The sequence below is a fragment of the Leiobunum rupestre genome, chromosome 8, assembly GCF_980474605.1.
Source record: "Leiobunum rupestre chromosome 8, qqLeiRupe1.1.hap1, whole genome shotgun sequence".
Lineage (NCBI taxonomy): Eukaryota > Metazoa > Arthropoda > Arachnida > Opiliones > Sclerosomatidae > Leiobunum > Leiobunum rupestre.
In genome coordinates, this window is record NC_143391.1 from 20,457,527 (window position 1) to 20,601,705 (window position 144,179).

The following is a 144,179-nucleotide window of genomic DNA, read 5'->3' on the forward strand; positions in this document are numbered from 1 at the left end:
CATTGGGACTAGACCACGCAAGACTAAATTGCCATAGGCAATCAACAATCACGAATCGGAAACCATTCAAGAATTAACGACCAACGAACTTTGATTTATAATTTAATTCGAAAACAGACATACACTCAGGGCCGTTTTAACCCTTCAGTAAGCCTTTGGCAAAAATCTCATTTACCGTCTTTTCGAACCTTCGTATACCCTATTATCTGGAATAGTAGGCCATAATTTATCCAAACATTTTCGTAGACCCTATAGGCACTTTTCCTAGTCTGCCTTATGGATAAGGTGGCCCTGCATACCGAGGGGCTAACCACTTCCTTAAATTCTGTACACCGATTACAGTGAGTACAGCCTTTGGTAGTGCTAAATATGTAAACGATTACGTAATAATAATAATAATAATAATAAATTGGCTTTTTATTGGATATCTAGACTCACAAGTCAGTTCAACAACTGCTTTACAGCTAGGTCCAAAACATTTTTAAAATTACTATATACACAGAACACTTCTAACATATTTTTAGTTCCAAAGTTCTAAAACAGATTTATACATAAGTTTGAGCTACAAATTCGCGAATTATATTTTTAAAGTTGCTTAAAGTTGAAATGTTTTCAAGAAATTTTGGGGAAAGACTATTCCATAGAGTTATTCCTCGACATTTAACACTGGCATTACGAAGATGATTTGGGCTAAGAATTGGTACTTGAAAACCCATTTCACTATGCCGAGTACTGTAGCGATGAAAATTTTTAACTGGCTGGAATTAAACATAAAAATGTATAAATGGATTATGTACTCCTGTTTCAACGTAACCCAATTAAGTGTGTTACGAGAGTCTGTCGCAGAAGAGCGCCGAGACACACCTAGTACAGTTTTAGCCGCCCTATTCTGTAATAGTTGTAGGTGTTGGAGTCGAGAGGAACTAGCTGAGTTGTAGATCAGATCTCCATAATCAAAAAGAGGTTTTACGAGGACTATGTAAAGGTATCTCAGAAGAGGTATATTGAGAGACTTTAGTACAGTCAAAGCTACGGGCTTGTACACCGATTACGCATAGTGGTCAACCTTATAGTTCTTTTTATAAAATAACCTTGGACATCTTGTTGAAATGTTGCCTCCCCGCTTCAGCTGTGGATCCGTTTTCTCTTCCACTAAAGAGTTTATGAACTCATTCTTAGGCATTGGCTGAACTATTCCAAGGCAACATTTCAATAAGCTGGGCAAGCGTAAAGACATTTTATAAAATCAACTATTGGATACAACTAACTGTTTTGGGATACATTTTAGAATTTTCAAAATTCTGATCATAATTTGAAATGACGTTACGCCTTGGCTATAAGCGAACCGGGGGTCCGGGGTGATTGGGTGAAGCGATTTCGCACGTGTGAACCAAGAGTTATCGCCGGCGGTCAAAAAACTGGAATTTAAACCAACCTAAACTGGTTTTTAAGCTCTGGTGCGACCGTGGCTTTAATGTATCGTAAGAAGAGTAAAGTTTAGTATAAAAGGACTAACCCTATACATTAAAAACTAAACAATTAATTAAAAATAAAGACCACAGTTTCATAGTAAAATTTTAAAATATTAATTAAAAATATCGGTCAACAAATAGTTTCGATGCCATTCGGCATCCTCATCAGGTGCGTAATTAAATATTTAAAAATTTACTATGCAACAGTGGTATTTATTTTTAATTAATTGTTTAGTTTAGTTTAGTAAGAGTAAAGGGATTTTCCAAAATGACGTCAGAGTTTTCCTAAATGACGTCAGAGTTTTCCTAAATGACGTCAGAGTTTTCCTAAATGCTCGTAAAAGTTGCATTAGACAACCCAATTAGAAGCAGTGAAAGTGTACAATTTGAACGCAAATATTGGATTGGAAGTTGTTTGTACGTTTTTAAACTATTGGAAATGAGGGGTAGACTTCACCAGGAAAATAACCTTGTTGACTTTCATTTAAGACCAATTTTTTATTACTTACCAACAATGCTTGTATGTGTGAATAAACAAATTTTCTTGATTAAAAAAAGTTACATTTTGTATATAATTACAGCAGAATTTCGAAAAAGAAATACTATTAGCGTAAGTGGAGATAACTAATCTGGAAATACTATTTGCAGATAGACCGAATGCCATGCGAATGGGTCGAGAGTAGACAGTAGTTTTTATTTAATGCATTAATAGCGAAAAATCTGTATGCTTACGCGATTGTAGAGTGAACCCATACCGAAACAAATGCTCAAGTCGTTTTTGCTTTGAAGATTTTACGTACAGCATTCACGCTTTTAAAACCTATTTCCCGACTGCTCAGAAGTAAAGTTGTATATCGCGTTACCGATAATTCTACCTATAGGTTCGCTAGACATCATCTCCACAGTTGACGCGTGGGTGATGCCAAAGGGATATTTTACGTAGTAAAAGCGAACCAAAAGAGAGGGTGCTAGGGATTTAGCGAACAAAAGTTTCCATTGCCAACAGCGTTTATATTGGACGGGTCTCCTCCGCATCGGCGGATGAAATCTAGATAAGGGAATGTCAGGGCTGTCCCACGCCCGTCATTCTCGCTCCGAGTCGAGCAAAAACGACCCAAGAAATCGGAGATGGAGGCTAGCTTGTGCTGGAGAAGAATAACTCGCGACGTATAAACTATTATCGGGCATATCCCACGCGTCGGGCTGCCCGAAAGAACAGCCAGCTTTCTACTATCATCTCAGACAACGGCGGTCTTTCGCGTAACGAGCCATTGTGCCCCTTTAAGAAGAACGCGTCTCTTAAGCGTGAGAGACGGAACAAACGTTCGGACGCTCGTAAAACTAAGATCCAACGCTGCTTCTAACCAGCGTATTTAGCCGCTGGCCCGCCGATATATACGCGCTACCTGAGAGCAAAAGTCAAGTAAGTCGAGATACGTGACTATTGAAAGAAATTCAAAATAAGAATCCTTGAGTGTTTTTAAATTAAAGTGACTCACAAGGAGACATCCCGAAGTGTAACCCACCGATTTTGTTCAAACTCGGGGGATTGGTAGACCTTCATGTATCATGAAAAATCCTAAAGGGAATTTATTCAATGGGCAACCGTTTTGCCATGGCAACGAAAAATGTTTTTGACAACAACAAATGGAAATTTTCCCATTGAAAATAACATGGGATTCTGACCGATTCCTAGGGGGCCCCCCTGTGAAAAATTTGAACAAATTTCAAAATGTCGAAAATGCCAAAAAAAATAAAAAATAAATAAACATTGACAATAAAAACATTAAAATTGATCAACTTTGATCAATTTGAGTTCAAAATCCCATGTTATTTTCAATGGTAAAATTTTATATTTTGTATTGTCAAAAACATTTTTCGTTGCCATGGCAAAACGGTTGCCCATTGAACAAATTCCCTTTAAAACTTTTCATCATACATGAACGTCTACCAATCCCCCGAGTTTGAACAAAATCGGTGGGTTACACTTCGGGATGTCTCCTTGTCAGTACAAAATTTTCAATATATTTTCACTCTATTTTTATCAATATTCATTAATTAGATTATCATTGTTATTACGCTAGATTTCAAACTTAAAACTGGTTTTTCTCAAATAGGGGTTTTCAGACTCGCTTGACTCTTGCTCTAAGGTAGCGTACGGAGAAGCGTCTTTTACTTCCGCGGATAAGATCAGTTCCGAACAGAGACTGACTATATCGCGACGGAGGACAGACGCGAGATCCGCTGTTTTTGTCCATCCGAAATCTATTGTGAAGGTTCCCGAAAATACGCAATTTCCCGTTATGTCGTTAAAAGCGTCCGAAATAATGCGCGGGTGTCCCCGACAACGGTGTCTATATAGTCGGGTTCTGGCAGCTGCGTTCGTATCGAAGGGTGTTTACTGTTTTTGCCGCTATTCGCAACCCGGTCGCGGGGAACACCTATTCGCGATTTCCGCGGCTATTTCGAAAGGGGTGCCTGGTCCCCCGCCCCGTCGCCGGATACTTTGCCTTGTTTACGAGTTGGAGCGGGCGCGTGGCATTCTCGTGCCGTACCGAATTCTGCCTCTCATCCGTCTCTCTCTCTTTCCCCGCGTTCGACCCTTGACCCTCTCGCGGGCCGCTTTGTAGAAAAAGGGCTCCTTCATCCGGTTCCTTTTTGGCACTTTCGCCCTCCTCCACCATTCGACCCCTCAATCGACCAAAATGTTACTCCATCACGGGCGTCGAAATCAACAAAACTCTTCACTCGGAATATTCGACGGTTGAATTAAGCTTCCTAGAGATGTTGGAAATGATAAACAGCTGCTAACGCTCGAGTACAGCGCTCTTAATCTCAGGAAAATCTCAACTTCTTTTCAATCGTACGACACATGCTGGGGTCTAATCCGAAATATTTTTGACGAAATTCGAGAACTTAGTTTGCCAACTACATTCAAATATTTTCGGCGAGAAAATTACGCGCTAAGAAAATAACTTAATATTTAATTTTTATTTTTCCAGCTGGTCAAAGTTAATAGGGAACCAAAAAACAAACCGGGATAGAAATAGGTCCAAACCTATTGCCGTTGCAAAATCCTTACGACCTATAGCTCCCAAAACTATTGTCTCAGCAAGTTTTAAGTTGTGTAAAAAATTTATTTATTTATATAATTCCCTTGGCACGAAAGTAGGGGGGAAGGTTTTAGCGAATCAATGATACATCTGGGTTGATTTCATATTTTAGTGGGAAAGAGCTTATTTGTCGAGCTGAGGGTTAATGAGCGCAACGCTAAAAATCGTGTCCACAAAGTCATTCTTCCTAATTGTAAATAAATAAAGTATTTTTTGTATATTCGCCTGGAATGGCTGCTAAAGTACCGTAGTATTTTCCTAATATATCTTAATTCCAACAAAAAAGTTGATCTGTTTCACTTCTTCGCGTTTTATACAGGGTGTTTCAAAAGGTTATGCAAAAATTTGAAGGGAGTTGTAGGGGGTGAGTTGAGAAGTATGCATGTTTTTCCCCCATTTTCCTACGATGAGTTAAAAGAGCGCCAGAGAGCTTCAAAGCCCCTAGAAGTAGGCTGCAACCAGCGCAAAACCAAGCAGCGGGGAAACGCGAACATTATGGTTTGGGTTCGTGTGATAGGTAAAAAAGGACTTTGTAAACAAATCGAGGTAACCAACGCAACGTAAAAAGGTAAACTTAAACAGTATTTAAAGTCCCTGCTGCTTGGTTTTTCGCTTGTTGCAGCGTACTTCCAGGGGCTAGTAGGCCACACTTTGAAGCTCTCTGGCGATCTTTTAACTCATCGTAGGAAAATTGGGAAAAAACAGGCATACTTCTCAACTCACCCCCTACAACTCCTTCAAATTTTAGCATAACCTTTTGAAACACCCCGTATAGTTCTATCTCGAGTCCAACAGTGGATCTTAACAAACCCAGCAATGATAAAAACATAATAATTATAATATTTATTCTAACGACACGCGGAGGGTTCGATGTAATATGTGGAATAAGAGAAACAGGCAAAGGAGACGCTAGAGCCAAACAAGCCGGGTGCGCTAGTGAAAGAGACAAAAGTTGGGGATTTACCCGTTATATTCCTAATGGCGGAGAAAGAAACTGGTAGAGCACCTTTGTGTATGGGTCGCGTAGGGGGCCACGGACGAATAGCCATCACTCCCACCATCTGGCGTCACGGTAAACAAACAAACTAGGAGGGCTAAGGGTCACCCTGAGAGCCGGGGGCTCGCCACTCTTTCAACTCGAAGGTGGTGTTTTCGGGGGTGTCGCACCGGGCCCGTAGTGTTGTTTCAGCTTTTACGCGTTGTCAGTCCCTCCCAGCCCTCGCGCCATTCGAATCCGGTAAACAACAACAACGACAGCCCTATGGCAGGGCCATTTTAGTCATACTGTGTCAGGAGGTAACGTTGCGTATAATAGCGACTACTTCAAGTTTTCGTTACTCGAGAACAACATTGAGAAAGCCCCATTAGGTGAGTCTAAAGCCCCCGTCATTCCAAACGGCGAGAGTTCGCGTCTTTGAACTCTGCGTTGTGAATGAACTTACGATTCAGCCCAACGGTTTGGTTTCTCGTAGTATTTACTAAAAGGAAGTGGTTTAGTTTTAATCTAAATTTATAATTGATCCGTGATATAACGTTTTGAGCTCGGAAGTTCTTATAATAATAATAATAATAATAATTAGCTAGGCTAATACCCTAGGCCTAAGTCATCGAGCGACTTTTAAAGCCTTTAATTCAGGTGGCCGGGTTACATGAGAAACTTACCATAAAGAAACACGTTTTGAACCACTTTTCAATAAGTATCGCCTTTCTTGCATTACACCATTAAAATATTTTTTATAAACTTTCAACGTCAATCAAGTTGTTTCTTACCCGCCAGTGAATGCACGTCGCGAGGTGTGAGGGCCTTGATGATGTTGGGATTTATATACTAAAATGGTAAATCAATTTTGATTCAAAAATTGTACCCAAAATTGGGTAGTTCAAAACTATATTTTAATCGAAATTTGGATCTCAAAATGAATGATATTTGATCCAATAACAATGCATAAAATTCAGTTTTATTCCATGCGCCTTGATTTCAGTTGGATTTAAATCTTCACTTTGGATCAAATCACTTCCGTAAGTGATAGTGACTTTAGTTAAACTGGGATCATATACATTTTGTTTAGTGTTTTTTGAAGAAGGTAAGTTTACAACAGGATTTATTTCAAAACTAAATTTATGGACTGATTTACCTAAGCAGAAATGTCATGATTATAATTCCCAGATAAAATAATTAAATTTTTACTTACGATAACGTATTTCAGATTATCCAACATTGGGACCATGAAAATACAGAATTCTTCTATGTAAAATTTTATTCCTTCAGACATGGAGCCTACATTTATAATATTTTATTATTTCAGACATGGAGCCTACATTTATAAATTTTTATTCTTTCGGGTATGGTGGCTTGCATTTAGGATTTTCTTTATTTCAGACATGGAAACCTACATCTATAAATTTTTATTATTTCAGACATGTAATTTTACATTTATAAATTTTTATTATTTCAGACATGTTATTTTACATTTATAAATTTTTATTATTTCAGGCATGTAATTTTACATTTATAAATTTTTATTATTTCAGACATGTAGTTTTACATTTATAAATTTTTATTCTTTCAGACATGTAGTTTTACATTTATAAATTTTTATTATTTCAGGCATGTAATTTTACATTTATAAATTTTTATTATTTCAGACATGTAGTTTTACATTTATAAATTTTTATTCTTTCAGGTATGGTGGCTTGCATTTAGAATTTTCTTTATTTCAGACATGGAAACCTACATTAAGACATCAACCAAGAAAAAACACAACAGAATTCCTTAAATTAAATTAATAAATTTTAAACTAAATAAAAATATTCTCAAACCTACGTTTAGAAATATGTTTCAAATAAAAAAATGCAGAAAAAAAGGCCTTCTATATAAAATGTAACGGAAAATATAGTAAAGCCCATCTTCATTTTTAATTTAAAAATATAGATTGTATACAAAAGGGCCACCTCCAAATTCCTCCAAAAATAAGTTCATCTCGGAGAGAGAGAGAGAGAGAGAGAGAGATCTTATATCCGCCGATTCAACATCCCAAACCCGCTCCGGGAGATTTTTTCCCCGGAGGAGAAGTCTGTAGAGGGGTAGGGGAAGTGAAAGTCCCGTTAGGAACCACCGTAGAACAGCGTGGCACGTGTCAGCCTCCCTGGATCTCCGCGCCGAACCACTCCGAATCCCCCTCCTTCCCCTCCGGCGCCGCCATTGGTCGGTGGCCTCTTTGTTCCGCTCTCCCTCCTCTTACATAATCATTTTTGACAACCCCCCTTTTCAATATACTTGAAAAATGGCGAGCAGCCGAGAATGGCAGTCTATGAAACGAGATTATACTTTTTATACGCGTTCCATTTTCGATCGGAATCGACCAATGGCGAAAGCCTACCCCCCGACAATGTCACGTGATATAAATAGACCTATTGAGTCTCTGAGTCAACGCTGATTACCCAGCTATTCACACTTTATTTCGGGGGGAGTCGTTCCTCTAAATATCAACGATAGTTGGATAGAAATAATTAGACCTAACGACTACAGGGGAAAATAAATTGCATTCGATTAAGAATTGGTATTTTAATTTTTAGTGATTAAAGTCAACTTTTTTATACCCTCGTGTTCTCATTACAATTTGTTATCATCCGTTTTGTTTTGTTTAATTTTATATTTTGTAGAGCAATCTAAATTTTACGGTATTTTAAAACAAAGGTTAAACTTCAAAATCTGTCGAAATAAGTGACGAGTACATTTAAATTTTATGAATGTATGATGATTTAAAACTGTACTATAATAAACTGTATACTAATAGTCTTTTTCTAGACCGGGGAGAAAACATTTTGAAACGAAATTCTGGGAAACAATTCAATGACAGAATGTTGCCTCAGCAACTGTACCTTCTTTGCGCAGTTGGTGGCTAAAATTCGATAACACCGAACAGACTGGAATATCGATTGGTAAAAGGTGGTAAGTAAAAGAGGAAAGGGGGTGGAAATCAGGGCATCTTTTTCCCCAACCCGATATTTTTCTCTCTATTTGGGGAAGTGTGAAGGAGAGAGAGATAAAGATGTTGTCATGGTTACCGTCGTATCCCTTTCCGCGGCCCTGCGTGCCTTTCCCTCTCCCTTGCCTTGGCGATGAGTAATTGACCATTCAGTATCCGGCAGATACACGCTCTTCTCGTCTACAACGGTACAACTACGTAGTTTCGCTAATACAGCATTTATGTTTCACGTAAGTCTCAAAGGGTCAACCAGGCGAGGATTGGTACCCTAACTCGGACTCGCGTGTATCATGAAAAATATCATCTTAACGCCAACCATTGGTCTATAATCTTGTTCTATAAGTATGATAGTTGAATATTCATCACAACCCTAATTTTACTGAAAACTAGTGTTGTTAATTTTCCGGAAAAATAAAATGCGGAAAATTTTCCGCAAATCGGAAAAATAAAAAAATTAAACATAAATTACTTTTTAGGGGTTTTTAATGTTTTTAACTTTCTATCGATATAAAATGTCTAATATCAGTAAACATACTACAAAACATTAATAGTGTTACATTTTTAATCAGTTTAAACTAGTCTAGAGGTTTAGTTTTACTTTCAGATTTGAAAAAATTAGGCGAAAATGCCGATTTATTTAAATTTGCAAACAAAATATTAGACTAATCATGGAATGAAAACTTTTTTATATATTTTTCGGAAAAATACGGAAAGTTTTCCGGAAAAAAGGTTTTGGTCATTTTCCGGAAAATTTTCCGACTTACAACACTAACAAGGAGACGACCCGAGGTGTAACGCACCGATTTGGTTCAAACTCGGGTGTTTGGTAAACCTTCATGTAACTTGAAAAACCCTAAAGGGAAATGTCTCCATAGGCAACCGTTTGGCCATGGCAACCAAAAATGTTTTTGACAATACAAAATGGAAATTTTCCTATTGAATATAACATGGGAATCTGACCAAATGTAAGGGTACACCTGTAAAGATTTTAATCAACTTCGAAATTTTTCATTATTTTCTTATTTATATTTTCTATTTTTAGCATTTTCAAAAATTAAAATTTTTTAATATTGGTCAGATTCCCATGTTATTTTCTATGGGAAAATTTCCATTTTGTGTTGTCAAAAACATTTTTGGTTGCCATGGCAAAACGGTTGCCTATGGAGATATTTCCCTTTAGGGTGTTTCAAGTTACATGAAGGTCTACCAAACCCCTGAGTTTGATCAAAATCGGTGTGTTACACCTCGGGTAGTCTCCTTCACGTCCGTTGAATTCCGTTCAATCTCGCGTCTCAGTCTATATCTCGCTAGAGGGCGATTTCCTTCCTATGATGACGTCACTAGTAAAATATTTCCCAGTGCGCGTACTTACGAACCATTATTATAGACTAATGTCCTAACCTGCCAGAGTAACGAAATAATTATTACAAAAAAAACTGCTCTTCAATTTCGTAGCTTCCGGTCTCTTCTTAAAACTCAAATTTTCATAATTTGCGGAGCTTGTCCGAAAAAGGAAATGGGATATTCAGGCGGAACCCGACGCCGTTCTTCGGGAAAAGTAAAATTCATCGGGAGGTTCCGCTTCAGCGAGTTTTGAAGTAATGGAGCTGCGGGCTCCAAATCTTCAAAATGATGGATCGGACACCCATACCTAAGAATACCCTCTGGCCGCTAGCCTCTCTCGCTCCCGATACGTTATTATTCCGCGGGACCCCACCCCCTCATTTAGACACCGGCAGACGAATAAGCATGGGAAATATGCCGCCTCTTCAACTATTCCAGACTAAAATATCGTTTTTAGACTAGTCACTAGGGCGAAAACGAGGAAGTTCGTCGGGATTGCGGCTCATCCTTACCCGATAGCGAGGATTATTACCGGGAGAAGGTAAAGGTCGTAGGTTAAAACCTTAGCCGGATATGGTAAGTAGCGTTCGGTTGGGGGGATATAGTTGAATCTCCGATAGTGAATTTATTCGTTTGTTATAAATGATTTGAGTCAGTCACGCGAGAGCGCGAAAGCTCCATCAATCGCTTTACTTTTTTCTTTCGTTACAGCTTCGTCTTCATCGAGTACTCCTAACAAGACAACTTTACCATCTGAAAAGCCTACTTGGGTTATTCAATTTCTAAGCTATGACATTGATTACTTTCTTTGGAAAGATTAATGTTCTCTATAAACAAAACGTATTAGCTTGTAACTTGGAATTTTGGTTTCGGTCAAAATTCATTACTTTTTAATTCAACCCTAATAATTGGATTTAGTCAAAATTGATTCATTTCAATTTCAATCCTCAATATTTGAATTTAGTCATAATTGATTCATTTTTATTTCAATCCTAAATATTTGGATTTAGTCAAAATTGATTCATTTTAATTTCAACCCTAAATATTTCGATTTAGTCAAAATTGATTCATTTTAATTTCAATCCTCAATATTTGAATTTAGTCATAATTGATTCATTTTTATTTCAATCCTAAATATTTGGATTTAGTCAAAATTGATTCATTTTAATTTCAATCCTCAATATTTGAATTTAGTCATAATTGATTCATTTTTATTTCAATCCTAAATATTTGGATTTAGTCAAAATTGATTAATTTCAATTTCAACTCTAAATATTTGGATTTAGTCAAAATTGATTAATTTCAATTTCAACTCTAAATATTTGGATTTAGACAAAATTTATTAATTTTTATTTAAATCCTAAATATTTGGATTTAGACAAAATGTATTAATTTTTATTTAAATCCTAAATATTTGGATTTAGTCAAAATTGATTCCTTTTTATTTCAATCCTAAATATTTGGATTTAGACAAAATTTATTAATTTTTATTTAAATCCTAAATATTTGGATTTAGTCAAAATGTATTACTTTTTATTTCAAAGTATATAATATATAATTTCGGAAAATTCCATGGTAAAAACTAGGATTGAAATAAAAATTAAGAAATTGAAATGAAAAAAATAAACTAAATTCAAGTTACGCTTAATTCCGATAACTCCAAATTTAAACCAGTGCATTGAATTGTCAGGTAGGTATATAGGAAAAAAATATTTTGTCATTGCGTTATTTCTATAATTAGAAGTTATTTTATACGGTTAAGACTCGCATTTGTACATACCGCGTATTTCGCTATGTTCTGAATTATGGCAAGGTTTGTCAAAATATCGCATTTTTACAGCTACAAAAATGCGATTTACGAATGACGCTTCGCGGAACTATCTTTTGTTGAAAAGAAGGCTGATAGGTGGCGGTAGGGGGGAAGGGGGGCGGTGAAAGTGACGGTAGGGGAGGGTTAGGGGCGCGGATGAGCTGTCGGATTGAGGCGGAGAAAGTGGAGCCGTCGCCATGGCAACGAGAGAGAGAGGAAAAAGGGATTAGAGTTTTCAAGCTTCTCTCTCTCTCGCACGCTCCGGGGATTTGGAAGGAGGTCCACGATATAAACTATGATCTATAAGTAAAGCGGGGGAAATTGGGGCCGCCGGGGGGGGGGGGGGGGATCCCGATCGAAATGGAGGATAGAAAAGAGTGAACGTGACATGCGTATCACTATAGGAACAGACATTCAAACTATTTCGGATGACGTTAACGTTTAGTTATGAATGAAAAGAGACTTAAAACGGTTTTAAAATTCACAATATATTTATTTAAAAATCCAACGTTTCGGAGGAACTGTTCCTCCTTCTTCAGGGATTTTTACGAGTCTGACAGTATAATGGTAAAACTTTGGGACGAAAAAATATTTATGCGCTTTATACATATAGTGGCTACTGTTCTTTAGCCGCGAGCGTTTTTTCTCGAAGGCGAGTCGACCGTCGAAGGGTTATATGAGCAACGGGCTCGATATCTTCGTTCGCGCGCGAGGCTACTATTGTCGGAATGGGGGATTCTGCGAGAGGGGGAATTGGTTTGTTGTGTGGGAGAGAGTGAGGGCCATAAAAACATTTAAAAAGTGGAGAAAACGTGGATAAGTTAAAGGGACCATCGTCACGGTTTAAACATTGCGCAGATTTATTTTTTAAAATTTCGATGGATTCGCGTACATTAAAATGAGTTTTATGTAATTTTGGTTGAGCTAGTATGTCTATTGAGTCCCACCTAGCATTATGGCCAAAAACACGAAGATGTTCGCTAAGGGGAGAATTATTGTACGGGTTGTTTATATTTTTGTGCTCTTTAAGCCTTTGATGAAATGGGCGACGGCATTGCCCAATGTAATAATCACCACATTCACAGGAGATTTTATAAATGATGGCCTTGTCGCGGAGGGCAGTTGGTTCTTTGTTATTACATAATAAAGCTGACAATTTGGGTGGTGGGAGATAAATAGGTTCGAGACCTACTGATTTAAGATTTTTGGCTATTTTTTGAGAGAAGCCAGGATAAAAGGGGATACATGCTGGGATGAAAGATTTTTTACGTTCTGAAACTACAGGAGCTAGAGTTGTTTGGAAACTGACGGTATTAGATAATTTTTTGGATATTTTTATTATTATGTGATCTATTTGGGATTCCGAAAAAGAATGATTTAAAGCTGTGGATTTAACTAATTTTGCTGTCTTGTTCAATCCATGGCAGCATTTGTGGGGGTTTTGGTGAAGAGATTAACAACGTCAAAAGAAACGTTGTTAATTAATTTACCATAGAAACTGAACAAGACAGCAAACTGCCCTTCCTTGACATTCTTATACATAACAACCAGGCCACCCTCCAATTTGAAACATCAGTTTATCGTAAGCCTTGCAATGCATTTTCTTATTTACACGCGAAATCATGCCACCATTCTTCCCAAAAAAAAGTGCTCTATCAACATTAATTCACCGCGCTTTCACCATTTCCTCCAATTCTTCCTTACATTGGGCAATGCCGTCGCCCATTTCATCAAAGGCTTAAAGAGCACAAAAATATAAACAACCCGTACAATAATTCTCCCCTTAGCGAACACCTTCGTGTTTTTGGCCATAATGCTAGGTGGGACTCAATAGACATACTAGCTCAACCAAAATTACATAAAACTCATTTTAATGTACGCGAATCCATCGAAATTTTAAAAAATAAATCTGCGCAATGTTTAAACCGTGACGATGGTCCCTTTAACTTATCCACGTTTTCTCAACTTTTTAAATGTTTTTATGGCCCTCACTCTCTCCCACACAACAAACCAATTCCCCCTCTCGCAGAATCCCCCATTCCGACAATAGTAGCCTCGCGCGCGAACGAAGATATCGAGCCCGTTGCTCATATAACCCTTCGACGGTCGACTCGCCTTCGAGAAAAAACGCTCGCGGCTAAAGAACAGTAGCCACTATATGTATAAAGCGCATAAATATTTTTTCGTCCCAAAGTTTTACCATTATACTGTCAGACTTGTAAAAATCATTGAAGAAGGAGGAACAGTTCCTCCGAAACGTTGGATTTTTAAAGTGTTGGTTGCACGAAAAATCGATAGTAATAAAAACGAATGAATGCGGGTTTGTTTTGAAGCCCAGGACGTTCTCTTTCCAAAAATGTCATTGTCGAAACAAATTTCCAAGCCTAAGTGTATTAACTTTGAGTCCGAAACTGACCTTTTTCGCTCCCCAAAATCCTGAAATTTTCGGCGAATTTTCTCCTCCGTAGCACGAGCAATTTGGGGCAAATCAAAGCTGTAGTTTTATTCCTAAAATAGAAGGAACTGAAGTGGAGGGATTCTGTTTACTTGTAGAAGTTTTCAAACCAGAGGTTTTTAATCATAATATTAGGCTTATTATCGAAATAATTTTTTTTACGCGCGCGCTACACGGGCCACGGCGCGCGCGTCCCGACGTTTTAAGAAGAATTTACAAGGAGCCTTCGGTTTCATATCGTTTTTCTACTACGTAGGCTTGTGTATGCCTATTTCAATTACTACTGCGTAGGACTTTTTCCTGGGTGTTAAATCAACCTGCTTTTAATCCCAGATGTAAAGAAATGTATTACAGACAATTAGCCAATGATACGCTTCGCATTTTCTGACGTCATGGGTGCCGAGAAGTCTGGAAATTCGCCGAAAAACTCGACTTCCACCATTTCGACTTCTTTTTATAATAATTCAAAGACCACTTAACCGATTTTGATGAAATTTTCTGTACTTGCTAAAAAATGTTTGCTCTTTCTAATAAACCATTAATTAGCCATAGCTAAAATTTCGTGCAACCAACACTTTAAATAAATATATTGTGAATTTTAAAACCGTTTTAAGTCTCTTTTCATTTAGTTTTTCACAATGTGCTTCTCTTCACTTCTGTTTAGTTGTGAAATATGTTAAGTTATACAATAACAGAAAGGATAATAATTCTGGTAGGAAGTCGGGAAATATAGAATCGTATCTAATTAGTTGAGATATACTGGCTGAAAAAGAGGATAACCAAAACAGTGATTTATTACATTTATAGTTAAATAAGCGTAATTAGACTATAATATACAGGCGATTTTTATGGAAATTGTTATTCAAATTTGCTGAACTCTTTACGATCTTCCGTTTATTAATATCGCTACATCTTTAAATAAAAATAAAAATTATTGAATTCTTAATAACTATAAATACACACGTGTGATTATTACACTGAATATGTTTTTAAGGAGAGGTCAAGCCACTGTCCCTATTTTAGTCCCTTGTTCGTTAGTTTCAGGTCAAGAAAAAATATCACTGTGCGGTTTTGTGTCATCTATACCTTTACCCCAAATTACATATAAAATATTATAGAAAACCAATAATTTTATGTTTTCAAAATAATTATTTTGTCTTTTTAATTATTTATAATAATTTCATAATAATTAAACCGAAGAATAGCCTTTATTCGCTTTACAGAAATCTACGAGCTAAATATTTTATTAGTTCCACTAGCGGCTCTTAGATGGCGAGACGATACGCAGGGATATTTGCCACTTCTATCTACCCCTTTCTTCCCTCCAGAAGCAGGCTCGTGACGAACGAGTTACAATTCCATATAGAGTGTTGTCGCCTGTATATACGATTTTGAAAACTTGTAACGTCACAGCTGTAGTGTTAATAGTGACCGCCATGACAGTTACCGTTTTTTATCAATAGGCAAATTACAATGGTGACGTCGCGGGGTTTCAGACGACAACACTCTATACGTCAGAGATAAACCAGTGCGCTGACCTCTACTCACAGCGATAAAATTATTCCCTGGAACTTATGTGACTACTACCTCCTTCTATCGGGCACATTTACATTTTTTTACGATATTTAAAATTTAAAATTGGCGAAATGGGATACTTAGGATAATTGCTGTTTGGCCAGTGATGCCAGATTAAAATTTCTCCCATATAGAGAATTTGTAGCCCGAAAATTCTAAAATGGGAAAATAAAGTTAGACCGAAAATTCGCGAAATCTAGAGAAATTTAAAACGAATTGATAAAATTAAAAAAGTAAATACAATAAAATTAGCACCCCTGCAATCTTGCTTTGGTATTTTATATAAGCCTTCTTTAAATCGTTAAGTAACTAAAATGATGATAAATCAAACAATATAAGAAATTAATTATGCGTAATTAAAATTTTGGTCACAAGTATCGGCACCTTCTGACCGAGTTTTAAATTAAAAATATGTAAGCTGTCTGCTTGTTCAAAATTCTCCTTGCAGAACAGCTGAAAGTTTAAACCGAAAATCATTAAGATTCAAAAGTTATCTGCTATTTCTTCACATATTTAGTTGACGGATATTAAAGCAGATGGCGCTATATTTCCTAAGCCTGAAGCCTATAGTTCGATATAGAGAGTATAGATGGCACTTTATTTTCTATATTATGGGCCTACAGGGATAATTTCTTTGAAAATAATTATAATTGTAATAATTTGGTTACGTAAATATGAATGTTTCTTGGGTTTTGGAAACCCAGGGAATTTTTCGTAAGAAAAGGGAAATTTTAACTCCGTGAAAGGGAAATTTCATTATCGCGATCTGTCATCACTGAGTTTAGCTCAAATCATAAAATATGAAACTGCTGGGACATACGTAGAGTTCTTAAATTACCGTAATTTAGGAAATCAGTAAATTACGCGGTAATTTACCGCGTAATTTACCGTATTGTGGTAAATTACCATAATTTTCTTTTTTAACTAAAAGGTTTTTTTCGATTAAAACAAGGAATACAAAGAAGAAACGCTTTTGTTGGGAATTATACATTTTATAAATTACCACACTAGGTTATGAATGCCCAAAAATGTTCAATTATCTTCATTTTGAGATGCATTATCAGTAGCATCATATTCCTCAGGGTACTCACTATCGTTTTCATCCTCGTCAGATTCATCGATAGTTAATTGAACCGGCATAAACAGGGCTAGACATCAGTATTCTTCCTTTTAAACGTATCAAACTATTCTAACACGGCCTTCGACTCCTTGGAAATTCGCAACCAAAACGAATCTAGGTGGCGCAGCGGTGCCTAGCTCTTCGAGTTAGTGCGTTACGCGGTTTACGCCTATGATCTAGTGTTTTCTGGAGTGAAATTACATTATTAAACGATGCAAAAATACACTTAAACGCGAACAACGTTAGGTTTTGAGTTTCGTAATCTTGTGCGACGTAATTTAGGTACATTTTAGCCCGAAAGATCATAGAAAATTGAGAAACTGTGAAACACGAATACGATGGTAAATTACCATAGTAATTTACCACAGTAAATTACCCTGGTAATTACCAGGGTAATTACCGTTTTCGTAATTTAACTGAGAAAATTGTAAATTACTGTTACCAGGGTAATTTACCGCGTAAATTACCAGGGTAAATTACCGATTCGTATCTTTAGACATACGCTAAAGATTGGACGCCAGGATTTTGTTTTGGGGGGGCTCACCATTGAAAAAAAGTAAAAAAAAAAAAATTGTACGCCACTGAATGTAACAATGGTCACACAAGCGTTGTTTTTTTTACTAAATTCATTTTTTTTTTAAATCAAGGCTTATTTCTTTGGGAAAGATTAATAACAGAATTTGCTAGAAAAATTGGGTGTGCAAGTGAAATTATAATAATAATAATCAGCTAGGCTAGTGGAGAGATTGAAAATCAACTGGCATCCCCTATTTGCAAATATTCCCTCCTTGCTTAATTTTCTATAATGGTGCTACGGTTTGAGTCTATTTGATCGATTCCCAAATGATCGAACGGGTCCCATTTGATCGAATTTCCATTTGATCGAATGGCATTTGATCAAACGAAATTTGATAGAAAGCTACTGTAGGGTAAAACTACTAGTTTTTGGGAGTAAATCGAAAAGGCAACATCTAGTCAGAATGAGATACAGTAGACTCTATGAATAATAATTATTTCTTTAAACTGTACTAAAGAAAAATAATATACAGAAAAAAACCTGAGCGCAGTGACGTAGAAAACAAAATATTCTCTCGGACATAATTAATAAAAAAACGAACTCTGTACCTAATTTTTAGCAATAGAAGGGCCGTGAACGTGGTCAGACCCCTCGTATACAACGGTGCATACGCGCCTACGGCGCGCGTACATCAACCTAAGCTAACCTAACCTAACCTAACCTTACCCTATTTATATGTATCAAAAACAACGGGCCGTTATCGTCGAAGTCATAAACAATTCCATCATATAGTGTATAAAGTAAAAATCTCTTCATCTTTGTGGCTTAATACAGTTAAAGCAATGAATTATTCCATCATTATTCCTTCTGCACCTAAGCAATGAATTATTCCATCATTATTCCTTCTGCACTTCATATTGACATTCAGTAAAATAAAAACATACCAACTGGTACTATAAATACTTTTGAATTCGATCAAATAGTATTCGATCATTTGAAGGTTCGATCTTATGAAACAAATGACAAATGGGATTCGATCAAATGGAATTTCGATCAATTGCAACGTATAATGATCGACTGTCGATCACATATTTTTCGATCAAATGGACCAACACCGGTGCTACAATGTACCCCTCTTCAAATTTGAAAGTGGTGCTAAACGCTTGGCGATGAGGTGCCATAATATTATTTGGAAATGATAACTATAAATCTATACGTAAATTAAATAAGACTTAACTGTAGGTTTCGAGACTGGTAGCGTTTAGTGGATTTAAAATTGATTTGATTATAGCCGCGTGCAGGGCCGGTGCTAGGATTTTCGGGCCCCAGGTAATTTTTACACCAAAATTTGGATTTTTGAAAATAGTCAGAAAATTTTAGTTAGGCGCCCGTTCCGGCGGGCCCCTTTCGGAGGCCGGGCCCGGGGTACTTTTGCCCCGCTTATCCCCCCCCTAACGATTTTGTTTCGACATGTATCCTGCTTTACACAAATTTCGAAGAAATTTTAAATGAGGCTAAGTTTTAATGGTGCTACTTTAGTACTGCTCTACACCAAAATGAAGATAAAATAAATAACACGTAGAAGAAACTTCCGTATTCTTTGGACAATGTAATGGAACCTAAGTAAATGTTATCCAAAAATTTTTAAGTACTTGCGGGCTAGTTTAGATTTCGATAGCCCCCGGTCCTGCGGCCAAACCTAATCTAACCTAGTCTTTGCTGTAATATTTTTCTAACAATAAAGACGATTCTTCATGTGTTCTACTCATAGAGATAGAAAAGAAATAGAGGAAAGATTACCGCGTTAAGGCACCAATGTTTTTGACCGGGAAAATTCATCCCCGTATGTATAAAAGCGGAGATGGGCAGAATTTGCAACGCCATCTATCCTTCCTTTGTTTCATCAAATGACAGTTGATTTTCAAAAATGCATAATGTATTTCATTTCACCGCGTATCGATGGCGCCACGTAGTCTGCCCATCTGATGGCTTCCTACATTGACGAAAAGGGGGTCGGCACTCGCGGTCAACTTCGCCAGATACAATAGTGTCCCTATTTCTTTTCTATCTCTATGGTTCTACTTTATATCCATGTCTATGGGGAACAGTTACTAGGTGGTTTCGGAGTAGGGTCATTTTACTCCGATTCATTGTAGGTGAATAGTTTGAGTCAGAGTTAAAACGTTTTTCCAAAATAGCTGCCTGTGGCCTTTTTAGCAGATAAATTCTGGCTAGAATCCGATTTACTCCTTTACACCTCCTTTTCAGAAGAAGTAAAAAGAGTAGCCCTAATACGCTGGAAAAAGAGAATAGATTATGGGCCGGAGTAATTCTCATTCCCGGAACAGGCGAATGAAACGTTTTAGGGTAAAAAAGAGTACACTTTTAGTACGAGAACCGGCGAAAAGAAACCTACTGTTTCTTTTCTACATAAATTAATACTTCTCCATAACAACATCTACAGTATTTGGCAGTGGTGGACCCAGAAATTAATTTAAGGGGGGGGGGGGGGGAGTGGCTTGCGGAAGGCTCAGATGAAAAGTAATAAATAAAAAAATTATATATAAATCCGTATGTTCTGGAGGCGGTGCGGGGATTTGAAAAAACAATTTTATCAAATAAAATATCTTCAGTGTGTTTTAATTCGATACCAGATGAAAATTAAAAAAAATTATAAGTTCTCTATAATAATTTAAAACCACTTATTGTACAATAAAAGTGGTTTTTAATTATTTTAGAGTATTCTATGTACAAGTGCCGCCGTTTACTTAAAATTAAATATAAGTTATTTGGCTTATTTTTATTGCGTTTAAGGGGTGCCAAATTAAAAAGTTAAATGGTACCCCCTTAATCTTTAACGGCTCTACGCGCCTGAATATGTCAAACAACTTAACACTTTCATGACCTTCGATTCAGAGTTGGCCACGAGTAAATTACGATTCAGACTATGTTTTTTATGGGTGCCAAATTAGTTGTTCATATCCGATATACCGATTAATTGGTCGTCCAAGGCTGTTCACACTTTTCAACCAAATTATTCGTTTATATTTAATTGTTGTGGGTCGGAATAGTAAAGTACCGTTCAGCCTATGAAATTTTGTTAGTGCCAAATTAGTTGTTCATTTCGATAATAGCGACATATAGATCGCAGACTACGGCTCAAAGATTTTAAAGTTTAAGTTAAAGAGTGGCTTAACGGAATAGAAAATTTCATCGGTTGAATTTCAAATAATTTAAGTTAGAAGAAACCACCTATGGACTGTGAGAAGGATGATAAAATACGCGAAAAAGTAGATTAGTCCATAATTAAAAGGGATAATATAGCTAAATCCTAAACAAATTTGAAGAAATTAAAAAACTTACTAATAACTCGTACCAATAGGTCTTCGAGCACAAAACGCGAAACTCGGATCAAATAGATCTTCGAGTAATAAAATAAATTAAAATTAAATAAAAATTAAATAAAATAGCCAGAAATTCCAACGGTAGACCGGTTTCGTTCTATTTGGAACTCATCAGTACCGTGCGGGAAATCTGGCTGGCGACTGTCAAATCTAAAGGAGAAACTAAGCCTAAACATTAAAAATTTCAAAACGCGTTGCAATTTCAAATAGTACACCCAAAAATCGCTCACTTAACCGAAAAATGTTGCGTGTTGGACTCTTGGTCCTCCAAAAATGGTACCTAAGTTGGCCGTTCACACTGCTTAATTCATTGACAATTAGTTGGACTATAAAAGATGTATAGTCTGAACATGGTCTGAACGTCCCTTTAGAACAAAAATATGTTATTCAACCTACTGCCCTACAAAATACAAAAGCATTAAGCGAAATTAAACTAGTTTTGGAAGAAACGTCATCATTCCTGTTTTATTTAGCCTTTCCGGCTTCAGTGACATCTGGATTCAAACTTTGAAACTACTCAGTGGTATTCTTTAGTCGGCTAACACATCCTTTACTTGATCAGTTTACATCGTACCTTTTCAACTAATTAACAAAATACAAAACGCTTTGGGCTATCCATTTTTTTTTCAATACTCCAAAGCGTAAATGCATTTTTCAGTTGCCTACGTTATTGTAAGGCCACGCGGAATTTCTTCAATTTATTTTTGTAATTTTTGTTAGCCAAATCTGGCCACTAGGTTCTTTCGTATCTGTGCTCACGGTTTCAAAGCAACGGCAAGGTATCTAGAGTTAAGACACCCAAAAAAGTGGCGTTGAAAACTGTTGCGTTATAACAAAATTGGAATGTAATCTACTTAATTAACTTCATTAAGAGAATTTTAATTCCCTGAATTTAATAAAAAGAAAGGTAATTAAACGCCCACCTTGAATAAGTTGTCAACGAACTTAATAAAAACCTCTTACGTGATTCAGAGGGTAAAACATGTAGTAGCGTCGTTAAAACTTTCCCCTTTGTCGGGAGACCTACACAGGCCTTTATAATAGCGTAGGCAACGCTTTACACCCTAATTATTAAACTTGCAAATTATTAGCATAAAATGTTTTTGATTTCCTAATACAGAAATGTAATGATCCATCTGCCAAAAGCTGTATTATATACTTAATTTTCGATTTTGTGGTTTAATTTAAATATTTATAACCGAAATTTTTGTTATAAATTAAATCTCACGTTTGAACGTTGAAGTATTTGATATGTAAGCTTCTTTCCATATACGTTACGAAGAAATTTTTAAAAAATTAGAGACATTTCTACAATATGCTATTATTTTTATATAAGTCAATTAAACAAAACTAACTTAAAGTACAGTTTCCGAAGTCATAAGGGTTTAATAAACACCCCATCTCATACAAATATTAAATTAAAATATATATTTTATAGTGTTTTAACCTTTTTAATTCTTTAGGACTGTTTGAATAAATTAAAAAAATGGATGAAGATTTTAAATTACAAAATAAAAATATACAATATAAAAAAATTATATATGACATAATTCACTAGGAAAAATGTCTAACATTCTGTCTGTGTTGTAGCTTAAAAGTTAGGTCTGAACATAGCCCGATGATTTTGCGCGACAAATGCAATTAATAATCCACTAAAAAATTGCCATTATTATTTTATGAATGACGATATTATATACGAATAATAGACCGTTCCTCTATGAATAGACAAAGCATTTTTCACGAAGAAAATTGTAAACTTTTGCTTAAAATTTAAACGAGCGGGCGAAGACGTAGTCTGAATATCGACACGATGGTCTGAACATGACCAGACAGTCCAAAATAAAAAGGGCCTCCTGCCGCGACACTAGCGACATCTCGAAAGGAATATACAAAGCTGTTTATTCTGTTCTTAGCGCCCTCTACGTTGTGATAAGGCCTTAAATAAATAATTAAATATATTAATATTTAAGCCTAATAAAATTAAATGGCTTATTAAATCAAGGATTCTATAAGAATCCTTGATTAAATACTTCTTACAACGTTTATTGCTTGACAGGAAAATATTTCATGACTGCGTTAATTTCAAAATCCTAAAGGAAAATATCTTCTAAAATCACTAATATTAATTAATGAAATTAATTAGACGCTTTTTTAAGTTTGGGAAGTATTGCTTTATTTCATTGCAAATACACATCACATGCAATAGTGCCAAGGTATATTAATATATTTCTTATCTTTTTTTTACATTTACAGTTCAAGAGAAAAAAAAACCCCAACAACATGTAAATTACCAGGAGTTTAAATTTTTGTTTTGGTTATTAAACCAGCTAAAAATAGTAACACGGAATAGTTCAAAGAGATGAATGAAAATTAAACAAGAAAAACAAATTTCGGCTGAAGTCTGAATAGTGCTGCGCTCTGGTTTCGAAAAGAGAAAACAAGCAAGTATACCAGACAAGGCGCCAAATTTAAACCAAGATAACTCCCAGGTTACCATATTTAGCGTTAGTATATCACCGGACAAATTACAATGAAATATTTATTTTAAACTTTTTATTTTTATAAGCAGAGAGAAGCAGATTGCATCTTAAAACCTCGGAATCTAATTCGTCAACTGAAAAGAAGCATTGCATTTTTATTTTAAATAATTTATAACTGGGAAAATGAAGTTGAGTTTCTTTTAAAATACATTCTCTCTCTCTCTTAATAATTTGTCATCCACACACTAAAATAACCGAAATTAGTTGAATAAATTAAGTTTTTAACGTTTTACGGGAGATATCGAGTGTTGGATCCCCCAAAAGGAAATATTTCCATACAATTACATTGGGCCAGTCTAACAGCTAAAATGTGGGGAGTTTATAACTCCACGTTTGCTTTTCTTCATCTAATAGTATCTATTAAATCTAGACCTAAGCGACAGTTAAAAGGTTTGTTTTACGACACTGTATTATTTTGTTTTAATTTAGGATTTATACCAATACATTTATTTGTAGAACTTTAAGTAAGTTTTTCTATAAACACCACTATTTCACGAATAGAGTGTAAGTGACGGGCAGTGAAAACTTTTAATACTGATGTTTGAAAGAAAGTTAACAGAAGCTAAGTCTAGTCAGTGTTTAATTCTTATTAGTGTGAAATTGCGATTTCGGTGGGTTTACCGTCTATGGTAAAGTACGACTTCCGAGTCAGCTTACGGGCCCTCGCTTTTATTTCCAAATTTGTACTAAGGCCTACTTTTCTAATTTCGGAAAACCCAAAGTAGGTAACTCTGGTTAGAAATTTAATAAATTATTGGAAGTTTTTAACTAACTTGATGCGTTCGAGATCGGGTTTGTTTTTATTTTGAAAAAGAAAATATTTTAATTCTCATTATTACCCAAATAAATGGAAAAACAGAGAATGAGTTTTGAGCTCGGAAGATGGTTTCATGATTTCATTTTTTGAGATACAGTTTTGAAGTACCTTTCACTCGCGATAAGTGAGAACAAAAAAAAAATAGGAAAAATGTACAATAAATAAATAAAATCAATCTGTTTTGTATCATTTTGTCTTCTGTCTCGGGATTGCGTTTCTTTTTAAGAGTCTCGCAACGCGACCTTATATTCGTAGTTCTCGCCACGCGTTAATTTGAGTAAAATTATTAAGTGTTTGCCCATTTTTTTTTAATGTGGGCGGGTAGGATTTAAAAACCGAACCAAATTCGCGTGCGTGACAGTGAAGAACGGAAAATGTGGAATGCGTGATCGTCCCTCTGTTCTTCGTATGATTCTTAAAAACTCTCGATCCGTCATTCGATTTCGTTGGCGGAATCTCGCTTTTTAAGTAACGACGACGGCGACGACTGGTATTCGGAATATAAACTATTTGTCGGAGTAAAATGAAACGACTGGGAGGGAGGGATTGATTCATTTGCTGTCCTCGACGTCGATGTGCAACTCGCCTCTGCTTTCCGACCCGTTTTCGTCCTCGTTTTCACACGGTGACGGCGGTTCGCTGTGCTCGGATCCGTGGTTGGATCCGAACGAGTCCCTGGATTCGAGGCTCAGTGGTTGACCATTCCGGTCGAAGTCACCGTGTCGTATCCTCATGGACGACAGGATCCCGCTGGCCATCAGTTCCGAGAACTCCTGGCCGTCGGGAGACATGTCTCCGGGGAAATCGTAGCCGCCAGATCGGTCGCCGTCCAGAAGGTGGTCCAAGACGGCGTTGGGCTGGCACGACGTCGTCTTCCAATGCGTCCTCAGCCCGGAAGCCGAAATGTACTTCTTGTTGCACGTTTGACAGGTGAAGGGCCTCTCGTTCGTGTGCAGCCTCTTGTGTAGCTTCAGGTGGACGAACTGAGTGAACTTGGCGGGGCAGAGGTCGCAAGCGTAGGGTTTCTGTCCGCTGTGCAGCCTCAGATGAGTCTTGAGGTTGCTGGTGCTGCTAAACCTTTTCTTGCAGACGTCGCACTGGTGCGGTTTTTCGCCCGTGTGCACGAGATGGTGCTTCTGCAAATGAGCCAGCTGAGTGAAGCTCTTGGAGCAAACGTTGCACTTGAAGGGACGTTCGCCCGAATGGGTCCGTAAATGCACCTTCAGGTTGGACAACTGCCCGAATGTTTTGAAACAAATGTTGCACTCGTAGTGCATTTTACCGTCTTTCTTTTTCAAGGGGTAAGGGAGGGATCGGTAGCCCCTGGAACCGGAACCATTGGGTGAAAAAGGGCCGCTGCTCATTCCGCTGGCGATACTCGAAGGCGGCGAGTGGGGCGAACCCGGACTCATGTCACCCGGGCTGCCACCGTTGCTGTAAGGGGTCGGAATGTGATGGCCGTGTTCGACTAAAGACGGTGGCCTCGGAAGGACGCCCATCTGATGGCCGCCGTAGTCCGCCATTTTGTGGTGTTGATGATGGTTGTGATGGGGGTATTGAGAACTGTTGGGGCTACCTAAGTTGGGGTGCACCCCTTCCGGCAGGGTGCAAGCGTACATGTTAAAATGGGCCGGCGAAAACATGGGGGTTATGCCGTTGACGTACAAGTAGTTCGAGACGGGTGACGTCAAAGGGTAAGGGGGGCCGAAGGAATTGGAGACGGTTGAAACGGGAGCCTGCTGAGAACGATCCGTCGAATCCGGACTGTGCATTTCGGGACTGTTGCCGCTGCCGTAACGGAAATTGTTCTTCGGGGGATAAATCACCCGATTGGGTACCGGCATCAGGGCGGCGGTGTTCGTGTCCGGCTTCGGCAAGGTGGAGTCACTGGGAACGATGACCCGCACGGGTTCTTTCAACGACTCTCGATGCAAGAATTCCCTTCTCAGGGCTTCGGATGGCTCCGGCGCGTCGCCGCTACTCGGAGCGATGCCGTTTCTTTCCGCCGCGAACCTCTGCAAGAGAAGGTTCTCCAGGATACCGGGAGGAGATGGTTTAGGACTCTGTCGGCTCATTCTCTGGCCCATTCCCTCGTAGGAAGTGAAGGCGGAACGGTGCTCGCCCGTTTCAGCCTCCTCGGGATACTTAGGACTGCTGGCGTACTTGGGACTGACGGGTTCGGGCGCCGTGTACTGCGTCTCGGCCTTGGGACTTCCACCGTCCGCCTTCCAGTTAGGGACCTCCTTTTCGGGAGACAACTTCGTCCTGTAGTTGTAGGCCTTGGTCATTTTAATCTTGACCTTCCGGAACTCGTTCTTATCGAGGGAATCTCCGTTCTCGCTCTTCTTGTCCTCCTTGTCGTTGGCGCTCTTGTCGCCCTCGCTGGACGTCGCCTCCTTCTCTTGACCACCCTTTTTCGACTTGCTCTTAACGCTGAAATCGAGGACATAATTGTTCTCATTGTCGCTGTCGCTACTGTCCTCCGGCGGTGTCAAAACGGCGTCGTCGGGTCCACCGTTACTGTGGTAACCTTCGTCGCTTCGAGTACTACCTTCGGTCGGAGTGAGCTGGTGAGGCCTGTCGACGTAATATTCTTTGTCGGGATGAAGTTGCTGACCTATAAGCGTCGTAACGATATCAAAATTAGTAAAATAACCAGCTACGACAACGATAAGGATAGCGACGACTTACGGATTTTCTGCAGCATCAACTCTCCCGTTAAAGGATAGTTCAATCTGCCAGCAAATTCCCGACAATACCAAACTAGGAGCTCTTGGTTAGGCATGACCGGTTTAACAGTGTAGAAATAAATATTCTGCTTCACTTGACAAGCTACCAGATTCTGGCTGTCGCTGGAATAGGCGGGATTGACGTAACGCATCCAATTGGCTTTGTTTACGTCAAAACCGTCGATATAGTAATAGTTTTCCGGGTCGCTGTATACCTGCGAAGTCGATCGAAATGAGAACGAGATAACTTCGGAGACGCTCGCGAGCGTGTAAAACAATTAACTAAGACACTTACCCTCCAGAAATACTTTCTGTTGGCCTCGGTAGGAACATCGTCGGTGTTGTAGATCTCCCCTTTGAGAGGGCCGAAGCGGGTCCCTCTGGGAATGTAATCCGTGCTCCAAACTCCAAGCACCTTAAATTGCGAAGACGAAGGAACAATTAAAACGATTTTCAGTCGAGCTTCAATTTCGTGCCCAGCGAAAGATCATTTCTTAAGCGACTAAACCGCGATTTAATTTATATCGGCAATAAGCTTCTAAAGTATCGAGAAATCGTGCCTTTTTTCTAGCGTGCCGAGCATTTTATTGGACTTTGAAGCTTTTAAAGGCGCGCGCGACGCTTATACGTGCTTTTGTTAATTCGTTTTCCGTTCGCGACCCCCCATCCGCCATACCGCGGAGATGGTACCTTTCGGCGGAGGGACGAGAAAGGCGGGGGGTGGCCCGATGAAAGTCCCCATCTTCTTGTCACTTTTGTACAGCGCGGTTTTTAATTTCGCTTCGAAAAAGTTAACATCCCATTCGTTCTCACTCGTTCGCGAAATAGGCGACATTCCAGCGATAATTAATCCGACTTTTTAAACGACTTAATTGCCCGTTAAAAGAGACAATCTTTTTCCATTTCCTCAATAAATATCGCGCCTCGGTAAAAAAAAGTAATAGTAACATTTCGAGACCATAGGTGTAGAAATCGCGTACGATACGAACTACTCGAACGATTGCCGACTCTCTAACTAATAATAACCTTGGTTAACACTATCGTCTTAGTGCCAACGATAGGGAATGTGTCAGTGACATTGTGCCCGTTTATACTTTATCAGTAGCAAACAAAACTATTTCTTATATATAAAGAAACAGTACGGCACCGAACCGTCGCGAAAAGTATTAACTATCGAGTCCTAACACATTTTATAACCACCGAATTGGATTCGAAGGGTATACTTACATCAGATAGTGTTTGCGAGGGCCTCAGGACCAAATTTCGGGGTAAACTGTGCTCCGCTCTATTTTTCGGGGCTTCTTTCGCACCCGGTTCGACGCCTCCTTCTTGGTCATCGCGGGGCTGGTCAGGAACCCGATAAACTGCCAACTGGTCAAACTCTTCTTCCTTGATAGCGCTAATGTCCCAGGCCCCATCTTCCATTCTACGGAGCTACACGCAAAAAAAAGCAAAACAAATTCGTTATTTCCTTAAAAATAAATAATAATAAAAACAAGCATCCATCGAGGGATGGTGAAGGCATTCGACCTCGTAGTCCGTGGCTGGATCCCTCATTTTACGAATAAGCTTGAACAGCTCGCGACCCAAGACGCGTCTTTCATATAGTTCGAAGCGAAGGGGATGAGACGTAATGAATTTCAGGAGCCAAATGAGAAGGGTAGGTCGTATAAAAAGGGAGACTTATTATTGATAAAATCCGTCAGAGTCAAGGGTAGAGAGGGTGGGTGAGGGGCTTTAAAATGATGACGGGGGGGATGCAGTTGCAAAAAAAAATACGTATACGGGCTCTTATCTGGTCGCGACGAAGGGGTAGGGAAAAAAAGTAAAACCACTGGGATAAAGAAGCGACCGTGGCATTCATACAACCAATGTCGGATAAATGACGCTCGCGTAAGAAAAGGGAATCGCGGCGGGAGGGGGGTCACTGGGTTACGTTGTTGTAAACAAAGGGGCATCGCGGAACGTTCCAATTTACTCTTTACAATCTATGTCTCGCTAAAATGCACCGAATGATGCAAATTTTACACGTAGAATATGAGCGTGATCTTCAAATGACGTTCGAATGCCTCGTTGTGAACGTGTAAAAGAGACGAATCGGATTGAAATGTTACCTTAGTGTTCTCAAAAATGGTGTTTGTGGCTGGCAAGGTGCGCCGAGGAGGACATATTTTGCGAAAAGCACTGAGAAAAGGAGGCGGTGAATCTTCTCGTGATCGCCCGTAACGCCTTCCGATTCTGCGGGAATAAATAAAAACAACGTTAAAGACGTTCGAGCATCGACACGAAAGCGTCGTTACACACACACACCCATATTGAAATATGCAAAATCAGTGTTGCTATAGAACAATTGCAATCGAGACGAAGGGTACGATATTTAACGAGAACACTCAAGGTCAAGGAGAATTGCGGTTGATGCCCCAACAGCTGAGTGTACGCGTTCTTTGTCGAGAGATTAGGCTAGAGCCAACAAGGTTCGGGGTGAGAGCGATAAGGGTTTGTACTTCTCCGGGTTAAATCAAATACCACCATCGGAGAAATCGAGCTTCGTCGCTGGCTTTGGCTCGTTGGGCCCCGCGATTTCTCGTAATGTACGCCGAAAAACAGACACCCGCTCGCGCTATCTCTCATTTTTCCATAATTCAACTTTTCGAGAGATACCAATATAGTTTTTTTAGCTCTCTCTCTCACTCTTCCCGTCAAGGTTAGTCTGATTACAACGACAAAGGGGTCGACGTACGATAATCGAGATGAAAAAATATCGTAAAAAAAGTATATAGAAATGAAAGCCTAAATCCGCTTATCTGCCTAGAAACACTGACGGTATGTGTAACAGTGTGTCAGTACATACACGTTGTCACCCATCGCCGATGACGCCCGTTTGCACCCAATAGCTCGATATTGCTCACCATACAACGTGATGTAACCACCGTCTTTAGGTCAGGGACGGTTAAGCGATTCCCGATACGGTTACCAGACAGGTGAAACTAAGAAAGGATTAAATGACCGTGTCCTTGATTTAACTATCAAATATTATTTGTCTTCGCCTTTACGCATTGCCATCTTCAATATAGATCTCCGTCTTAACGTGATTGTTTTTGTTCCCAGCTGAGTGGGGGGGTCACTTCCTTGATTAACGACGCACCCCTCGAAAGATTAAATCCAATTTAATCGTGATTATTTTAGTTAAATCCAATTTAATCGTGATTATTTTAGTTAAATTCAGTTTAATCACGATTATGTTGATTAAATCACGTTTAATCATGATTAGAATGTTTAAATCTGACTTAATCATGATTAAATGATTAAATCTGATTAAAATGAATAAATCCTGATTGAAACGATTAAATCTGATTAAAATGAATAAATCCTGATTGAAACGATTAAATCGTGATTAGTATGATTAAATCGCGATTAGAAATTAGAACGAGAATCAAACACAATTGCGATAGAACCATCAATATTAATAATTAATATTAAATTATCGTACTTTAGTTTTGATTTTAATTATAAAATCTAGATTCGACCGATTATATTGATTAAATCGTGAATATAATGATTAAATCTCGTTTAAATCATAATTAGATTGATTAAATCGTGATTAGATTGATTAATCTTGATTACCCTGATTTAATCACGATTACCCTGATTTTAATAATAATAATAATAAATGCTAATCAGCTAGGCTAATACCAAGGCACCACCTTAGGCCCAAGTCATCTAGCGACTTATTATGCCGGGTTACATTTAACTATGATTTAGACGCACCCTCGTTCCAAGCAAAGATAAATGGGCTCTTGGCCATAATTCGAGGAGCTAAAAGATTAAAATAAAGACGAGCTAGTTTTCTACATAAAAAAATACGAACGCGACCAAATTTAGCGAGACACCTTCGGTCGGCGTAGGAGCGTAAACTACTCAAAAGGTGACGGCACTTAAAACCGCATTGTAGAGGAAGAAAACGAGTTAATCCGTTTTGAACTTTTCTTAATATCAAGTTCAAACGTTCACTTCCTTCAAAATGAAAAGAAATTGACAACGTAGGTAGGCTTTTAAAGCTAATAAGCACGCCAGCCCGCATCAACCAGCGTTGGGTGTTGACTAGGAAATAATTCCTCCAAAAGATTCACGCGCTTCCGAGCGTCGACCGAGAGATGGCGACGCCAACCGCGGAAAAAAATGCGGAAACCGAGCGGAAGAAAAAAATGCGAGAAACCTGTCCGCAAATCGTGGGCCACGAGTGAAAATCATTAAAGTGTTCGGAATGCCCGAAAGAAAGGCGAGACGCGCGGAAAGGAATTCTCGGCGCGTTGCGAGGATCGCTTTCACTTTAAAGACTACGAGGCGCAAAAGAAACACGCCTTCCTGGAGGGCAGCAACCAGATCAACGGGCAGACATTCAATCCTTTCCTGGTGTGTCCCCCCAGCATCCCCCGTTCCATCTTCGCCTTTTTCAAGACCCTCCAAAGCGCGTTAAAACATTACATTCCCCCAAACCTTTACTTCCCTATTCTACAGTTAATACCCTAACCTAAACTGACATTTCGCTCCGATCCACCACGGCGTAGACTTCACCATCTCCTCGTTATTGCGCTAAAGTACTTAGTCAATCCCTCATAAATTCATTCTCTCATCGCCCTATAGGTATTATCAAGATTCGCCTTTTTTTAAAAGAAAAATCATCATCTCTTAAAAACCTGTTTCCAAGTTAATGATACGAGACAACGTTTCACTTTCAATCTGAAAAGTGACTGTACATTATTTATATACATTTATAACGGGTTCTTAATTTGCATCGCTTTTTTTATCGCCGCTAACTACGGGTGCGGCTACTTCACGGGCTCTTCTTATATTTGACAGAATATGATAATATGATGTCCGCCCAAGAGATAAATTTAGCCGCGTAAAAAGGGTCTACGGTAGTGTAATTGAAACTTTAAGCCCGCGATGACTCAAATATTTATTTACAGTTCCATTAAAACAACTGGTTTCGCGATTTACAAAAGTTGAAATAACGAAATAGCGTCGGCCGTGATTTCACTTTCGCGTCTCACGAAACGAGCCTTCGAAGGTCAAGCGTGCAAATGCACCGTCTTTTTTATTCGGATCAGGGAGGAGAAGAAAAAAAAAACGGTTACCGGTTTTTGTCTGTCGGAATCGCCTTCCGTATATTCCATATCAGGAAATATATATATTTACCTTCGTTTTAACGCGAGCCACTAGAGGGGGCAAATCTGTTATTACCCGCCATTATCCGAGTTAAACCGCACGTATTTAAAACGAAAGTGAAACGTGTTAGTTTCTTGAACCCCCACACGGATGGGACCCACACGCGAAAAGGCGAAACGTTGTGTGAGACGCGCGTGAACTGTTTTCATTAGCATAACGTAAAAGGATATCGTCCCCCCCCCTCTTCCAACCCCTCTCGTTTAGAAAAATATTTTTGTTACGGTTATTGTTCCGTGAAAAAATGACTTTCAATTAAGGCCCTCTTGAACGGGCCCGGATCCCGGGAAAACATAATTCTGGTCCCCCGAGAGACCAATTGTTGTTTAAAATGAATATACGTTTTGCGGGGAAAACCTGAGAAAAGGGTTCAAATCGGGGGCCCCAGACTGCACGGGCCCTATTAAAACTATAATTGAACGGGCCCGGATCCCGGGAAAACCAATAATTCCCGGCCCCAAGAGATCCAGTGTAATTTAAAAGTAACATTTTTCGGGGGAAACCTGAGAAAATGGTTCAAATCGGGGGCCCCAGACTGCACGGGGACAAGAGTCCCATTATTACTTAAGATAAGTATACATTTTCGGGGTTAAATTTATGAGAAGTCGTGAAGCCCCCTAGACTGCACGGGCCCTCGTATTAGGTAATTTGTAGGTCTACTTTCAATGCGAACATCAATGGCGAAAGCCAGAAGGGTTGCACCTTCCAAATATAGACAAAACAGCGTGTTTCTTAGTTCAAAGGGCGCGATAGAAACTTCTGGACAGCGGAAAACGTTATTTAAAACGGAAAGAAAACGTGAAGTATACACAATACGATATCTTCTCGGCACATTAATTCCGCCAACTTTAAAAAGTAACCGTTTCAGTCCACGCGTATTTCGCCCTAAGAGAGAGAGAGAGGAATATAGACCCATCTGGATGACCTTTAGGTCGAAAACCTATTTATAGCTTCCTACTTCATTGTAGACGAAAATATATACACCAGCGCGTTAACTTTGATATCTTGGAAAGGTGACACGGTCGCGTCCTTTCTCGGGGTGTTCTTTATAAAACAGAGAAAGGTCGTGGGTCAAATACGGTCGGCGACCTCCAATTTTTACGCATTTTTGGGGAGAAGGGACAATCTTTCTTTTTATTATTAGACATTTTATTTTTTTAGATTAAAAAAAGGCGCGCGGATCTTGGATTGTAAACAGTTTGTCGTACTTGAACTTGAAAATAGAACTCCCCTTGTAGATCCTTGCCTCCCCCCAATTCCCCCCTGGTTGTTAAGAGGTATAAAGAAGGGGGACTGCCCAAATATTCACGGTCAATAGACATAAGCTTCTTATAGCAGAACGCCCAACAATGAGACGCCATCTATAAATATAAAAGGGAAAAAACGTCCCGCGTGGTGGCAGGTAGGTACGGGTGACGTTTAAAATTCTCCGGGACATAATTCACGAACACGGGGTGCCCGGTTTTCGTACCCAGAAGAAGATGGTTCGCTCAAAGGTAACCGGGAAGGTAAAGTCTACGAGATCGATAGTTGTGGTCCAACTATTCGGTAATGTTGGGTTGATAAGGCCGCCCAAATATAATGCAAGGTCGTTAAAGCTATCCGGAAGTTTAAGCTTTAACCGACGGGGAACTTTAATAGCATCCGGAGTGATACGCTGCTTTACCCCGCGTGGACATTTTATTTTAGATTTTTTTTTGGTTTAAGATTAATTTTATATTAAATATTAAAATCACATTTTTCATACACAATACCGATTGCCAAAAAAAAATGTATAAAGACGTCAATATTAATCCCTTCAATATTTGAACTTTTTAACTTTATAGAAAAAAAGTTTGTTTTTGATAAAATTGAACTATATAAATAAAATTGAACTGATCGGGCTAATAAAAAAAGTCCGGAAATTCCGTAAAATAAACACGTTTTGACGTATAATTTTCTTGTCCCTTAGTTCGATAAAAAAATAAAAATCAATTCCCAGCCCTCTTTTATATAAATTGATTTCTAAATTCTATTCCAGAGTCTATTCAACTTCCTGGAAAATATTTGTAAAGCAATTTCCTATCTACGACACTTCTCTTTTCTTTAAGCAAACTTTAATCTCGTCAAAAAGGCCAATGCAATTTGAAAAAGGGGGGCACGAAAAACTTCAACGGAAAAAAAAAACACCGAAAAGAATTCTATTAAAAGCATCCTTCTCAATTTTGTCGCCAAAAAGGCTTAAGGGAAGGAAGCCCGCCCGCACTTTTGCTTGTTTGCGAAAAATTGTACTTCCAAAAATCTTTCTCTCTTTTACCCTTTTCTCTCCGTCGCGCCCCCGGTAGTGGGCTAACCAAAACGTCCCCGCGTCACCGACGGAAAGCCCGACTCGACGGGGCGTAAGACCTATTTTAGAGAAAAGCTCCGGCTCGTCAAAACTTTCCAATCGACGCCTAAAAGGAAGGGATATTCCGCGAATCCCTTTATTGAATAGGAACTGCGGGATGAAAATTTGTATTTTCCAAGCGGCACGCTTCGACGCTCGTAGGGAAAGTCGGCCTAGCGGCGCTTAATTCGGCTTCTCTCTCCGGCTCTCCTTTTATTCGAGTGAATAGCCGCCAGCCTATAAGCCAGCGTCTCCAACCGTGGAACAAACTGGCGGCTTTCTCAAAAGCGAGAAGTTGAAAAGTCTTAATCCCTCCGCGGGAAACCTAGTTCCGAGTTCGCGTAGGGGCAATCTAAGGGCTTTTCGAGGCTTCAAAACTTTCCGGCAAAACTCCTCCCGGGCCCTCTCTCTCTCTTCGTCCCTAGAAAGCGGCGGGGATTCTCTTTTGTTTCGCGTCCTTTCGGAATCCTTTTACGCGGAGGGATACGTACATAGACAAGGGCGTAAAGAGGAAAAGCATAGACACACTCTTACATAAAGAGTCGCGTTACGTAAAAGGGGCGACGACAGTCGATATAGAAATATAGCGAAAGAGTTGCGCCCGACCAACTAAGGCTTAACCGACGACTACTAAGCCTCGTTTTCCTATGAAAAAAACGGGAGAAAACATTCTTCCGGGATGAAAAGAAAAGACTTTTCCCTCCCCGGCCCGTTCTTCCTTTTTCTTCTCTCATTTAAGCGGATTGATATCCCGTTCCTAGCACCGAAAATTGTCGTTCGTGTAACCCAAATACTCCGGGACTTTCCGATAGATGTCGCCCTTTAAAAGACCCGTCCGACTGTAAGGAAAAGCGACTCTCTAAGGGGTTTTAACGAAACAAATATTGTCTTGTCCAATCAACCTTATGACCGGTCGGTGACACCTCTCTCGGTTCGTAGCGGAAAATGTCCCCCCACCAAAACGAGGGTGATGATGGCTGGGTGAAAGCGGGGAACAGGACGGTGGGGGGGGGGGGGGGGTCTTGTAATAACGTTAGCTCAAAAGCACCCATAAGATTTAAAGCACTACCGAATCGAGGGTGTTCGTTTTTTCCGATGAGCTATCACGCGTAACACCCCGGAGATTTTTTTCGGGTTCCTACATACTAAGTGATATACAAGCCTTATCCGTGAAAGAAGGGAAGCAAAAAAAAGCTTAAGTGGTTCCTATTGAACGTTTTCCATCGGGCGAGGGTGCTTTATACGATTCCCGTTTATTCATCTAAGTTCCGTCGTCGGCAACTAGATGGAGCTACGGTGAAAAATTGAAAGAAAATAAAAAGGCCTCGTCCCTTATTTGTTCGGACAAATGTAAAAGAACCTGTTTATCTTTTCATTACTAATTGGGTTTGAGAGTCACGATTTTGGAGAATACTTCCTCAATCATCCGCCAGAGGATATTCCCCTATCAGCGAAGAATTAACTCTTTCTCTCTTTTTTTACGGCGCGAAAAATGCGGAAAAATGACTCAATTTACGCGTCTCGACCTCTGACGTTGGGGTCTAATTGAAAACTTTAATTTGAAAATTTCCCCAACAACACCCACGAATACATATATGCTTAATATAGTTTCGTATGATTAAATAACGGAACGTGAAACAACGATAAGGTCAAGGTATTGCAATATCAAAAACAGCCACGCGTGTTGTATAAAATACACATTTTTTTTTACGGTTGACAGTCAAATACAACTATGGTTTATAAATAGCGGTTGGGAATTAAATCAAAAAGCAAGCGGCGCAGATGTCAACTTTGGTGTAGGATATACATAGGAAGTGACGCTCATGCGGAACGGATAAATTTATACACAAAAGGGGAAGAGAAGATCGCGATGCTCGTGATCAGGAAATTAAAGGCGCTCATAAACGCACGCAACGCCACGAAGGGCGACTGCCCCTTTAAAAAATGACAACGAAAACCATGCTCACAAAACGACTACACGCAATTTATATACGCTAACCTTTTTAAGATTCGTTCTTGCAGGATGGCGGTTAGGGCTAATTCCGTCGAAGAGAAGTTCGGGGTCGTAGAGCTGATGACGCCGCAACCAAAGCAACCATTAGCACCACCACCAACACCACCACCGATAGTCGAACAGGCGAAATGGGGAAGACGGCGACCGGTCAAGCTGGTGACCGACATGTTGACCAAAGACGTCTCCGTTTCTGGAATTACAAGATGACCACCTAATGAGGATGTGCCGGACGAGGAAAGATCCGCTAATTCAAGCGGGTCGCGATTGTCCGAATGGTGGAGAGATCGTTTCCGGGCCTCGAGTCGGGGCGCGTCACTCTCCGTCCAGGACGAGGATAGCGTCTGTCCGTTCGCGGAAACCATTTGTCAAAGAAAGCTAAAATGGACACGGGGTCCTTACCGGCGAACTCTTATTTGGGTCGTTTTCGCACTCTTATATATAAAAAAGGAAGACACTTTATTTAACATCCACTCTGGTCACTTTTAAGGCTAAGAGTCTCAGGGGGGAGGGGGAAGGTCGGTCAAGCGAAAATAAACCATTCGACGATAAACGTTGATATTTTTTTCGTCCTTCGTATAGGCTATCTCTAAAAACGCATTATCAAAAATGGTATCTTCCCGGGGCGCTTTATAGAACGGACGCTTCTTTTCTCCCGCGTGGCTGTCCTCCGGCTTTTTAGCAACGGGAAAGCGAGATCATCTCGCGGCGACCATCAAACCGGAAAAACGCGCCAAATGGACACAATCCGAATGTCATTGAAGTGGCTGGCTCTAGCACCCACCACGATTTCCCCCTTTAATTCAAAAAAATACTCCAAAACTAGCGTTAAAGTTTCGAAGCGCGGGGTATTTTTCACGCACTTTTAAAAACTTGAGCGAGGAGTAATTTGTAGTTTGTTTCTCCGACGGCGCGTTAACGACTCGTGAAACGCGAAAGACGTCCAAGTTTCCTAAGAAATTGAAACTTTTGTCGGGCCCAGTCAGCGGCGTATTGAAATTGGGGTCTTCCGTTTCTCCGCGACCCGACTCCGACGAAGGTTCGATCTCGTATAACCGGGTGTCCCCTGGCTCAGCGTCGCCGGCAACACCGCCATCGTGGTATTGTGGAAAAGGTCAACACGCCGGTATCCAATCCCGCTTGATCTCCAGAAAGGGATTCTATTGACGCGGGGAGGAGAATATAGAGATTTTTTTGTTCCGGGGCCCGGGGTTGTTGGAGTAAGGAGAATGATGATTTTGGAATCGAAATGGAGGGGGAAGGAGCCAAATAAAAGGAGGGGGAGCCGACCGCTGTAGTCGGGAGTGAAAGTAGACACCACCAGTCCGGGGTAAACGGACGGAGTGGTTGAAGGTGTAAAAAGGGTGTAGTCTGCGGGCTGTTTAATCGTACCGAGATGACGGATAAGAGGGAGACTAAGAGGCAGGTTTTCACCTGCGTGAATCAGATGAAGAAGGCTGTTTTTTTCCGTTGTTACCACCGCGGTTCGGTCTGTAGCACCAGCGCTGGCATCAACTCCCTCGACACTCTAGTTGGGCAGGTATGCTCGCGGCGCGCAATAACGGGACCTGTTTGTTGTTCGCCTTGAACTTTTTTCGCGCACCTATAGGGTCGCGACCTTTTCCCGGGTCTTATTTTTTTTACCGATCTCTCTCCTTCTCGCCGATTGTGTAGCCAGCTACCTGTAGAAAAAGCGCGTTTTTTAGAGACTCTCCCCGAAGTGAAAGGGTGGCTAACTCGGATCAACTCTCCCAAACTCTGGGATCCCAGAGGGTAATCGTACAACAACCTTCGACTTTCGTCAAAAGAAGAAGAAGGCTTTTCGCATTTTTTTTTCTCACATGGCGGTGGATTCGATGAGAGGGCAGATTAATAGAAGCTTTCGAGGGTGGAAAATGTCTAAGACGTGTGTATTGAAGAAAAAAACACGTCGAGCTAGGACACCCCGGAAGTAAAATGTTTTGGTTTGAGGTATTTTTTGAGGGAGAGTATATATATATATATATATATATATATATATATATATATATATATATATATATATATATATATATATATATATATATATATATATATATACCCACATGCTGAAGGGAGTGAAGAAGGTGAAGCCGTTGACGTTTTGAAGTAAACGGAAAGAAAATACTCATATTTGCGTATTTACCTTGTCGACAAAAAACGTCTATTACTATTTCCTGTTGTTGCCGTACGGGGGTTGTTTTTATATGAACTGGTTGAAGCTAACCGATCAATCGGAACCCGGGGTTAAAATATCGACAAGAGTTTCGTATAATTATCTTCTCTATACACTATTTTAACACTATTTTCAAAATAAATAAGGCGATAAATTATAAGGTAGCTAGAGATAATAGAAGTACAGATAAGAAAAATCTTTCAACCCATCATTAACTAGATGGCGCGGGGTAACTTTCCTCGGATACAAAACGCGTTGTTTACCAATAAGCAATATCGGGAGTTTTCTCAGGGCCTCGTAAAATGGCGCAATCAAGGAACAAAGGGTCTGGGCCAGGTGGTTCCTCCGAAGAAGAACTTCCGAAGACGCCACCGCGCAACGATGGCCTTCAGCAGATGTCCCTTCAATATCTCTTACGTGGAGAGAGAGAGACTCAGTCAAGCAGAAACTATTGTTTTTTGGCCCCGATGGAAGCAGACGCCGCGAGAACAAGACCGCGAATAGACGGAAGTACATGATAACAGCGGACTAAATTATCATTCTTTTAAAAGGCAGATTTTTTAAAAAAGGTAATAACGGCATCCACCACCTCCTTACGAAAGAATCCGATCTTTAGCTCGCGGTTAGCTCGTAGCGCCTTCGAAGGCGGGTCTGCTTCGAAAGTACAATTGTCGCCATTCGAAATAACCCGACTTCATTCGCGGCGCCCAACATTACGACGAAAGGTCTCCGGGTTCGCAACGTCTGCTTCGGCGGGTTTAAATTAGGAATTGTAAAAAATTCACCTGCCCTTTCATGGTTGGGTACCGCGTTACCTTACACTCACCACCGTGTAAAATAAACCCGTACAGACGTTTCGTAGCGCTGTAAGGTCATTGTGATCACGCGGAGGGTGTCACCCCCGTCTTTTTTTCCTTCGAAGTTCGTAAATCCGCGTAACTATAAGTCCCCCCCACCTATGTATATGAAAGGACCCGTTGTAAACCGCGCTCGACAGGTCAATTGCCTCGGCGATGGGCTGCGCATTTAAGAATTTTTTCCGAAGTATCGTGGGGGTAACTCCTCCTCATTTCTCGACGAGGATGATTTTAATTAAGAATACAATCTCCGCCCCGTCGCGGCGAACAAAAAAAAAGAGAAAGCTAATTTATCAATAGACAAGCGTACACTCTTCCTACATGCCAGAAAAAAACCACGACCGTATTCAATGAACTCCGAAAAGCACAGACGCGTTATTGTCCTCTACGAAATACGGATGAAACGAGCTTCCGAATACGTATCTATCTAGAAACCAGCCGGCTCTCGCTTGAATAACTTCGAGAAAGTATTTGTAAAAATATAACGAGATTCTTTTTTCGGTGGCTGATATTACGAGGAAAATATTGAAACTGATATAATAACCTGAGAATCGTCGTATTTCGCCTTCCGGTTACGGTACGGTTCAAGTACAAGCGTTTTTTTCGCAGGTTTTTAGGGAAGTTTTGTCTGTAGAGTTGTTAGAGAAAGTATATAAGAAAGCGAAGCGAAATTTATAGGTGTTTTGGATTAAACGGGTAAGAATGATGATTTTCGGTGGTTTTTGGCCAGAGAAATTATGAGTCGAAGCATTCAATCTGCCACATCCGTTTGGCTTCCAATATAAGCGGGAGAAAATAGTTAAAAACCCAACTGGTTTCTTCCCAAGCGCGGTAAACACGGCAATATATCTTGGATCGAAGGGGAGGGTTGAGTTTTAAATAAGCGCTATATAAGCTGGAGTCAGGCGCAAAAGGGGTCTCCCCGTTTTAGCCCGCGGCTATTTTTAGAATCGGAAAGTAACCGAATATCCTACCAGGTATTCCTCGCCTTCCCAAAATATAATTGAACTCTCGGACCAGTGGACATCCTAGGGTGCAAGGGCGCAGTAAATTACGTCTAGACTGACAAAGAAACCTTTAAATACGACCGAAATTCCAAAAAATCCAGATGGGGACCCGGGTATATAAAATCACGCGTTTCCTTTCTCGGGCAAAAGTCGAAGAAATTTCACCTTTTGACAACAAAAGTCTTCGCGCCCTCGGGCGTTGGGAAAGTTAGAACCGGGTTCGAACGGTCACAATAGAGTCGGCCAAACTCGCCTTCGGCCATGTCTTGACCATTGTAAGAGTTACGACGGGAAATTCTTATCAATAGAGTCCATTTCGTATCCACGCAATAGTTGAATAACTGACCAGCGGGTAAAGCTCTCCGACTATATCCGCGCGTTTTCTTTATTAGGACGAAAAGTTTAAGTCACCGAAAGAATCCCTCGTTCAACTTTCACGAAACGTTGTCCATCGGGCGAATGGGTCAAGGCGGGTCACTTTTACTTGGATTCGTGGGAATGAAAATCTCTCGCTGGTCGCGAAGTCAAATTGAATTAAGAAAACAATCGGGAGAAAATGACTGGGGAAATACAAATTATATCTATACATTAGCCGAAACATTCTAAAAGTTAACGGCATTGAAATAAACGATATGTTTTCCTTAAGGAGTTAAAATTGACTCGAAAAAAAAAGAAACTATGAACGAAAATGTTTGGAACGCGGGTTAAATGAAGGTTACAAACCGGTTGCGCGCCATTTACCGCTATGCATTATGTTCAATTTGTATTTTCATTATTTCGACTTTGTCCGCTCCTGCCTTGTTTTCGATTTCGTTCCGGGTTAAGCCAGACGTTTACCGAGTTTTCTTAACGTTAAAACTTACACCGTCAACGAAGCTATTAGGTACGGGAAACCAGTTTACTACGTCAAGAATTCGCGATGAACGCCGGCAAATCGAAACTGAGAGCGAAGTATGACTTTAAAAAGACATTACCAGCTTTAAACACCCACGTTACAGATACATAGGGTTTTTGAACAACGCAGCGATGGACGGAGCCAAATTTAAAATCCTTCGTTTTCACATTGTCTTTAAAATAAATTCCAAAAAAAGACATTTGTGTACAAAGGTGCGGGGGTGAAATTCATATACGACAATACGCGAATGTCAAATGGTTCCAATTTTTTAAAATATAATAAAAAATCTACCTAGTCATTGCAGCTCGTTTAAAATCGCATTTTTAGAAAGCGAATTTCGAGTGTGGCCTTGCTTCGTAAAACCCGTTCTCTTATTCGAGAGGGAAATTCTTAATGTTGGAAATACTTCGTCTATATACAGAGAAAGCGTAAATTTGAATACGGCCAAAAAATAAAAAGACCGAAAATCTTTATCAACAAGGACAACTACTCTAACCCGTTATAAAAGGTTTGATCTTTGTCTTTGACTAATTTGACAGCGTTGGGTAAGTTTAGTTAGTTCGAGCCAAAGGTTTAATATATTAAAGGTACTAACTTAGAGTTCCGTTCGCTGTCAAGTGGAAAGATTAGACGGGCCAATTAGGTCCTAACTTCGTGACACCGTGCACCGTCTGGATACGTTATTCATTTATACTTTTTGTTTCTGATACGAAAGGCCGAAAATTTGGAAGGCGTTTTCGAGATAACGGTACCTCAAATTACCTTTTCAATGGCAGATACGAATTAAAAGCTCAGTACAAATAGAACTTTGTAAGAATTCCAACGAGGCGTCCTTTTAATTGACTACGAAGAAATTAATTGGGAAACCATTTAATTATCGCTTCGAGTTATTCTCTTTCTTAGACGCATTAACGCGTAAGAAAGTCTCGTTCAATACGAATGTAACCGATCCATCATTTTGTCATAAGGCGTTCTAATACGTATTGTCCGGAATGGTTTGCCTTGAAATTAATCAATCTGAGAATCAACTAATACCAGAAGTTAATGAACCGGAGTTATCAGACTGCTATACTCCCCATGTTGGAGGCGTTTTCCTTATGAAATTACATTTTTACCTCGAATTTGAAATTTTGCGCGCTCCTAGGCCGAAAAAAAACGTTTTGTTTTTTATGAAACTATTTTTTATACATAGAAATAGCTATACCAACAATTCCCCAGTGCAATTTATCGCGTCAAAAGTCGGGGATGGAAATTAGCTTTTATTTGACTCGATTTTCTCATCATTTTCATAAGGAAAACGTCCTCCGATTCTGAGCGCTATTTCGATAACTTCGGTTCGTTTACTTCTGCTAATACTAATATCTCAAAGAGGAAATTGAGTAGAATTATCACGAATGTAAAATTTGCTAAACTTTTTTAAAAGACCTCAGAATAATTTGAAAAATGCGACCCCTTTTCGTTATAATAGATCCAACCAATCAAATTCTGGAGTAGAAATTACGGAAATTCAAACGATACTGGGCCTCATTAATACCTACTTTTAAAATAAAACAGGGGTTTTGTATAAATTATAATTTTTTACATAAGATGAATAAATTGGCGTGTCTACTTTCTACCTGAAAGTCTGGCGTAATAAACTAATTCTTTATATCAAATACGCGTAAATAAAGCGCAAAATCTGTGAACAGAGATAATGATCGTGACCTTATCTACGTTCATTATCCAATCATAAGCCTACTCCGTTTGAACAACAGCCCCTTTAGCAGGTTTGATGGGAGAACGGGAAACTAATAGACAAAACTAAGAGAAAGAATGAGAGAATGCGCAGCCTTCACCTAAATACTTTTTAAAATTGAAAGTTGTTTTGAGAAAACAAGTGGACCAACTTTCTAAAACGAAATTATTACGAAAAGGCAAATTAATTTGCCGGTTTTTTCGACTTATTATTATCATCATCGCCGTATATTTTCTCTCGCTATCTCTCGTTAGACCTTTATTTAACCCCCTCGCTTTTAAATTTGTAAAGAGAGCGCGGGGAGGCGGTATAGGTGAACTTTAACCGGTTTTCTCTTTAGCCTTTTTAGCCTCCGCGTCAAACGTAGTGAGCGCTGACCTTGTAATTGCCACGCTTTTTGAATCGCGGAAGCGAGTCTCGATTGACTTCATAGGAAACCAGTAACGAAATTTAAAGTTCCGTCATTTCTGATGGTTCTTTCTGTTATTTTTTTAGCGGAAGGAGATTTATGGAGACCAAACTTTGTTTGTATTTAAAAGTAGCTTTTACAACTTGACGCTTGGTTGTTTTAAAACAAACGTTCTTTCATTTTAGTTAAAGTGTTGATAACTATCAGATAATTGAAGGAGTTAAACGAAGCGAATACATTTACGCAAATATAAATTAGCCATTGTTTACATCGACTATCCGCGGTGTGTTAAGACAAATACGTTACGGTTAACCCCGGTAATTATTTTTAATTATTAAGTGTACGGTCAAAGGTTATTATATATTTTTTCATTATTCCCTTAGTAGATGAAAAATAGATTAAGCATTCAAATTGAAAGATCGGAAAGTGTGATAATTAAGGGCAGCCTAAATAATAACAAAATTTAAATTTCTTTATAATAAATTTCAACGTGTCGAAAAGCGCGAAGAAAATAAAATTCACAAATAAAATTAATCTTTTTAGAACAATTATGGAAATTAAGCCTGAAGGGCGCTCGGAAATTACCACAAACGGTAAATCAATCATTCCGCTATTCTCTATAAATTAATTCATCGTTATTCGAGGAAAAATTAATTTGAATATAATGACGAAACTAGGGGTATTTTTTGTAGCGCTTCACGAAGTTAACCTAGACCTTAAAACGGAGATCGGCCCGCGTTTTAATTTCGGGCTTCTACACGCGTGGCGGAGAAGGGAGAATCTTAATGGAGTAATCTTCTCGCACGCCGAAGAAGGGAGATCTTACGCTTTACATAGCCGACTGGCGCCATAAGGCGTTTTCCTTTTTAGGGTTACGCGACTCTGCCACCCGACACACGGTATTAATCGGAGGATGTTTCGTGAAACGGAGACTTAACCATCACTCCGCTTTCCCTTTTAACTGTCGGGTAAGTGTAGGGAAGAACTGGTAAGGTTTTGAGACTGTAAGAAAAACGACCGCGAGGAGCGTAAGCGGGCTGAATTTTACTTTGCTGAAAAATGCTGAAAAGCGAAAGTAGTTCAAGGACAAGAAAAAGTCGCTAGCTAACTTTCTACCTGACTTTCTACTTACACTTATAAACCAAGGTTAACCTTTTTTTACGCGTTTTAATATAGCATAATTGGATCGACCATTAACTGGTATCTCGTTCTACCGTTAAATCTATACGTTCACTAGTATTATTAGAAGCGTCAGCTTTACTGCTAGGTTTATTATATTAATATTTCATCGATATAGAGGATAAGAAAAGTTTCATGAAAAAAAAATTTAAAAAAATGGGTGTGGATATCGTGGCACCCGCCAAAATTTTCTTCTCAGTTGAAAACCATCCCCCCCTTTTTTGGATCAACTGGGAATTTCGATCCGGCTGTGTTCCCAAATTTCAACTAGAACCTTGAATGTGATGTATTTTCTATCATTATAACCTAGCAATTTGGTACAAAGTCCAGGTGAGAGTGAAGTCTGTATACGCGTATATCGGGGATGAGTTACGCGGTGGTACAATAAGTAACGAATAATGGCCGTGTACACGGGTGTAATCTAACGAGAACAAAGGTTCTGGAAAATCTATTTGATTAAAAAGTTCCGCGTTTTATTATAACCGCTAGTATATCTTTATATATTTTGGAATTACTGGAGGAGGGGCTCCAAACACCATCATTTCGAACCTTCCGAGCTGTATAATTAAAGATCTCGGGCAGAGGATGACGCTGAGAGAAGCTCATTGTATCGGAAGATGTCTTGGATGAAAACGGAATAGTTACAATGTTAAAATCTATCCGCGCGTGAAATTAGATGGTTTTCGTCAAATACGCTGTTATTTCCGTCTTCAAGTTATATATAGGAAATTAAAATGAAGAAGCAAGTTTACCACGTACACTATATATGCCCGTATTCATTTGAGACGTGATAAAAATTGAAATTTCCAAGCTATAATTGCGTTTTATACGTATTGTAATAAGCCTAATCAAAAGGAAAGGGTTGAATTAATAATAGTAAGACTGTAATTTTGAAAAGGTTATGCAAAAATTTGAAGGAGTTGTAGGGGGTGAGTTGAGAAGTATGCCTGTTTTTCCCCATTTTCCTACGATGAGTTAAAAGAGTGCCAGAGAGCTTCAAAGTGTTGCCTACTAGCCCCTGGAAGTAGGCTGCTATATAAAAACCAAGCAGCAGGGAAACGCGAACATTAAGGTTTGGGTTCGTGTGATAGGTAAAGTACTTTGTAAACAAATCGAGGTAGCCAGCGTAGTAAAGCAAACTCAAACAGTATTTAAAGTCCCTGCTGAGGGTTTTGCGCTCGTTGCAACCTACTTCCAGGGGCAAGTAGGCCACACTTTGAAGCTCTCTGGCGCTCTTTTCACTCATCGAAGGAAAATGAAAAAAAAGTAGGCATACTTAACAACTCGCCCCCTACAACTCTTTAAAAAAAAAGTTCATAACCTTTTGAAACATCCTGGATGTGAAAAAATATAAAAAAGAATATGAAATTAAAATCTATCTTATCTTTTGAAATATACTATATTTAAAATAACACGAATTTAATAACTTCCAGCGGGCAAAGTGTATCGGCGACTGATAACTGAACCGTATAGTCTCACCTCTTGATTAAAGCTGAGAAAGAATTCCAGAAGAGAAAGAAGAGATCCAATATCGAATTCGTTCTTGTCATAACGCGTTTCTCGATTCACCGAAAGGAAAACCGGTCAAATGTGGTCGGCCGCGGTCATTGCGGGCCAAACAAATACTCTTCCTGTTAGCCTAGACCTCGAGCGCTGATGATAATAGAGCGAGCGCGCGAACTTGACGCGGGGTAAGTCCATTAAAAATCGAGTTCTGACGATTACGTACGAGGAGGGCAACAATGACGCCAACAGCTAAGGCAGACCCGTTCACCGAGAGCACCTTGAAAAGTGAATTTTATCCCACGGGCAACTACAGCCCCGAGAACGAGCCAGCCGGGTAACGAGCGGAACCAGATCACTTTTACTGGCGGAATTCTGCGCGTTCGCCACCTTATCCTCCTCCCTGCCGACACAAACTCACTCTCTCTCTCTCTGTCCTCTGTCTTAACGGTATCACTATTTAAAAATCACGGAGAGACCTTATCGAAAAAACCCGCAATTTAGACGCCCAACGGCACTCCGAATCGTCCAGGTCGAGTTTTAATTTAATGGGTGGTAACGTACGCGAAAAATATCTGATATAGAGAAGACTGTTCGGGATTTGCGGCGAACGGCTAATAAACACGTTCGGGAATTAGAAAATAAAATATACCGCTATTGAAGTTCTTTTTTACAGCTATCCAGATAGATTTTTTCGGGAGGGAGGGGGGGGGGCTTATAAGAAATAACGTTTATTAGCGGGAGAGAGTGTATAAAGAAGGGGACACTTTGAAATGTGCCTGGAATGGATTAAAAGGGTTTTCGAGGTCCTCGATTACCAAGGTCGGGATGCCTTTTTCCCCGCAAGGAATCTAAGCGCAGTTTCTATCTATCTGTACATAATCTCTATTTTTCAAACCACCACCGCTACCACCCCGCCTATCAGCCACTTTTTTATACCTTCTCCGAAGGTGTACGTCACGTGGGGTGGTTCTACTTATCAGCCGAAATGACCTCCAAAGCGAGAAAGAGTTATGGCTTTTCGGCTATAAACGTTTACTGAGAGACCCTGATCTTTTCACCTATTGCCAATGACAACCCTTAGTGTGTTTTTTTGTACATTTCTGGATGTTTAAGGTATATCTGGTAGAAGTGTTTAGACGTTAAACGTGGGCACGATGGAGAAAGTAATCCAACCAGTAATGGTTTCTACGGTGAAAGGAATCCGTATCGAAGCGGACGGAATCAATTCCGAGTGTTAACCAGTCACGAGAAAGAGCAGTGACGCGTTACCAGCAAGGACAACTCGTTGGTTTTTTTTTAGTGCTCGAATAAGCTTATTCGTACTTTCACAAAAAAGGGTTTTTATACTGTTAGAGGTAATTTACGAGTGAAAAGGCGTCACTTATTACAGAGACAGGCCACTGGTATAATGAGCCTCGCGATACGCCTTCGATAATGGTACCCGTTTTCATTGCCAGCTATTTTTAATTTTTCTTATTGCGAAATTTCGTAATGATTTTTATTTAATAAACTTCGTTAATACTCACAAAGTCATTATAAAAGTACCAATTTCAGATTTTAATATAAATTTTGGATTTTCAATGTTAAAACTGGTTACCAACATCTTAATATCAGGGTGTCTAGTTACTGTTAATTTTCTAATGGAACCGGAAAGAGTCCCTGATTTCTAGATGTTTAGCCAATACATTAGATTTCAGGAAATTCAAAACTCGATTAATTAGCTTTTCTAGGAAGTGTTGGGAATTTCGACGAATATATCATTGTAAGAAAGTTTCAATGTGTTTAATGGTTCAATGTTTTAAAAACCATAATACATCACAAACTATCTAAACTATAAACTTAAAACAAGACTTCACGCTAAATAACAAATCGTGATAAATCTATACAGAAGGGCTCAATAAATTATCCGCCACTAACAATTGTAAGCGTAATTCGCAAAGGCCAATATATAATCACATTCCATCGCGTATTGAATCTGCAAACCCTCCCAAAACATTCGACATAATCGCTTAAGCTATTTGTTATTAATGAAAGCATTGTTCCAGCGATCAGGGGACCTTCTGAATCACGGCGAATTAATGGGGTTTTGGCATTAGCATTTTGCCGTTATCTCTCGCCAGCGGAGCAACCATTTAGGCGTATTAATAAGACAATTATACGCGGGACACGCCGCGCTATGCGTGCGGCTATCTCGCCACTCAAGGACGCTCTACCAACCTAAGACAAGTTACTCAAAAAAAATACTGAATATAGTTTTCAGGTAGAAAACGGCGAGATCCAAACATTTGACCTTGCTTGGAGGGGAAGATGGAGATCTCAGAAAGCGAGCGAGAGACGAGAGAGAGAAAGACCGAAAACAGCCCCGCTGTTAAGAACAAATTTATTCAGGGTCAAAAATTAGAAAGTTTTTTTTTTCGTCCAATTTCGCACCAAGGGCGCGGTTTTAACTCCCGAAATGAGAAAGGCAAAAAAAGGCAATCCCTCTCCCGGGGACAAAGGGTGGGGTGTTTTTCAGCTCAATCCCGGCCCTATAACCCCTTCCATTCAATTAACGGGACTTCGAAACCGGACCACCCCCGAACCTACCAATCTACGGAGTCAATGTTAACATTCAGTAATAAAAATGGATCAGTATAAGCGCTCTTTTTTTAAGCGATCGAAAGGCCTTGGCGATTTAATCTTTATTAATTTTGCCGTGTCAATCGAATTAAAACCAAGGCTTAGAAAAGCGATATCCGATTCTATTTGAACCCTATATAATTACTAAAACTTAAATCGCCCCATTGAAGCAAAAATCCAACGGTGTAAGAGCTGATTGTCGAAAAACGCCAACGACTGAGAGCGTGGACGCGAAAAAAATCAGTTAGGCCTAATATATTTTTTTGCGTCGTTCGCCTTTGCGTCGCTTACGCCCGAGTGAAAACCAGCCTTAATGCAAATTAACATAAGTTTACCAAAAATATAGGCGTCATTTTTATTTTATTTTAAGAACTGATAACGTAAGACATTACGTGGGATTCGATTTTATGAAGACGGTGTTGTTATAAAAGACGAATGCCAGTTCGCGAAGGCCTAGTTTTCGTTACTCGCCAGGTATACCGCGTCGTCTGTCTACACGCCGCGTTCGGTTATCTGGGCTCAAGGGTGCCCCCGGGCTTGACCGCATTCCGTAAGCCGTGAGAACCATGTTCTTGGCAATGATTCGTGAATCGTATAAAGGTTGTTTGTTTTTTATCTTTTCACGCGGCTTTCTTTTTTATTTAAACGAATTCGCGTGCCAAATTTATAATAATAATAATAATAACAGTATGCGTATTCGTGCCGGTCTGATATCAGCCTTTATAAACGGCAAGCAAAAGAGGATAATTAACGATTTGTTTTTGATAAACAAAAATGCAATGGAAATTAGGCTGAATTCGAATAAGTATCTTTACTATTACTATTTATTAATAGTAAATAAAAAATTAGACCAAAACGCCTGTAGAAGTGTTCCAACCGTATTACTCGTAAATATTGCGGGAAGCCCACCACCGAGGTTAGCGAAACGGTTACCGCGAACTGATCGTATAGATGTAAAATCATGTAATGCGCGCTTCCGACCTTAAATAAGAGTATCGGATAAGGGAGGGTCATAACGAGGATAAAATGAAAACTTTTGATCCCGAAAGACACGTGGAAAAGAATATTGAAAAGCTAATTGGAGAAAGGAGAGATGGGAATTGGATACGTAATTGGGAGTGAGTACGAAGCCCAGGGCGCAGACAGTTCTCTCTCGGAATAATTCAAAAAGAGAAGGGAAATTGAATATATATAAAAAAAATTATCTGGAAAGAGGCCCACTCAAAGGCGGGCGAAATCGAGAGCCGATTAATCGCGGAAGAACGATTTTTAAAGTGATTTTCGGTCGATGGAATCGAGCAGACGGACGACTCTACTTGGCGGAGCTAACGTCATTCGTACCTTCGACGTAACTAGCAACTAACATTCTTAAACCATTTTATAAAAAATAAGAGGAATGTTACGAGTAAGGAAAAGTTGCGAGGCACACTTTCGACGGTGCGTCCGAGATAGATTCAGGCCGGCCGGCCGCCTGGAATGGGCGGTCTTCGCCTCTCTCTCTCGCTCTCCATCTCGGCATCTCGGGCGTAGCTCGTCCGGGATGCAGCCCATCTACGGAAGCGGAAGATGGCCTCGGGAAACGAAATCTTGGAAGACGTGTTCGAGTGGCAGTTAGCGCGCCCTTTCCCTCCGCCGTTGCCCAATTCAAAAGCTTCTCTTTGGAATAAAGCTCGCTCGAGAGTTCGCTACAAAGGCGAGCCACGAAGCGACGGACCAGTATCTGGTCGGGGTCAGTTTCTCCGCTGGGAAATGTATTTCGAGGACGCCGCGAATTTCCCGTCTTTTCAAATAAGGACGGATTACTTTTGCTCGTACGTACGAAACGGATCGGTTTTCGCCCACGGCCTTTACGACTATACCGCCTCCTAGAACTTATGTCGCCACTAAATAGATAATTTCTCAAAAATGCAACGCTAGACTTTATAGTTTCTTCACTAAAGCGTATGATGATATGTCGATATAAATAACGTAAAAAAAATTGGTTTTTATTTTATTATAAACAATTCATTAAAAAACAGTAGGTGAAAAATAGGTCAAACATCGTGTCATAAACTAAGCAAACGATAAATAAATCACGCTACGTAAATAAATGGAGATAAAATCAACCGTAACATTATACCGAAATTGTTTAGCGATAAAACCAAAATAGCGGAAGGTCTGAGCAAACGTATTGACAATAGATAACCGAAAAGTCGCCTACAAACTAGACGATGGCTATGTTGACAACTTGACAGCAACGTAATTCGAAATTGAACAATCGGAGGAGAGTTTTAATCATATATGATACCGAAGGAAGGGGAGTTTTAATCATATATGATACCAATGGAGGGGGGGGGGGGGGCAGAGAAGAGCTGGAGGAGAGCGAGAGGGAAGTGGAAGCGCGGAGAGAGAGAGAGAGAGAAAGGTGCGGACGCCGGAGAAAACCGCTAGGGGCGCAACACGTCGTCTCCGTCGTGTTCGCGCCAACAACGAGAAGAGAGAGATTGTTAGGAGATTGATATTATACAAGTTTTACACGCTTCGAGGCTTATTGACCTTTCGTTCAATCTAATTACGCAGAGCGGCGCTCTTGTCGCTATTTGGCGCTTCAGCGAGCGCTTTCAACAAAAACCCAGGATTGCTACTCCCCAGAGTGGATTACGCCAGAATGGATTTCGACGCTGCATACCGTACGGGGGGGGGGGTTACGATAAAAACTCGCCTTATAAAAAAGAACTTTTCCGGCCACCCGCGCACGCTGGCTATATACTCAACGAGCAGGGCACGTAGATTCAACACAATGAGACGGGGCTAAAGATGATCCCCCGTCTTTGTCACGTTCACTAGCCGGCTCCCACGACTATACTACGAGCGTGTCGCGCGCTTCCGAGTTCCTAATACCCACGCTTTGGCCGGTATCTCGTATCGAAGGTCGCCCCGTACTATAGTCCGTGTTTCTACAAAGCGATTCTAGTTCGCAGCTTTCTTTGATAAATCGAATGATTTATTTTGTAGCGGAGTTTATCAGCTTTTGTTTGGTTAAGCGCGCGAGCAAAACGGAAGAAGCGCTAAAATAGATTCTCTTCTTCAATTTTCAACGCGAAGGACAGACCCGTTTTAGGGGTTGAGACCACTTCTTTCCTTTAACGTGGCCCGACGAAAAAGAAAGATTATTTATCAGCGAATTCGATCTACAATTTAACGAACACTTCGTATTATTATCGAAGAGAGGATTCCCCTTCTTTATCAATTATCCGCGTGTATTCAACGCGGGAGGGGAAAACAAAAGAAACTTCGGGACTTACCGGAAGCGTTTTCTTCCGCTTCTTTCTGCCGCGTTGGACGATGACGCTGCAAACCTCAAGAGAACGTGACTGGATTGAGTCCTGCAATGGAAAACAATGAAAGAGAACTTTAGATACTGAAAGGCTAATTGCTAAATTGAAAACTTCGATAGGTTGCTTTAAGTCGCTAATTAAGACATTTTGTATATTCACTTTAATTAAATATTTCGTATATTTTAACTAAAAAATTATATGTTTTTTATTTTGATATTTATGGCTTATGTTTTTGCCTAAATTTATTACTTCTTTAGACCATTTTATTTGTATAATCGTAATTTTCTAACGTCTTTGATTGGTTCTTATAGAGAAGCTGGTCACTCCGCGTACTTGGTGCACACGATTCCCTTAATTAGTAAGTCATCTCGGAGTAATTTGTGTACTCCGCGTAATCTTGGTGTACTCCGCGTAATCTTGGTGTACTCCGCGTAATCTTGGTGTACTCCGCGTAATCTTGGTGTACTCCGCGTAATCTTGGTGTACTCAGCATAATTTAGGTGTACTCAGCATAATTTAGTGTACTCAGCATAATTTAGTGTACTCAGCATAATTTAGTGTACTCAGCATAATTTAGTGTACTCAGCATAATTTAGTGTACTCAGCATAATTTAGTGTACTCAGCATAATTTAGTGTACTCAGCATAATTTAGTGTACTCAGCATAATTTAGTGTACTCAGCATAATTTAGTGTACTCAGCATAATTTAGTGTACTCAGCATAATTTAGTGTACTCAGCATAATTTAGTGTACTCAGCATAATTTAGTGTACTCAGCATAATTTAGTGTACTCAGCATAATTTAGTGTACTCAGCATAATTTAGTGTACTCAGCATAATTTAGTGTACTCCGCATAATTTTGGTGTACATAAAAATTCTTAAGTGATCATCCCCTCGTTCCTTATTTGGTTTTTCACCCCGCCAATGCCCAACACTATAGCTTCAACCACAAAAATATGTTAATATTATTCGTGAACTTTGAGTATTATGTACATTTGCTTTACTTATATTCCGCGGAAAACCGTTAGACAAATGCCCGAAAGATGCTCCTGTAACACCACTATAATATACGAGTGGAGGACGAGGAGGTTCGAACAACCCACGCGAATTTGGGAAAAAATGCAGGAAGTCAAGGGTGTAACTAAACTTCGATAGTTTCTAAACGCGGAAAAATGCAAATGCATAAACACATCAATACGAGAGATAAGCGCCTCAGTCAAACGGACCTCTCGATAAAGTAACCACATCCTCCGTTTAAGGGCAAGAATACCAATTTGTTTTCGCGGGTTCGCCACTTTTAAATCGACAGAGAAGAGAATGGCGTTTTCTCTTCCTGATCGAACACATCACGCGCCACAAGAAGAAGAATACCCAAAATGGTTTTTTTTTAAATCGTGGTTCGGGAGCGAGTTCGTCATCGTACAAAGTACTTAAGGAACGTGAGGCCGAAAGAAAGCCGGGCCCGCCCGCACGCCCTCGTGCGGCCACAGCGATTTCCATTATTCGGGGGGCCCTGTTTAAGATGTACGCCGGTTTATCTCGTAAGAATATATATATACACACACGGTGGAAAGGCGATTACGTTACAAAACGGGAGATGCCAGCGCCGTAATAAAGCGGCGGAGATGAATGGAAAAGACGGGTTCCGTGGCCCCCCTCTAGCGGGGTAGCGCGTTTTTCACGAGCCGCGGAAGTCTAAGATGCTGGTGGAAACGTAAGCGGCTATGCCAAAAAGTCAACGACCGGTGCTGGCCCACTTGCTAAAAATCTCGATTCTCCGTTAGAGTCGTCTCAAGGTAGAGGACGGCCACGGATACGAGAGCGGGGGGACACGCTTCCCTCCTCCCGCCCTTGAACTTGAAACGAACCTTTTTTTATTTCCATGTTTACCCGTTCATCCGACTGTGACGTCTCCGCGCCTTTCCGACAACTTATCCTTAAACAACGCAACCTCGTATTTTCAATCGCGTTCCTAACGTTACGCCCACTACCCGATTACGTTGACGTTAATTGAAAATTTTAAATATCATCCCGATAGATTTAGAATGAAAATGAGGCTCACCCGATAATTCGCGAGATTTCCTCCCCGTATTGGAGACCGTAGACTATACCGTATATGTAGATTTTATTAAATGCTAAGTAATACCTTCTACGTAAGAAGGGGTATACTTTTACGTTATTTGATGATGGTTTTATTTTTGTTTTGGCCGCTTTTCTTTGGCGGGTCGTCGTGTTTTAAAAAACCGCGAATTCGCTCCCCATTGGGGCCTCTTGCTCCACTTTTTATCAATGTAGAAATTAATTTTTATTTTACTTCTACCGGTACCTGGTTCTTCAAGTAAACAAATTCCGTCTACAGTCGAAAGCCGTTACCTTGTTTTTTCCTTAATAAAGTATTGGCCGACACGAACGTCCATTTCAAAGCAACCTTTATTTTTATATTTAAGAGTTATCGCTTGTAAGCCTGACGCGAAGAAAATTGGGTTTTTAATGATTTTTTTAATAGTGTTTTTCGAGGTTGCAAAAATTTTACGTTACCGCTTCGATATTTTGAGAGTTCAAAACATCATAGTGAGATTTAATATACGAATTTAAAGGAGGTTTTAAGAATGATTTCACGGTCCTTTTCACGGGAAGTTTATTTTTTACAATTGAAATTTTCGAAGGAAAGCTAACGAAATGATAACAGAATTATTTTTACGGTGATTTTGCCTTCGAAAATAGTGGTTTTTAAAACATTTCTCTTATTTGGAGGGACCGAGGGGCTGATCACTCCGCGTAATCGGTGTACAGAGCCGTACCTTTGACTGTACTAATGGGATTACGCGTAATTTTTGAAATCCCTGCCTTTGGCAGTGCTAATCTAAGCGTAATCCGGCGTAATCGGTGTACAAAATTTAAAGAAGTGGTTAGCCCCTCGGGAGGGACATATTCTACAACCTAAATTATTGTCTAACGCCGCCGCAAAATAGGAACGAAAATTTCGGGGCATATTCTCAAAGATTTCTTTTGATACGTGACACAAAACCCTCGAGACAAAGCTATAACAACGCCAAATGTCGTGTAAAATATACTGTACTTAAAACCCTTTGATATTAGAAGGAACAAAACAAATAGGGAGACCTTCATCAAGACGCCAAAAAATACCAAAAAGAAGAGGGTCATCATTATGGCGCTTTTCAATGTCATACACCAACGCGTGGAAGATTAATTTCCACTCCGAAGAAAACGCTTTTCAGGATCGCGTTGTATCAAAAACACCAATTCTATCCCCGTCCTCTCATTCCATAATACAAAATACCCTAAAACACGCGGAGAATCCATTCCGAAGAGAGCTATCACAATTTTTTCCCCAACACAATGGAGAATAAAAACACAATCAGGCGATATAAAATTTACCATTATGACCTGACCCTGAATAGCCACGCGAATTATTCATCCCATTTCCATTCTATTTCGACGATGGTACTATAGCGTATACCCTCGGCGTAACGCGCGCTGCCCCCCTGGACAAATGTTACCCTTTGGAGACTCGCTGGACCGTAAAGCGTATAGAGAGATTAACGTTATAGCGTATTCCATCAGGTTTGGCCTAGAGGCGACATTAGATTCGAATACGGAAACGCGGGTAACGGGATCCGCACTAATATTATATACGCGGCTTCCTGTTATATCTCCGCGACGCGGGGAAGGAAAGGGGTTTCGTATTATACCCCCCCCCCCCCCCCCGGGTACCTGTAGATCATGGTTGCATATAGCCGCGAGCTTTTTCTATATTGTTTCACTTCTCTCATTATTCTCATATAAAACGTAATATAGGGGGGGGGGGGATTTGTTCATTATTAAAATCAAATCCCTTTACCTGACAGTTCGAGTAATAGCGGGGGTAGGGTACAGATTATTTTTAATGAGCGTAAGACTCGTTTCTAGGAGGTCTCTTCTAAAGATAGCGTGCTCGAACGAAGGTAATGGTAGGAGGAGCGCGCGATGTAAAATATAGTGATTTAGGCATCGGAGTTAAACGAGTGTTAGCCGCGACTGTTTCGTCTACGACTTTTTCGGGGATGAGCTACGCTATACCTTAAATACTTAATCGGTTATTGAAAAGATGCGTGGCCCGCGGGCAATGTTGGCTGGTGATGGGACGGTAGCCTTTTCCGCTGTCTCGATTAGCGCGTAATTGCTTTTAATCGCTGGAACCTTTCGTGGGAAAAGATTATCATTAGACTCACCAGCGGCAGTTTAAAAAGATAAAACTTCGTCATTTGTTCCCTTCGTAATATATTAGACCAAAATAGGCCAAATTCCTGTTGATTATATTTTATACGCGAATGTATGCGCCTACAAAAGCGATTGTATTTTTACAAAAATAAATCACTGATTTTAAATAAAAATTTACCCGTTTATTTAACTTTTCGTGACATTGAAAAGTATTGTTGTTATCAGAAGTAACCGAAGTTGGTTCATCTGATATAATACGAATAAACTTAAATAATTGACATCAAAATAACCTCGAGACGAACAACCGTATCACTATTTTCAAGTGTCAAAAAACAAAGCGTTTAAAACAATAGGCGTTTCAAGTAATTTTTCTTATTCTTCGACAAGACCTTAAGTAGTAATTATATAGAAACGAAACCAGGTCTAGGCGAGACAAAAACTCGTACGTCATTACCCCAAAATTAATTTTAAAATAGTAAAAACCTTTAACAAATGAGAGGTAATTTACCGTTAAAACGTACACCCATAAATCACAAAATGGGGTCTATCTTCTTTAAACAAGATCGTATCAATTTTGCTACTTTCGACGGCAGAAACCAAAACACGGGTCGAAGCAGCGATGAAAAATAGGGTGTCGAAAATAAGGCTTCGACCATTCGTCATAACTCTCATTTTGCTCTCATCATGGGCGCAAACGCGGGAGAGCGCGCTCCCCATCACCGGAGTATACCGGCTCTCTAAAAGTTTATCGAAGCGAAAGCGAGACCCATCGCAATATGGCGCCACTCTATATAAAAAAGAATCTAAAAAGTGGAGAGATGGCGAAATTGTCTTTTATCTACTTCCCTTTTTCGGGGCCAGGGGTTTTGTTTTCAAAGCGTCCATCACACTTTTTTTTAAACGCGACGGCAGCTGGTCACCGTACGAATTGACCAACGCGGCGCGCTTGGTCGAGTAGAAATAAGATGGGAAACGATGGGAGAAGGACCACCCCGGCGACCGACCGGACATCTCGCGCGGTTTCCATTTCCCAAAATTGAATCGCGCGGGTAAAACATACGTCTACGCGTCCGCGGAAGAGATAAAAAAAAAAGTTATTTTTTTCACGTCGGCTGTGACGGTGGCGGGAGAAAGTCAGTCAAGCGTTGATCAAAAAGATTTCGCCTTTTCTTCCAAGCTCAAAACGAACGGGGGGGGGGGGGGTAACGGGGGTGAGGTGAATTTAATAATTTGGAGGCGAAAAAAAAGGTGACCGCTGTCCGTATCTCATTACACGATACACTGACCATACCGCAAACGTCTCAATATCAGGACTCGGATCGAGTAGATTATATTGTATCTATACGGACATCGGCTGGACTGAATGGAATTGATTTACAATACGTTTTCTCCTTCATATCATCTCTACGTATAAAGTTACACTTTTCCCAGAGTACACGTTTGGTTTAGAAAAATTTGAAATGATATTTTTGTATTTCTTTACATGATTTGTCTAAATATATTTTATTAAAAAATACCTACCAGTACCAATTTTTCATCCTATTTGAATAATATTTTTTATTTAAAAAATACCTAACCAGAAGATAAAACAAATAAAATAATATATACTATAAAGGTACCATTAACTTAATCTTTAAGTTCAAAAACTACACTGAAATCGCTATCAGTTAAAATAACGCGCGTGGTGAGGTACATTATAGCAAATTAATAATTCCAATCACAACGACGGTATTAAATTAAAACCTTTCAATTACATCTTGAACTTGAACTTTCCTTTTAACAAGTTTGGGCTCTTCAATATAAAAAATCCGACCACTGTATTAAAGTACGTAATTTTAATACGGAAATGTACCCAATCTGGATATTTTTTTCTTCACTTCCTATATATAAACCAATAAGTACTTCTTTTCCCGAAATATCAAATTTTTCTCCAAAAGGAAGAGACGGACACGCATACTAAAAGGACGACTTAATTGACTTCACCCCGAAGAAATGCATTTCCAGTTTTGGCGTAAAAACGCGCATACCTAAACGCCCGTAAAACAAGACGCCGCGGTACGAGCTTCGGGGGACGAACATAACGGGAATCTAAGAGTTTTATTTAAAAAAAAAAACACATTTATTTTCGTAGAGAACCCGAGAATTTGACCCGCATGGGCCACGGTCTTGATATAGCTTCTAGTAAATCGCCCCCGGGCCCAACTTTTTATGATTATGCAAATATGCCCCTATACCCATATCGAGAAGGCGAAAGGTCCCACGCGCACCCAAAGGAGAGATATATTGGGAAAACATTGCACGCTGAATCAAGAGCGAACCCGGAATTCAAAACCTGTAAAATAATCCGCTATCGATAGCTACGATCTTCGCCAATGTTTCTTGGGAATATATTAAAGTATAAACAAATCGTTATTCGTAATTATATAGAGAGAATTGGGGAGTGTTCATTTCTCATGTTCAATATTACACGATTTGTTTTTTTTATATTTTATAACGAAATAAAATCTAAGGAAATTTAATAACGAAATAAAATCTAAAGAAATTTAATAACGAAATAAAATCTAAGGAAATTTAATAACGAAATAAAATCTAAGGAAATTTAATAACGAAATAAAATCTAAAGAAATTTAATAACGAAATAAAATCTAAAGAAATTTAATAACGAAATAAAATCTAAGGAAATTTAATAACGAAATAAAATCTAAGGAAATTTAATAACGAAATAAAATCTAAAGAAATTTAATAACGAAATAAAATCTAAGGAAATTTAATAACGACAGAAAATCTAAAGAAATTTAATAACGACAGAAAATCTAAAGAAATTTAATAACGAAATAAAATCTAAGGAAATTTAATAACGAAATAAAATCTAAAGAAATTTAATAACGAAATAAAATCTAAAGAAATTTAATAACGAAATAAAATCTAAGGAAATTAAATAAAGAAATAAAATCTAAGGAAATTTAATAACGAAGGAAATTTAATAACGAAATAAAATCTAAGGATATTTAATAACGAAATAAAATCTAAGGAAATTTAATAACGAAATAAAATCTAAGGAAATTTAATAACGAAATAAAATCTAAGGAAATTTAATAACGAAATAAAATCTAAGGAAATTTAATATTGTTGTTTCATAATTTAAGGGAAAGGAAATAAAATCTTCATTCTTTTGTTTTATTGTGAAATTTTAGATTAAAACCAAAATCTATAAATTTATATTTTAAAATAAGAGTTAATAACTGAATTCATTTAACGTAAGAAAATCTCATATTTTTTACGATTAGTGATGTTTCATAGTTTAAAGGGATGGACTCAAATCTTGATTTCTGTTTTATTGTGGAATTTTTGATCAAAAACAATTTTTATTCAGTATATATTTTAAGAGCAAGTGGACGGGGCATCGAAATTAAACGAATTCTATTAACGCAACTTAATACACATATAAAATTGTCGGAATTTGAAATATTTTTATTCAACTAAAATGGTCCCTCAAAAGAAAGTGAAGTTTTAAAAACACATTATCGGGGAAAATTTGAGAAATATATAGAAAGCTAGCATTTTTTGTGAGAGAAACTTTAAACGTGACCCCTGACCCGACCCGCCGCAGACAGCCAAGATAAAGGAGGAGAAATCCGGAGAAAAACAACCCTCGAAAACATCTATCTTCAGACGGTTCTAAAGGTCCACGTAAGGGTTTAGAAAAGGATGGAATCCAGCGGCTCTCTCCGGGCACCGCTGATAATTATCGAGTCGGCCCTTCTCTAGCTAGTGGCTGAAATGGCCGAAAAAGAGAGAGTGTAACCCCCCCCCCCGCCCCTTTCTTTAAAAAAAAAGTGTTGACGCTCGAGATTTTTTACTTCGCGAGACTTTCGGGTCAGGTCGGGTCGATGAACCGTGCCTTCTTACCCCACGACACACTGAGGTATAGACTACACCCCTCAAAAGACGACCACGGACAAAGGGTAAATCTTTCTCCACTATTTTTTTACGAACCCGGCCAGGGTTGGAGGTTTTTTAATAGCTCTCCCTAGAATATAAAGCCCTTTTTCTATCGAGACGTTTTGGAATTTGCGGGACCCCCGCAGATTTATCGATATCGCCTCGCGTTACCAACATATTTTAAGAGTTCTTAGTCGCCGAGGTCAGTCGGCTGTTATAACATTGAGATACGGGTTTGAAAATGTCCGAGTCGACCGAGAAGATTTTTACGGCGTCAAAAAGAAACCTTCGACGGGGGGAGGGGGAGGGGGGTCTCGTGGAAGGGTGGAAACAATTTTCGAATTCTGCCGACCCATGTTTAAACGCATACACAGAAAATAATATTTTATTGAGAAAGGTATAACTTACATTCGATATAAACAATTTACAGTTAGTTTAGATTAAATATTAGTTTGTAAATTCGCTTTTCTTTCATATTCTAATAAATAAATAAATTTACTTCGATAAAAACTATTTATACAATTAATATTTGAATTATTATAGCTCTATATTAAACATTTTTAAGTAAAGGGTTAAATATTTGTTTGTAAATGAATAAATAAATAGTGGTTTATTTCATTTATACAATAAATATTTTTTAATTTAAATTTATCATGGATCTAAATAGGTTTTATTTAAAAATCAAATCTTATTAACATAAATTCTTTCTAATTCTGTGGAAGGTTTAATATGATCTAACCTGTAATATCAAATCAAATTCTAATTATTGAATCATCTCACAGTTTAATAACAAATTTCCAGGCGGGGGGGGGGGGGGGGGGGCTAGGTGGAATCTGCTCCTAACGTTACCATTACTATCAATTTAAACTCGAATCCTAAAACTAAAAACGATTGTATATTGCTGTTGTTGAAACTATATCTAAATCAATTTTGAGATTACAAGACCGATAAATAATTAATTAATTAATCAATCAAAGACGTATCATTTCCTGTTGATCAATTACTACAGGTCTATTAAATTTTTTCAAAGTTAAAGGATTAAATACCTATTAACCCTATACTACCTTGTTTATATCTAAATTATAATTAGCAAGGTTCAACTCACCAGCCCTGGAATAAATGGCGGTTAATCCGTTAATCCAACAAAAGCACGCACAGTAATCCATGTTAGCGAATATATATTTGTCAAAAAAAAAGGCGTATTTTGGCGACACGCGGTCCCGTCTAATGTAAACACGAGTCAGTGTCTCTTCGGCAAAAGGTACTCTCCAATCCTTTTCTCTCCGATTAATCAAATTTAAAATACCTAGATTTAAAAATATTGAACAGGGCGAAATCTCGATGAACCGTCCACAAAACGGCAAATATAAAATATCGTCGCACGTGGAATACGGAAACGCCAAGAGAGAGAGAGAGAGCGAGAGCCGAGGAGAGAGAGAGGAGAGACAGGGACGGGACGCGGGAAGCAACCTGCGCTGCCTGACTGCTGTGGCACGCGGGGAGCACTGGCTCTCGGCGAGCGGACAGATTTCCAGTTGCACCGGTACCAAAACCAGAAAAAACGAAGGTTCCTTTTCGAGTCAGCGCTGCGGAGCGAGCAAGCGGGCCACGGTCATGGTCGGCGGAATCGAGATACCCCCTCTTTTCTCTATGCCCCTACGCGCACTTGCCGCGAAGCTACAACCGGCAACGCCGGAGAACGTATACGTTTTTACTCCCAACTTTTCTCTTCCCATTCTCCTCTTCCTGGTCCACGCGCCGTCCCCCCGAACGGATTACCTTTCCTAGCCCCCCCCCGCCTCTTTTTAGTCTGGATTTCGCTTCAGAGTCAAGTTCACCTCTTTCCGGTTCGTCGCGACCCCCCGAGCGCCCCCCTCGCTCGCTGAACCACCTCGCCTTTCTCTCTTTCCCTCTACCCGCGGGACGTTCGCCTTCACCAGCGCCAGGCTCCCCCTGGTGAAGAACGAACGAAACTATATTAACCGAATTCGACCCCTCTCAATATTCGGTTCCCCTCTCTCCTTTTTTTTATTTAATATTTATAAATTGTTCCGTTACGGAATCAGATTCGATTCTAATGGTAATTTATGATGGCTTTTACCCAGGAACCAAAAGGGTTAATCCGAAGCGGGTAAGGTTAATCGCGCGCTTTGCCGATGGTTCACCCCGCGTTTAACCGGTTGATATCGCCTTTTATTGGTATTGTTCGTTAGAGGTCGCCTTTTGAAAAGTCCGTGTTTTGGTTAGGCTTCATCCTAGAGTCTATCTGATATAATGTTAATTCGCCGGAAGGCTTCGTTTCATGAATGTTTCATTTGGAAACGTCATTTATACTACTGATGCTTTTTTAATAGCCTACGGGATGGATTCCCCCAGTGGCGTAGCGTGGGAGGGGCAAAGGGGGCCATGGCCCCGGGCGGCTTAAATGTAGGGGGCGGCCAGCGGCCTGGGAAATTGAAACGAACGCGGCTGGCTGAGATCGTGGACCGAAAAAGTGATAAGAAATTATTTAAGGTCTACAATGTGCACGTCGAGATTAACAAATCTGGGTATCTTGGCAATCGAACAAGAGGTACAAATTTAATATTCACCATTACATTAAAGAGTTCGCGTTGCAAAAAACACGCAGAGTAAAATTTTAATTTTTAAACGACTTGAATCAACAGAGCAACAGAGTACCACAGAATTTTCACTGATTTTATGCTTAGTTGCGAAAATAGGGGGCGGCAAATTTAGGGTCTGCCCCGGGCGGAAGAAATACACGCTACGCCACTGGATTCCCCAAAAGTAAAACATCTGTTTAAAGAGTTAATGATCCGGTACTGGTCGTCATCATTCTAACGACATTTTTCGTAATTACTAAAAATACGCAATTTGTGGTTCATTTAAGTCGCGATTAAGACCGATTTTATTTTAAAAACATGTATTAGATTATAAAAACATTTAAATACCATTTATTTCAACAATATCAAGTAACAAATTATTTTTAGTAGAAGAAAACGGAATTCAATTTACAGAACGAGTCTTTGAAAATTCATACGGAAATTTAGAAATTCTTTAAAAATATTGATGTAGAAATTATTAAAATTTAATTATTTTCAGGTAAAATATGAAACGCTTTTCCAAATACAGTTAAAAATAAAATTGAAAATACATCTTTCAAATATTAAATTTAATATAGTGAAATTGAGATTATTTAATTTAACTTTATTTAAATTTAAAATGTTAAATTACTTTTGGAATACCGTTATAAATATTATAAAAACTCATTTTTAAAATATTGAAGTTGAAATTTCTTAAAATATTGAAGTTGAAATTCTTAAATATATTGAAGTTTAAATTCCTAAATATATTGAAGTTTAAATTCCTAAATATATTGAAGTTGAAATTCCTTAAAATAATAAAGTTGAAATTCCTTAAAATAATAAAGTTGAAATTCCTTAAAATAATAAAGTTGAAATTCCTTAAAATAATAAAGTTGAAATTCCTTAAAATAATAAAGTTGAAATTCCTTAAAATAATAATGTTGAAATTCCTTAAAATAATAAAGTTGAAATTCCTTAAAATAATAAAGTTGAAATTCCTTAAAATAATAAAGTTGAAATTCCTTAAAATAATAATGTTGAAATTCCTTAAAATAATAATGTTGAAATTCCTTAAAAAAATAAAGTTGAAATTCCTTAAAAAATAAAGTTGAAATTCCTTAAAATAATAAAGTTGAAATGATTTAAATTTCAATAATTTAAGGCAAAAATTCGAAACTATTTTTGAAATATAACTAATACGATTGACACCCTCGCCAGAAATATTAATGATAAACACAATGTGTAGAAATTGGAAGTCCCGGTGACTTACATGAAGTTCGAAGAAACAAGGATGGATTAATAACGTCGGGCCCGGTAAGCGAAGGAAGGTCGTTGAACTATTCGTTAGCAATAAGAGTTAACGCGTCTTCCTATAGGTGGTTCCGCTCGACGGTGAAGCGGATAGTCACAGCCTACAGACTGAGAACGCGCGGGAATGTGGGCCAAAGTTGCGAGCTGTGATGCACTCGAGGAACTCAGTCACTAAATCGACGGGCTGTTCTCGCTTTTCGGGGGAACTTACGTCAAGTTCGGATTAAGCAGGATTTCCATTCCAGGAAACAATTCCACGGAGAATCTCTAACTGTAATTCTCCGAGGACTTTATTTTGAAACCTATATCCATCCCCGAATACCGAGAAGGGCAAGACGATTGTTGACGTACGAATGACCGATTTCGATTCCATTTAAATATATTCGGAACACTTCTTTTTAATTAATTAAGAACATTTCACGCGATAAAGTTTGTCATACGGACGACGACTTTTTGATATTTTCATAGAAAATCTAAAGCTTCAATTTATATAATAAAAATATGATTTATTTTTACACATTTCGAATATATTATATATCTTAAAATGCATTTCATATGAATATGTAAGAGATTTAACCGAAATATAAATACGTAAGATTTAAGAGAAAATTTATCTATGGGATTACCACTATAACTTCGAATTCTTAATATCGATATTAAAAAAAAATCTGTGGACTGAGAGTAATTCTAATGCAATTAAACACAAATATTCGGAACAGAATGAGACAGATTGAATTCGACATTTCAAAGACTTAACTAACAATCTCGCGAAAATTTTAAATATTGAAAATTAAATAAAACCCATACAAACTGAAACAAAAATGGTACATACCTAAGACGCGAAAGCTCCAAAGTGGTCAAGAACTGAAGGCGTTTGAGCAGGTCCAGTCGATAACTGTTAATTGAATGTCCGGAGTTCAACGACCTCGAATCCGATGCCTCGAAACCGGCGGCCGAATCCGCTTTACTCAATTTTCCACTAATTTTCGAAATTTTACGAGACACAAACGGTAATCCAAAATTCGTTCTTCTTCTTTTTCGCGAAACAAAACGATCAAAAATTTTCGCGAAATATTCTTCGTTTCTGTCGATTTCGGAGCTGTCGTTTACGTCCGTGAGATACAACGTTTGTCGGAGAAAATTATTTTTTGTACTGTATATTAAAACCACGTGCGTCGATTACGCCAGCGTGTCCAACATTAACCGATCGTTCTGACCAAGTCACCTTCTTTTTTCGGCTGCCATCAGAAACGCTCTGGGTCGCGGCGAGCGAGGGCGGGATGAACGGGGGGCCCGAACAGAGACCCACTAAAGCTCGGAGTGACGTCGCGCCTTCTTCCGTCCAATCGGAACTAGGGAATTTCCTCGTTTCTGCGGCAACGTTTCCGCCCAGAATCTCGGGATGCGTCCTCTCTTCTCTGATCGTCGTCGTCGGCGCGCGCTCTCTTCTTCCGACAACGGCGCATGCGCGATCCGATCTCTCGCCTCATCCGGAGAAGAGAGAGAGCTTGTTTGTATATAATCATCGTTGCTGCTAAAGAGAAACGGATTTTTGGGGGAAATAGAGAAGAAATTCCCTCAAAAGTATTCCTTCCAGTTTTTTTCTACTTTTGACAAGTGAAAGGGGGGTAGGTACGCGTTTATTCTTTTTGTGGAAAAAAGCTGGTCTTTTTTGTTACTATTTTATTTATACTTTTCTTCTCATCATTTTCAACATCACCGGATTCCAGATTTTGCCTAAGATGATGCAAGATTACGATAAGATGTTACTCCTAGCAGGATCTCACCTTCAAACACTCGCATCCTCATAAAAACGTTGGGTATTTTACTGTAATTATGAAAAGATAAGTTGAATATAACCAGGGCCGTATTAAGGCTTGTGCCATAGCACAGGGGTCCCCGATGTTAGGGGCCCCCGTCTTCGAAAAAAACTTTTTTTAATTATTTTTAATATTATTATTTTAATAGATTTTTAAGGGCCGACTACATAGCTATTCGGTTTACTCTGTCTTACACTGTAAGCTGGCTGCTTGCATAGCACATGTGTTTTACAGTGAACCAAATTGCAGTGAAAAACAGAGTAAAACGAATAACTATGTAGTCGGCCTTTAAGTTTATTTGTAATTTGTTTTTTAGGCCCCAAATTCTACTTTGCACAGTTTTAATCCGGCCTTGAATATAGCCATAAGATCTTCAACAATTAACATACACCTTTTTGGAACTAATTTACAAAACATTATGAAACAATCCTCAATAGTTTAATTTAGTGCTCGGCAGTCGATTAATTTTTATCCATGAATAAAATAAGCTCGGCTATATTTAAATAATATTTATTTAAATAACCAATAGTTGAATACAAATTGTAAAATGTTTAAATAATCGAAAGTGAATAAGCCTATTATTTAAATAAATCAAACAATTATTTAAATAAATGCCACTTTTATTCAAATAAATGCTTGGTTGCGTAAAAAACATAATTAAATAAGTTAAAATGATATTCTTTTTACCAACGTTTTTAAAATAAATCGGAAAATTTGTGGATAATGAATAAACAATTCCGAACACTAGTTTAATTAAACTTTTATCATAACTAGCACCAGTTAACCCTAGCTTTTGTAAGTTCTGTTAACCCCGGTGGCAGTAATACGAAATTAGGTGATCCACCATAAATATGGAACTTTATATAGCATTTAAATACGTAAGTGATTCAAGAGCGAGGTTTTAAGAGCTCGATGTTAATTAAATTCAGCCGAGTTTGACACACATTCCAATCGGCAGACATTTGAATAAAAATATAAATTTATCATACCAGAAAAAAAAATTCAATTCATCAAAATGTCATTAAGGTGTTCGGAAATCAAAATATTACGAATATTTGTGTCTTTCCGAATGCAAAAAGGTAGCAATTAGTTCAGAGTACGCGTTATAAACGGTACAGCGAACGAATAAAGGTCGCGGATTCGCCTACAGACCTACTTCGTCACACTTCCAAGGTTTGTTTTTATTTGTTTCGAGCCATTTGAATCGAACGAAAAAGAAAAACAAAAACACGAATCGTATCAGGAAAAAGAAGCGAGCGCCAAAATGGGGAGCCAAAGAGTTGCCAAACGAGTTTGAATGCCTTTAAAACGCCACTTCACTCGTAAACCGCCAGTCGCAGTCGTTACCTATCGCTAAGCCTTTACGCGAAACGGCAGTTAAGCGCGTGTTTAAAACGTAGCAAACGGCTAGGAAACGAACTTGGAAAACCGGCGGGGCGAGCCTCCCCTTGAAAATGAAAAAATTCGACGACGGTCACGGCGAACTACACACATTGACACGCGAAGGATGCCCCTTTTTCACGTCATTCACTAAGCCTTTGCGCATTTTTTTTAATACATTAAACGTGTATAAGGGAAAATTTCTATAGGCTTATATCAAAGAACGCCGGAAGGCTCGAAACCCGGCGCAGTTGTTCGCGAAACGATCTTCGGATTTTCATCCGCGTTACAGTGGCAAGCTAACCCACATTGCGGAAGACTTTTTTTCACATTCATTTTAAAGTAATGAAAGAGAATAACCAATAAACGCTATTTATATATTTATTTAACGGGATAAATATTCGCCGACTTATTGAAATGAATCCTGTACCTTTACATTCTAATGAGAGTTAATATACCGCCAAACCACCGATGTGTACATCGAATTACAGTACTGTAACCAGTGGCGTAAATAAAGCCCCCGCAGACCGGGCAATGTAGGAGGGCCACAGGGCTTCAGGGGGCCCCTAAATTCGATTTGGATACATTTGTTCGAATTTCATTCGTCCGAATGGTGGTACAAATGTCCGAATGATCATTTGTCCGAATGCCGGAAAACAGGATCGTATGTCCGAAAACGTATTTCATTTGCCCGAAAAATTTATCACAACCTTTGTTGGTGATTTAGTCGTTCAATTTATGTTAACTTTACTGGCGAATTTCATTTGTTCGAATAATCGTTTGTCCGTTTTTTCGAACATTAGGAATTAGTTTTTTTTTTAAATATTGTTAATGTTAGAAAATAGTAACATTAACGTGAACCTAACCCAACCTAAAATATCCACAACATTCAACGCAATTCCCACTTACTATATCGGCCAAAGGAAATTTTTTTAATTCTTGCACTAAAAAAATCCGGACCAAAAAAAAACAGCAATAAGAAGTACTAATTTAGCGACAGAATTCGGACAAGTGATGCTACCGATTCGGACTAATGAAACAAACAAGTTGTCCAATTCGAACAATTGAAACATTTGTCATTTCGGCGGTTCGGACGAATTAAATTCGAACATTTGTTCCACCGTTCGGACGATTGAAATTCGAACAAATGTACCTACCCCCCTAAATTCCCATCAAATTATATGCTAGATACCGACTTAAACCCCGAAAATAATTTCGTGGGGGAGGGGGGTGTCTAAGCTACGCCACTGACTCTATTATTTTATCAAGCGATATAAAAGTAAAGATTTAGCTACCTATAGTTATTTATTTATTAACTATATTTTCGCGTTGTATTAGTTTAAGAAACTCATGATAATTATGATGCATTTCGCTGTGCACTATTTTTTCTTCAGAAACATATTTATAAAAATCGATGGTAGCCTGCAAAAGTCCATGTTTCACGCGAATACTTATTATTTACTTTTGATAAAACGCGTACTAATGTACAAGTTATCTTTAACGGGTCATTAAGAACCATTGGAGAAAAAATAATTTAATTCACCCTTTGGAGATGATAATTATAGTTATAAAGTCTGGAAATTAATAATTAACTTCGACTGATATCTACTTAAACGGTATACTCTTAATTAAATCGAAAATGATAGTATACCTTCCTTACTTAAACCTTCGCTTAAACGTCATACGCATCTTTCATTAATGGTTTTTAAAATGGATAGGAAATGAGGAATGTTGCAATGTCGCAATTACGCGATATTCGGTTATTCCGGATATTGAACTCGCGGGGACGATTTCTTTTGGTCGTTTGTTTTGTCACTTCCAAAATGGAGCAAATATTGGAGCATATGGCTATTACGAGATGAGCGCGTAAGTTCCGTAATTTAGGAATAAATTGCGCTTTTAGCGTCTTTGATTAATGGTTTTTGTTACATTTGAATCGCCAGAAACAGGTGTCATTCGCGAGGCCTATTTCGGGATGTTAATCATAAAAATGACGGCTACCAACGAAGGGAAAAGTTAGGCAAGTGTCCGTTGATTGACTTTCGAATCCAGATGGATACAACCTTTCTCCGAAAGATATTAATCGAGTTGATTCACTGACAGGTCTCACGCCGTATTGGGGCCACTTCTACATTTCGCGATGGTTAAATCATAATAATTTATTAAATTAGATCTTTATAAGTATACACAGGAATCCATAACGCTACTTGGAATGAGTATCTCCCCATATCCCCTGTGGTATTTTGTGGCGGAACATTGTGGGAGGGGCTAAAACGCTTATACCGCCTTAAATGACGTCAAATTCAGTGACAAACAAAGGCTTATAAGCTCCGCCTACTATGTTCCGCCACAACGGCGGGGAATCGAAGCCGTTATTCATTCCAAGTAGCGTTATGGATTCCTGGTATACATCATTATATGTATTAGCAAAGTCCGAGAGTCGACTTTTAGCCTCTATTTTTCACAATTTATATTAGTTATTTAAATACAAAAATAAATATATAAACAAAAAACATAGCTAAAGTTACAAAAAATATTATATAAAACAAAAATAGAAACGACCTTTCAATAAGATTTACAATAAATAAGCCGTGGTTAGAATTAGGCAACTGATTTTACTATTCACGCTTTTTTTTTACAATTTTACACAATTTGTTTTTATCTGTGTTCAGTATTTGTTAACTTTTTTTATTAGAAAATTATCAATTGTGTTAGTTTTGCTTCTTTCTCACGAATCATTATGTTCGTTGTAGATATTTTTTCCAGATTTACAATACCAATAATACCCGCCAAGTGTCGTAAATCTTTAAATTGAGATTTTATCGTTTTCCATTGAATTGCGTTTCGGGGAAAGGGTTTCATTTTTTCTGAATGTCAAATTATTTTGGTTGTCGCGACTTCCCTACCCCAACCCTTCTCATTAGAGGGAGAGGAGAGATGCCGTTAAGTTTAATGTGTTATCATATAGAAGATGCCGACCATAGGGGTCATACATTTCATTTATTGCGTGAACTATCTGGGTCACGTCGACCACTTCGTTTCTCAACTACGGATAGTAACCTTGAACATTCTTGAAAGTGTCAGTTGCTGAATGTGATATTTGATTGGTTGATACCCATTATAAACAGCCAATTCTTTAAAAAGACATAGTGACCAAGATGTTGGGGTCACGTGGTCCTCGTGGTAAAAACCCGGTGTCAGGATGGAGGGAGAGGAGAGAACGATAGAAGACTCGAGGACACCAGTTCCTAACAACCTCTGGAGGCAGTGGCGGATACATATGGGGACGTCCCCCCCCCCCTGGACGCTTAAGCTTTGCATGTAACTTGATGATTTGTTATTACACCCATAGCTCAAGATGTCTTTTACCGCCCCCCCCCCCCTTGAGTTTTTTTCTGTATCCGCCACTGTCTGGAGGTGCCGCTGGTTCAGTTTCCACTATGTCGTGTGATACGGAATCTCGTAGTACGGAGAATTAATAAAATTTCGTTGTATTTCGTTGAGGACCCAATTAAAATGGTGATGTATCCGTCACGATTGTGCCCCTTGTATCTAGTAGACACTTAATGTAGTAGTTTATAGTAGTTGGCATCATCTTCCATTTAAAATGTAGGTTTGTAGTGTAATGTAGTTGGGGGGGATGATTAAAATCGTATTTTTAATTGTTTTGTTTTTCTTCGGGGTTGATTTTATTATTAATTGTCGGGGTTAATTTATTTGCTTTATGGGGTTGGTAGGGTTGGTTGATTATTTGTAGTGCCGGGGAATGTTTAGTATTATAGTTGTTTTGAATTAACTACGTAATTGTGATTAGTAAATTAATTTGTAGTAGTTATTTACAGTGTTCGGATATTTGATTGTTGTTTGATTTGGATTTTCATTGATATTAATTTGATAGCTCAATATTAACATTCTAATAAATATGCACCTTGGCATGGTAGCTCCGAGTGTTTATTTCTATCCCTTTAATCCTAATTTAAATAGCAGCGCTTGGCACAGCGAATCCGGTATTTTAAACCTAATATCATTAATTAACTTTAATTATCCATTAATAGCCTTTCATAACATCTGGTAGTAGTGGTAGGGAAATGTCACCGGTGACTACCTTAGGTTGCGACCGATTCGTATTGAATTGGGTTTTTTTTGGGCATTGTATAATTTTTTTTTAAAAATACATTGTTAGGTAGTATATTTGAAGGGGTGGGGTTAAAAAACTCGTTGAAAGCGTCCGGGCTGATATTAGTTATAGGGTTGTTTTTTAAGGTTTTTCCTGTTGAGTAACTACTCAAGGAGTTAGTTTAGTTAGGGTGTATAACCTTTTTCGGAATTGGGGGGTAAAACCCGATCAAACTAACTACTTGCCGCCCCTCGCTAGGAAGCTACTCGGTAGAGTCTAAGCGCACCCTACCAAACAAGAGGGGTTACAGTCCCTTTAACCTCAACAAATGCGTATGGAAGGGGAAACCGAATAACAATTAGCGTAAGGAGCTGTTGGCTCCCTTGGCATGACGGGCTTGCCACCACCCTTCGTCACATTGTAATCCGGTCACCTGAATTAACGGCTTTAAAAGCCGCTTGATGAAGTGATGCCTTGGATATTAGCCTAGCTGATTATTATTTAAAAAAAAAACAAAAAAAATGGTGAAGAAACAGCAGAACAAGATGGGTTTAAAGGAGTTCAGTTCAGCTTCCAGTAAAGTCGATAAGCTGCCAGTCGCACCTAAATCACAGGCCAAGGGGTCAAGGCGTAAGCAACAACCATCCTCTCCAACCACCAACATGTTGAGTCGACTGCCATCTACGAAATGTACGAGAAGTGGAGGAAACGGGTATCACAGTGCTCAACCCGTCTCAACATGTCTCAGATGTCGCAGAGACAGGGCGAGTGTCGTACGAAGTCTCCGAGTATTGCGAAGCCGCTCTGGTGGGGGTTTGAGGGGGAGAGTCTTTTACTTAGGCAGACCAACTGGAAAATCTCCAAAGGCAATTTTAATTTGATTTAGTTTCAATTTGTTGAACTCGGGGAGCTGAATTTATTTACTGTAGAATTTCGTTAATTGAAAATTTAATGGTATTAGCTTAGCTGAGTATTATTATGATTACGTAGCTAAGTAAATATTATACGAAGAGACGTGTTAGCGTCCAACTGGGCATAAATAGCCTGGGAAAGGGCACTGGTGTCAAGTCAAGGTATCAGCCGTAACAGCTGCGTTTCGTACAGTCTAAACTTAGAAATCTGCCGCCACCCTTTTTTGGTGTAGTAAATAGGAAGAACGTAAAAAAGAGAGTATCGATCGAAGGAGAGAAACCGTCGTTTCTTGAAAACGAAATCCTGCTACATTATAATAGAAAGGACAAAACTGGGTATAAATCTTCTTATTCTTTACGGTCATATTTTCGCGAATCCATTTTGGGCTTACAACGTCAAAAATACTCTCTCGACGACAGAGCGCCGTCCATTCTTCTCGAAGGGCACAAAAGTGAACAACGGTTTTACAAGTCAAAGCCTTCTTGTCCGAGCGCCATAAATCGCTATTTCGGGCGCCAGCGGATGACCTTTCAACCCCGCGCGGCTATCGACACCTTCGCGGAATGCTCGAATGGGAACCCACCCAGAGCGGGGCACCCCTTCGGACACCCAGTCGGACACCCAGTCGCGCGTCGCCGATAATGGACATTTGAGGGACCCCGGGCCCATTGACCCCGCACTGACGGACCAGTACCGCCCCCGCCCGCGTAGCCCCTAATAGAGGAGAGAGTTGATAGGAAAACTTCTTAAATCTGGCCTCGCGCGGGTGGTTGAAGGGGGCTCGACGAAGCGTTTTACTGTGTCATTGTGTTTGTAGTCGGCCGCTCGTAAACACTTCACGGGTCAACTACCTCTAGGAAGTGACCCTAGATCGCACCCTTCAATTTTAACTACATGGCCAAATACCCGCGATACGAGCCGCCACCCCCGCTACACGCCGAGAACTTTAAACCCTCTATTCACCTTTCTTCACTTCTTCTTTCAACTCCGTACGCCCACCATCATCGGCAATCGCGGACCGATATAAAGCGACGCTGACTTTACCCTATCTTCGAGTATGAGTATTAACCATTCGGTAGTTGTTCTTATTGATTCGCTACTAGACATAGTTTATCTACAGTTTTCCATAAGTCAATAAGGAAAAGAAAATTTAAAATTTTCATATTTCGAGTGCGATTCGAGGAAATTAGTTAAGATAATATATATATTTTTTAAGTATTTGTGAAGGATTCGTGTCTATAAGTCGATAAACTTTGTAAGACCAAAATTTGACAAAAACCATTATCTGAGAAAATTCTAAGGCCCTCGCTGTAGTGGATTCGGATTTCGCCTACAAATCGCTTTGACAATCAAAACATTTTATCCGAAATAACGAAAGACAAAAACCGAAAGTCAATGACCCCGTCTTTTTTTCCAAAGTGAAAACGCTGGTCTTACAAAATACAAAGCCTAGCTTTAAGAGCAAAAAATAAATAATTGAACAAAGCATCTGTTCAATGTCGGTATAATACGCGAAATAAGCGTTCCTCATGATCAATTTCGATTTTACCGGTGGATAGGTGCGTAAAGTGTTAAGAAGAAAGGGAAGTTGGAGATTTCTCCAAATGGAAAGAGGAAAGGATGGGCCTCCCTAATTGAAAGCGGAGGCTCAAAATATCATATTTTATATCTAAAAAGCGTCGTTGGAAAAAATAATAAAAATCGAGGGACCCCTAACTGGCACGCATCCATGACGAAAGAACAATCACTCCTCAAAGTACTACTACCATCACTAATAATACGATTACTAAAAGTACGGAAAAAGGTCTTTACTAAGCGCGTTATTTCAGGTCCTCCTCGGAACAAGAGAGAGAGAGAGAGAGAAATGATGGCTGCCAGGAAAGGAAAGGAGAGTTTGATACACGATGTACCCTTGACCTCCGGAAGCAGAAACACACGTAGAACAGATGGTACACACTGACAAACTCCAACCCCGAGGTTAGTTGAAAATTCCGTCAAAGACGTGAAGAGAGTTCAGTCTGCGAGTGTCGAATACAGGAACCCCTTCTTACAAACCCGGGTACTTTATCACGCTCAGAATATTAATAAGAGTAATAAGGAGGACATTCTATACCAAATTAGACCTATTTCCTTCGAAAACTATACGCGGAAGGAATTACTATCGAAAACTCTTTATACACCCGAAAATCCATTCGCGATTAAAGACTAGAAAAATTTAAATAGCGGAGCAATTTCTCCGGTCTATCATATTGTTCGTTGTAAATCTCGGCTTGTCGGATCACTCTCAACGGCGTAGAGCCAACGAACTTCGACGCGTGAAAGTTGAAGACGGCGAAATTTAAAGATCACGACCGAGCTATTATTCACTTTCGACGAAGCCGGGGTCCTCGTCTTTTCGGATAATTTTCGTTTAAGCAACGGATAAATATACACGCCTTCGTGGTTTGTGGTAAAGAGCGCTATTTAAACGAGAAACCACTCGACTAATCCCAGCATCTAACGAAATTTAAAAAGAAACATCTAGCGAGAGTGTATATATTAGCATTGCCTATCACGATCGCTTAATTGATTTCCAGTCACTCAAACGTGATGTTGGAAATCTGCTCAAATCTTGGAAAAAAGATTAAAAAAGAAAACAGGGGAGGGTCACGACGTGCCAATGACCTCTTCTTCCACTCTTTCGTTTCTCTTCCCATAATAGGATGATACGGTCGAAGGTCAATGGCTGTTTGACCCCTTCTCAGTACCCATTGACGAAAAAAAAACCAACGACAAATAATTTTATATACGAGGTTTTTAACTTATTTTTTTCCGAACCTTTCTCGAGGTGTACGACTTTTTACGATTTGCAACGTCGTCATTTTACGACTACCGGTCGCTCTGGCCATTTAGATCTCCCGCTACGCGTACCGGATAGGTAGATGCTAAGGGGGTCCCTACCGCGCGGTAGAGAGAGAGCGAAAAATGATGAGCAATAATTTTGGAAGCTTCCGCGCTTTACCCAAAACTGCAGTTGGATAAAATCGCGACCTTTCCCCGATATAAGCGAAATGCGTCGAGAAATCGCAAAAATATGAAAGCGGGGACTCTCGATGGTCGGGGTTAAGGGTACGTTACCCTCGGAGAAATAATTCCAGCTATTAAATTCGCCGGGTGGTGACAATGCTGGGGGGAACCCGAGGAGTACTAAAAGGAGACAATAAGTACTCCCTCACCCGGGGCTCGAGCCCCCAACAAGCCGTAAATCTTAGACATTTTTTATACCCCATCTAGGGGTGCTCTCTCTTTAAGTACCCGGCTAGGTGATCGGGCGGTCATAGGACGAAGACATTAAAAAGAGAAGGTCACGTCACCGGGTGAAAAGATCCCGGACTCGCCGGAAGAATGGGTAAACAACTAATTCCGAGAGATCTATTTTTTGGGTCCCTTTCTTAAAAAACCCGACAATGGACGTAGTGAGCGCGGAGGAAAGTTCCAAGAGGGGGTCCTGCCGTCTTCGATCCTCCGGGTCCTGGGCCATCGGCCGCGAGTGAACTTGCCGGGTCCCTCGTGACAAAAAAGAAAGTAGGGGTGAGATCAGCGTCGCATTTTCAATGTCGCTACCGTTAGACATTAAATTATTTTCAAACAGATACTATTTGCCAACCGTTGAATAGGAATATCTTGCGAAGTATCATCGCGTAGGAGACAAGGATTTCGTATTTGAAATGTGTTGGAGTTGACCGTACAACCGCTTTCATTTCGGCAGATGAATTATTGGTGCATTAGAGAGTAATATTGTATTCGATTTATCATTTAAGGATTTTAACTTTTGTTTAAATTCAACCAGACAAAAATAGTGCGCAATTCTATTCTGAAAAATGTTTAATTCTCGTGATTAACTATTTTGATATTTACCTAAACGAAACGGGAGTTTTCTTCGAATGAACTACATTGCAAGGTCAACGTACTTTGACCTTCAACTTCGAATATTTTTCTTAAGCCGGGGCTATTTGAAGAGTATTCACTGCTAGGCAAAGTTTAAATTTTAAAAATAATAAAATCCTAGTTAAAAACTAGCTACTTGCGCAAAATACACCTATTGCCAAAGAAGTTAAAATTTTCTTACGCGCTTCAAATTTTCATTGTCATTTCATATAAAATAATTGGTTTTGACCATGGTTAAAAGACAATATAATATTAAAATTTCACGAATACCACAATGTATCAGTCACGAAATTTTGATATTATATTCATTGCCATCTCTTTTAAATCAATACTAAAATTAATAAATACTTCAAAAAAGTCTAATTCGCGAGTAACTTCGCGTACAACCAGAAACCATTAACGGATAACCACAGCGCAGCGCTAAACCCAAAATAAAATGATTATAGAGATTAGCAGTTCGTCAGTTACTCAACACGCGAAGAGAGATCGCGCGAGGCGAGCTGTAGGATGTGCCGAACTTTTAACCCCTCTAAAAAGAGCGCGCATACACGGACATCCCCGGAGATTACAATAACACGTAACGCGGATAACTAACAACAACAAAGAGCCGAAGAGAGGGACACCAACGACGGGCCATTGTTACGCCAGACAAACGGACGGAAGAACAAAGAGTGGCAGCTAGCGCCCCCTTTTTATACGGTGAATAAAAAACGGAAGGGGCTAAAAAACATTCAGGGTCCTTCTCAATCGGACGCCGCAACGATCACCCTCCGCCATGGTCACGCGTGAGCTTCCGGTATTCCTTTTTTTAGTCGGCAGAAGGGACTCATTGCGGGTCAGGTCAACTCTTTTACAGTGACAGCGCGCGGTTTACGTTTCTGCGATTGAGAATCGCTCAACTGGCACTTCTAGCGAACCCCGTTCGACGGTGAAGTACGCGCGCGACTATCCGCGTACGAGATATCTCGTGAGGGATGAGCGAAGAAGAATGGCGTAACAAATTCGAGCCAGTTAGAAACGGTTGCCGAACTTCGTTTGGTTTCTCTTGTTCCCTTCTTATTTTCAGTCGGGAAATTCGAGAAACGCCAAGAATGAGCAAAAGTGCCCCGAAAAGGGGTTCCTCTCTCTTTCTGTTGGTTGCGTTTTTGGGGGGAAATATCAAATTTTATCCATACAACAACGGAAAGAATATCAACATACAACGATAATACGAATATGAACATAATGCGAGAAACGAGAAGGAGGGAATGTCTGAAGAGCGTGCCTAATATAAATATGGACTCTCTGCCCGAGATAGAACTATAACTTGTAGATAATATACAGTGCGAAGTTCATCATAATGCGATCCCTCTTTCTCCGCGTATCAATAATATATCCGGTTTTTATTTTGCCCAAAATCGGAATGAAATTCGAAGCAAATATTCCATCTAGGGATGAAGGGCGTCGACCCCAAACACGAGCCCTCGACTTCGACGATAGCACTGGCAAATTGAAACTTGAACATTGTCGTATTTAAACGAGAAAATATATTCTCATTATCTTGGAAATTCCGCAAATAGGCGTTTAAATAAAACATCTTCGATGAAATCGCCAAAAAGTAATATTTAAGAGAGCCAGGACCTACAAGTTACAGTTTATACAGGGAGTTTCATTTGAAGGAGTTGTAGGGGGTGAGTTGAGAAGTATGCGTGTTTTTCCCCCATTTTCCTGAGTTAAAAGAGCGCCAGAGAGCTTCAAAGTATGGCCTACTAGCCTCTGGAAGTAGGCTGCAACAAGCGCAAAACCAAGCAACAGGGACTTTAATTACCGTTTAAGTTTACTTTTTTTTTCGCTGGTTACCTCGATTTGTTTACAAAGTCCTTTTTTACCTATCACACGAACCCAAACCTTAACGAAATAATTTTTTGATGAATAACTGCCATTTTTAAATTAATTAATTTAACAAAGATAATTTTCGATTAAATAATGCATTATGAATATTTAAACCTATCAATTCCGAATTTACACCCCACAATGACGAAAGTTTAAAAATATGCGGGTGATATACCGACTATATAATTTTTTTTATCAAGAATGGATTTCTTTTGAGGGGTGAGATTTTTTATAATACGGTGCACTATAGCACTAGTCCTTGAGATCCAATAGCTATTTTATAAGAAACGAACCGAGAAATCGGCAGGTCAAAGACCCGAGTATGCCCCATCGTCTCGCGGGAAAGCCCAACACGATAAATTATATATTATACAAGTAATTAATAATTTCTCCGATTAGATCAGAAAAAAAATTATAAATATAAATATTGAAATATAAATGAAAAAATGTTCCAATTAAATTAAATTTGTCTACTCCAAAATTTGAGAAAACTATGCGCGTGTAAATTGCGCATTCCGTATCTATTCGCGTAGGAAACTTGCCCAAACAAGAATTACCAAACATTTGCCATTTATATAATCTACAGAGAATGTCATTAACCTAAGCATCGGAACGAAAGAAAAAGCGTTGGCAGTCGACGCAAAATCAGGCTTGAATTCTACAAAAATTGCGTCGAAAAACGATTGCACTTTCCAACTAAAAATTTGAGATGTACAGGTCCGCTTATGTTTCCGTATAAAACAAGCCCTCCACAACACGCGTATCTTCCAGAGGTCTTTGCCTTTTTACCTCTCTTGGCTCTCTAGGTGAGAGAGAAAGAACAAAAACTCGTTTTTTTACCGCGAGTAGAGTAGGCTTATGTAACAGTTTAAAGAGCTTCTATCAAAGAGAGAGAGGGACCGGAACCTCGCGAATTTCTTTATTTTAAGAGTTTCGAGCCAACTTCCCCTGGAACCGCTAGTACTGTAGTACAGCAGCGCCAAAATTCCCCCCCGCGGCCAGATCCGTATTCGCGGCTGCTCCGTCGGGGAAAGGTAACGAAATGTAGAACGAATTAAAGTCTGGTGTCTTGGTACTGGCCGGTACCGACTCTACCCCCCGAAAGACGCCGCCGACATCATTTAAAGCGAAAAAAGTCCTATAAACACACTGTGGCTTCTCGGAAAAACTGAAAAAACTTTTTACGTTGTTGATTTCTATGGGGGAGAGTTATTATACCTGGCAAAGACATACCCCCCTTCCTCCCTTTGTATGGCGTCTTCGGATTTTCGACCTTTTTTTTTAAAAAAAAAATACCAAAGAATTTCTTTTCTTAAATTCACCCGGATGCGAATTTTTGGTTTCGTGAAGGAAATGATTTCCTTATTAATCATCGATTTCTCAAATTTGGTTTCATTTTAATTTGAGGTTTTTCATGGCGATTGAATTATGATTAAATGTAGAGCGATAAACCTGAACACGGGTGTGCATTAAAGGCTGACTACATAGTTATTCGGTTTACTCTGTCTTTCACTGGAAGCTGGCTCGCTGCACGACACATGTGCTATGCAAGCAGCCGACTACCAGTGAGAAACAGAGTAAACAGAATAAATATGTAGTCGGCCTTTAAGGTAAATAAAGAATTCATTAGTTAATTCGGTTTGTCTAACATTTCTACAGGTGGATGGCATATTGACTGAAATTTTAATGAAAGACTGCTACTTCGTGGCCTAGATCTTTAATTAAAAACGGAGCTTTCCTCAACGTCAATTGCTAATTTTCGCCATTCAAATTTTCACCAAACTTTAACATTTACAATTAACTGTTTTTTTTGTAGATTTAAACCTCTTTAATTAACCACAGATCAAATAAATTTCACAACACGAATTATTTTATAATTGAGCTTATTTGAAATTTCACATTTAAAATAAAATGTCAATAATAATTCTCTCTAGAAATGTTATTGTACCTTAAAAACAGCGTAGAGCGAACGTGTATAAGTCTACTAAAATCTTACAGGTTATCCCTAATCGTTTTCTAACACCCGATATTTTATAGGAAAATAGGATTATATTTCTAAAAATATAGGTCTTTATAGGACTATTTTTTTTAAATTATAGGATTTTATAGGACTATATAGCTTTCATTTACTAACTTTATGCATTTAAAAACAAAATCTATATTTAGTTAAATAAATCTTTGATTTTCACTTAAAAAATAGAAACTATTTAACCTTTTTTTCACAAAAATATACTAGTAGTTAGCCATGTTAACAATAACAAAAATATAGACTAGAATGACTTGGTAAAGGGAATTTATCATATTGCTAAATCTAGCAATTTAACTGAGTGGCGGGATTTGAAATGGGCAAAATATCAAAGTTATAGGACTTTTTAGGAATTTTGTAAAAAATATAGGATGTTATAGGACTTTTTGGGGTTTTGCTAAAAATATAGGATGTTATAGGACATTTTGGAAAATATAGGACTTTTTGGGAATTTTGCAAAAAATATAGGATATTATAAGACCTTTTGTGAATTTTGCAAAAAATATAGGATGTTATAGGACATTTTTGAAAATATAGGATTTTATATCAAACACTTCTGTAAATCTTATATATAATTTTCGAAAACAATAACGCGATCCAACAATACGAAATTAAATAAATTACTTAAATCTAAGAACACGTTACTTAATCGTAAAACGATTTCGTAATGAGGCGGGTAATAATTTAAGAAAAGAAGTCTCGAAATGAAGCAGTCAGCTTCCGGCAAAATCCACCAGCCGTAGCCATTCGCGCAAAATCAAAACATCGCGTAACCGTGATCTTGGCAGCGAACAGCATCATCCAAAGTCAAGGTTACTCGCGGTCGTCGGTACGGTTACCCAGTGCTTCTCTCTTTCGATTACCCCCCGGTCCATTCGCATCCCGGCCGCTTTTCTACCTTGATCCCTCCCTCCTCTCCATTTTTTCCTAAAAAAATAATCATCTCTCCAGCGCTGTCTCTCTCCGTTGTAATCTTCTTCCGGATTCCATATTTTTCGTTTTTCTTTCCTCGTACCCGTGGAATTAAACCTGCCACCCACCATTTTATTCCCCTCGCTATAGCGTTGACCCATTGCGTAATGCCTCATTTTGGCCGGAGTAGCTACATTTTTAGTGATAATTCATAGATGCCCCCGGGTTAATATTTCGCCCAACCGTGAACTCTACAGATTGGATAATATATCCTATAAAGCTGTTACGTTTTAAAAAGCTTCGTGTAAATGAAGGTAATAATTATCGTTATATATATTCTGCCGCGATCACGTACAAGCGTTTTTCTAATTCGTGGGAATACATATTAAAGAATGTACATTCTTTGCGTGCGACAAACGTGGAAGTTTGAAATAAAGCGTAAATAATTTATATTTAGTCAATTCAATACGTAAATATACTTCAGTATACCTCATTATTAATATCATTTATGTAATCGTATTTAATTAGATATAAATTAAATAAAAGTGGTTTAAAATTCAGATGAAATAATTTGTAAAAAATACTAAGGTAACTAAGGTATATTTAATTATAAATATAATTTATTCAATCGTATTTAATTATATATAATAGAGCATTATTTTACGTGAAATAAAAGCGGTTTAAAATAAAGAATTAATAATTTGTATTTTGCCTTTTCTATACACACTACAATATACTTCATTACTAATATAAATAATTAGATATAAATAATTATTCCTAGTTAAGCGTTTAATTAAATTATATAACATAACATTAATTATATTTTCTAACAATTATCTGAAGTATGTAATATAAGAAAAACTACAAAAAAAACTACAGTATATTGCTTTATTAATATGATTTAAAAATACTATAGTATATTGCTTTATTAATATGATTTAAAAATACTATAGTACATTGCTTTATTAATATTATTTACTTAATTATATTTAATATAATACAAAAATTATTAAATTTTATATCATTAATTAAATATTTAATTAATGTACCAATACAAATTAAATGAAAACTACATAAAATAATTTTTTTAATAAAGTTTTATAGTTAAATATTTAAACTTCGTCAAGAGCAAATTTCATAAACTTGAATTTTTTCCAAGAACAAATTAACCGACGAATAATATTTTGAAAAGGATTGTATTCTTTCTAAACCAGCCGAGTCAAAGAAAAAAACGAAACAAAACAAAACAAGTAGAGATATTATTGAATAGAAATTACATAGGAGCGTTCTTTGTCAAAACATAATCAACCCAAATATACGTTAAATAGTGGGACCCCATCCGTTAACGAGTATTTGATGACGCCGTGAAAAGGATGGAAGGCCGACTTCATTGTCAGTGGGTCTGTAGTAGTGGCGCTACGTAACGCCATGTTTTCATTATTATTACTCGGAATTGGCCCAGACGGGAAAGAGCGCCCCTAGCGCCGTGAAAGAGTATCAATCCGTCTACGGCGAATCCGCCACGCGATGCGTGAAAAAACCTCCCTCGCTAGATTGAACGTAAATGAAGAGGCCTCTCACCAAAAGGGTCTCGATCTAGACCGATAGTCGAAGCCAGCCTCAACAGCTAGCGCTCGAGAAGGATGGTCTCAGGACGGGTAAGAGGTATTTCCGCCTCGGAGGGAATTGAGAGGCGAGGATGGAACGCGCTATCGAGCGGGAAACCAGGTGAAAGAGGGTCGGATGGGGTTCTGACTGAGCTGGAGCAATGCGGAAGAGATTCGAGTGACCCCCAAAATCCCACTCTTGACCTACCCACCGACATGATACGCCAATAATATACAGATTACCATCACTAAATTCTCGCTGTATCTTTCAAGAAATTCTGAATGATGTACGACAGTTAAATAAAAATGAAACTGAACTTACACGAAAGGGCGTTGCGCCGTTAAAAAATGCTAATATTGGGAAAGTCAATTGGAGTTATAAGAAACTGGTGTTCGAACCGTAAGTGTAAAGTGAAAACCATAATTATATTTCTCAAATTATCTAATAAAAGAACATTTTAAGTAAAAATAAATATCAATATTTCAGACCTAAGCGCACCGTATCTAGCCAATCTGTTGATATGACGAGATATTCAGAAGTTAAAATGATTTTGTTTTAAGTACTTTATGAATATAGTTAAAGTCACAGCCTGTTTTTAAAACATTTTGAAATAAAACGTTTTCAGTTCTTAAAATATGTTTCGAGTGAAAATACACCGCCATGTTAGTGTATAAAAGCGGGTAAATATGCCTGCTATACCTCACAACGTAAAGGTACTGTCACGCACAAAAACGTAATTTTGAAATCGGGCAATTAGCCTTTAATAGGTGTTTCTATAAAATAAAACAATAAAAATTAGAAGGATAAAATTTTTTTACCGCGTCGCTATAGCGCCAGTTATTTCAGTGCTTTACTTGCACGTGGCTTTCAAATTCCGAAGGGTCTCGCGACTGCAGCGCGCGCTCTCTACCTTCAAGAGCTACAGCTAAGTGACGTAGACAAAACATTGTCACGTGACCTCCCGTATTTTATGGAAACACCTATTGGTGTTCTTATAAATTAACGTGGCCTTCTTGTTTGAATGTAGCTACTACGTCACGACTTTAAAGGCCGACTACATAGTTATTCCGTTTACTCTGTCTTTCACTGGAAGCTGGCTCGCTACAAGACACATATGCTATGCAAGCAGCCAACTACCAGTGAGAAACAGTACACCGAATAAATATGTAGTCGGCCTTTAACTTTGGTAATATTACGAGCGCGAGAAACCTCGGATTTGCACGTGCGCGTGAAAACCGCGCGTGCCAAAACTATTCTAATAAAGCTATAGCATCGTGACCTAAGAGCAACGTAAAAACATGTTCGGTAAGAGTAGCTGAATTTATAAAAATAACTATTATCGGTTACTTGAAAACTACCATTTCAAACCTAAAAAAATTCCAACATTATTTAGATGCGGGCTTCAGAGCCCCAAACTTTAAAAACCTTAGCGACGTCACTTGTGTCTAGACTAAAATCGCGCTTTTTAAACGAGCCGTGTTTTGATGTTGGTATTTTAGCGGAAACCCATCTGGTACAAATTGGGGAAGTGTTCACCCATCAAATTGACCCCACCACCCCGGGGTATATTAAGCTTAAAAAACAACCCCTTCCTTCTACCTTCAGCTGCTCGTCGAGGTCAAGGTTAGATTTTTTTGTTGCAATAGGGGCATATGCCACGAGCAGAGGGTAGAAGGGTTAAGACGTAAACGTGAAAAGGTGGTGGTACTTCGGGATTAGACCCTTCTTACAATTCGATTGTCCAAAAATAGTCTAGCCAAACAAAGCCAAGTAGTGGGCATACTGCGCGCTTACAGTAACACGTAGAAAGTAGGGAAAATCGGCAAATCGTCCCAAACAAATAATAATCGAACGTGAAGTAGAGACGAGGAGGGAAATTCGTGGAGTTCATTCCTCTCAAGACCAATAAATTGGTCGCCAACTACGGAGAAAGAGTATTTTCTTTCAAGACCAACCTCAACAAAAAAATTCGGGAAATTTGGCCGTTATTTTCTTCCATTATATCCAAAACTGAAGAGGGCGGAAGTAGGTCACCGGTGTTGACGGAAATACCCGGAAGAGGCGTACGATTGGTTGGAAGAATACCAGAGGGTGGGGGGGAAGGTAACAATGAAATTAAAAAAACCGCGAGCAAGGAAGGAAGGGGGGGGGGGGGTGGCAAAGGTAATACGTGCGAAGGAACGAATCTGCACGAATTGAAAGGGGCAGGAAAGAGGGGGAAGCGAAAGTAGTACAATCAGCGACGCTGTTGAAGAAACGTTCCGTAGAAAAGGTAGCGTAGCGAGACGAAGAAAAGAAGAAGAAAATTGTGGAAATGAAGGTCTAGGTGAAACTCAACGGACTCGGACTGGCACGCGGCGCAGGACGTTGAACTCATCCCGAAAGCAAAAGAGCGTACGTAAAAAATAACAAGAAATGCGAGAAAAAAGTGTGATAGCAAATGGCCCGTTCGGAAGTGTTACGGTGCCTTCTGAGGCGGCACATTTCTTAAAGAGACGTTTCTTTAATTACTCTTTTGGCCATCGTCGCGTCGACCGCGTGTTCAATTATTCCCTTCCAGCGTATTTCTTTCATCTCGCGTAATTTATGCGGGAATTATTAAATTTCTTAATTAGCCCCCACAGTACGCGAGGTTGGGCAATTCAGCTTGGAATCATTTCTATCTTTTTAGTATTAATTGCTTTATCCGGCTGTTTTAAGGCACGCAGGGTTGCCACGGTATCTGGAAAACCTGGAATTCGTGGAAAAGTCAGGCAATTTGAATATGCGTATAAAAATCAGGGAATTTGAAAAATTAGTCTAAAAATCAGGGAAATGTCAGGAAATTTAATTTTGGTGGCAAATAGGAAACCTTTACTAAAATATTGGTTAAAAAATACAAAATCTTGACACAAAGTAAGGGAAAATCTCCGGAGATGGTCAGGGAATTAGATTGCGAAAAAAAATGGGGCAACCCTGGGTGTACAACATGAAGCTAATGTTCCGAAAATGAAGATAAATAAATAAATTTAAATATCAATCGAATATAAAATGGTTTATTTTAAATTAGGCCTAACATAGATATCCAAGCTTTAAGGAAAAAGCCTTAGCAAATAACATGATCAGATTATTAAGAACGCAATTTTGAGGCATCTGAAGATAAGGTAAACGTTTTTAATTCCCCTCACCCCGAAAGCTGATCTCATTGTATCTGATTCATTATCTTAAATAACCAAATTCTTTAGCTGAACAGTTATCTGCCTTATACGTTTATTATAAATATAATAACGTAAATCAAAATAAAAAGAAATGAAAGAAGAAATTTAATCAGGGAAACTTTTAAAATCGATAACTCTGAGGAATCTGAAAATCTGCTCTCCATTCTGTCAGTCTGTTTGCAATGAATTCAGATTACTTTTATACAATCTGGTTTGCATTAGGACTCGTATCAACTGATCTGATATTATCCGACTGTAAATACATATAATTTGATATCTGATTTATCGTAATTTTTTGCTAAGGTGAGATTTTGAAACTGTTATCTTAGAATCAGTTGGAATGACCATTATTGCCAGTATGAAGCTCCATGTTTATGATGGGTCAAAGAATTTAACGTTCCTGCCTTCAGGTTTAACAGAAGCTAGCTAGTTAAAAACCAGTCTTAATGAGTGCTAACAGACTATTTTTCGATTTAATTTCTACAATTATCTTTAAAAACAATAGTTTTCCCATAAATTCCTAAATAATAACAAAGAATACCACAAACTTCAAATGGTCTCCGATGATTATGCCCCCTCATATGTTTACCAAAAATTACCCTCCCTCCTAATTAAAATCCTAGTATTTAAAATACCATTAATGATCAATGTAGGGAACTGTTGGCTCGCGTGGCATGAAGGGCTTGCCACCACCCTCCTACGCATTGTAACCCGGCCACCTGTATTAATGGCTTTAAAGGTCGCTTGATGACTTAGGCCTAAGGTGGTGCCTAGGGTATTAGCCTAGCTGATTATTATTATTATTATTATTATTATTATGAAAAAAATGATTTATCCTAACTATTTAGCATATATAACCCAAAAAAGCAGCTGCATTTATTTAGAATTCTAATCGCAAATCGCTCTAATATCGAGTCAAAAACCCCATGAGGCAATATGGCACCCCAAAATATGATTATGGGTATTTTGAACCGGGTACGCGTTTCAAATCCCTAAAAAAGGAACAGATTTTTAGTAGGCGGCTTAACAAAAAATGGGCAGCTGGCCGGCCACTCGTGGGTCCCCGTGACCTGCCGGAAGCCGAAACAGCGATGGTATGCCCAAAAAAAACCATCACAGAAGAAACCTTACGCACCTATCCAGTAAAATCTAACGGGAGGAGAGTGATTTTCAATCGCCTTCCTCGTATCACCTGACAGCGGGGACAAAAGGACGCGAATGGCAATCAAAACCCCGCCAAGTGTCAGCACACATGGTCGGCACCCACCCGTCCAAGTTGGCTTGTAGGCCAGAGCGTAGTGGCTTCGGAGAGGGACGCTTCGGCGCGTCTGGAGGTCACGGCCACGGGCCGACAAATTTGGGAAAGCGACCCCCACTCGGGTCCCCCTTCGCCGACCGACGCGTTAGAGAGCAGGGAGTATGTCCCGTTATCGGAGAACGATTTTCGCTTTTGAAGAGAGGGAAACAAGAGCGCGGAAGGAGGAAATAAAAAATTCACCTTTTCATCATTCGCGGTTTCTCGGCGAAACTCCCCCGATCGCGACGCGGCTACGAGTCCATTACAATAGTGGAAGCACGCGACTTCCGCTTTCCGGAAGTGATTTGCGCGAAAAATAAAGAATTCTGTTTATTTATGTAAACGGAATGGGAAGGACGTAATAAAATATAAAATGGGCTATTTACGACGAGCGATTGTTATGACGTTTTGTTTCGTCCGCGATTATGCTAAGCCGAATAACAAACCAAAACTGAATCTCTATTGACTACTTTCTCAATAGCGATTGATTACGTCATTACTGTTAAGGGACATTCACACGAATAGGCGTTTCAGTAAAACATTTTCGAGTAATTCGCCAAAAAGTAATATAGAGTAGTTTCAGTTCGAAGCTTTGGCTATGACCGCCATTTTGTACGGGATTTTTTCTCTATGGGAAAAAGCATACGCGACGTCGTATCACGTGATACTGAAATCACTGTATATCCGAGTGCCAGGTCTCGCAAGGTTTTTGGTGCTTGTTGAAATAATGGAAACATGTCACCTGTAAACAGAAAGTTGTGTTTTTACTAAGCCTTAATTAATATGTCAAAAAAAGCTACCTGGTTAAAAGGAAACACTTGTTGCGTACCGTACCATTATTTCAACAAGCACTATATAAACTGTAACTAGCGGGTCCTGGTTCTCGGAAACATTACTTCTTGGCGATTTCCTCGAAGATGCGTAAAAACTTGTTGAGGTTAACGGTAATAGTTAGTGTAGGGAGCTGTTGGCTCGCGTGGCTTGAAGGGCTTGCCACCACCATCCTATACGAATTGTAACCCGTCCACCTGAATTAATGGCTTTAAAAAGTCGCTTGATGACTTCGGCCTAAGGTGGTGCCCTGGGTATTAGCCTAGCTGATTATTATTATTATTATTATTATTATTAAAAAAGTTCCCATTATTTCCCCCAGACACTAGTAACTTGCAGGTCCTGGCTCTCGGAAACATTACTTCTTGGCGATTTCCTTGAAGATGTTTTATTGAAGGGTCTATTGGAGATAAAAGAGTTTACACCTTTTGTCTTAGAGCGCTCAAACTTTGCATGTTCCTATAAAAAAAATTAATACAAAATAAAAAAATTAAATGTTGCACGTGGGTTTGAAAATCCTAAATTGGTCGCCACTCTAGCAAGCGCTCGGAAAGTTGTAAAAGTAAGAGATACATGTAGTAACTAATTTCTTTGCACTGGCCAGCATATACTCTCCAACCACTGGCGGGCCTGACAAAGAGAGGGGTTAAGTCGGTACAAATTACCCGTGTTTGAACAAACGAGGTATTTTTTTTCTCGTGTTTCTCTCTAAAAAAGTGTACTAGCTATCTCCATTAATAATGGCTCTCTTGGGGCTCGGAATTCATATTTTACCGGGGCCCGCCTTCGACAGCCCTAACCATGAACATTAATATCTTAAATGGCCATACAGGCGTTTGAATTTTACTTATTTCCGAAAATATGCAAGTTTAAGATACTAAGAGATAACATGCAAGTTTTACTTATTTCCTAAAATTACGAGCTCCGAATAGGGTTTGGTATCTTAAACTAGCATATTATATCTTGGTATCTTAAACTTGCATATTATATCTTCGCATCTCAAACTTGAATATTATATCTTGGTATCTTAAACTTGCATCTTATATCTTCGCATCTCAAACTTGAATATTATCTCTTGGTATCTTAAACTTTCATATTATCTCTTGGTATCTTAAGCTTTCATATTATCTCTTGGTATCTTAAACTTTCATATTATCTCTTGGTATCTTAAACTTTCATATTATCTCTTGGTATCTTAAACTGGCATATTATCTCTTGGCATCTTAAATTGGCATATTATCTCTTGGTATTTTAAACTGGAATATTATCTCTTGGTATCTTAAATTGGCCTATTATCTCTTGGTATTTTAAATTGGCATATTATCTCTTGGTATCTTAAACTGGCATATTATCTCTTGGTATCTTAAACTGGCATATTATCTCTTGGTATCTTAAACTGGCATATTATCTCTTGGTATCTTAAACTGGCATATTATATCTTGGTATCTTAAACTGGCATATTATATCTTGGTATCTTAAACTAGCATATTATATCTTGGTATCTTAAACTTGCATATTATATCTTCGCATCTCAAACTTGAATATTATATCTTGGTATCTTAAACTTGCATCTTATATCTTCGCATCTCAAACTTTCATATTATCTCTTGGTATCTTAAGCTTTCATATTATCTCTTGGTATCTTAAACTTTCATATTATCTCTTGGTATCTTAAACTTTCATATTATCTCTTGGTATCTTAAACTTTCATATTATCTCTTGGTATCTTAAACTGGCATATTATCTCTTGGCATCTTAAATTGGCATATTATCTCTTGGTATTTTAAACTGGAATATTATCTCTTGGTATCTTAAATTGGCCTATTATCTCTTGGTATTTTAAATTGGCATATTATCTCTTGGTATCTTAAACTGGCATATTATCTCTTGGTATCTTAAACTGGCATATTATCTCTTGGTATCTTAAACTGGCATATTATCTCTTGGTATCTTAAACTGGCATATTATATCTTGGTATCTTAAACTGGCATATTATATCTTGGTATCTTAAACTGGCATATTATATCTTGGTATCTTAAACTGGCATATTATCTCTTGGCATCTTAAATTGGCATATTATCTCTTGGTATCTTAGACTTGCATATTATATTTTGGTACCCTAAACTGGCCGATTGTGTTTTGGCGTATTAAAGTGAAACTCCATTTGCGAGTTCAGATTGCGTAGGCAGATTACGTCTTAAACTTGGGAGGTTTTGTTCGTATTGTAAACTGACATGGACATTTGAATTTTGTATTACACTGTGACACCCTGATAATTATACGATCAACTCAATAATAGCTAAGGCCCCAGACGAAGGATGGGCTATCCAGATAATTTTTTAATTAATTATCTTTATTTTCACGTCTTTTTCGCAATACACATTATGGTAAACTGAATAAAAAAATATTAGATCTCTATTGGTTAATTTTGTATTGACGATAACGTCATTAATATCAAGAGAAATTTATCGAAAATTAATTTTTTTAATTGATTTTACCAAAAATGTATTTATTTATACCTAGGGAGAATGTCTATGGCGAGACGGTTTTTAGCCTTTCTCTCAATCCACCCGTTGGTCCCCCCAGTACGCTCCTCCGTTTAAAATAAAACAAATTGTCCCGGTATTTCATTGGCTGCTTAAAATGTACGTCACCTAACGCGATGGTAATCAAACGCCGGTGACGTTTTGTCTCCCCCCCGCGCGAGACGGGGGAAAGGCGTTCAACGTGCCCGGCGATTGTCGCAACATAATCATTCTTCCTAAATATAAATAAATACATTCTTGATGTTACCTAAAATTGCCGTTTTTCAGTGAAATTGCCCTTACAATACTGCGCTCAAACCAATCCAGGGGCTCAGAATGCAGACGGCAGGTATTTTCAGTTTCAAATATCACTAGTAAACCCAATCCAGTAGCGTAGCCAGGATTGGGGGGGGGGGGGGGGTCATACAATTGAAGAGAATAGATAGCAAACAAATAATTGTACAAGTGCAACATTTTTCGTAAATATGCCATAAAAGCCTGTTCTTCAATGAAACCTTGTACAAGGGACCGGGTTTGCCGATTTAAATTAATTTGATATAAATCATGATTAAAAGTTAGTGGTTTGTTTTAAACAAATCATTGATTTAAATCACACAATGTATTTCAATGGATGAATAAAAAACGGTAAAAAATAAGTTATTAAAAAATTGAAATACATAAAAAATCTGAGCAAACTAAAATATTAAATAGTAATTAAATTTAATTAAGATTAATTTTAATTTTATATTAGCTAACTGACAAAAGTAAAATATCCGTTACGAAAGAGCCATAAATAGTATAAATATCAATAAATTAAATAAAAAAAATTGATTTTTATAAAAAAAATTACAAAATGCCAACCCTGTCAAGGCATATGACGTAAATTGCGTCATACGCTTCAGTTAATTATGACTCGTCAAAAAATAAAAACAATGATAAAACATAAAACAATAAAAAGTAATATTTTAGTGAGATTCTTAACCACATTAGAGACAGATTAAACGGATACAACTTCACAACCCATACACCGAGTAATTCATAAAGTGAAAACGATACTACGCAATAACGCAAAATCCAAACAAAATTTAAAAAGCAAAAATTTGAGCCGGTACCTCATTCAACCTTCAAACCTTGGTTCCCATACCTTAAAACTTTCTAGCGGTACCCCAAACAACGAAACCCCTTACTACTGGTACAAATTACACCGATACTTTCCCACGCAAAATTACGCTATAGCCAGCCAATTACTACCCAAGTTAATAGTTAATTAGTCAATGAGGCGGCAGGATGGGGATAAGGTTGCAGCACCCCAACGCGATCATTATCGCGTATCGTGTGAAATTCATTTGAATATCCGAACAGAAAGGTACGCTGCATTTAAGCAAAGTATAATGAATAGAAAAAAAATACGAAGTGTATCTTCTGCAAAATGGTAAAGGTCAATCGAGTCAAGAGCGCCGCCATAGACAGCTGCGTCACGAAAAGCTGGCCCCGCTCAGGGCAAGGGTAGCGCCCCTCCCGCCCGAAATGGATAATTTTGACCGTGAAGAAACGCGTACCCTAAGCACCGAGAGGGGGGAGAGATATCGTTTGGCCCATCGCCTTCGGCCAACCGGAAGAAACAGTGATGGTTCCAACGAAGGTGGGCGGGGGGGGGGGGGGTGTAAAAATGAGAGGAGAAAGAGAGGAACCGGTGAAGATTTGCGGGGAGGTGTGCGGAGAGGGAGGGAGGGGGGTGCGAAGCGGGCGCAATTCTGGTGCATCGGGACAACGACCGTACGTAACCCAAAGTGGCCTTGCGCGCTCTTCACTTTTTCTACCGCGCGGGGATTTCTGGGAAACGCCAATTTAGAAGTGGTCTAACTACTTCGGCTATTATTTCTCTGGCGTTATTTTTCCAAATGAGTAGATAGGTTATACAATACGCGAACAGTCTTCTTTGTTTTAAACAAAATGATAAGCGTTTCGTGATTAGAAAAACCTTTCTCAATATGAAACTTTGTACGTTGGGGTTCTCATTATAGAAACTTCGACTCGATACAAGAACATCCATTGTGATTTTTAACATTCTAATTTGAATAACTGTACTTCCGTACCTATCAGGGGGGGGGGGGGGAGGAATAGGAGTGCAATCAATGTATTTGTAACCCTCAAAATGAACTCCCAAAAAATTCATAAATCACATTTCAGTCTATAATTTAAAAAAAATTCTGTAGAAAGAATAAATGTTTGACTCAAGCAATTTTGACCAATTTTATTTATTGTATGTAAAGCAGAGTACACGAGGACCGTTACAGAGTAACTAACAAATGCATGGCTTCAAAAGTCGCTTGATGACTTAGGCCTAAGGTGGTGCCTTGGGTATTAGCCAGCTGATTATTATTATTATAATTTTTGTTTTTTAGGAGCACTCGGTTTTTACTTCTGTACCGCACCAGATATTTTCCACTGGTACCTATTCCAAACTTCACGTAGCTTTCAATTTAACTGACCAGTATTTAAAATCTACGTAAAATTAGAGATTCTATAACCTCTTGCAATTTATATAATACACGCTATGTTACTGGTCATAATTTATACAATATTCTAGATAACGATATCAAAAACTATAATATAAATATTTTTAAGAGAAAAATTACTAAATGGTTAATATCTTATGGTTATGATAAATTGTATGATTTCTTAGGCTTTGTATAATGATTTTTTTCTGTTGTTAATATGTGATAGTGTAACTACTAATTATGTATACATTTTTCTTATTTTGTCTCGAAGGCAACATGTAATATTTTTACCGTGCCCTTCCACGTACAAGTGTTTTTTTCGCTTATGTAGAATGGAAAGAAGTAAAAAAAAAAGTTTATTTATTTATATTTTGTAACAACAAAGACATCAATAAATTATAATAATAATAATAAAAAATAATAATTGTTTAATCGTCAACTGGTGACTTTATATGATTGGCGCTAGTTGCCTTAATAACAAGTCGTAGAAACGTCGGGGTTAGTATTTGGTGGACAAAATAAATAAGTAAAACCGACACATCGCCAAGAGAGAATAATAATTATCCCGTATTTGCTATACCCGGATGCGCGAACCAGTCTTGGGAAATATTCATGTCTTAATCTTAGAGTCGTTTAACTCTTGCAAAGTAAGAAATAACAGCGCGCGTCTCGAAAAGAGTGCTATGTAGGTCTCTTGTTTACTAGCACGCTCGCCCCCAGCTAAGACGCATCCTTATTTACTCTCTCACTTCATTTTTTCACCCTCTTTCGAAAAATGTTTCCAGGAAGCCAATTAGCCTTTACAGTTTATATAGAGCCACGTAGCGGTCAACACGAGAAACTCTTAAACTGCTGGATTTATCATCCGCTTAGCAGACGAAAATCCAGCAGATTATGAACCTCACATATGATTGACGAGTCAACCACGTTGGAGGACTTCAACAATTTTTTTGGTTATGCCAATAACAATTGAAATAATGTTAAAAAATGTATAATAAAACTAATGGCAACACTAAAAAGCTTGTGTTTGTTTAAGGGTGAAAAATAACAATAACTGTTGCGTTAAATTGTCCCGTGGGTTTACTTTGATTCTCCTCACCCCCTTAGCCAGTCTTTCGATCTTGCCGTATAGCCCGCAATTTCCGAACACAAGGGAAGGAAGCAAATAATATCCCTCCATCAAAGTCGCAAAATTACCTTTCTCGTAGATCCATTAAAAACGGGTTTCCGATCACCAAACGCTTTTCCACCAGAAGTATTTTTTTCTTTCGAAACTGGGGCAAAATGGCAATGACCGTGACCTTCCAGCTGGAAAAACGAAACTCGCAGACTCATAAAAATCCAACCGACCACCGAAGATTTGAAAATTCATATAAAAGCGCCATCTCTGGCAGTTAAGTGTACTTAGATTCACACTATTTTTTTAGAATACTTTTATTTCATGGATAATTGTTTCAACAACAAATGATTTAATTTAAAACTGTCAATAATTTAAAAATAAATGAAATTAGCAAATTATAAAGCGTTCATAAAAAGATGGCGCAACGTACCTTCATAATAATAGAACACTTTAGACAAAAGGCACCATCTATCGAGTGGGATTAGAGGTTTTTAGTCCATGTTTCACGGATTCCACGTTCTGTTCGAATCCGTTCTAATTGCTTAATACTAATTAGTTTTCTTATACTTTTATTAACTTAATTTATACTTCACTGGCTGAAGTATTTATTTAATATATTTATACTATGTTTAAAAAGTAAGTAAAATTTTCCTTTCTTTGTATCATTATTTCTATATGTGAAATATATCGCCAAGGCTTACTTAAATCAATTTTCAAATTAAAAAATTTTAAAATAGGTTCGATGAAAAGGATAGTATTTCTGGTGTTACTCAACTAAAATCTTCGGTACAAAAAGCTATTAAGAACAAATTAGTAGAGCAATTTCCGTACATTGAAGACTATATATCTCAAATTTTCCCAAAGAAAGAAACACTTCGAATTGTAAAATGGTAAGACAAAAAGAAATCGGTACGCCTAGAATGTGATTATAATGAAATTGAACCATATAATTTTCAGTCATGATCATGTAGAAATATTAGTCGGTCTCAATGGGGAATTATTGTTTTTCCGTCACAGAGAAGGGTCGTATATTCCGTCATTAAGATTACTTCACAAATGTAAATATTGTTTTTATATTACTGTAAGAAATAGTAATATTATCTTTATATCTAATTAAATCCAATTCAGATCCCTTTATCTGTCCATGGCAGCAAGTAGACAAGGGTGCAATTAGATTTGTACTAAGTGGAGCTAATATAATGTGCCCTGGTTTAACTTCGCCAGGTGCAAAAATGAGTGATGTGCCTAAAGATACCATCGTTGTATCCTTTTCGTACCATCTTTACTGTTTGAATTTTAATGTTGTTTTTCCCTTAATTATTATTAACTTAGGCCGTAATGGCAGAAGGTAAACAACATGCTTTAGCTGTAGGAAAAATGGCCATGTCTTCTGGTGATATGTAAGTTAAAATGATTGATTTACTCGGTTCTAAGATATGATTCGTAATTGGTCTTGTAATTTTTCAGAGGAAAAATTAATAAAGGAGTAGGAATTGAAAATATCCATTACTTGAATGATGGATTATGGCATATGAAAAATGTGAAATAACTTCAAATTGTTCACTATGAAAAATTATTTTTTGCGCCATATCAATGTGAAACTTGCTATTAATTTTTTAATGTTTTTGCTAAAATGTGATGTAAAAATAAACTTTAGGAAAAACATTACTCGTTTTTTAGTTTCCTTCATTTAATAAATGAAATTATCCAAAATATTATCATAAAAACAAAATTATATCGAGAAATCACAGTGACTGTAACTTAACTTCACCTGAAGATGAACCACAGCGACTGGAAAAAGCTAGTGTTCCATTGTTTATAAAATAGTAAAAATTTAACAGTTTATTGCATATAAAGTTACTGAATATGAGCATTGGGTTAACAGAATTTGATTTATTTTATAACTTAATAAATCGGAGAGATTTGAGATGCTCTGATAACTGTAAATGGCAGCATAAGTAATAATAGTATGAAACTGGTAGCCTTGTTCATGCATATTTTTTTCATCATTTCAAAATTAGTACATAGATTAGCATATTTATAATCTGGATTATTAATCAAATTCAGCAAATCGAATATTACTCAGAAAATGAGAAGACACAAAGAAAAACAAAAGGTTACCCATTTTATTGGCTACGGATTACTAATGTCATCTCATACTTATATTTGCCTTTACCCTAACTTTGAGTTAAGAATAAGAATTAAAGCATTTTTGCCTAATGAAATTTGGGAACCATTGTTACGTTTAGTCACCCTTCTAATAACACCCTGATTTCATTTAATATTTTGCCGGCTATGGTTGTTTAGGAAATTATGATATGTCTATACTGCCATCAGCTACCGAGGACAAGCTAATAACATATATCATGAATCATGCATATATTTACTAGGGATTATGGTCAGAACATTGACTTAAGTAACGACTCCGCTGGGCCCAGGACCGTCTTTACCTAATTGGAGGCCCCTGGGCAAAGCTATGGGCGATCCCCTGTAACTCCACCCAAGTTTCTAACCTCCAGTGCGAAGTCCATCGTCGCTCTAATCTACAACTATCGGTTCAAATAGTTTCACTTGTCCTACTAAAGGTTACTAAAGCAGAAGCTTATTCTGAATTTAAAAATTCCAACAACCAAAAGTATTTATTCGTTTTAGATTTACCCTGTCTATAGACGCGACTAAATCGAAATTTAGGACTTTCGAGCAATGTTAAAAACATTTTTTTTGATTAAAATTTATTTTGCGTTTCACTATTTGAAAAATGGGGCCCTCCAGAATCTTGGGGACTTAGGGCAGTGCCCTTTTTGCCCAATGGGAAAGACGACACTGGCTGGCCCTATGGCGCGTGCACGCCCCGAACAATAAAGGGCCCAGAAGATCCTGAAAAAGGTAGACCCCATGATAAGAAGGGGCTCCAAACCAAGTTTCGCGGGCGGGTCCCCGAGACCTTAGCTACGCTTCTGGCCGCCAGAAGTATCGTCACCTAGCAACCGAGTATTAAATCGAATGCAGTGTTTCCACTCAGGCGACTTCATCCATGCAAATTTCTGGTTGGCCCCTGGGCTTTAGATCAAGAACCACCCTATGACTATAGTTGATGCCTCCAGAGATATCAAGTAGTTGTCATATTTTTACGATAGGCTATCAAGTCTTGAAGCAAGTTTCAACCACCCAATTTTTTTCTTTCATTAATAATACGAAACTGATGGGAATGCCACTAAATTCCTTTAGCAAATGCGAAAACTCTCCCTTCTACAGTGGCGTAGCGAGAATATTTGGCGACCAAATTTGTGCCCCCCGGCTGCCCACATCGCGCAGTTATATACCTGGTTTCCAAGCGAAACCTAATGATTATCAGTCATAATATAATACTTAGGGGCCCCCTCCCACTTCGCTATGCCACTGCCTTCCTAAGTTCCTATCCCTTTATCGGGAAAAATAAGAGTACCAGGCACAAGGGTAAAAGGTTTTCACTCTAAGTCTGGTATTATCCTTCTATGAAAAATCAGTCATATATTGGCTCGTATCCAGGAATCCAAATACATTATGGATATGGAATCTGAACAATTTAATCGTCAGATACCCACAACACCAAAGACCCCGACTGTATTTTCCCACTGTCCCTATCCGTATTGTCCTTAATGGGGTCACTGGTGTCGTTTGCGGCTGCCGGGCCTGACTTCTGGGTTTGCGCGTCAGGACGCATCGGACCCTTTGCTGTCCTGGGGTGACGGGTGTTGTCCGTGATTGCTGGGCTCGGATTTTGGGTTCGTGCGATGCTTCGCTAAATACCTGTCATTTGATAACCTTATCGGGGATGGTAGTCGCAGTGGAATAATAAGGTCACTCTAGCCCTCAGCTGTGCGAGGGTGGGTTCTCGGGCAGACCCATCGTGTCACCTTTTGTTGGGCCATGATGAGGGCGTTTGTTTGCTATATGTGAGCCAGTTATTATAGCTGTCTCACTGGCCGAACGTTTGTTTCGTAACGTGCACTTTTGTCCCGGCCTGACTGGATAGTCTTGTAAGCCGCCGTAGTGCCTAGTGGAACGGCGGGGTACAAATACATAATTCTATGTATTTTCGGTTGAGGGTTTTAATGACCTTTTTCTTCTTCCGGGATTTTTAAATGTCATCAAGAAACGTTAACAGGCAAAAGCTGCCGTGCTGATGGGCTGCAAGATGAATTTATCATAGCACTGTTCCCCCTAGCTATACGCTACCTCCTTCTCATTTACAATTGAAGTATCTGGGACTATTCCGCCTTGGATTAACAATAGTAGTGCCTACCTGGGTATATCACTTGGAAAAACCCTGACCAGTAAATGACTTTTGCGACAGCAGCGCCGCTTCGGCGAAACTAACGGAGAATTTCCGAAACTCCCGTAACACGTAGCTTTCTACAAGGCAGAACCCGTAACAAACACTTCGGAAATGCACACGGAAAGCTATAGTGATATATCCAGGTAGGCACTACTATTGTTAATCCAAGATTCCGCAAAGTTGGACGGAATGTCGGGTTAGCATGGTCGTCAAAGGCAAAGGGAATCCAGAAGATAAGCTGGAATCCTACAGCCATATAGCTGTGACCTTTATAAAGTATACGCCAGCTTGTATTAAGAACGACTGTCAACTTATCTTGAACTTATAGGTTCCTCAATGAAGCTCAATATGGCTTTGCCATGGTCGGAGAATAGCCGATAACGTATTTGCAAATACTCGACTTATAGAAGTTTACAAGCGGAAGAATAAGACCGTTCATTGTGGGTTCCTGGACTTAAAAAGGGCTTACGACAGTGTCCGCTTCCGCAGCTTTGGGAAGCCCTAAGCAGCATGGGCATTGGTATGGAAATGATAACGAATCTGGAACGGCTTTATATTGACAGCACCTGTATATATAAACCCATGGGATTACTACTCCGCCTAATATGTTTGTCAATTGGTCTTCGTCAGTACTCTTCTTAGTTTACATCAATACATTAACGGACCAATTAGGGGCTTCTAACCTCGTTTATAAACGATGACTCTGACCCTCGCATCTCTTGGTTGCTCTTTGCAGATAATGTTCTCCTACTGCCGCACTCTTCAGCAGGGCTTCAGGATCTCCTTGACATTTGGACCACCTTCGCTTTGATTTGGTAGTGACAAATCCAAAGTATTAATTTTCGGGCCCAATGAGTATTAGGTTTGTTATTTTTTTATAACGCACATGATAACACATCTTTCCCCGAAGATCGCCAAATGCAATACTAGACTATAAATTCAATCTTTTCGTTGATGGACAATTCTTCCGGACCTTGAAGTAATGGAAGTCGACCTTTAATTGTTCAAGTTTGTCGAAACGGTTAGACTTCTGTCCAGTTCCTTCGAGAAAGTTGGTGGTTTCGGAACTTTCGGTTGAGGACTGACGGAGCTGTGATCTGGACCTTGAACCGGAAACGGACTGCGACTAGACGTTGTTTGGCTTTGACTGCTAAACTCTGGAATCCATCATGACTGGCTGGGCGGCGAACTGCCGTAATCAGTTGCGAGATCTGGCAAAGGAACCAGGTGATACTTTTTCCGCGGAAGTTATGCTCTCGATGTGGACGGTTGGCGTTCTTCACGACTCGGCCTTCAACCGTTTTGTCAATTATTATTTTCATGAATGGGCTTAGTTCTTGGAATTGCTTTAAAACTTTATTTGTGGCTTCGATTTCATCCAACTAGCCCCAGGTTATTTTCGTGAGTGTATTTTTCACTGTGCGAAATGACCGTTCAGCGTGGCCATTTGATGCAGGATGGTATGGCGCTGTCTTTATGTGGTTTATGCCATTTCTTGACGTGAAATACATGAATTATTTGCTAGTGAAACATGTACCATTGTCTGAAACCAACGTAGGCATGATTCCCAATCTTGCAATGTGTTTTCGAAGATTCAATATGACTTCAGCTGAGGTCGTGGATTTCGTAATGTCTACCTCTAGCCATTTTGTATGGGAATCAACATGGACCAGAAGATATTTATTCTCTATTGGGCCCGCAAAATCACAGTGCACTCTCTTCGAAGGTCCATTTGCAGTTGGCCATGCATCGTATTTTTCTGCTGGCATTGGAGCATTTTCTAGACAAATTCTGCATGTTTTTTCTGCGTTTTCCAAATCTGCATCTATCTTTGGCCACTAAACCTTAGACTTAGCCACAAGCTTTCATAGCCAGAATCCCTTGATGCGTGCTATGTAAATCTTCAATTATCACTGTTCTGTGTCTGTTTAAATTAACAACTCTGTTAACCATTAAAATAACACTGTTGATGTTGGAAAGCTGATTTTGTCTGCGATGATAAACGCCTAATTCTTCATTCAACTTCCTCTTGTTTGGCCAGCCTTCAGACATGAATTGTCTAACCTGTTGTAATATTTTGTCTGACGTTGTGGCATCTGCTATTTTTTTGATAGATACTGGCGAGTTATCTATTGTTTGTACTAGAAATAAATATTTAGCTGGCAAATGTGTAAGTGTATCTTCTTTTATTGGCAACGGTAGTCTGCTCAACATATCTGCATTAGCATGGTCGAGCCTTTTTTATAACATATCTCATATAGTGGTATGCAGAGAGAGTTATTGCCCATCTTTGTAATCTTGCCGCTGCTATGGCTGCAGGTATTGGTCGTTTCGGTGCTAGCAAACGTACCAATGGTTGATGATCCGTAAAAAGGTAGAATTTTCGTCCATAAACATAATCCTTGAATTTAGAAACTCCAAAAATTATATTGCCAACCCCTCCTTTTCCAATTGTGAATAGTTTCTTTAAGACTTGGTTAAAGTGCGGGACGCAAAATAATATTTTTTCCACACCATTTTCCATGTGAGAAATTACTGCCCCTATTCCTCTTGGTGACGCATTATATTTTTTTTCAGATCATACTTCTTAATTGTTTGTTTCGCCTCATTGAATGCAACACGATGTTCTCTTCTCCATACCAGACTCTGGCTCTGGTGCCTTCATTATTGCCGTTATCTTGGCCGCGTGTGGGTGTATACCTTCTGCGTCTAATACGTATCCCAAAAATGCAATTGATGTCTGGATAAAACCGTATTTTTATTTTCTTAACTTTAATCCATTTTCCTCAGTCTTCCCTCCTAAAAGTATATCATCTTGGAATGGCGAAATTCCGATCTTGTTACGGAATATTGATCTGTTGAAATAGTGCGGAAGCTGATGCTATTCCAAATAGAAGCCTGGTATATCTAAACAAACCTAAAGTTGTGTTTATTACCGTAATGCCTCTTGACTCTTCATCGAGAACTATTTGATTGTTTGCGTCACACAGGTCTAGCCTTGCAAAGAATTTGCAAACTACCAAAGTGGCGAAAATATCGTCCGCCTTGGGCATAGGATTGAGCTATGTTTAATGCTGGGTTAGCTGTTGTTTTATAATCTGATTAATCTCCACATATTCTTACGCGCTTTGGTTGTCAAGGTTTTTGCGGTTTCAATACCGGCACTATCGGTGACGCAAATGGTGAATATAGAACTAGTTCAATGATGAAACGGTTTAAATGATAACTTGACATTTACTCCCTTCATCTCTCCTAAACCTGGCGAAAATAAATCTTCATATGTGTGAAGAATGTTGTCCAATGTCTGTCTTAATTGGTGTAGCTGTAATCTTATTTACTCGTGCAGATTTTCTTAAGACTGAATGTACGATATCCAATGTTTTCTTGATCGTTCCTTTTTACCAATAGTGATAAAAATGCTTCCTTGGTTGCATATCGGATTTGAACTTTTACCTTCCCTAAGATGTGACTGACTTTAATGTTCCGATGTGTTAGGAATGCTTTTATATGTCTCTTTCGAGATTAAGGTATGGCCTGATCCAGAATTTACTTTGAACTCAAAATCCTTTCCATTTAACTCGCAAGTGATTATTTCTCTTGGTGCGATGTGCCCTTTTTTCTGACATGCATGCCATGACATGTAGCATTGGCAAATGGACAGCGTCAATTTGTCGGATTAGTACCTTTGCATCTAGAACATTCTGGATAGGTCTGTCCTTGCGGCTGCTGTTGTGGTTGCTGTTTCTTCTGATTCCGGTGATATGAGTTTACAACATTGACTTGTGAAGATGCGGCTTCTACCTGCGTGTATGTTATCAACAATTTTGCGTTGTTTTTAGCTGTTTATATTTTCTGTACAAGGTCCAGCGCTACTTGTAATTGAATGTTGTCTGGTTCACTAAATAACCTTTGCTGCATGTCATCGTCATCTATGCCACATACGAGTTGATGCATTATCATATCCTCCAAATGTTTCCCAAATCCACAATGTACGGATAAATGTTTCAACGCTGCAACATATTCCGCAATTGTTTCACCTTTGGCGCGAATGCGCTTCTTAAAATTTAATCGTTCAAAAATGCGATAAGGTTTGGGATTATTATTAAACAATACTGCTACATCTGCGTAATCTGATGTCATCACGGGTTTTGAATGAACTAAACTGTTCAATAATGTCAAAGTGGGGGCTGACAATACTGATACGAGAACAGCAGTTTTATCAGCATCAGGAATTTTATTGAGAGTTAAATGTGCCTCCAAACGCTTAGAACATTGTGCCCATGGCTCCACTGTCTTCTGAATTTAAATCTGGCAGCCTCATTTTGTATTTTCTTTGTGGTGTCTGTGCCACGGTTGAGACTGGCCCTGATGCTGTGCTGTTAGTAACCGAACTGTTAATTACTTCAATTTGCTGGTGGCTTGACTAGGGTTGTGGAAACGTTGTTTGTCGCCAGTGTGTAGTTTGCCTAGGTGCAGTGTCGGATTACCGAACACGATAAGTGAGCTGCAGCTTAGGGCCTCAGTCTGGATGGGGCCTCCAAATTTTCGATTTCATAAATATTCTAAACTGTTAAAATTAAGGAAATGAGTCAAATTCCGTCAATGACCATGCTAACTTGGAATTTTTTAAAGGTTTAGAATTAGATAGCTCTTTAAGTAGGATTAGTCTAAATTCTTTTTTGCTTAATGCTTATTGAGATTTTAGAATTCGTAAAAATTTGGTAAGCAAGTGCAGTGAAGTACGCTAGGCAGAATTTATACCGTTTATAATACCTCGTATATTAAGAACAACTTTTTGTATAGAACACTAGACGATAAGACGAAACATCACGAAAGACAGACTTAGAATTAGATCCTTACAAATTCAGAAGCTAAAAGCCTAAAACTAAAACTTAAAAAAAATCATAAATTGAAACATTATGAAGATATCTTTTGAAAGCGGATTTCAAAAGAGAAAAAAGAAAAAAGCTTTACTAGAGGAAACTAATACCTTGCCAAAAATTCACACCTTTTTCAAAAAAGTTTATTTAATTTTAACTGATAACAGTTGTGACGAAATAATTAATACATTCATATATATGATAGTGTAGTTAGCTTTGGGTCTAGGCCAACTTGTTTACTTCAATGGAAAACGTCGCCAGCCTAGTGGTCGTCGCTTGGATTTTCCCAATTCTTTAATCCCCATTGGAAATACTTTCAGCGAAGAATCTCGAAGGATAGGTTTCTTGGGTACAAGTGTACCGTATTGTATTCTTAGGCACATTATAAAACTCGCGTGTTTCCCCGAAACCTTTCCACGTGCCCATACGTGGTTGACCATATTTAGAAGACTGTAAAAACCAGTGCTGACCCCGAAGTTATTTTCTTTATAAACTATTATTAAAGAACGGTTAAAAACAGTTATGGACCGCGTTCCCAAATAAGTAACGTGTGTCGGATTATTAGTACGGACGTGTGTTCGCGACTTCAGTGCCAACATGCCATAAAGCTACCCGATCCTGTGCCGCACTCGCTACGTGTCATCGCAAACTCGGAACTGCAGAGGTCACGAGCCATAAGGATGAGATAAGTACTATCCATTAAGTCAAACCCACCCGCAATGAGAAGCGCGGATTCGTTCCACTAAGGTGCCTAATAGTCTCACTAACAAGGAGAGTACCCGAGGTGTTTATTGCCGATTTTGTTCAAAGTCGGGCGTAATGTAGACCTATATGAAATATGAAATTTCCCAAAAGGAGACGTTGCACTACCCATTCGATTTGCTATGGCAACCGAAAATGTTTTTGATCACTTAAAACAATAAAATCTCCATTTAAAAAAGCATGGGATTTTCTCGGTTTCACAGGGTCCTAGCTACGAAAATTTTGTATGTTACATTCTAATTGCCAGTGTATTAAATGTCTTTTTATATTTCTATTGAGATTCATCGTTATCTATTCCCATACTTGTAAAGTTTAAATTAATTGGAAAACCGTTAGCGTACTTCACTAAGCTGGCTACCGATCTGTTTACTTAAGGGTAGCCGGGAAGTAAGCTACACAGTGATCGATAAGCGAAATTTGACATGCAAAAAATATGATATAAATCGTACAACTGAACTTACTGAAACTAGTGTGAAAACACAAATAATGATCATGATAAGTTTTGCCAATACGGTTATTACCGTCTTCATCCCTGATATCGGAGACGCGCACAGATGCTTCAGATACAGATACTAGAGTACCGATAGCGATAGCCGGACCATACTCTAATCATTATGACCTTGGACTTTGGGGCCACAAAATAAATGAGAGTGATATTGAATTTTGGTTAGAAAAAGGTCCGTCAGAATGCCAAAATTGGGAAATCCCCTTTACTAATTCAAAACGAACATATAAAGACCAATCAAAGTTAATGGATAAAATATGAAAGATAATGGCTAGTTAATTCTCCCGCTACTGGGTGTGTGTTCTGTTTTGTGTGTAAAATGTTTTCATCTTCGGTGACTGCATTCACGAATGGGTTTAGTGACTGGCGAAACCCCAAATTGATTCAAGGACATGAACACTCAGAAGGTCATAGAAAGGCGTTACGTATGTAACAAGAAAGCGTGGCTGAACTATAAATTGTGCTTTGGTGGAAGAAACTAAAATTGAGCAAAGCTACTGGAGAAGCGTACTTGAACGTGTTGTGGCCGTCATTTACAAAATTATGTATAATTTGTTTTTGTATAAATAATGTCAATTAATAGTTTTCATTTAGTTCGTGGGGCCTCAAATAACTCTCAAGCTTCGGGCCTCAACGGACTATAATCCGGCACTGCCTATGTGTGGCCCATGTGTGGTCCTTCTGCCCAAACGTTAGTGCAAAAACATGGAAGATCTTATCTCTATGTTTCCTCCTATTGTTGTCCGCCCTCGTGTGCCGTCGTTATGCTTAGCATTCGTCCTCCTGGATTCTATCGGAAATGCCTATTTCTTCCCAGAAATTTGAAAAAAAAATTATTGTGGATACCAATAATAGTGATCTCCGTCGCCATTGTTGCGTTTATTTGTTAATATAACTGAATAGACTTAGGTTAAAAGTAATCGAATATTTATTTACTAAGGATCTAAGATATTTAGGTTCTTTATATTCTCAGTGCTTCTCCCGGAATCCCCCGCCTTGCTCCCCCGCTTTACCTGCCCGTGCTTCCCCCTGGTGGTGGGAATGCTAATCAACAAAATTACATACATTTATACACTACAGTCAATTATCCACACTTTATCGCCTCTAGAAAGATCGGACTGGTCTCTAGTGCCGTGATGACTATCGGAATCTGACTTCGGTCTGGATCAAGACCTCCCTAGGTGGTACGGCTGGTAGCCAACTGGAACAACTGGTAGGTACCGTTGTCTGTAGCCGTCTATTCATCAGTAACTCTGCTGGACTATAGCCATTAGGTAGAAGCTTCGAACGGTAGGCCAAACCCCAGTTGATATCGTCCAATTTCTTCAATCGACCTTTTATGATTTTATAATAGTTCTTTCAACTTTCCCACCAGTGGAATTTCCACCCTTCTTGGAGTTTCCAACGCATACGGAACCGCTCCAGGTTTGAGCTTGATCCGATATGTTTAGGTATCTTTCCCAGACCAACGAAAAGCCTCGTGAACTCTTGCTTAGGATCAACGTTAGTTAGTTGATCGGCGTGGCTACTCGGATTGCTCAGAACCACCTTCAGATCTTTATTGGCTCGCAGTCCTAAATAACAGATCTCTTAAATTCTTCAATATGTACAGTTTGCCCTGGATCTCAGTTTTCTTGTACGTCATCTGGACAACGACATACTCCAGACACTGCAACTGCGTTTGACCAGGACCGTACGTACAATCTCCTATCCGACTGCCTTGACACGCGACTCTGGTATGGCACTCGCTTCGGCTCCTGTGTCGACCTTGAACCGGACTTTCTCATCTTTGACGATGATATCCACCTCTCCAACATTTCCCCAAGAAACGAATCGGAAAGTCTCCCACCTCTTCCAGTTACCTCTTGAGGCTCGTTGTTAATAACTTTATAGAATTCCTAATTAAAATTAACTAACCCCAGATTAAAATAATTAATTAACATTAACTGTAAAATTAAAATTCCGAATTTAAAAATAATTAATGCCTAAAAATTAAAAATTGTGTAAATAAATATAAAATAATTTTGTATTTTTGTAATTTTTTGTATTCGAAAATATTTTATCCATTGTAAGTACCTTTGGTAAGAGGAAATAATTTGTTCCGCAGCGTCTCTAAAGTCAATGAAAACTTTCCTGGCATATTTTTGTGAAGTGGGGTGGCGGAGTGGTTAGCACTTTCACCTCGCAGCAAGAGGAGCCGGGTTCGATCCCAGCTTGTGGCACTGGTTGAAAACTCGGAACAACTCCTTCTGCGTTGAGTTTGCAAGTTCTCTCCCCACTGGTTATGGGTTTTCCCCCCGAGCTCTTCGGTTTCCCCTTCCATAAAAACTTGTTCAGGTTAACGGTAATAGTTAGTGTAGGGAGCTGTTGGCTCGATCGCGTAGCATGCTGGGCTTGCCACCACCCTCCTACGCATTGTAACCCGGCCACCTGAATTAAAGGCTTCAAAAGTCGCTTGATGACTTAGGCCTAAGGTGGTGGCACGGGTATTAGCCTAGCTGAACCCCAAAATTTCCAAAACGTGGTGCAATACCAAGCGTACGAGAAGGAGAAAGGCACCGAAAACGGGCACTTCTCGTTCTGTCGACAACTAAACTATCCGCGAAACAAGGTGGTTTCTTTTCGTCAGTTCTCGTACTCTTTTTACCCTAAAACGTTTTATTTGCCTTTTCCGGGGATGAGAATTACTCCGTCCCATAAACCATTCTTTCTCTATGCATAAACTATTCGCTTGTTCCAGAGTATTAGGGCTACTCTTTTTACTCCTTCTGAAAATTAGGTGTAAAGGAATAAATCGGATTTTGTCCTCTGCTACCCAGAATTTATCTGCTAAAAAGGCCACAGGCAGCCATTTTCGCGTTAAATAAATTCAGCTCCCCGATTTCAACAAATTTAAACTAAATCGAATTAAAATTGTCTTAGGAGATTTTCCAGTCGGTCTGCCCACAGACCTCTAACACCTAGGTGTTAGAGGTCTGTGGTCTGCCTAAGTAAAAGACTCTCCCGGCCTCAAACCCCCACCAGAGCTGCTTCGCAATACTCGTAGACTTCGTACGACACTCGCCCTGTCTTTGTGGCCTCTGAGACATGTTGAGACGGGTTGAGCACCGTGATACCCGTTTTCTCCACTTCTCGTACATTTCGAAGATGGCGGTCGACTCGAGGTTGGACGGGATCGTCGTTGGTTACGCCTTGGCCCCTTTGCCTGTGATTTAGGTGCGACTTGCAAGATTATCGACTTTACTGGAAACTAGACTGAGCTCCGTTAAACCATCTTGTCCTGCTGTTTCTTCATCATTTCTACCTGTTGAACTTTTGTTGACCACCGTGTCCAAATGATATCTCTGGGATAGTGCTTTGTCACGTATTTCGACAACGAATCGGTATACTTAGTATTAGGTTTGTTTCATGATAACACAACAACCTTCCTCAAACAAGTGGAAGATAAGAGGAAGACGTCAACGAATGAACATCAATGGGCTGCTACAATTTCGAGAGATTTTTGGGAAACGACCGATAGGTTGTGGCTCGTTGTAAAGGTTCCCCATCTCCTGAATCGTTTCGTGACGGATCTTGGCAGAGTGATATTCTATTAGTTGCACGATCTGGTGCCCTCCTGACCAGTCAACGCCAGGCTCAGCGGCTGGGGTACTCACCGGCTTGTAAGCTTTGTGGCAATACTTTCGAGGATCTCCGCCACTTCCATGTTGTATGTCCAGCACTACCTCAATCTCGTGACGGAACTCCTGAGTGTATATTGTATATTTTACCTTAGTGATGCTTCTTTTAGTTTTTTTCACTACTTGGAATCGAAAGAAGTGTGTTCAATGTTGTTGTTGTCGGTTAAATGATTAGGCTTAGTAAGCATAAAACCTTCAATTTTTGAAATTGGAAAAGTTTAAGTAAAGGTAATTAACCATTGTGTTAAGTAAAAAGGACCAGTAAGCCGCATATATCTGAGGTTTAATCAAATTCACTGGAATCCATTTCATTTCTAAACTTAAGAATTTAATGTTCTAAGCCCAACCTAACTTTATCGGACGTAACGTTGCCCAAGCCCCGACTAAGCCACTTGTAGTGAGTCGCGTCTTTTTGTTTGCTCGAAGACCTATCGGTACGAGCTATTAGTAAGTTTTTAAATTTCTTCAAATTTGTTTAGGGTTTAGCTTTATTATCCCTTTTCATAATGGACTAATCTACCTATTCGCTAATTTTATCATAATCTCGTAGTGATAGTTGAACCGAATAATTGAGGCGCTAGGCACTTCAAAGCAACTGGCGTAACTCAGTAAGCTTTCCGATTTAGGCCACGCCTACCGTGTCAAAATATCGGATTCTTTGTCCATATGGTTCCATACCTCTGTGGCACCTATACTGGCCACAGCCACTAGGCCGTTTTATACCTAGTTCAACATACTCCCTCTGATTTCAGAAGAATTACTTTCAGAACAGAAGCTAGTATTTATAATTATCAACATTGTGTTAGGATTCAGTAATTGGTCTTTCTTTTATAAGCTAGAATGTATTAATTTCAATCATGAATATCAAAGTGCATTAGCTTCGTTATTATGACGTTGGTCAATCATTGACGCTTAAAAATTGTTATTATTGGCAACGTTTTGAAACTTGGGTAGTTTTCATTGCCAAGGTTTACAGCGATATTTAACTACAACGAACAATTCCGAAAACGTTTTGTAAATAGAGTCAAAGACAAATGCGTTATTTTTACTTTTAATTTTCAATAAGACCCAGGAAGATCAGTTGGCGAGGAAGATTCATCGCCGTCTCTACCCGGAAGCTAAAAACTGCGCCAAGTTCTTTGCGGCAATTGTGTAAACTTCAAATCCAGTCAATAATTTTTTCATATGTCAACGAGGTTAATAGCCACTTTAATTTAATTTGGGTTAAATTTAAGCTTAGTTAGGCTAGGTGAAGGTTCAAGTTAAGTTATGGAATATTAAAGGCCCACAGAATCATTTAAAAAAGTCGGCTAGAATTTCACTTAGCTCCCCCCCTTCCGTACCTCGTGAAGGAGATAAGACCAATCAAATAGTGGCATTTTTCAAGCCCTATTTTCGTAAATCAAACAATTCTGTGTAATTTTAAATTATTTTACTATAACACTAGCGTCATATCAAGAAAGTATTTAGGCCCCTAAGAACTTTGAACCGTAACATTAACTCCTGCTCTTACACCTTTCACAATGACGACGTCTTAAAACATGCCTAAGTAAACCATTTGCTCCATCTAATTTTATTTTTTCTAAGTTATTAGAAATTGTAATATTTCAAAAATAATTATGCAACTTTCATTGTCTATTCAAATCGCCCTGAAGAGAAACAAAGCATAATAAGAAAATTTCACCGAAAGCATTAGAAATAACAATAACTATGGCTGGGAAGGGTAGTTCAGAACATTTAAAACACCTGACCTTTCGTTTAAAAAATATTATCATATTGGACTAATCAAATTCGCCAAGAAAGACCTCACTCATTTTTAAAAGGAATATAAAGTGTTTGTTGATTAGGGTAGTAGTAATTTAATTTCCAATTCCCATTTCACACTCTGTCGAATCTTCCTTCCGCTATACGTTAAGAGTTTTCCCCAAGTTCACACAGTGAATTGTTTAGCAGAACCATCTTCCCCTAAGCTAGAGGGAACAATCAACAGCCCTCCCAGCGGCAAAGCATCAGTTATTTTGATCCACCATCGAATGTCTTATTTTATAATACCTTTATAGAGTATTTTTAGCATCCGACAACTTCTTATCGTTAGGGAAAAACTCCGCTGAAGATCTCAATCAGAAACATCAATTAGTGCGTGGCGTAGGCGATTACATTCACGCAGTCGCTACAGGCTGGCCGCTATTTCGATTTATTTTACGACTTTGAAGAAAGGGTGTACTGGAAAATTAATACTAATGTCGTACTTAATATTATTATGTTACTTATGATTTCATACGTTTAGATTTTTCCTAAGAACGGTAAATGAAATTCTGAAATAGCCAAAAATCGCAATATGTTGAATATCGGAAAAATTATTGTTCTGTCAACATAAAAACTAGAGGGCAATGAAATTCCAAAGTGTTGGCTTAGGAAATCATTCTTATATTAGAAAGATCTTTGCAATTACAGGTTTGGGCTATCGCACGTGTACTACAAATATCAAAACAAAATGCAAATACGCTTAATTTGTTTTTAATATTGAGTAAAAACGATGGAGGGTTGGCAAAATCTCTGTTTAAACGTTTTGTTTAAAAGTAGCAGTCCCTGCTTCAGAGATTTAAAAGTGTTTATGTCTCATCGGAGATAAAGCGTGAAACTATTAAAGAAATATGAAAATTCGGCATCCATGAAGATTTTATTTTTTCAAGTTTTAAAAGAAAGGGAAAATTGAAAAGGTTCAGCCGATGATATTTCAATTGAATCGATTATTCATATAATTTTAATGAGCAATCGGTTATTCAACTCAGTCACGCCGATTAAAAAGAGTCCATTCCAAAGACACTAATTCTTTTGAGCATTGGAAACATTGTGGTATTTTGGTAAGCAAGCTCTTAAAAGTCTAGTGTTGTAAGTCGGAAAATATTCCCCGGAAAATGACCGAAGCCTTTTTGCCGGAACATTTTCCGTATTTTTCCGAAAAAAATAAATGAAGTTTACATTCAATGATTAGTCTAATATATTGTTTGCTAATTTAAATAAAGCGTCATTTTCGCCTCATTGTTTTTCTAATCTAAAAGTAAAACTAAACCTCTAGACTAGTTTAAACTGTTTAAAAATGTAACACTATCAATGTTTTGTAGTATGTTTACTGATATTAGACATTTTATATCGATAAAAAGTTAAAAACATTAAAAACCCTTAAAACGTTTCAATTTTTTAATTTTCCGATTTGCGGAAAATTTTCTGGAAATGTTTCCGCAATTTAATTTTCCGGAAAATTAACAACACTAAAAAGCCCAAAGATGTGAAAAAATGAAATTGAACCAAAATTTCTTAATAAAATCGTTTTATTCGATAACTAATTCTAAGGCAAGGAATTTTAACAACAACAAGAACGCGGAAACACTGTGCTCATTCAATAATATCATTTTTAAACAATTACATTTTACAGTAATTAAAACAGTCCAAATGCGGACGCGTGTTACATAAACTCGAAAAGGACGGATTCGTCGTGTTATGTACATTGGGAAAAAAACAAAGCTTACGCGTAAAACGAAACGACACTATCCTAAGAACACGCTAACAGTTGCGCTAAAAGTCCGCGTGTTGAGAATTTTAAAAACAATACGCTTCACGAATAAAAAAGGGTAAAACATACCGCTGGGGTCTACTCGCTTTTAAAAAATACAATTTGTTTTATCACGTTCACGCGGGTAGATTTGGCAGTAATATTTACATCGTTTCGGGGGTAGCTAAGACAAAAATATACTTTGGCAGAGAGTCGGAGATTTCGTTTTCGAACCAAGCAATATTAAAAATTATTGGCTATAATTATTTTCACCCCACTACCTCACGAATGTACATACGGCAAGCTAACTACGCCGCGTAAAAAAGTTCCATTTTCATTGACCAACTGATAATGATCTACGTTCACCGACTCCAGCTACCACTGCCTCCCTTACCACCCTTGATTCCACTACCTCCTGCTCCTCCTCCTCCTCCCTGGTTCCAAGAACCTCCTTGCTGGTTCCAGCTACCGGCGGCCGAACCGCCTTGAGACCAACTAGCGCTAGACTGTCCTCCTTTGGCAAAGTTGCTAGTGTTAGCGGACCAGCTACCGCTTCCGTTTCCTGAACCACCGGCTGGGGCGCTCCAACTAGCTCCTCCACCCCCACCCACGTTACCCCCTTGTCCAGCTGAGCTCCAACTGCCAACTTGAGGACCAGCTTGTCCGCCGGTAGCGTAGCTTCCACCCTGAATACCGCCTTTACCCCCTTGGCTCCAGCTAACCTGTTTACCGCCGGCTCCAGCACCATTGCCCCCTGTTCCGGCACCAGCGCCTCCAGCACCTGACCATGAACTACCCCCACCCCCGGATCCTCGACCTCCTGAACCACCTCCTTGAGCACCTGACCAACTAGCACCACTTCCTCCGCCTCCTCGTTTCGCCCCTTGGCCAGCTCCGGCACCAGACCATGATCCACCAGCTCCTGCACCTTTATTTCCAGCGCCTTGACTGGCACCTCCAGCTCCACCACCTGACCAAGATCCAGCGCTTTGACCGGCACCTCCAGCACCTGACCAAGATCCAGCGCCTTGACCGGCACCTCCAGCTCCACCACCTGACCAAGATCCAGCGCCTTGACCGGCACCTCCAGCTCCACCACCTGACCAAGACCCAGCGCCTTGACCGGCACCTCCAGCTCCACCACTTGACCAAGATCCAGCGCCTTGACCGGCACCTCCTGCTCCACTACCTTGACCGGCACCTCCAGCTCCACCACCTGACCATGACCCGGCGCCTTGACCGGCACCTCCAGCTCCACCGCCTGACCAAGATCCAGCGCCTTGACCAGCTCCGGCACCTCCGGCACCTCCGGTTCCACCACCTGACCATGATCCAGCTCCTTGACCACCTCCTCCAAACTTTCCTGGTTTACCACCGGCACCCCCTGGTCCATATCCCCCTTGACCACCTGCGCCTCCTGGTCCATAACCACCTTGACCACCTTGACCACCTGCGCCTCCTGGTCCAAATCCACCACCGGCGGGACCAGAATAAAGATCAGCGTTTAAACCGTAGTAGTTAGGGGTATCGGCGCAATTGTAACTGTTCCACCAAACGCAAACGAAATATCTTTGGTCGAAAATAGTTCCAATGGGGCAAAGGAAAGAATCTTGGCGACCATCCGATTGACAAATGTGGAAAACCTTCAATTTAATAGAAAACTTAGACTCACTCTAGTAACATTATGAAACTAGGCACATAAATTTCCATTTCATATTATATTACTTACTTGGCATTGAGCATCGACATCTCCGTAATATCCAGGCAGTTGCTGGTTGCTGCAGCTAAATCCAGTGTTTGGAACAGTTGTGTAAGTTGGGTAGTCTTGGCCGGGAACGCCTGGGATGGAATCTTCGAGTCTCCCAGTAGCTCCATCGTCATATCCACCAGCTCCGCCGGCTCCTCCTCCACCGCCACCTTGGTTTCCACCTCCGCCTCCAGACCAGCTTCCGGCTCCTCCACCGCCGCCTTGGTTTCCACCTCCGCCTCCAGACCAGCTTCCGGCTCCACCGCCGCCTTGGTTTCCACCTCCGCCTCCAGACCAGCTTCCGGCTCCACCGCTGCCTTGGTTTCCACCTCCGCCTCCAGACCAGCTTCCGGCTCCACCGCCGCCTTGGTTTCCACCTCCGCTTCCAGACCAGCTTCCGGCTCCACCGCCGCCTTGGTTTCCACCTCCGCCTCCAGACCAGCTTCCGGCTCCACCACCGCCTTGGTTTCCGCCCCCTCCGCCAGACCAACTTCCGGCTCCACCACCGCCTTGATTTCCGCTTGCTCCACCAGACCAGCTAGAGCCACCGGAAGGAGCACCTCCGCCCCCTCCTCCAGACCAACTTCCGGCTCCACCGCCAGCTTGATTACCACCCGCTCCTCCACTCCAGCTAGAACCACCGGAAGGGGCACTTCCGCCCCCGCCTCCGGACCAACTACCACTACCACCACCACCTCCTCCTCCTTTTATACCTCCCCCAGCATTCCAACTGCCACCTTGTCCACCCGATGCAATCCCCCTCTTTTCCTAAAGAACCATAAAAAGAGTTTTCCATTGGTCAATTGAACAAAATTAGTCACCTTAAACCCTACGGTAATGCTGAAAAAAGACGTACTCGTTTCTCCGAGGCTGACACTGAGGTAGCCAAGAAACCTACGCGCAAAACAAATTAGTTTAAAGGAGAGCCCGACTTATGGACGGAAGAGATTCGCGAATCGGAGAGAGACCTTACCCAAAAGGATCAAGGAGACTAAGCGCTTATTCATCGCTGCTTCGCTCTCCTAATTCGTAGTCTAGAAAATAAAACCACGACCAAGATCAAGTGACTGGACAACGAGATGAATCCGGAACGGTTAAGCCTTTTCGAACGGAAGGGACCTCGGACGCACCTGATTGGAACTGGACGACGACGTTTCCTTCGATGTTTGGTAAATCCTTGTACACAAACGGAGCTTCCTTTTCTTCAATTTCGCGTCGAAAAAAACGAACGACTTTCGATCTGCGATTAATATAATACGAGAAGTTAATCCACAAACACAGACTGGGCACTGAGGAGAGGTGCTCGGTTCGCGATCTGAAGCGAATGAGTGGAGGAATGGTTGTGTCTTCTCCAATTTTTCATCCGTGCCTTTTATAGCGGATTGATCCGAGTGACGACCCCCTCTCTTTCTCTCTTCTTAAACGAGAATTACTCTCCACCCACAAGAAGCCAACAATTTTCCTTTAAGTCGCCAAAGTACATCGCGATTTCGTATACACCGTCATAAAGGAGTTTTTACTTTCACCCTGCTGCCACCCCCGCCGCGGGACGGGGGGGTCTGCGTCGGGTAAAAACTATATTCGAGAGTTACTCGTAGATTGGCCAACCTTCCTCATCTAGGTCACGGGAGCATCCTACCATTCCGATCTCGAAGAAGGGAGAAGCGACGCTGCTACGAAAGAGAGGGGGTGCAAAACGATCCGAAATGTAGCCCCCCCTCTCGCCGAATAACAAAAGGATCCTTTTATTAGGCTTTCTTTATCCCCCCCCCCTCGTTCATTTTCCCAATCCGTTTTTTCCCGTTAGAAGAAAGTTTCCGACGATTTCGATTCCGACCGTTGCTTCAGAAAGGATCTCGCTCGCAGCGATCCAGCGCGAGTCCCCTCGAAAGCCCGGAAATTACGATTATCGTAATGAAGAATTTTTCTCCCCAGATCCATCCTACTCTATCGCGTTCTCTTTCACCCTTTCACTCCGAACGCCTTTGTTGCGCGGCGTATCTTGGGGCCGCAGATTCGTACGCTGAGTTTCATTTCATATGATTTCTTATTAAACTCGCTCGTTCACGCGTGACCACGCAAACATAATTCTACCGTAGCTTCATTCATTTTCAAAAGTTAGTCGTGGTTTAATATATAAAAATATAAAGTTATGGACAATATTTCAATTTGATTACGCGGTATAACTATTAACAAAATCAAAACGCGATAAAATATTTCCGATAAAATATAATGAAGAATAACGTAAATCGCTCCCAAAAATAAATCCGAATCAAAAGAAACTGTTTGTGATTATGGCTTTAGTAAATAGAGCGAATGATTCTCTCAATAAAACTAGTTTACTATCTAAAATTGTATATCTGGACGAAAAGACGAGCCGAAAAGATCAGAGAGCGATTTTATTCAAACGGATAATAGAAATGAAATAATCCCAATTTATTCTCTCGGGGCATGGCATTGTTAAACCTTTCTTTATAGAATATATAACCGACAAATTTCCCCTTATTATAAAGAGTATACCCAAGAAGAAAATAAAATATTTTCCGAGTATTTCTTTACAATTGAAAAATTCGCTTAGTATCATCAAAAAACCCCTCCAGGGTATAATTGACGCGGGTAAAGACCCCAAAACAAGCTTCTTGGACTCGTAATCCAAAGCAAAGCCGATTAAAAAACACTTAGGATTAATTAAGACAATGGAATTTGTGGTGAACAAAACGTCTTTAGTCGCTTTCCTTCCTTGCCCTTAAGCGTTTGTTTTCGGAAGTCGTTGACAAAGAACGAGAATATGTAAACGTGGTTTTCAAATTGCGAAATACGTTACCCTCGCCAAGAAAAATAAAACCCTAGTTATTACAGTTTTTGACAAAAAAAAAACGAGTCTAATTAGCGTGTCGTTCAAATTCGTGTATCTTTCTTTTTCATGGAATTATCTCCAAAAGTATAACAATATCTGCCTAATGAATGTCAGAAGCACGAAAGTTTAGAGGGTGATACGGTTCACTTCGTGCTCGAGAAAAAGTTCAAAAGCGAGACTCACATTTTATCGCCACCCCTTTCCCTGATGGAAGCAACATTTTGCTTACAATCGTAGAAAATTGTTTCCTACCTACAATTTAAGCGACTAAACAATGTAATAAAATGAAATTTAAGAAACAGACGCGATACAAATATTCAATCGCGAAAGAAAAGTGTAAACGGAAGCGGTATAAAACGTGGCGCGCAACCGGAACTACTATCGTGCGTGACGTATTTCCGTCTCTTATTTTACATAAAGTTTGATTCGGAATTGTTTAATCGAAATAATAACAATAATGAGGCTCCCTTTCAAATCTGGCGTGAGCGGAAGTGTTAGAGGCGGACGTATCGAAGCCCGGCGCGCGCGCAAGCACGCCGAAAAGACTTCGTGGCGTCTATTCTTCTGGGCCGACTCCCGTTTAATCTAATTTAGATATAAATTTAGAACGGCCCAAAGCAATCGAAGATAGCAAAGCTGGAGAAAGCCACTTTTTGCGTCGAGTGGAATCGAAGCGTGAAGAACTCACGAATGCCTTTATTCTGCCAGCGACCTTTGACTTCTCAGCCGTCTTTCTTTCTACACTCTTCTAGTTATTAGCGGCGCGGAGAGTATTGTTCCGAAACGGCCATGATGAATACTAATTAGGTCGCGAGATGGTCGGATCATGCCCGTAAGTCACTTATCCGATAATTGAAACTCCACGACCAATAACTTCATACGTAATTTTTTATCTCGATAAATAGGGAAAAAATACGTATTTGGATAGTAAATTGGTAGAGCGTTAAAATGAAAAGTCGCTTCTTTATCGCAGTTAATCGGACTTTATTTTTGCAAAATAAATCTATCAAGTATAACATTATACGCGTATGGAGTTGCGGAACAACCCGAGAGCTACCGCGAGCAAAAGGTGAAGCTAGAGGGTTCCAATTTACCCGTGAACAAATGTCGATACAAATAAGGCGAGTGAAACAAACGCGCCAAAGAGAGCGGAAAGGGTCCCCTAAAGCTCATTTCGACCCATTTATTTTCCCCTAAAATCCAAAGTCAACGGTAGCCCTTTGTTTGTAGACGGTCGGAATCTCCCGTTATTTTTAATGATCAAACGCCGGCCACGCAGAGTTTGCCAATTATTTCCCGACCATAAATTCAATCTCTTCTCTTTAGGCCGCGATATATCAGCCTCGATTTTTCTACAACCCCTTCGTCGGGTGCTGGCCAAAATATATATCATCTTCTTTCTACACCGTCGCGTCAATTTTAACGCTATTATTATTAAAAATTTCAATTCTTCTCCTATCATTTTTTTATTCTCGTTTTTTTATTATTAGGGTTAATTGTTTTAAATAGAGACAGAGCTTCGAAGATTTTAAATATTATGATTTTAAAGATTTCCCTTTTAATTTTTCTCGCGAAATGATGTACCCGGGGGAGGTGTTTCGCTAATTAGTGGGTAAACAAGAAAATTGAGAACGGAAACGTGTCTTTCCCATCATTTAGTCCGAAATTTATCAAGTTTCTTCTGTGGTCGGAATATATAAAAGCAAACCAGTTTTTAGATTAAAAATTAGGTTTATTACGACATTATTTGCATAGTTTTCGTCAAGATATAGTAAAATATTAGTTTCGGGAGAGTTTAATAAGGAAAAAGTTATTTGACGCGGCCTCATCATATGAAAACTAACTTTTATCAAAAATAAACCCACACGTAACAAGATGACCATAATTATAAAGCATCCTTATTGTCATTAAATTAAATTAAAATTTAATTTTAGAAATTCTAGATAGCTGAACTGTTGAAGATATTTTAAATAATTCATACAATTCGTTTAAATAAAAAAGGTTATATTTGAAATAACAATCAAACATCTTTATTGAGGATATCAATATCGTATCAATTCTCATTCGTTAAATTAAATTAGAACCACAAAAAAATTTTACCTTCACAAATTATAGCTAGTGGACCCGTTGAAAAGATTTTAAATAACTCATACAATTCGTTTTAAAAAGAGTAAGATTTGAAACCGGCAAAGTTTTTTTCATAATAAGGAAGAGCGTAGCAAAAAGCTGCGCCACGATACGAAATACACGCTTAACTTGAGTTTGAAATTGGCGTACATATAAACATATTTTTGTTTGAAGATCTAGTATTACGAGCGCAATTTTTTTTTATATTAAGGAATTAGCAAATTGACAATTTGAGGAATTTTTTTAATTTCAATAAAAAATTGGAATGTTGAATACAGTTTTCAAGCAGTATCTCGAATATTCTTATGACATGGTTTGTAAATTGTAATTTATGTCTGAGTTCTGTTAATTTACAGGGGACGAACATTATGTATATCGCTTACGTTCTGGAGCGAGGGAGGCGTAGTAAGATGTATTCTTTCTGAAAGGTATAATTTGGGTTCCTCCTAATGTCAATTTGGGAAAACGCGACTTTGAGACACGATTTTTGGCAAGGAATACCCGAAAGTTCTCCTACAGAGGATAGAAGCAGGTTTTACAATTCTACGGCTTTACTTTAGCTAGCGAGTCGGCTTATAACGAATTATGGAAAAATTCGAGCGTATTGTCAAGCGCGAAAATGGATAATATTTTTAGCGCGTATGATATCACCGTAAAAGGGCGCGTTAACACACACCACCAAAAAGACACGCGTAGAAAAGTTCAGCTCGCCTGGCTAAAATACAGGAATGATAATTAATAAAACCAACACCGTTAGAATTAATGAGAAAGGCGCGGAGCGAAGAAATTTTGGCCCAAGGAAATAGGCAGCTAGCGTGGGAATTCTCAGTCATAGGCAAATATTGGACCGAAAATATTTAAAAAATTGTATATAGCAGACGACGCCATTGTTTCGGTACTTGGTACGGAAACGAGTAAAAATATATAAATAAGTATGAAAGCGAAACGAAAAATGTAAACTCTGCCTCTATCCTCGTTTCTACGACTCTATCTATCTCTATCTCTCGTAGAAGTTGAAACAAGATGGGGAATTTTTAAAAAGTAGCAGAAATAGAAAAGTAGATAGTTTGGAGGGTTCTGAAAAGCGACTAAATATTTTTTCGTCAATAAATTAAAAAGTTGCGAGAGTTGAGAAAAAAAAATGTAGGTCCCTTTCCCTTTTTAAATCTACGAGTTGAAAGGGCCATAAAGGAAGACCCATCTTTAACGTGTCATACCCAAACCGCAAAAAAACGGCTAAAAATATCGTACTTATTATATATAGAGAAGCCGATATTTCGGCACCCTAAAATTATTTATCCAAAGGGGAGATATTTGGGAACGCCTCTTTCTCGGCCGAAAGAATACCCGGGAAATTCCGCGTGATTTTTAAGCCGTCAACTTCTCAGATTCTGATCGCGGATTTTTACGACAGCCAGGGTCGAGCGACGACGACCTTTTGGCGAGCAACGCGGGACTAATTTAGCATCCTCGTGGCCCCCTGTTCCCCGTCACGTTACGTACTAGCTAACCAGTCATCCATAAACCTTTGACTTTTCACTTTCGTTGAGTCCGAGGTCTCGTAAGACGCGATTAGTCTTTACCACGTCGAGAAAAACTTTAATATTTGGGAATGTTTGAGTACGCGTGTTAAAAAATGTTTTGGGAAACATTAGAATAAAGAAAAACGTTTTTGTACGTATTGGGTGTGTTTAGGTGTTTACGACCTACTAATACCTTGGAGAGTAGATTGAAAAAGAGTGGCAACGTTCGGAAAGAATTCTTCGCGCGGGGCTATTGTTCCTTCATTAGATACGGCGCTGTTGTGTTGGCAAAACAAAAGGCGGCTAAAGTGGACAAACCAACCTGCCACCTACTATATTTATTCTTCCCATCGAGAACGCAGCCATCTTCGTACGGTCGAGAACGTAATTGGCAATAATTGAAAAGTATTATACGTTTTATACTTTATAATTTTTAATAGTCACTTTCGTTTTCGACGGACATTCGGTCAGGGGTTGTTTATCACCAGACGTTTAGTTTTCATATTACGATAAAAGCTCGAAATGAACTATTTTATTTATAAAACACGTCGTAAAGATGTCACGTTATTGACAATTAACATTTGGACCACATTTCCCGCGTTACAGTAGGCTGAATGTTGGAAATTAAATTTTTGCTTCTTGAAGGACGTCGAAAACGTTTATTTTCGTACGAAGGTTGCTTTATGTTCTTATATTAGTTGTTTTTTTATTTCGATGTGTATTTACATATTTGAATGTCACGCGCGATATTTTAAATATAAATATTTTCTTAAAAGAATAACGTATTTTTGGCAACCCCATATAGTTCCATATTAAAACGAATCTCATAAATATACGAGAAACAAAAGAGGAAAAACAAAGGAAAAAAAGGAGTTTTTCGATTCCCAATTACTCGAAGAAAACTTCGGCCGATCTATATACGTTATTTTTCTTCCACGATGAGCCGTCGACACCTTCGTAAATGAGGTTTTGAATTAAAGATATAATTAGGGGGCTAAAATTAACAAGATCGAGAAAAGAATTATTTATATAAAAATTTATATATTCAGAAACCCGATTTCTAATATTAACGGGGCAATAAAATAATATCGGATTAATTAGAATATATTAGATTTTTCCTCAAAATGAATAATTGATGGATATAATGGTAAACGCGAAATATGTTAATCGGTTTTTGACCCTTCAATCCTTGGTTTTTTCTAAAAATTTAGATCATTATGCAAATATAACGTAAACAGAGATGATGTTCAGCACTTTTCTGGCTACGTAATTGTTTTCGGCCAGACAAATCGATCTGAAATCGACGTTAGAGCTTGGCAAAACGTTAAGCGTAAATAACTTTGTATTTCTATTTTACCATTAAGATTTTGGTATTTTATCATTAAGATTTTCAATTAAATTAAATTAATTATGATTACTTTTATTAAAGGGAAACAAGAAAGTTAATTAAATGACGGTATTTATTTAATAGTACTGTGAATTAAAATAGAGTATATATATATATATATATATATATATATATATATATATATATATTGTCATTAATGTTGACAAAGTTCATTAAATGATGATATTAATAAATATATGTAAAAATTAAAATATAATTTATTATAATTAATTAATATAACTTACATAATATAATTCAGTGTAGCACGTTCTAATTATAATTAATGTGACATGATAAAATATAGTGTTATCATTCGGCCATTGAAATAAATATAGTTGAAGTGGGGTCAACTCAAATCGCTCATGAACCGAAGGGAAATCTGGTGTAGCCGATTTTAGTTCACAAGAAATCGTGTAAAAAGGCCACAAAATCGATTGAATTTCGCTATTTTCCCACACTATAGGCTTCGGGAGAAAAAGCTGGAAAATACCATATTATACTCCTGCTATCAAGAGGTTAGTAAGGGGAAGAGCTACCTAAAATTAAGGCAAAATTTTTCAAAATGATTCTGTGGTCACCAATATTTAAATTATGTAGTTTAGTATAGCTTCTAGAACAAGCCTCATATACAAATATTTATAATACAAGGAAGCAAACTTAGCCTTTTAAATACTGAAATATTGTGTTACATTTCAGGATGAAATTTTACAACTGATATTACGCATCAGAAACTCAGAAATTAAACAATTTTATTATACATCAAAAACCCAGAAATTATACAATTTTCATTAAACATCAAAACCCAGAAATTATAAAATTTTTATTATACATCAAAACCCAGAAATTATACAATTTTTATTTTGCATCAAAATCCCAGAAATTATACAATTTTTATTTTGCATCAGAAACTCAGAAATTAAACAATTTTTATTATACATAAAAAACCAGAAATTATACAATTTTTATTTTGCTTTAGAAACCCAGCAATTATTCAATTTTTATTTTGCATCAGAAACTCAGAAATTAAACAATATTTTTATATAAAAAAAACTAGAATATGCATCAAAAACCCAGAAATTAAACAATATTTTTATAAAAAAAAAACTAGAATATGCATCAAAAACCCAGAAATTAAACAATATTTTTATAAAAAAAAACTAGAACTAATTTAAAGCACATTACAATCTATTACGAATAAAATCGTTTCTAAAGGTCTATGAATCTATCCAAAAAAATCGAGAAAAAAAGTTAATTGACTATATACTATATAACAAAATTAAAAGTGCATTTCAGCTAATAAACAGGTTGCAAAAGAGGCGTTCCGTGTGTCATTTCGTCAAATTTTATTCTCGGCAAATGATTTTCAATTCGAGGAAGCAATTTTCGAAAGCATTTCTTTTCACGATTTTCGCATTCGATTTGATTCTCAAAGGCCCTTTTTTTTAACTTTTCAGACTATATGATTAAATTATATCGATAGATATCGGCGAAAGAACGTCTTCCCAATTCGCTATCTTTCATCCGTTTAACCCGGAATGAACCCTTTTTAGCATTACGTCTATTTTACGGCCCCAAAAAGGAAGTGCATCCGAAAAAAATCACGCTTTTCAGAGATAGATGGTCAGTCAGAATAAAATGTACGAAAGAAAAACACTTTCGTTCTATTAATATTTCTCAAATGTAGTCAGTGGGTGCTATTAGCCTTTCGCTTATAAAACAAAAATTCACGCTTTTAGAGATAGATGGTGGTCAGACGCAATAAAATATACGAAACATAAACACCTCAGTGCTATTAATATTTTCTTCAAAATGGGCCTTATTAGCCGTTGAGGATAAAACAATAAAGCCTTTTATATTTGGAATAAATAATTCATTCCAAAATCACGTGGCTTTATTTAACAATGTATTAAATAGATTTATTTCACGTACGGATATTAAGGTTAGGCCCTACAAGTCCGCGTTTTTGAACAACTTTGAAAATAAATAAGAGAAGAATATACCGAAATATTTATGCAAATTTTGATGGATTTGGAAACGCGCCTATAAGAAATGACTAAACGTCAAAAATGATGTTTATATTTATAAATATCGTACTTTTTTTTAGTGGTATAATGAACGAACTGGTTTTTGGATGCCGAAGCTGAAGTTTAAATCTAAAGGTCAAATATTTGTGAATATTGAAAATAATATTTAAAAACAAAGTCTTAAGTTTGACAGGGAATAATTGTTAGTGACATAGAAATTTAAATTATCCGATAGTGCGCTGTAGGTTTAGTCTAAACATCAACGTATTTTAAACCAAATTAAAAACTCTTGTAACTCATCTTTAAATTACTTTTGAAATATTTCGCCAAAAATTACACAAACTTAACATAATCGTGATGGTAACTTTCGCGAAACAATTACATATTTCCTTTCACGTGTAAAAACCTAGAGCTAATTTAGAAACCTAAATACCTCACGAAATAATTAGGACGAAGGTTATTCTTTCCGAATAGGATGCAATTTTAATTTCAAAACAACAACCGGAAATATCGACATTCAAGTAAAATAATTTCCCCACTACAAAAAATAAAGTTAGTTTTTTTTTGCTATGAAATAATGGTAAAATACATTATTTAGGTGACCCCAAAAATCGAGGCAATTCTCATATAGGTCTAAAAGCGTTTACTCTAAAACGCAACTTTTCTCGGAAACTTAAAAAAATTAACTTGAAATGCGAAAAACGAGAGTTTTCGATGACGCTATTGAAAAACAATAATAAAAAAGATAAATAAATTTTCCCTTTTATTTTATACGAAAATTACGGTATTTAGATAAATATAAGGATTACTTCGGTGCTATAGTACTTACTTAATAAAAAAAATTACTTACCGTTTAAAGTTTATTAAAAAAATATATACGAGTCGCCCATCTTCCCGCCTTTGGCCATACGAGACCTTTTCACCTGATTTCTTCACACCCATTTATTAGTCGGAGATCAACAGGAAAACAGCTCTTTAAAAAGTTCGGTTTCCAAAGAATTCGAATAGAATTGATTCCCAATAGAAATTCCCAATATACCCCGTCTCGAGTGATATAAGTATAGGCTTTTAATCGCGGAAATTGGGAAGACTTCGGTTATTTATGTGGAAAGGAAACAAATCGTATAATAATAGTTTAGACTGAATAGAGAAAGGACCGAAATACTGGTTTTTGCCGCGTACACTGTATTATTATATATAATATTCAATTACCCATATTGATCAATTTCAAGTCGAGTGGATCTTTATGGCTACTGCGAGATTTACTGGTCTTAGTTTCGCGTGTAGGGGAAAATATTTGGTTGTACAATTTTCGTGTCGTTATGAGAAATAGGCCTAGCGGGTTTTTTTTTTTAATTTTTCCGGGGTCCTAGCCGGCTACTTCGTGATTTATTAAATGCAAAAGCAGAAGTGAGAGCAGACGATTTAGAGAAGAAGATACGAGTATGGGTGAGAGGCCCTATTGATCTCACGCTGAGGTTCGAGATCGCTAAATATCATTGTAAATGGGGACTGTTACAGCACCCGTCCGGCAGAGCAATCGCGAGGAAGAAAAATGTTTTAGTACTTTTGATTATTTTTTCGCTTCCCGCTACTCTCCGCGGTTGAGTTTAGGCTAAAACATTGTCGACATTCTTCGCTGTCTACGCGAGTGTACGAGGCTCGTATATAAGTTACCTTTCATCCCTACTGGCAACGGGACTTGTCTTTCGGGATTTTAAAAGACTTAGATCGTGGCTCGAAGATTTATTTAGTTTTGAAGCAGGTGGATTCTAACCTACATTACATATTAAATTTACCATTTTCACAATTGCAATGAAATAACAAAAGTTATACGGTTGTAAAACGAACGAAGACCTCGTTTTTCGCGTAAGAAGCTGAAGATTTTCACATTTTTATAAGAAGACAAATTTAGTTTTCCGTTCGCTTACAAAAGAGACATTTGGCTATTAAAAAAATTACAAACAGAATAATTACAAACACTATACAGCGGAGCGTCATTAAAATTTTAAATTTTAGAACATGTTTATAGACCCAATTTCCAGCATTTATATAAACTAAAACCTACCATAAAAACATTATACTAGCACGAATTAAGGGATGAATTTCGAATACGCTAATTTTTCTGTACAGAAATAATAATAAACGCAACGCAATTCCTTCGTGATCTAACAATTTCGTAAGACACTAAACAGTACTTTTTGACCCCTCCTTATTACATATCTCCTCCCAACGGAATAAATTATCTTTTAATGAGAGGTTGCAGCCATTACGATTATTGTTAATTTCTCCGGGGAATATGAAACCAAAGTAGGCTTCGCTTTCGTCGGGGTGAAAACATTTAGAGAAAGACGTGCCCATTAAAAACGCGGCATTTTCATTAGATTCGACTCTTCAAAGAGGGTTTGTAATCGAGCGTATAGCTAAAGCCATTATCGTAATAATATTCACGACAAAACGCCATTGTTCAAAGTATAACTTTAAAGTGGACTTATGGAAGACAAAATGTGGCACATCTTCGCGACAAAACAAAAGTTCTCACGTTAAATTATTTTATACGTTATTACGATTCCGGCGTTGGCTTAAAACACTTCCTGGCTTTTCGGTGTATGTATCAAACGTGTCCAGAAAGACTAATTGCGATACATTGTTCTCTTCGGTTTTACTGTGACCCGCAAGATACAATCCCCCTTTCCCCGCCAGCCCTCTATAAAAAGGAACGAATTAATCTACTCAAATATAATGCCCAAGCTTTATATAAACACACCACATCGCGAAATACCAGGAAAAATATTTTTATTTCCAATCATTTTTTAATTGACCAAGTTGACTTATGGTATTAATAATATAAAGAAACTTTATATATACACTTGACTTTGCCCAAACCACGATTATCTCACTAGTTATATATTGAACGTATATAAAATTAATCTATTTTAAGGGTAGCCAAAATTACCCTTTGTTTCCAGATTAGAAAAAAAATGAGATAATGTTTGGATCCGTATCGATTGAATATATCGCGAATTAAAATGTATCACTTTTTTATTATTATCGTATAATAATTTAGAGCGTGGTATATACGGGTATGGGAGCATAATGAAATATTTTTATTAAAAGGCTATATTGGTTATATTATCGATAAAATTTATGATTATAAAAGGGACATTTTCTTCCCAATTTTCTCCGCTTAAACAATTCTTACGGAGCGTCCCGTTGCGTTTTATTGTACACCTCCTACAGTGTTGGGTTTGATTTACGACGCTCTGGCGTAGTGAAGCGTGTACGACTTCCAAAATATTTAGGGCCCCACTTTTATAATCTCACTCACGAAGAATTGAATTCTTTAGGAGTAAATATTTTCCAGATTAAATTTTACGTCTTTAGAAATTAGAAGTTTCAATACGAATTTGTTATATTAATGATTCCTAATTTTATTAAATCCCGCATTGCGGGTAAAGTAAATTTGAAATTTAAATTAAGGAAATATAATTTAAAGCTAGAAAAAAAAGTGAAGATTCTACCATAACCACTTAACGCAAATAGTATTTATTATTGTTTTTTAAAAAATTGGCAGAGAGTAACGTAACGGAAACGTAGGGGTTCGACAAACCATTTTTCATTTTAATATTAACACAGATGGATGATTTTGGATAAAAATTCGCTTTGATTGGGAAGACGGCCGTATACTTTGAAGTTAAAGATCAGGTATCGCTTCAACAGACGTCTTTTGTTCTATCTCCATTTGGACGCGTCGCGCTTAAAATATTTCAAGCACGTTGTAGACGAATTCGACGGTCCGTTGATGATGAGTCGGAACCATTTAAAACTGTATGAAATAGAGAAAAGGGTATCGCGCAATTTTATTGTTTTAAAAGTTTAATACAAAACCGAAGGCTACTGGCGGGGAATGGCAAAATTAATGTGACGGAAAAACTATCCTTGGTAGACTCATTATTTTTGGTAGATGAAGAGTTAAATATCCGGGAAAATGTTTTTTTTTCAAGTCGATGATTTCTTACTACGTATACAGGAGCATGAGGTACGTTAAAAGTACGTCGACTTCGCTCTCATCGTTAAAACGAATCATGTCTTCTAAACTCCGTGGCGAAAAATTGGAAGACAGATACGATTGTAGAAAAATTCGAATCAGTCGAGCCTATAATCAAGGGAGGAGATTTAAGGAGGATTTGGTGGAAATACCTAAGATGGATTATTATTTAGTATATGGGAAAGTCCTTGAACGTAGATTCGACGCGGCTGCGATGTTAGAAGCCTTGAAAGAAAAGTCCACGAAATATTAATAAATGGGAAAACATAGGGCACGTTTTCCATTTCTCTCTGTTTGGCTTTTCGTATATAGTTTACGGAGAATCTCGCTTGCGATATTTCAATATAAACTAATATTGTACCAACCCCAAAAATCTTTTGGGGGGATATTCTGGCGGTATGTAGGTCGCGACAAAAACACATTGTTTCGTCTATGCCTCCTCTTCCCTTCCCAACTTCTCGTTTACAATACGATTAGTGTTTTAATACCGCTTGTATACGAAAGATATACGTTACGTAACATTCTTCCCGGAATTAACTCTGTCGTTGTTTTGATAAAAAAATAATAAATCCGGCGGATTTAACCATACCCGAAAAGATTACGAAAGGTTGATGGGTCAGAGTAGGTCACGACGCGATGTTTTCGCGTAAGCGATAGCTACGCCTATGGGTGCGAGTAAAACCCATTTAATTGTCATAACGAACAAGCTCGTTGAATCGGAGCTATGGCCAACCTCATCCCAACACGTCAGTGGCCTATAGCTACTGTATACATTTTAGCGGGGCACGCACGCATCGTAGAAATCGGGCTCGATGATCGCTCCTCTATGCGGGAAGCGGCTCTTGGGAAGGTAGTTTGTTTACTGGTTAAAACATCACGTAGCGCTGTGGCGGTAATTGCCAAAACAGTTCAGCTAGCCAAGCCGATATTAAGAATACCGGTAAAAATATGAAGCGCCGCGGGCTGGAAGATGAACGTGGACGATTACTTATTGCTTTTTGCATAGACACTTTACGCTCATATCAGGCGAACCGTCTTTGCTAGGGCCCCCACCAGGAAGCGCTCAATTATTATCAGCTACGGGCTTATACACTCACTCATATTACGTTTTTTAAGTCGTATCTACGAGAAAACCATGACACGAATGCACGTCCGCGGATGAGGTCAGGGGTTAAAAAAGACAGTCAATTTGGAGGCCCGTCCGTGAATACTAGGGACTATAGCGCTTACCTACATCCCACAAAGACCGCGTTCTCTATTCCAAGAAATGTATCTGTTCATTTGAAAATAACTAGTGTTGCGGTATATCAAATTGACAAGAAATGTAAGATTTTTAGTCATTTGTAAACCATAGGTAAAAACGATTTGCAAGATGTAGTTTATAGGCAAAATATCATTTTAAAAATTCGTATTAAAAATTACGGATTAAAACTTTAAAATTGGTGCTATTAAATGTTTTAGGGTAAAATTAACATAATTTATATTAAATAATTTAAATGTGTGCGCTTAATTCTTTTTTTAAAGTTAGACGTACTTTTATCAAATGAAGTAGTGTAAAAGTTTGCCTTTTCAGATAATAAACGGGTTTGTTATTTGCTTAAAGAAATTTTCTTGAAATAAGGAAACTTTATTGTTAACTTTGTGCACTCCAGAATCAGTGTGTGCAGTTTAATTATCTTACTCGCGTCGGCGCTTTTTTCATTAAACTTGGCTCCGACCTTAATTTGCTTCTGACAAAAACGAAAGGTCAAAATTTTGAAGCAAATCTTTGCTTTTTGCTCAATCAAATTTATGCAATGAAATATCAAATGGGAGCCCCGTTTCATTTCAATTGATGCCTTTATTGTTACCGCTAAAAATTATCAGAAATTTTAATTAGTGGGCCCCCAAATTCTTAATTGAAAACTTTCTCCATTAGGGCTAACGACGAAAAGATCGTTTTTCTGGAGAATAGTTAGATTTTCATGTTGAAATTAGCAACGGATATCAACTTTGATATAAGTTACGGCTAAATCTACCGATCAATTCCAATTTTTAAAAATAATAGAGGTATTAAAATCCTTTAACCCCTTACCAAAGATCCTTGGAGATCCGTCTAATTAAAATTGGCTTACAGTGTGGTCTGTCTAATTAATTAGAATGTTTATGTTAATTATGTTTACTCAAAGTAAAAAGTTCGTTACGATAACCGGTTGCATCTTTAATTAATCCTATTAAGAAGCGGTGTCCGCATACGCGTTGTTCTTTAAGCGTCAAACCGCGAGTGAAAATGAGCTCGTTATGCCCAAATTACCTCGTTCTAAAAAGTGACAATCGAGAGCCCATTAAAAAAACAAAAACTCTTCGTTTCGATATCGACCCATTCCGGAATACGGTCTTCCAATTGACTCCGCGGGCGAGTTCGAAGGGTCGACGGCGAGATTGAGTTTAAACAATATTTCTTAAAACCTCGATTAATAACGAAAAATGAATTACGAAATTCAAGAGTTAACCTCTACGTATGAGAATGTTGGAAGACATTCTATTGTTTGAAAAAAAAAATAGATTACAATTAATTACAATGATTAAAAAACGCGTTTTTGCTTTATAAAGTTAGATTAAAATGTAATTTATTTTTGTTTTCGGATTGTTAACTTTCGATAATATTGTAAAATGAACGGTCACTGATACGACAACACTTAACACGTATTGTTCGAAATTTTCCTAATACTCGGGTCACCAATTTTCACACACAAATCACGCTGGAAAATGGAGTTGTTTGATGAGTAGTAATTCAAAGCAAAATAAAAGCGTTTTAGAACGTAAGTTTGTTTTATTTTCAACCTACGTGTGGGAAATAAGTAATGTATTGATTAGCCTAGTTTCGATAATAAGTCGAAGTGTTTTGAACATCTGTTATTACGTTTGTGATTACGTAATTAGGGGTAATAATCGAAATCACGGAGGTATAAATCTATCGGCCATTTAACTCGAAAATAAATGGTCCTCATCTCGTCCCACTGTAGCCCGAGAATCACGAACAAATCAGTCGGCATCTCCATTATAAAATATAATGCCGGCATCGGCGGAAAATTCGAATTGAGATTGGAAAGCGAAATTAGATTCTCGAGACGCCGGGGTTGCTATACCGTTACAAACAACGAGATGATTGTGTTTTTTGATTTTCTCTCGCGGGTGCCCGGAAATAAACAAAGATGATGGGCGGTCTCTCACGAGTTGGCTAAGACTGATCTTTATCGTAGCCACAAAAGGATATTACGCGCCTCTTTGTTTTCGCTTTGTATGATAAAATGTCATTCCTTGACACACAATCATCTTCGTCTGGCTCTTCCAATTTATTCAGTTCGAAATTATATTCGTTTCGGGGTAAAAATTTCCTTATCATTCCATTCGATAGATCCGAGGATAACGATGATAGGATTAGGGATATAACCGTAAGTAACATAATACCCCTAAGTATGACACTTGAAGCCTTGCTCGTGAATTTTTCTTATTACATCCTTTCTTCACCAAGGATAACTCTCTGTGTGATTCGAATTTTTCTATTGGTCATCCAAAAGGAGTCAGAGTTCAAATTCAGACAATCGTACAGTTCTCCAAACAAAATTTCGTCGGTTGCGTAACCACAGTGTTGCCTACGAGTTAGTGCGGCTAGATATAAATTAAGCCTAAAAATGGGGGTAATCAAAATCGCGTTACCGGAAGTTGGGTTAGATTAGTACATGGCGCTATTTCGAATTTTTATTTTAAAGTCACTGTGAAGAAAGGATGTAGTAAACATTTTTCCCAGTGTCATACTTAGGGGTATTATGTTACTTATGATCTAAACATATATGAAACTATTTTATTTTTTTTAAAAATCCCATTAAACTGATGAAGACATCAGCGCGTGACGCGATTAAGAGAAATCCCTAAAATGTAAGGATTTACGACACCGAATACAATAGGTTTCGTCCCTTCTTTGATCCCACGCTCAATATCCCTCGAGTAGCGGCTTCTTTATCTTTGTATCACGCCATTAAAAGGGAAGAACAAGAAAAAAACGCGCGGGAGAAGACGCCCAAAAAGGAATTCTAGTCATTTGTTTGTTTGTATTGAAACAGAAGCCGCTGTTTTGTAAATTTTACCGTCGCGCATTGTTCTCGTTACTTCCGCCAAGCGGCATTTTATTTGTAAGATCCCCTTCTTGCCATCATCGCGAGCATCTTTAAAACAGCGCTCCGTGACTAGTTAAAATTGGGAGGGACACGACGTAGACGAATAATTCAGAGCTGCCTCCGCCAATTCAGACTTTACCCGACCTCGAAAGGTTGGAGAAAGTGCAAACGCAACGTCGACGATAATGGAAATTTATCATCGCTCTCTGGCTTTGACGCCGCCGCGGGGAAAAGGGTTAATGGGCGTCACGCGATCGCTCTCGACGATAATCATCGCAACGCGTCTCGGCCCCGCTAAGCCTCGGCCAATATCCCGCGTGAAGCGGCGATTAACGCGTCCTACGGAAAACGAAATCAACGATTAAAAAGAGGCTCGCCGCCGACTATTATTATTAAAATTCCTTATTAGTGTTTGTCTCGAAACCCGCATCGCGACCGGAAACGATGAACCGTTATCTTAAGCCTCCCACCCGAGGTTTATTATTACGCAAAAAGGGGTGATCGTGCCAAACGGACATCACGCGGACGGCGATGATGCCATCAAAGACTCGATGGATATGGGTCTCCTATCTTCGCGGGAATTACAGAGCGGCGGCCAGTGTCCAAATAAGGCTAATAAGTTCGCCGTACCCCTTATTTAGGGGCAGAGAAGTATAGGCACGGAGACGTTCTTTCGCGATTGCGGTGTGATTAAACCATCCCCAATCATTTCGGCTCTCGGGACCTACTAACCCGTCTAAATGAAGAAATTTATCCGCCAATTTAAATCGCGCTAAAATAAATTTGACGAAATGTTTCGGTATAAATGCGGCTCACGTACGGAAATATATCGGCCTAATGAGTTCGTTTCCCGCAGTGATCAACTCCTCCATCCCGGCACGGAGGGTATACATTCGCGCGTTATAGAAGGGCGTTTTAATGATAATTACCCTCGAATCCGCGCGTAAATGTCTCACGGGGTAAGGGATAAACCCTTTGGAATTTCTTTTAAAAAAGGGTGTTAAGTATCGTACGGATCCCTTCGTCGCCGTAAAAAAGGCGACCCAAAACGAGGTGAATCGTGGTCCCTCTTCTTTTTGGCAATGTCCTTGTCAACCGAGGCGATCTACGAATTCCAACAGACATTTCTTTCCAGTCCGATAATGGTGTCTCTATTAACTTCGACCCGAAACAATGGCCATTTTTAGTCACGATCAACACGATGCCGCTCTCGGTTGTCCGCGACCCCTCGGCCAGAGGGTCACCCATTGTGAACCGCCTATTCCAGTTCATCGGAAATAACAAACATTCACTTTCGCGCGCGTCGCTGATTGTCCTCCGTATTCGAGATTTAAAAAATTGGACTAGGTCAGATTGCAACATCCACGCCGTGTCAACAAAGGTTTCGCCACTTTGAAACACTCCCAAATGAAGACGCTGTATCAAATGTGATTTATGTAACGGATAGAATCAAACTACGTAAAAATAAATAATACGTTGACCGGAAACTGACCTACTAAAGTATATTATCCGAAAGTGTATAATGAGCCAATTTGATTAACGGGCAAGGCGAACATTTCGAGCGAAGCGGATTCAAAACGGGACGACCCATATACCGCCAGAAATCAAATAATTTCACTTTCAACCTCCGCCGCGAAGAGCGTCAAAAAACAAAAGGAGATAGGATTGGCACCTATAAAAGCGAAACGGACATAAATCAACCGTATAAGACTGTCGAGAGGAATTAAACAAGATGCTACAGACATTTGAATACACACAACTTTATCTATCTTTCATGTCCAACAATAATAAAAGCTACAAGTTTCCTCTATACGTTTTCTATTTTCAGTTGGCAAACTGATTGACTTTTAAATGGTTTCAAATTAGTTAAATTATAAATAAATAAATAATAGAATAAAATATACACTTATCATATAAATACTTTCTGGAATTTCATATTAAATTAAATTGTGATTACAAACTTTATAGTTCATAATTTGGTTTCGTATTTCTAGCCCAATCAATGTTATTACAAAGGTTTCTGAGGATAAACAATATTTCCTTAGTTCATATACGAATTAAACGCCAATAGTAGTGAAATGTCCTAAGATATGAAATAGAGTTTCACGGAGCCAATAAACTAAAGGCCTTTTCACACGAGCCAACTTTTTGAACCAACTAGATGAGTCAACTTGAGTTGAGTTAACTAGTTGGTTCGTGTGAATAAAAGTTCGATGAGTTGATCCACCAAAAAAGTAAGCGAGAAAAAAATGGATCACTGATCCATTTTTGCTGACTCAGCATTTTGATTTGAAAAGTTGGCTCGTGTGAAAAGGTCTTTAGAGGTTAAGATACAGGGTGCAAATAAATTACTAAAAACGTTATCTAAATTTAAATTTAATAAATTTATTTATAAAAATAGCTCAGAATGATAAGTTCTAACCAAAAATATAATTTTCAATGAAATAAACTTTATTTAAAAAAAATTTAGATTTCTTGGCGAAAATCGATATACAACCAAATGGGCCAACCCGAAGATTGGAAACCCTAAAATATTGGGGTTTAGAAATAATTTCACGGTGGTTTTCTTCAAACGATTTAAAAATCATTGATTTAAATCACTTATTACACTTCTATGTGGTAACAGATATTGATTTATGAAAAACGAAACTTCCGAGCAAAGTAATTTAAAGTATTAATTAAATTTAATTCGACTTAAATTAATTTAGTTTTAAGCTACCAATGAATGCAAATTTTCATTAAATTTTCAAAGGAAAATGTGGCATAAAACATTTAAGAATCAATTAAAATTAAATAAAAATAAAACCCAATTGAAATCAAATAATTTATTTTGGTATACTTGGGCTAACCCAATGCAAATCAAATAAATCGATTTTGTTTAAATCAACAACAATAGAGAGCTTTTACTTATCCTATCGATTGTTGTATTATTCACTTTTCGAACCCTTACAATTGAAACGTTATGTATGGCGGCGGCGGCGGCGTACTACGCGGTACGCGAAACTAATACACGCAAATCCCTAATTGCGAGGGTGTGTGAAATCGAATAAAAAGCCGATCCCCGTTGTTATAAAAATTAGGAAAATTTGTCTCCTCAAAATAATAATAACGGGAGTGCGATGAGTCTCGCGTAATCAGGCAATAAAGATAAGAAGATATATCTCAAATTTGGGCCCAACAAGAAACTTCTTTGTCCGTCTTTCGGCGATCACAAGCGGAGGATCGCCTCTAATTCCTCGCCTCGTTTCGCCGTTTTCATACTAATAAAAAATAAATACGTATTCCGTCCCGAATCGGCTATCGCCGTTAACACCCACGGATATGATCGTCCCAAAAATGAGTCAACCGCAATTCTATCGTGGAAAGGTAATACCCAAAGGTACCCACCCCCTCACTTCAAATTACACACCGAATTCGCTTCAAGGAGAGCGTTAGGTGTATGGCGAAAATCCCTTTCTCCTATCAGTCATAAGAACTAGAACGTGGGACAGCGTGCCGGATGAGATCAGATGGTGGCCATTGAGGGGGAAGAGAAATACTCGAGAAAAAAGTAAAAGTTCGGGGTTTCTGATCTAATTCGTATGAGAAAGTGCGAGTGCTTTCGTACGTTATTACCTGGAAGCGAAACTCGACCTTACTTTTAAAGGTAAGGCGAGAGGTAAAGTTACTTTAATAAGATTGTGGGAGGAAGACATTTTTTTCTTCATACGTACGAGGGGGTTTTTAGGATGAAAAAAAAAACAACAGAAACTTGTCGGCATTCGTACAGCGTGAAGGTTAAGCGTGATATCTATCACGAAGAACTATAATACTAAACTTGTTCCCATTTTACGGTTAAGATGATCACCATCTAAGTATCATCTTGGAACATTTTACGAAAAAAAAACTAACCATTTTACTTATAAATAACAAGGTTCCGAAAAGTTTAAAGATGCGAAGACAATTTACTTTCCTTTTTTTTCATTATACAAGAATAAAGGCCTCTTAAATAACGGTTAAATTGCTTTTCCAATTGCCAAATGGACGTTTGTATTCTTAAGAATACTGTAAATTATTCGGAAGAACTAGATTATTTGTTTTAAATTTTACGTTGAAAACGAGTAAAAATCACAAAGGGCATTCACTATTCATTCGCGTAAATTAGGGCATTTGGAAATGGACGATAGTTTTCTCTACGTATTTAAACAATCATTATATTTATAAATCCAACGTATTTTAAATAAATTAAAATTAAGCTGACAATCATATTTGGGACAAATCTACAAATCGTCCAACACAAAGACGCTAAACCCATTAATAACAAAGACATTTAGTCATTAGTTAATACGCCTGAAAATAAACCATATATTCGTAAACACCAGTTAAAAACATACCACGGAAGCAATTAGTACAATCTTTGACGCCTCCGTTTCTTCCCTTTAAGGAAAACCTCGAGAAAAGGAAAAATGCGCGCGAACAAAAATGAGAATAAAAATGGTGGCGAAGAGACAATTAAAATCTGTTAATACCCTTCATTTAATCGTCGTCGACCCCGTATTTAAAGCGAAGGATAAGTTCTATCCATACGTAATTAAACCTTTGCTTAATTATAATATCAAATGATGCGAAAGGTACACTAAAGCACCTCTGTAATGGCGTTAAATTTAATTAAAAAATTAATACCTACGGTGACTCTTATCTGGACTTTTTACCCCCGGCGTGTCATCTTCGTATTTCCGAATCAACAATAGTTCGCGTACCAAATTACAGGATTACCAAATAGTAAGTGGGGGTTAGTAAGGTATATAGATAGTTATTAACCTAGATTTCCGTAATACTAGCCATACGTTATTACTCATATTCTTAATTTTATTTTCCACAGATATCTATCCAATTCTTTTCGGAACTAACTATTACTATTTACTATTGACATAAATTTAAAGAGTGGGCTAAAAATAAGAAGTATTCAAATTGGGAAAATGGGTTAAAAATTATTTAAGTTGGAAAAAAAATATTACATTCCGACTCTGAAACAAAAAAACGTTTTTCTTAAAGGTATTCCCATTTTAGAATATATACGCGGGAATTTTTTTTATTATTATTATTAACGGTGGAAGAAATAATTGTTATTTACGATTTATGCCTCGGGGAAAAATAAAAGGAAAAAAAAAGACGCTGAACTCATCATTATTAGCGAAACGGACGAGGGATGGGTTACAATAGGGCTTGGCTTACTTTATCTCACTCTTTCTAAGAAAGATTGAAATTCCCATCCGGATGTACGAATTAAAATCTTCCGCTCCACATTTCTTGTTTAGAATTAATTTCAAGTGATAAAATTTGCATACAACGTACTAACAAAAAATTAAGCTTGGACGCTGATGGCTATTGAGTTATTTTAAACCCTTGTTGGAACTCTACAAGGATACAGTCGAAATGCGCGTAATTAGAGTTTACAAATTGAGAGAAGGGGGCAACAATGGATTATAGCGTTCATTTTATAAATAGACATTTTCTTACGGGAGTATGGGAAAATAACGACGCTCTGGGTATAATTGGATAAGGTCACCAAATTGTCGCGGACATCGTAATGAAATTATGAGAACGCCGTTCTTAAATTATGAAGAATTACAACACGCGGTTGATTATTTTTGGGGTTCCTTGTCTAATTTATAAGTAATAATTCTGCAGAAAATAGTAGCGGATAATAAGCCCCATTGGTCTATAATTTAACGAAATTATCCTAACGTCATTCGCTAAAAGCGAAATCGAGTAGCCTAAAATGAACGCGTAAATCATTATATTTTAAATAAATCGCTAATGTACCTTTAGAGGGTACGCGAATAAAATACGAAATGAGTCATGTCAAATATTTTTGGTGTCGAAATAAATAAGCTCGTTAACGAAATTCTCATTTTTTAAAAAATGACTTAATTAATCAGAGGAAATTGGGCGTTGAAAAAGAGTTTTTCCGTTAAACAAGCTTTAATTTCGCTCTCGGTACTTTATATGGGGCTTAATATATTTCGGAGAAAGTTGAAAAAAGAAAAAATTAAAGGGTAGATTTCGTAATTACGCCCGCGGTATGGAATGCAAAATCGCGGACGCTCGGCCAAAAATCTAAAATTAGCACCCACGTTAAGAATGACCCCACTATTAACATTTCGTTATGTTAATAAAATATACGGAGGTAGTGTTTGTCTCGTTCGTTTCCAGTCGTTCATCGCAACTACGAAACATTTCCCGAGAACATTAATATCGCTGAATACGTATAGTAGCGGTATTAAACCGCGAACAAATTTGGCGAAGATAAAAAACAAAGACATCTTTATAATCATCGCTCCCACTTTTGTTTAAAATAACGTTTCCTGGTCCTTGATGGAGGAAATTTATTTTTAAGAGAGCATTTCATTTCTTTTTTTAAAGTCGAAGCCGCGCGCGATAAACTTAAGAAACCTTAGAGAGAAATACGCGGAGGAGGCGTCATTAAGAAGCGCTTATGCAAATTTCGACAGTCTCGAATAATAACAATTTGAAGAACCTCCGATTTAAAGCGAACCATTTTTTCTTCCCGAAGAATGACCATATCGCGGAGCTCTATTTTTAACCAGCCAAATCTTCCTCACTCTCGTATCGGAGTTTACAACCATTATTATAAACGTGTATTGAAAGAACGCATGTTGTTTATAGATAGAAATAATGACGCGATGAATACCCTGTTATTTATCTAATACTTAAAGTCATCAAAATACGCTAAGGTAACGAAGGAAAATAAAATCATAATTTGTAGAATTGGGAAAATGTTAGGTCAATTTATTTTTAATGATTACTCGAGACATAATCAAGATAAAATTATTACCGAACGGAATTATTGGCAAACAAGGTTCATTTCATTTAAATACAACCAAACGATATATACTACTACCATGGACAGGAATCCATACTTTTACTTGGAATGCTTATCGCGGCAGATTTTCGTCTCGATGTGGCTGACGGTTTTTTGACGTCACTATAGCCGTGTTCACACTAGACACTTTGGAACCGTTTTAAAACGGTTTCGAAAGATAAAATTGAACACTTTCGGTGTCAACTGTATTAATAGCCATACAATAAATACATTCGATAGCAAAATTTTACAATTTGATCTTTCGAAACCGTTTCAAAACGGTTCCAAAGTGGCTAGTGTGAACGCGGCTCATGTTAACTTAGCAAACAACAACGTGAGAGTGGAGCGCGCGCCAAGGGAATTTTCTCTCTCGTAGGCGGGGCCAAAGCCGTCAGAGGGATCTTACCATACGCGATACGGCAGGATAAGCATTCCAAGTATGGATTCCTGCCATGGGTGATAATTTATAACCCAATTAAGTTGCGTGTCCAGAACAAAGAAGGCCTAACGAAGATTTTTAGCGTCGGTGTTCGCCCTGGTGAAAACCAGCTTTTAGGCGTCATAGACCAAACTAAGCGTAAGGCCTACAACGACCATCACTTAGTTTTAACCTTCAACCCCACCTTTGAATCAAGTTACACTGATGGTGACAATAACGTGGACTAGGAGTCGGTCAAAGTTCATTTGCATTAGCTGGCAATCTAAATAAGGCCAATTACTTCCAATAATAAATAACGAGGCAAATTCCAAACAGGTTTCATCATTTTTATCCCCGATGAGCTGAAACTTTTCCTATTTTAGCGCTCATCCCCGTCTCTTTCGGTATCTTTAAAACAATGTAAATCCTAGATTTTATTTCCCCGACGACCACGGTATTCAAATCGAGCGCGTCCAAGATACCGACGTTAGATAGGCATGTTTCCCAGCGTCACCCCTTTCTCTTTTATTTTGAGGACAATTTTGTCTAAATTTAGGGTTGTCTTTTTCCCAGCAGAGGTAAAATACAATGTCTAGCCCAAGCGTTAATATCACTTCGTACCAGGTGGTTAAACGTGGTAAACGACATTCGTCAAGTTCCTTCAAATCACTTATTCTAGACATATTCTATTGGACGTTATTATTTTTTATTATAGTTTTTATCCGGGGAAGAAAAATAAGGAGAAAACGCTTTTATATTGTTTCTATTTAAATTGATGTGAGAAAAGTTGTGGATTTATTTAAAGGTCATGGTCCACGAATATTACGGTGGAAATAAGTGTCTCAAATAAATATTATTAAAGTACGATTCCGTGAATAATTACATAATTTTTTGTTCATTGCTCCTTATATTCTTCGCCACGAAAAATATTTCTACGTTTTTCGATGATAAAAAGGGTTTTTTACACATCCAAGTATATGTTTAAAATTCACCCCATTTTTTATACAAATTATATAAATTACCAGTCACTTATGGTCAAGGAAGAATACGCGGATAATTTGCAATTAAAGGAGGCGAAGAGCTTAATAGGCTTGTCAAGTTGTCACCATTTTTAGTGTAACGTATAATAGCGGTAACCTTTAAACGCTATTGACAACTCGCTGTTTGGTTAATAGCTCGTAATAGGCGCTTTAGAAATCTGACATCAAAAAGGGCTAAAATTTAAATACGGACTGGACAATCGACTTATAACGTTTACGTATGATGTTAACATAGTTGAATCGAAGGAACTATAAACCATAGATAAATCCGATTAAGCGGGTTCACGAGCCCAAAAACTCACCGAAGCGAAGCCATAGCTTTCAACGTTACGTCGAGAAAATTTATGGCTATTTCCTATACTAGAAATTAGCTCGCTATCAGCACCAAAGGCAAGAGACTCCTCGAATTTCATCGCTGTTAGTCTCGAGTACGCGAGTACAATCGTAATTGCGAACCAGAATCATTGTCACGATAGTCGAAACAGTTGTTTACGAATTCCTGGTCCAAAGATTTCTTAAACAATGCGCTATAAGCCTTCGTAACATTTCCCTACGCGCATAACGTATTATTTAAATCGGAGCTATTTTGGGTAATTTCGTTTTTCACGGGAGCATCGTGAAAAAATACGAACCATTTGTTCCTCTTGAATGGCCAATAATGACCGGAGACGTATTCAAATTTAGGCTCCCTTTACGCGGCGAAGTCGTAACTTCGCCTTTGCAGTCGCGTTATTTTCCATTGATTAAAACTCGTTCTACAAAATATTCCAAAATCGGTTCTTTTCAGCGTATACCTTTTTATATATAAAAACCCTTCATTTAGCCTTTCCGTTTTTGGTTGTTGACTTAGAGTAAAACGTACCCGGTCGCTAATATGTAAATCGTGAGAAATCTGGCTTGAAAGGTAGCGTTTAAAAGCATTCACCCATTATAAAAAAAATATATAAAAATTTCTAAGTCGGGTCTAAAAATAACGGAATAAGAGCATCTCCTGCCTTCCGAATCCATTTTGGGGGCATAAATACGTGAACTGAGGAACAACATTTTAAAAGGAATATACGAGGAAATTTAAATAAATACCGGTGTTAGCACCGAGGCGCTATTACTCGTAAGTCAGAAGCTAATTTAATTTGACTTGAATGTTTTCACTTTCTGCGAGTGTAGAAAATTTAAATTATTTTTATGTTCTCGGAAGTTCTAGCAAATACGAGGGTACTATTTAGGTTTTGTAGAAAAAAAAAGAAAATTAAATTAAATACTAACAGAAGTATTCATTTACCTCCAACTAAGACTTGTTTAACATAACTAACTCTAATCATTCCTAACTTATGTACAATATTTTTTTTAAAGATTAACTGCGTTTCCGCAGATGGTACTACTGAAGTGGTGTATTATTAAAAGAAATAGACAGGTAAAACCAGCGTTAAAAAATACACGCTGTGGAAACGTGTACTAGTATAGACGTGGCTTTATGGCGCGCAGACTGTTTATCCTATACATTCCATCTACACGATTCCTAGCGCGTGCTTAACCCGTCAAATTTGCGAGTATTTACGCGAAAACTATTACAAAGAAATGGAAAAAAATTCTAAAAAGTTGGTTTTGAAATATATTTTCAGCACCGTGGCCTTTATCTAATGCCGCTTCTACAATAAAAGGCCGAATCTTTCCACGAAGATTCTAAAACAATTCCTCCTTTTTTCCGATCCGTCAAAAATAAGCCGTTCTAATTCGTGATCTTCGGAAAACATTACCGACGAAATCCGCCAGATAACCTCAAATTTAACCGATGACTCTTCACTTTCAACTTTCCCATTTTTTTCAAGAAGCGATTAATCAAGAAATATTATCCTCCCCGCCCTCCCCCCTTTCGTATAATATCTTCCGAGATTATATCCCTCGCCTAACTAAGTCATTATCATCAAAGATGTGGGTTTTTCTTTTACTTTCTCGCCAGTTTTAATTACTTTCGAAAGAGGAAAACGAAAGGGAGAGGGGGAAAGGTAAGGAGGAATTAAACTAGTTCTAGGTCACTTGCATTTTTGAGACTCCAATTTAAATATTAAATGAGAAAATATCAAGAAAGATTCACCTATCCTTTTTTTATTATTAAACCATATAATTATTTGACTTTCGTAATTGGATATTATTTGGAAGAGAGTTTATTTTTATCATTTATAAACGAAAAAGATGCGCATTAGCCAAATTAGCAATATACGAAATCAGCGAATGTAAACAGCTGAAACTAAAATTAGGGTTTAATCGCGTGGCTTAATATACACTCCGGCGACGGGAATATAACCTACAAAGCGTTCGTTACGCAAGATCTCAACAATGTTTGAGTTAATTTCTGCAACAAACCACTATGCAACGCCGAAGATGGTAAAAGCCATAAGAGGGAGCGGTCAATATTGGAACCCTAGGCTTTGGTGGCGACAGAAACGCTAGACGTAATATTCTGGCGCCCAAGAAGTATGAGGACGTATTTTGGGAAACTTAAATTTGAAATTGATCAGTTTTATAAATTATGGGAACGCCCATGAAATTCTGCACCCACGAGAAAATCTTCGTAACCCGACCTCGATATGTGGAACATATGACCTTTCTTTAGTATTAACGGATTAAGGAATATGCAATAACCACCACTTTAAAAATAATGTTTACCAGTTTGATGTTATGGTCGATACCTTTACATGTTTGATGTTATTAGTATCGCTTCTTGTACATGCTTGATGTTATTGTTGCTACCTGTTCAAGTTAAATGTTATTGTTGCTACCTGTTCAAGTTAAATGTTATTGTTGCTACCTGTTCAAGTTAAATGTTATTGTTGCTACCTGTTCAAGTTAAATGTTATTGTTGCTACCTGTTCAAGTTTGATGTTTTTGTTGCTACCTGTTCAAGTTTGATGTTTTTGTTGCTACCTGTTCAAGTTAAATGTTTTTGTTGCTACCTGTTCAAGTTAAATGTTATTGTTGCTACCTGTTCAAGTTTGATGTTATTGTTGCTACCTGTTCAAGTTTGATGTTTTTGTTGCTACCGGGACATGTTGGATGTTATTGTTTCTACATCCACATCTTTGATGTTATTGTTTCTACATCCACATCTTTGATGTTATGGTTGATACCTGTACATGTTTGATGTTATGGTTGATACCTGTACATGTTTGATGTTATTATCGCTTCTTGTACAAGTTTGATGTTATTGTTGCTACCGGTACATGTTTGATGTTATTGTTGCTGCATGCACATGTTTGATGTTATGGTTGGTTTAAGCAGACTTATTGATAGGCATTTTAAATCGTAACATGTAGACTACTGTAGTGGTATTTTGATTTTAGAAATCGCTCCAATAAGATAATTAAAAATGGTTACGTCTTAGATATAACGTGTAATTCATATTTCAAAAGTTAAGAAATTTCTATGAATAATTTTGATGGAACATGGCCTGACAAACTGTCAAAATGGTTTTGCTCTGAATACAATTTTAATTGGTTGTATCTCCGAAACCTTTTTAGGCCATTTTTGGAGAGAAGATTAAAAGTCACGCTGTAATTGACAGGATAATGGGGAAAGGGCTTTTAGGAAACAATAAAGGGAAGGAAAGGTCAGGTAGCAGCTTGCTGGGAAAGTCCCAATCTCTTAACAAGACACGACTCCCAGCCCAAGAAAGAGTAAAAGTGACCTTTCAAAAAGGGCGAGTTGATATTGTCCAGAAAAATAATTTGTAGTCGGTATCTTTGAGTTGAAAGGGGAGGGGGGCACGAAAGAAAAATGAATTAATCATAGGTCATCGTGGACGAAGTATTCGAGATTATACTTCCTATATATTTTATTCTTATTAAATTTACAAAATAAATTATTGACATCATCATATACAATAGTTTTTGTACACGCGATTTTGTTTCGGTGCGATTCACTTTATTTTACTGGATATATATCTTTGGTACAAATGTAAGGATTGTATCGAAGGTGGGCTAGC

The 144,179-nt window shown here is 38.5% G+C and overlaps 4 protein-coding genes across 8 annotated transcripts in view; 1 reads left to right on the forward strand and 3 right to left on the reverse strand.

Annotated features, from left to right (window-relative positions):
• Positions 1 to 23,073: 23,073 nt before the first annotated feature.
• On the reverse strand, positions 23,074 to 94,491 carry Blimp-1 (PR domain zinc finger protein 1). Of its 4 annotated transcripts, XM_090155776.1 has the most exons (7): positions 94,387 to 94,491; positions 52,173 to 52,253; positions 29,000 to 29,123; positions 28,113 to 28,319; positions 27,181 to 27,300; positions 26,848 to 27,100; positions 23,074 to 26,773 (listed from the first exon to the last, which is right to left on the reverse strand). In XM_090155776.1, exons 1-7 carry the CDS (start codon positions 94,401 to 94,403, stop codon positions 24,708 to 24,710), a joined length of 2,868 nt encoding a protein of 955 aa, XP_090011902.1. In that variant the 5' UTR covers positions 94,404 to 94,491; the 3' UTR covers positions 23,074 to 24,707. The 4 variants fall into 4 exon arrangements, with proteins under 4 accessions (XP_090011902.1, XP_090011905.1, XP_090011906.1 ...); XM_090155779.1 differs by lacking the exons at positions 52,173 to 52,253; positions 94,387 to 94,491 and adding an exon at positions 46,243 to 46,303; XM_090155780.1 differs by lacking the exons at positions 52,173 to 52,253; positions 94,387 to 94,491 and adding an exon at positions 36,476 to 36,492.
• Positions 94,492 to 94,800: 309 nt separating this feature from the next.
• MCTS1 (malignant T-cell-amplified sequence 1 homolog) lies at positions 94,801 to 95,963 on the forward strand. The gene is made up of 6 exons (XM_090155983.1): positions 94,801 to 94,945; positions 95,047 to 95,199; positions 95,267 to 95,367; positions 95,438 to 95,571; positions 95,642 to 95,709; positions 95,777 to 95,963. Exons 1-6 carry the CDS (start codon positions 94,935 to 94,937, stop codon positions 95,856 to 95,858), a joined length of 549 nt encoding a protein of 182 aa, XP_090012109.1. The 5' UTR covers positions 94,801 to 94,934; the 3' UTR covers positions 95,859 to 95,963.
• A 15,861-nt stretch (positions 95,964 to 111,824) lies between these two features.
• On the reverse strand, positions 111,825 to 115,080 carry LOC149932695 (uncharacterized). Of its 2 annotated transcripts, XM_090155367.1 has the most exons (6): positions 114,885 to 115,080; positions 114,728 to 114,788; positions 114,611 to 114,648; positions 113,737 to 114,522; positions 113,017 to 113,650; positions 111,825 to 112,968 (listed from the first exon to the last, which is right to left on the reverse strand). In XM_090155367.1, the coding sequence occupies exons 2-6, from the start codon at positions 114,759 to 114,761 to the stop codon at positions 112,370 to 112,372; spliced, it is 2,091 nt and encodes a 696-aa protein (XP_090011493.1). In that variant the 5' UTR covers positions 114,762 to 114,788; positions 114,885 to 115,080; the 3' UTR covers positions 111,825 to 112,369. The 2 variants fall into 2 exon arrangements, with proteins under 2 accessions (XP_090011493.1, XP_090011492.1); XM_090155366.1 differs by having other exon boundaries at positions 111,825 to 113,650.
• Positions 115,081 to 143,997: 28,917 nt separating this feature from the next.
• The window catches only part of FIG4 (polyphosphoinositide phosphatase FIG4), a 7,315-nt gene continuing 7,133 nt past the window's right edge, over positions 143,998 to 144,179 (reverse strand). Inside the window, exon 19 of the mRNA XM_090155671.1 lies at positions 143,998 to 144,179. This exon is cut by the window's right edge and continues 112 nt beyond it. Coding sequence (XP_090011797.1) covers positions 144,114 to 144,179 — 66 coding nt within the window. The 3' untranslated portion in view covers positions 143,998 to 144,113.

What these genes read in the sequence shown, in the direction of transcription:
- MCTS1 (XM_090155983.1), top strand. An exon ending in ATTAAGATTACTTCACAAAT is followed by an intron (nt 95,368 to 95,437) that starts GTAAATATTGTT and finishes AATCCAATTCAG; the next exon opens with ATCCCTTTATCTGTCCATGG. An exon ending in TGCCTAAAGATACCATCGTT is followed by an intron (nt 95,572 to 95,641) that starts GTATCCTTTTCG and finishes TTATTAACTTAG; the next exon opens with GCCGTAATGGCAGAAGGTAA.
- LOC149932695 (XM_090155366.1), bottom strand. Translation starts at nt 114,761, where the DNA reads ATGAATAAGCGCTTAGTCTCCTTGATCCTTTTGG. An exon ending in AGTCTCCTTGATCCTTTTGG is followed by an intron (nt 114,649 to 114,727) that starts GTAAGGTCTCTC and finishes TTTTGCGCGTAG; the next exon opens with GTTTCTTGGCTACCTCAGTG. An exon ending in TGTCAGCCTCGGAGAAACGA is followed by an intron (nt 114,523 to 114,610) that starts GTACGTCTTTTT and finishes ATGGTTCTTTAG; the next exon opens with GAAAAGAGGGGGATTGCATC.
- Blimp-1 (XM_090155776.1), bottom strand. An exon ending in CCTCGCAAACACTATCTGAT is followed by an intron (nt 27,301 to 28,112) that starts GTAAGTATACCC and finishes TCGCAATTTAAG; the next exon opens with GTGCTTGGAGTTTGGAGCAC. An exon ending in ACAGAAAGTATTTCTGGAGG is followed by an intron (nt 27,101 to 27,180) that starts GTAAGTGTCTTA and finishes TCGACTTCGCAG; the next exon opens with GTATACAGCGACCCGGAAAA.